This window comes from Danio rerio, chromosome 9, assembly GCF_052040795.2.
Source record: "Danio rerio strain M-AB ecotype USA chromosome 9, GRCz13ab, whole genome shotgun sequence".
Classification (NCBI taxonomy): Eukaryota; Metazoa; Chordata; class Actinopteri; order Cypriniformes; family Danionidae; genus Danio; species Danio rerio.
The window spans coordinates 39,855,263-39,999,441 of record NC_141029.1 but is presented as its reverse complement, the minus strand read 5'-3'; the positions used below and the strand labels follow the sequence as shown (position 1 = coordinate 39,999,441).

At 35.3% G+C, this 144,179-nt stretch overlaps 6 protein-coding genes and 2 long non-coding RNA genes across 15 annotated transcripts in view; 6 read left to right on the top strand and 2 right to left on the bottom strand.

The window, feature by feature from the left end:
* The window catches only part of si:dkey-219c10.4, an 18,037-nt gene extending 3,790 nt beyond the window's left edge, over nucleotides 1–14,247 (top strand). The window contains exons 2-14 of one of the 3 annotated variants that reach the window (XM_087268178.1): nucleotides 511–672; nucleotides 785–836; nucleotides 1,412–1,514; nucleotides 1,842–1,984; nucleotides 2,067–2,126; nucleotides 3,424–3,601; nucleotides 6,223–6,345; nucleotides 6,426–6,518; nucleotides 8,707–8,774; nucleotides 8,879–8,981; nucleotides 10,137–10,241; nucleotides 10,629–10,775; nucleotides 12,234–14,247. In XM_087268178.1, the coding sequence (XP_087124304.1) occupies nucleotides 511–672; nucleotides 785–836; nucleotides 1,412–1,514; nucleotides 1,842–1,984; nucleotides 2,067–2,126; nucleotides 3,424–3,601; nucleotides 6,223–6,345; nucleotides 6,426–6,518; nucleotides 8,707–8,774; nucleotides 8,879–8,981; nucleotides 10,137–10,241; nucleotides 10,629–10,775; nucleotides 12,234–12,398 (1,502 nt within the window). In that variant the 3' untranslated portion in view covers nucleotides 12,399–14,247. Of the gene's footprint in view, nucleotides 1–510; nucleotides 673–784; nucleotides 837–1,411; nucleotides 1,515–1,841; nucleotides 1,985–2,066; nucleotides 2,764–2,859; nucleotides 3,602–6,222; nucleotides 6,346–6,425; nucleotides 6,519–8,706; nucleotides 8,775–8,878; nucleotides 8,982–10,136; nucleotides 10,242–10,628; nucleotides 10,776–12,233 lie in introns of all 3 variants that reach the window. The other 2 variants (XM_087268180.1, XM_087268179.1) reach the window with 2 other exon arrangements.
* Nucleotides 14,248–23,165: 8,918 nt separating this feature from the next.
* Nucleotides 23,166–79,156, bottom strand: cacnb4a (calcium voltage-gated channel auxiliary subunit beta 4a). 2 transcript variants are annotated; one of them, NM_001113519.2, is given in 14 exon segments: nucleotides 23,166–24,173; nucleotides 27,591–27,776; nucleotides 28,327–28,422; nucleotides 28,859–29,010; nucleotides 32,240–32,349; nucleotides 32,440–32,498; nucleotides 34,794–34,874; nucleotides 35,031–35,050; nucleotides 35,417–35,493; nucleotides 38,090–38,217; nucleotides 41,525–41,647; nucleotides 41,770–41,886; nucleotides 77,306–77,389; nucleotides 78,974–79,156. In NM_001113519.2, coding segments are annotated over 14 exon segments (1,560 nt in total). In that variant the 5' UTR covers nucleotides 79,037–79,156; the 3' UTR covers nucleotides 23,166–23,909.
* Nucleotides 38,295–49,464, top strand: LOC147835367 (uncharacterized). The gene is made up of 2 exons (XM_087268181.1): nucleotides 38,295–40,330; nucleotides 48,462–49,464. The coding sequence occupies exons 1-2, from the start codon at nucleotides 39,999–40,001 to the stop codon at nucleotides 48,481–48,483; spliced, it is 354 nt and encodes a 117-aa protein (XP_087124307.1). The 5' UTR covers nucleotides 38,295–39,998; the 3' UTR covers nucleotides 48,484–49,464.
* Nucleotides 79,157–81,681: 2,525 nt separating the features above from the next.
* LOC137496492 (uncharacterized) lies at nucleotides 81,682–84,415 on the top strand. The gene is made up of 6 exons (XR_015499746.1): nucleotides 81,682–81,719; nucleotides 81,945–82,057; nucleotides 83,030–83,156; nucleotides 83,333–83,418; nucleotides 83,733–83,775; nucleotides 83,873–84,415. It is a non-coding gene; the product is annotated as an uncharacterized LOC137496492 (long non-coding RNA).
* A 3,677-nt stretch (nucleotides 84,416–88,092) lies between these two features.
* On the bottom strand, nucleotides 88,093–109,902 carry stam2 (signal transducing adaptor molecule (SH3 domain and ITAM motif) 2). The gene is made up of 14 exons (NM_001007369.2): nucleotides 109,738–109,902; nucleotides 107,114–107,198; nucleotides 103,422–103,497; nucleotides 102,425–102,520; nucleotides 100,794–100,940; nucleotides 96,356–96,425; nucleotides 95,995–96,187; nucleotides 94,547–94,641; nucleotides 94,380–94,462; nucleotides 94,170–94,257; nucleotides 91,909–91,963; nucleotides 91,670–91,826; nucleotides 91,426–91,568; nucleotides 88,093–89,601 (listed from the first exon to the last, which is right to left on the bottom strand). Exons 1-14 carry the CDS (start codon nucleotides 109,775–109,777, stop codon nucleotides 89,400–89,402), a joined length of 1,530 nt encoding a protein of 509 aa, NP_001007370.2. The 5' UTR covers nucleotides 109,778–109,902; the 3' UTR covers nucleotides 88,093–89,399.
* Nucleotides 109,903–110,320: 418 nt separating this feature from the next.
* On the top strand, nucleotides 110,321–123,763 carry hacd2 (3-hydroxyacyl-CoA dehydratase 2). The gene is given in 7 exon segments (NM_199861.2): nucleotides 110,321–110,526; nucleotides 113,445–113,562; nucleotides 116,258–116,276; nucleotides 116,760–116,848; nucleotides 119,556–119,677; nucleotides 119,806–119,984; nucleotides 122,390–123,763. Coding segments are annotated over 7 exon segments (735 nt in total). The 5' UTR covers nucleotides 110,321–110,401; the 3' UTR covers nucleotides 122,473–123,763.
* A 5,816-nt stretch (nucleotides 123,764–129,579) lies between these two features.
* adcy5 (adenylate cyclase 5) overlaps nucleotides 129,580–144,179 on the top strand; it is a 153,921-nt gene continuing 139,321 nt past the window's right edge. For 4 of the 5 annotated variants that reach the window (XR_015498917.1, XR_015498916.1, XR_015498915.1 and 1 more), the window contains exon 1: nucleotides 129,580–132,273. Coding sequence is in view for 2 of the 5 variants with exons in the window: in XM_087266773.1 (XP_087122899.1) it covers nucleotides 131,350–132,273 (924 nt within the window). In the remaining 3 variants the exon portion in view is untranslated. The remainder of the gene's footprint in view (nucleotides 132,274–144,179) is intronic. The other variant, NM_001171585.4, reaches the window with a different exon arrangement.
* On the top strand, nucleotides 133,292–135,997 carry LOC147835366 (uncharacterized). The gene is made up of 2 exons (XR_015499745.1): nucleotides 133,292–133,667; nucleotides 133,716–135,997. It is a non-coding gene; the product is annotated as an uncharacterized LOC147835366 (long non-coding RNA).

Here is a 144,179-nt window from a genome sequence, read left to right as displayed (position 1 = left end):
TTTCAGTGTGGAGTTTGCATGTTCTCCTCATGTTGGTGTGAGTTTCCTCCAGGTGCTCCGGTTTCCCCCACAGTTCAAAGACATACGGTATAGGTGAATTGAATATACAAAATTGGCCTTAGTGTATGAGTGCGCGTGTGAATGTGAGAGCATATCGGTGTTTCCCAATACTTGTTTGCGGCCAAAAGAAAAATAAATGAATGAATGAATGAATGAATGAAAGCTGAAAACCGGTAACCGCTGACATTCATAGTAGAAAAAAACAAATGCTATACTATGAACATCACTGGTTACAGGTTTTCAGGTTTCTTCAAAATATCTTCTTTTGTGTTCAACAGAAGAAACTCAAACTGGTTTGTGGCAGATTAGTAAATGATGACAGAACTTTCATTTTTGGGTGAACTATCACTTTAACTGCATGATTTGAGTTTTTATTCCACCTCAGTTATGAAGATTGGAACTATTTCAAGTGAAATTGATGATGTTTATATCTGTGTGTTTGCATCGCAGATCTTTTCCGAGCTGCAGCTGAGGCCGGACCTCATGACATCTTAAAACTGTACAATACTAAAGGCAATATCATTAATATTTCCCCTCAGCTGGCCTCCAACAGCCCTCACTCCTACTATAAGCTGGAGGTAGTCGCTGCAGACTGCAACAGTGAGCTGTTAGGTATCCTCCACCAAAATACCAGAGAGTTGCCGTATTATTATGAATTAACATAATTTTCTAGAACACACACATATATAACCTGTATATTAGAATGCTGAACTCTGTCTTTTAGGCTCCGAGCTGGCAGTTGCTTTGGGATTTGACCTCACTTCTATGGAGAAAAGGTAAAGATGTTACTTATCAGTGAAATCATTCATTCATTCTGTTTTCAGCTTAGTCCCTTTATTAATCAGGGGTTGCCACAGAAGAATGAACTGCCAACTTATCCAGCATATGTTTTACGCAGCAGATACCCTTCCAGCTGCAACCCATACACACTCATTCATAAATACTCATTCACTACGGACTATTTAGCTTACCCAATTCACCTGTACCGCATGTCTTTAGACTTGTGGGACAAACTGGAGCACCTGTAGGAAACCCACGCGAAGATGGGAGAACATGCAAACTCTGCACAGAAACGCCAACTGACCCAGCTGAGGCTTGAACTAGCGACCCTCTTGCTGTGAGGTGACAGTGCTACCCACTGCACCGCCCCTCAGTGAATTCAGCAAACGAACACTATCCAATCAGAAATGCCCTCAGCCTGTTGTTTTGCATATTCCAAAATAACTGTCTCTGGATTTACTGACAAGAAGTTCGAATGCCTTTAAGGGGCGGGGTTTTGTGAGTGGGCGGGGCTTCTGAAGTTTGTTAGAGCACATAAAAGTTTCACGATTAAATTTAGTAATTTACTTAGGTTACAGAGTCTGGAGAAAAGAATCTTGACAGAAGCAGCGGAGACTCCTGCTATTGTGTATGAGATGAAGAGACAGGTGGAGTCTTTCAGAGAGAAACTGGAGGTCTGAATCAATCTATCTATCCATCCATCCATCCATCCATCCATCCGTCTATCATTCTATTAATCTACCTATATATCTGGCTGAATGACAAATTTGTTTGAAAATGACTAAACAAAAATGATTTGCTTTTTGTATTGAAATTAAACTTGAGTCAGTACCTGTAAATCAATTTAAGTTTACAATGTTCTTTTTTGGGCTTAGAAAAGTCATGTTTACAATATGAAAAATATTAAACAAATCTTTATTATTTTGTTGCTTGACCTTCTTTTTAATCCTTGTCCCATTTCTACATTTCTAGCCTACATAGCTTACTGTGTTTTTCTGCAGAGCGTGGAGCACCTGAGCTGGCTGGGTTTGTTTAAGGACATGTCAGAAGGAACCCACAAACCCTCTCCTTTTTACCACAAAAGAACGTTGCGGAAAACCCGGGAGGAGTGTGAGCATGTCAGAGAAAAGTTTCTCCAAATGAGGTGACATTCCTGTCAAATATGGAAGAGTGTAATATGTATTGAATATAAAGAAGTAAATAAAAATCTCATTTATTTTCTCTAGTTCTCTGGAAGTTTCAGAAGAGGTGAGACAGTATCTTAAAACACCAACTTTTGATAACTGGTAAGATTTTCAAAAGTTTTCAGATCTTCAGAACTGTCACTACATATGAAATAGTGCACATACACACACTTCATACTTAGTTTTCATTATTCTTAATACCATATAATTATTTACCTCAGAAAGCTCAGAAAAAAAAAGGTGGGAGGTGTGGACATATACTGTGGGTAACAAGTACATATTTCATGACTTCAAAATTAGAGATGTTTGAAAGAATAAAGCATATTTAGCATGCTGTCTAGGGAGAGGGCTCTGAGCTTGGAAAAGACACCCCAACTTGTGTTATTCCCCTATAGTTGGGAAAGTGAGAGATGTTGGGGTCAGAATGAAGAGTCTAGCCTGGCCCCAGAACGCTCCCCCTAGGTAGATATTGTTTACGAGGTGAGGTGTTGGGGTGGTGGAGGGATGCTAAAGTCGTGAGATAATGGAGGTTGGACGAGTTTGGTATTTATAGGGGTTTGGCCTGATTGGATAACTGAATGATGTCAGTGATGTACTAGAATTGTTGAAACATCTGTGCATGCTCCTCCTGAAATTTGTATATAGAACATCACAAAGAGTTCAGATGCAAAAGCCTTTAAGTGCTGTCTGAAATTTCTCAAAAAAACTGTGAGAAAAATTCTTCTTTTTATATATATATGTATGTATATATATATATATATATATATATATATATATATATATATATATATATATATATATATATATATATACACATAAAAGAAAAAGAAAATAGAGAAGCACAAAGAGGAAAAATAGTAAGGTAATTTCTAACAGAGAGTGTGTAAAAAATACAATGAGCATGTCCTATAAACGTATGGACGTATTTAAAGTAGAAACAGGCAAGTCAAGTAATAATAATCATAAATAATAGCAATAATGTTGTTAATAAAGTAGTGAACGTGGCAGAAATATGACTTATTTTTGGAAATAAATAGGAAACATGGGTACTTCACAGTTGTGGCCACATCAAAGTCCTGCACCTGTCAAACATGAATAGGAAATTGTTAGTGAAGCAAAGCACGGCACTTCTAAAATAAGCATAAAGAACGAACGCAGCAGAGATCAAACCTTTCATCTGCCCGAAGGACCTCATATCAATATTAATGCTCTTGTTCGATGTTTACAAATGAAAAGCACTTTTTGTGAGTAAACCACTAGAGCTTCATGTTCATTAATGCGTCCGAAAGTGGACTTGCTGCATTCAAATTAACACAAGATCTGATTCTACACACAGGGTTAATAGGAAAACCTGTTTATTCCCCTAAATAAACTTTATAGAAAGAGTTTGTGTTGGTAGGCAATGGGAGGACGCGGAGATAATGGTGTTGCTCCAGGTGATGTACACAGATCTGGACTTCATCTCCACGTTCAACATCGAGCCGGATGTGCTGCAGCAGTTTCTTTATGAAGTGTACAGACGCTACAACAACATCCCCTTCCACAACTTCAAGCATTGCTTCTGCGTCACCCAGATGGTAAGAGGGTTTGCAATCAGCCTCAGGATTATCTTCACTTATCCACTTCTCCTTCTGCCTGATTTATAAATTCCGGGCCTCAGACAGCCATCATTTCACTCAAACAGCTGCCATCGAAACCTCAATTGTAATTTTACTGGAATCCAGTCTCTTTCGCTTAATTGTCTGCAGTAAGTTAATGTTATCCAAAGCGATGAAAAGAGAAAACAGTACACTGAAAAACATTATTAATTGAATTTACTTTTTATTTTTTGCAAACAATTTATATGGACTGAATCAAATTAATTCAACTTAATTCAACTTCAACTTAGTTAAACTTAATTCAACTCAATTAGTTTGTTTAAATTTAGCCCATATCAATTGTTTTGCAACCACTTACCTTAAAACAATTTAGTGATTGCAATGAATAATTTGTTTTAGTGTTTATGTGATTCATATTAGCTTTTGAAGGTTAGTTGTAAAGTAATCAAATTCAAATAATGAAATCACTGTAATCGAGTAGATTTTCTCAGGAATTTTACTAGTGCTGCTAGGTTGCTGAATCAAATTAACCTTTTGGGTCCATTGAACTTATATTATGTTACACAGCTTGCGAAACTTATAAAATTAAGGAAGAACATGATTACCTTAGATTAATAAGTTACTACAACCTAAAAACATATGCTGTCAGGACTAACTGATCATATCATGTTTTACAGTGTTTTATTTTTACTTGAGTACATTTTTAGTGCTGTATTGTTACTTTTACTGCACCACTTTTCTTTAACCAGCACTCAAAAAGTTATTTTTGCTGCTTGTTAGATCTACTCATTTAAAACGAGCTGAATCAACACAAATCTTGAGTTTTTTGGGGCGACAATTCAATTGTTTTATGTGCAATCCACTTAAATTTGTAAAAACAAAAAAATAATTCTAACGATTGGACGCTAACAACGAACAAGGATCCATATGCAGTTTATTAGTGAGAAGTTGTACAGGCAATGGTCAAAAACAGGAACAAACAGGTGCATAAATGTAATGCAAAAAGCAAAACAGTCAAATGGTCAGGCTTAGGTGGCAAAGAACCAAAAATGGTAAACAAGCAAAAGGTCAAAAACACCGGAAGATTAGACAAGGAAAACCTACTTTGTAAAGTTGAAAATAAACAGGACTCAGCAAAGTGTCTGTGAAAATAAGTGGTATATATGGTCCATGTAATCAGTAATCATGAGTCTTAGCTGTGTGTGTGTGTATGGATTATTGTCAGCTGTCACAGGAGTTAATGAGTGTAAAGAGTTCTGGAAGTTGTAGTTCGATAACAATACTGGAGGTGATCTCCAGTGGAGAAAATACCACTGATCACAACAATTAACTTGATCAATTTGTGTTTGAAAAAAATGAAAAAATTGTGTGGAACCTAGCATTTTTACAGTGTGCAGTCACATCTTTTGTACGGTTATTTTCTCTTGACTACAGTGATTGGCTAAGTAGAATAATCAGTCCCATGATTCCTGCTAATTCTAATTGTGTCCAAGAAGACAAAATTGTTAGACTCCAAAAATGACTTTTGTTACTAGTACTTATTTAAAATGAGTGGAAACAACATACTTTTAACGTTTTTAGGACATCTTAACTGTTTTATGTTTACTCCACTTCAAGTTGTAATAACGATTAAATTAACTTAATCAATTTATGTTGGGACAACACGAAGGAACCATTTTTTACAATTTACATGTTACTAAGAGACTGTTTAGACTGGATGTCAGTGACAGTTTTGGGGAAATTACTTTTGAAAGTAATGCATTACAATATTAAGTTACTCCCCTCAAAATTATCTAGGTGCGTTAATGAGTTACTTTACTTTATCATTACCTTTGTTGAAGCTTGATCTCTTTCAGAACTTGCAGGGTTTTTCCCTATATTTTTAAATAGAGGAGCTCTGCAATCAACAACTAGTCTAACTTGCAAGTCTAACTTACACCTTCATTTACCTTTAAAAAACAAATTTAGAATAATATTATCTTTTGAGAACTTCCTGACCCCAGAGCTACATGTATATACATGCTCTACAACATTAATGAAACTTTAAAGCAATGTGTTTGCCATTTTTGTACTTTTTGTCACATTAGTTGTTAATCCCTTTTACCTTTTCTTCAATTTGTTCAAAATAATGAATGCATTCTTTCATTAAGTGCATGATTCAATTTAACTATATTAATTTTAATTGACCATTAATTTTTAAAAGCTAATTAATTAAAATAAAAGTAGCTCACGTTACATTTTTAAAAAAAGCAATTCAAATATTATTACTTATTTTTTTAAGTGATGCATTTCTTTACTCCTTACTTAGGAAAGTAATATATTATTACATAACTCACATTAATGCATTACCCTTAATACTGATCACTGATGAAAATATGAAGGACGCCTATGCTGTTGGAAATTGCCAAATGGCCTTAAACAGTAACTAAATGCACTACAGAATGTTACGTTTTCAAATACATGTACAAATTGCATGTACTCGATTAGTGCTGCTTAAACTTGGTTTTGGGCACCAACTGCTGGACACTTGTAGCTTTCTAGTCAAGGTTCAAAGTAAAAAAAGTTCTGACCGCTAATATCTGGGTCCATTTGTTTGTCAGATGTATGGGCTCATATGGCTAACAGATCTCAGAAGCAAGATTGACAGCATTGATCTCCTCATCATGTTGACCTCGGCTGTCTGTCACGATTTAGATCACACTGGATACAACAACGCCTACCAGGTGAGAGGGGCTTTGACTGGCTCTGCTGCTGTTTAATAATACAGTACACTGAAAAATGAAGACACTATGTCACATTTCAGATTAATGCACGAACTGAACTTGCTCTAAGATACAATGACATCTCCCCACTGGAAAATCACCACTGCGCTGTAGCCTTTGAAATCCTGGAAAAGGTAAGCATTTTTCCTTATTTGTTTTTTGCGTTAGTTGGATGGATGGATGGATGGATGGATGGTTGGTTGGTTGGTTGGATGTATGGCTGGATGGATGGATGAATGAATGGACAGATGGATGAATGGACGGTTGGATGGACTTGGATGGATTTTTTGAGATAGTTGGATGGATGGTTGGTTGGATGAATGAATGGATGAATGGTTAGATGGATGGATGGATGGATGGATGGATGGATGGATGGTTGGATGGATGGATGGTTGGTTGGATGAATGAATGGATGAATGGTTAGATGGATGGATGGATGGATGGATGGATGGACTTGGATGGATTTTTTGAGATAGTTGGATGGATGGTGTGTTGAATGGATGTATGGTTGGACCAATGGATGGATGGATGATTGGTTGGATGTATGAATTGATTGATGGATGGGCTTGGATGGATTTTTTGAGTTAGATGGATGGATGGTGTGTTGAATGGATGTATGGTTGGACAAATGGATGGATGGATGATTGGTTGGATTTATGAATTGATTGATGGATGGGCTTGGATGGATTTTTTGAGTTAGATGGATGGATGGTGTGTTGAATTGATGTATGGTTGGATGAATGGATGGATGAATGGATGATTGGTTGGATGTATGAATTGATTGATGGATGGACTTGGATGGATTTTTTGAGATAGTTGGATGGATGGTGTGTTGAATGGATGATTGGTTGGACGAATGGATGGATGGATGGATGGATGATTGGTTGGATGTATTAATTGATTGATGGATGGGCTTGGATGAATTTTTTGAGTTAGATGGATGGATGGTGTGTTGAATGGATGTATGGTTGGACGAATGGATGGATGGATGAATGGATGATTGGTTCGATGTATGAATTGATTGATGGATGGACTTGGATGGATTTTTTGAGATAGTTGGATGGATGGTGTGTTGAATGGATGTATGGTTGGACCAATGGATGGATGGATGATTGGTTGGATGTATGAATTGATTGATGAATGGGCTTGGATGGATTTTTTGAGTTAGATGGATGGATGGTGTGTTGAATGGATGTATGGTTGGACAAATGGATGGATGGATGATTGGTTGGATGTATGAATTGATTGATGGATGGGCTTGGATGGATTTTTTGAGTTAGATGGATGGATGGTGTGTTGAATGGATGTATGGTTGGACGAATGGATGGATGAATGGATGATTGGTTGGATGTATGAATTGATTGATGGATGGACTTGGATGGATTTTTTGAGATAGTTGGATGGATGGTGTGTTGAATGGATGATTGGTTGGACGAATGGATGGATGGATGGATGATTGGTTGGATGTATTAATTGATTGATGGATGGGCTTGGATGAATTTTTTGAGTTAGATGGATGGATGGTGTGTTGAATGGATGTATGGTTGGACGAATGGATGGATGAATAGATGATTGGTTGGATGTATGAATTGATTGATGGATGGACTTGGATGGATTTTTTGAGATAGTTGGATGGATGGTGTGTTGAATGGATGTATGGTTGGACGAATGGATGGATGGATGATTGGTTAGATGTATGAATTGATTGATGGATGGGCTGGGATGGATTTTTTGAGTTAGATGGATGGATGGTGTGTTGAATGGATGTATGGTTGGATGAATGGATAGATGGAAGATTGGTTGGATGTATGAATTGATTGATGGATGGGCTTGGATGGATTTTTTGAGTTAGATGGATGGATGGTTGGTTGGATGGATGTATGAATAGATGGAGGGATGGATGGATGATTGGTTGGATGTATTAATTGATCGATGGATGGACTTTGACTTTTTTGAGTTAGTTGGATGGATGGATGGTTGGTTGGATGGATGTATGAATAGATGGAGGGATGAATGGATTGTTGAATGGATGGATGAATGGATGTATGGATCGATAGTTGGTTGGATGGATGGTTGGATAAAAGGTTTAATGGATGGTTGGTTGAATGGAAGAATGGCTAAATGGATGGATAGATGATTGAATGGGTGGATGGTTAGATGGATGACAAAAATACCAAAATTTCATTGCATTGGACCAAACAACAGTGATACTGATATTTTTACATAATCACTTTTTCATATTCAGAGTTGCGATATCTATATTAATATTGGAAAGGGTTAAATATATCCATTCAAACAACAGCTGTCTGACTTGTTTTTCAGACTGAAAGCAACATTTTCCGAAACTTGCCGACAGAGCAATACAAAAGAATAAGAGAGGGCATAATTAAGTACAGTATATCATTTACTTAACTTATCTTATCTTGACAAACATGTGCATATTAATTCCAAACTTAAATTAAAACTTACTTAACATTACTTATCTTCCCTGCAGGTGTATTCTTGCTACTGATATGTCCAGACATACAGACATCCTCAACAAGTTTAAAGCCATTTTACCTGTGTTTGACTTTGGCAACAAGGATCACAGAGATGTGGTGAGGATGGAATATGATCAAACCCAAAAAGGCCATGCTGCTTGGGTGAATTAAGAGGTTGTCAGGTTGCTGTTAAGTGATTGCTACTACGTAGACAAGTGGTGGACATGGTGGTGGACAAGGTTCAAGCACTTGAGTGAATGTACAGATACGCTAATAAATATTACTCCAGTAATTGTATAAAGTCCTCCTTTTCAATTTTACTAATTACTTATTTTATACTTATTTTACTGCACTTAAGAATTAAAAGTAAAAGGTGCTGAAAATTCTCTAAATGAATTATAAAGTCTTTATAAAAAATTATAAAAAAGGTGCTCAAAAATTCTTTCACCATTTACTTATCCTCCATTTGAAGAATATTCTGAAGTATGTTGGAAAGCAGCGGCCATTGACTTCCATAGTAAGTCTGTTTTTCTAACATTCTTCAGAATATCGTGTTTAGTTCAACAGAAGAAAGAAACTTATAAAAGTTATTAACCACTTAAGTGTGAGTATAAGTATAAGAGTATAAGTAACTTTTTTAATTTGGAGAACTATCCCTTTATCAATGAATAATTTTAAGGTTTAATATTCAGGTATATTTAAAATTCCTTGTAGAGACGACCAAACTAGCAGTTATCTCAAGTAAAATTGCAATAGTTTGTTTAGGAAAAACATGAAGCAAAAGATTCCTAAACAAAATACTATACAATAATAAAGTATAGATACACTGTAAAAGAAAACATTTTTTTGTTGTTGTTGTTGAACCATCTCAACTTCTCTAGTCATCTCAACTTGCATCATTCAAACTGGTAAAAAAAGATTAAGCTAAACTTTGTATGTGAAATCTGATTAACTGATGAAAATGAAAAAAACAAAAACATTAGTTGTCATGATTTTTTGTCATATAACATTTTACAGTGTACTTAAAAATTGCAATCACAGTAATAAAAACAGTGTCCATTATACTGCCCTGTAAAGAAATTCGACAAAAAGTCATGAAAACATATTTTTTTGTTACTTAAAAAAAAAAAAAAAAAAAACAGTTACTGTCCACTGATGCCTTTGTTAAAAAAAAAAAGAAAAATCTATTTTAAATCTAGTTTAGCTGCTAAAAGCATTCAGCGTTTTATGGCTGTTGTTGATGATGATTAGCTTTGAGTGTTTGTTTCTCAGTTGATGATGATCATGATTAAAGTCAGTGATATCTCCAACGAGGCCAGACCCATGGATGTGGCCGAGCCGTGGCTGGACTGTCTGCTGCAAGAGTTCTTCAACCAGGTAAATTATACAGTCAAACATTTCTCAAGTTATCACAATATATTCGCTTAAGTTTTTCCCAGTCAAACTGAACAAATTAATCTTGATAATGTCAGATGACTTCGATAGAAAGGTAGTGTATATAATGGATTACAATCAAGCAAAAATAATCCAGACAGCTGTTAGTATCACAATATTCTAACTAGAACCACACTAGCATTCTACCTCCCTCACTTACTTTGAATTACTATCCTCATTTGCGTAAATAAAATATAGTATGCACCCACTATTAGATATCTATAAGGATATCTTTTTAATGGAATAATTGTTATTTTCCAATTATTCTTTATGGTTGCTTGGACCGTATTTGAATTGATTTTATCTAATGTAAAAAAAAAAAATGTGTAGAGTGATATGGAGAAGTTGGAGGGCCTTCCTGTCACCCCATTTATGGATCGAGACAAAGTGACCAAACCTTCTTCTCAGACGGGATTCATCCGCTTCGTTCTCTTCCCTCTCTTCATCGAACTGGCCAATCTGTTTCCCTGTCTGGAGGTGAGCAATTTCTGACAGGAAAATGATGATTACAGATGAAAAAATACTATAGTGCTTTTTGAACCAATCTATAGTAAAGTGTATTGTACTTTATATATTATTTATTCACAACACTTTGCTAATGAATGCTACAGCATATTGTAGGATTAACTGTTATGACCTGATTCACTGTACTATACTGTACTTTAGTTTTAGAAGTGGTGTTAGTGAGGCCAGCAGGGGGCGCCCAACCTGCGGTCTGTGTGGGTCCTAATGCCCCAGTATAGTGACGGGGACGCTATACTGCTCAGTGAGCGCCGTCTTTCGGATGACACGTTAAACCGAGGTCCCGACTCTCTGTGGTCGTTAAAAATCCCAGGATGTCCTTCGAAAAGAGTAGGGGTTTAACCCCGGCATCCTGGCCAAATCTGCCAACTGGCCTTTGTCTATCATGGTCTCCTAACCATCCCCATATTCCAATTGGCTTCATCGCTGTCTCCTCTCCACCAATCAGCTGGTGTGTGGTGTGCGGTCTGGCGCAAAATGGCTGCCGTCGCGTCATCCAGGTGGATGCTGCACACTGTTGGTGGATGAGGAGATCCCCCCATTGTGTGTAAAGCGCTTTGAGTGCACAGAAAAGCGCTATATAAATGTAAGGAATTATTATTATTATTATTACAGTAAACTGTGGTGTACATGCATATATACAATAAACACAGGCTAGTTATAGAAATTAGAGTAGGCCTATTGTGTAACGTGCTTTACTACCAAAGTTGTTATACCATACCATAGCACCTATAGGACAACACAATCATTCAAGCATCTTACTACAGTATGCTTTAACACACTATATTTTTACTATAAGCTGCTATAGTATATTTGTCATGTAGAAGAATTCTAGTTTTTGTTATACACAGGTCAACTTTGGCAAACTTACACACAATGCTAGTTTAAACTATGAACTAACTATGGAACTTTGTCTTGCTGAGAGAATTTGCAGTGAATGAATGTTATTACACTCAGTGAATGACTGAATTTATGCTTTTGAATTGCATTATGGAACCTTGATCTTCCTCTAAAAGCCTTTGATGTTGAAAGGTTTAAAAATTTGGACTTTTTTAACAGTTTAATTGTGTGAAGTAAAATATTGTCAGGGTTGGTGTTGTAAATTACAATACAAAAACTTGGTAATAAGCTGCGAGTACTTTTTCTGTTATTTTACAAACATAAATAACATCTTGTCTCAAACTACTAAAATGTCAATAAAAGGCAAAAGTGGGGAGATCAGAGATTAAAATCCGATAATGCAATTCACAACCGTAAATAAACCAAAAACACCTGTAAAACACAAAATACAGAATATTAATTGACAGATTTATTTTTTTACAGTGTGGGTAGGCCTTCAACATGGAGCGCAGCCACTTAGCTGCTCTAAAATTGCTGTGTAATGGGTAAATTGCTTTTATATTTACCTTGCAGCAACACATTATCGATCCAGTGCGGAAAGCCCTGGATTATTACACAGAGATGGAGAAAGCGCTTGAGAGAGAGAAGCAAAACCGAGCTCTGAACGAGACGACGGTCAAAACCAGCACCTCTAAAGAGCCTGATGCTAATCTAGAAGCGAAACCTGCCAGCCTGTAATCAGACTCAAACTGTGTCACGTCTGTTACTGTCAAACTGAAAGCTGTTTCAGAGTTGTGGTTTAGGAAGGTAAATGTGTTTAGCATTTTTGACCTCAGAAAATATACTGTAGGCTAATATATTTAGAAGAGAGTTTAGGTGAAGAGTGAATATTGAAAAGGCTTAACCTACATGTTTGCTTTTGCTAATTTAATGTAACATATAGTTATTACTTATCAGCATGAGTTATTTTGTTAGAAATATATTGTTTTGGTGACACATTACGGAATAAAATTGCTTAATAAAATAAGTAAATGGCTGAGAAATAGTTTTTTTGCGAAGATATATGCTGAATATGCTTAGTCAGTCCATAAGATGGCGCTATTTAAAGCTATGATTACTTGTTCGTCAGATGAGGACAAAAGTTGTGGGAAGAGAGCTGAAAAATCAGACTCAAGTACTACTTGCCATAAAATGTTATACAAGTAGAGAAAACATATATTTTCTAATAAATATTACTCAAAGCCTATGCTGTAAAATTTATTCCACCTTATACCCTGTCAATTAAAAATGTAGCTTTAATCGGTGCTATTATTTATAATAGTTATTTAAACTGTTAAATGAATAATTTACTTTTATTGGATTGTACATTTAAAATGTGACATTAATTTAATGTAAAAGCGCATTATATGCCTATGCATATGGGAGCTGTCAGTGTGGCAATACCTTTTCAAAGGATTCCTAAAGTGTCTTATCGGTATGTCAAAATAGGGCTGGGGGATACTGACCAAAATGTATATCTCTATAGACAGATATTTTATTTAAATCTCTATATTTTTGGGATGAAAGGTGATATACAATAGGCTATCTGTATTTTTTATGAAATTGAATAATTTTTATTAATATGAATATTTTTTTAAGTTTATATTCATCATTAGAGGATTTTGGTTTCATATTTTGAGATCTTCAACACCCCTGCTACATATTTTTCTTTGTCATTTAATTTTTGTTAATTTTCGTTATGTTATTTGTTTATATATTTTCTATTACTATTATTAATGAGGATGGAAAGATTGTGAATGTATTGATTCTTATCTCAGTCTTTTGTGTAATTCTAAAAAGTATTAATGCCTTCCTTTTACTGTTCAAGCATTGATAATCAAAAAATAAATAAAAAACTATGGCCATTTAGTTTATTCAATTCACCTATAGCGCACGTCTTTGGACTGTGGGGGAAACCGGAGCACCCGGAGGAAATCCATACCAACACGGGAAGAACATGCAAACTCCACACAGTGGAGGCGACAGTGGGTGCTAACCACTGAGCCAACGTGTCACCCAAAAATGATAGATTGTCACTGCTAATTACTTTAGTCTATAAAAGATTGTATCAAACAACGAATAAAAACATCACAAGACTTTTTACATTCAAATTTATTTTACAAAAGAAAACTTAAATTCTCTTTACACATCTAGTTCCCGAAAATCACATAGTGTTTCTTTAATCTGACGATGCAAATGGAATAAAATGCATGCAGTGTTGCATTTCTCTCAAAATACTGTCCTGCACAATTCCCACAATTCCATTTGAACTCCATTTGAAGCCATTATGTTGCAGAGGCAGATAAAGCATTAGCATGCAGCACTGTACACATTTGCATAGTAAATGGCTCTCGCTTATTTTAGATACGCTTCTCATCGTCTTTTCCCAACATGCCATTGCATGAAACATAACTTTCACAGACGAAAAAAGAAATCATCTAGTATTCTCATGGATGGAAGAGTCAGTAACACTCACCATGGTTTTACCGGGACGGTGGAAGGGAAAGTTCAAATGTTCTTTAATTTATTTGTTTAATAAACTTTTAACAAAATGAGATGAGTCTGATCAATTTCCTAACGTTTTCTTTACAACGTAACATATTTTTTGGCCGATTAGTAATGTATAAATAAATTCATACAATCTCATTCGTACAAAAAAACCTCTGACCACACCCTAACTCCACCCACAACCCCTAAATATAATACACTGGATAGACTGTATCAAAATGTACGAACGAGATAGCAAGGAATCATACAAATACTAACGGAAAATAGTTACAAATCGTAGTGAGATTGTGTTGCCTAATGACATAATGACATTTAAAACTAAATACAGCATAAATATGCATTCAAAAAATAAATCCACAGAGCTCCCAAAAAGCAATCTGTCTGCAGAGGTTAAAATCAAACATGTACCTTACTAAAAAGTTAAGGCACAAATTTACTGACAGGGAATGTTTAGACTGATATTGACAAAATAAAAAAATTAATACCAATAATACGGGAACATAATAATGGTCCTGAGTGCTGGCTACAATACCAAAAATAAATGCAGATTTTGGACATTTTATGTAATAAACAGCAGACTTTTATCATAGTTTAAATATTCTGTACTTTTTAGACACGTTTATATTCATTTTTAGATTACGCATGACCAATGTTTTGAGTTGAGAGGAGTTAAGGAATGATAACCCTGATTTAGGAATCATAACAAAGGAAAGCATTAGATTAAAAAAGAGAAATTGGGAAGCAATGTTATAAGACCTTTATAAAATAAAACAAATGTTAACATTTAACTAGTAAATCTAGAAAAACTGAATTTTGAAATGTTTTTCTCCAAAGCAACACTGCAAAAACATTCTTGCCGACTTAAATTTTTTAGATGAATCCAATTAACTTTTCTAGTCATCTCAACTTACATCAATCCAACTGACTCAAAATATCAAGTTAAACTGTATATTTTACAAAAATTATTAAATTATTAAAATAAGTTAAAATTAAAGTAAGCAACAAAAAATATTTGTTGTCTTGACTTTTTGTCATTACATTTTTTTTACAGTGTTTGAAATATTGGTTAATTTGAGCATGTATTGTAAACAACCCAGGCTCATTCTGAAAATGTACCACTATACACATTTCTGGAGAGCACCAAATACATCTCATGTTTTTTTGCAGTTTTTGTTTTCATGAATCCACAGGTTGCTGTGTACGTTTTTTGAGATCTCAAATTTCTTTCACAAGTGCCATTCACGCCTTCTCGTGTAAATACACCAGAGGACACTGTTGCCTGACTGACTGACTGATCAACTGACCCACCCTCCCTCTTCTCTAAACCCAACCAATAGTGTTTTCAAAATCACAGATTGACCGTCTCAAGTCCGCCGACGTACATGGTGAGCTTACTGTCAGGTTCGGACAGAAAACAGAGAGGCTGCAGTTCAAATAGAAAGAGTTTATTTAATAATAATGAAGAACGACGGCAGCTGCCGTTCCAACCACCCTTGGGATGACACAGACTGGGAGATGAGCAACAGAAAATCTGTCTCAGCTCCCTCGCAGCGGAGCGAGGGCTGGAGCTGGCAAGCGCAGGTGAGAAGCTGGGCTTCAACAGCGAGGAGGCTGTGCAGATCACAGGTAAGCAAAATAAAGTCAAATAACAAATCAGGTGTTGGACTACACTGGGATTAAAGTAAGGTTTGCTTAGAGCGAGAGCGTCCAAAGGCTTTAATGAACACAATAATCTAACAAAGTGTAACAAGACAGGGCAGGTATAAGTAGAGAGCTGAATTGGATCAAATAGAAACAGATGAGTAACGTATGCGTGCCAGCGCTGATTGCAAGGGGAAACAGCTGAAGTGAGCAACAGAGAAGATTAGATCAAATCTGACTCATGACGCTAACTGGACAAACTGGTAACAATGGGAAAGCAGCCCATATGGAGGTAAGCGGTGAGTTGGTAAACGAAAAAAGGAATGGCATCATACCGCCCCAAATTGTTCATTTTAAAGATGAAATCCAGCCATACGTATTTCTGGCTACATAAATCATGATCTCCAGAAATGTATATAGGGTTACAATTTCATCTATGTTGCCTTTAAAAGGTTTCATAAAAAGATAAGCATGACCCATAAGACCCACAATACTGTTGATTAGCCCAATAAGTTCCCAATTAAACTCTCCACACCTTTATAGAGTAAATCCTAAAAACATTCTTGATGTTTCACATTTTTGAGTTGAATTAAATAAACTTTTCTAGTCATCTAGAGGTTACACTTTTCATAACCTAAATAAAGTAGTTGAAACCTGGATAACTTGTTAAAATAAGTTAAAGCAACATATAAACATTTCTTGTCACGACTTATTGTCATGTAATTTTTACATGATATGGAGAATGGTGTTGAATCTACACTGTAAAGTTAACACTTTTAACTAATTTATGTGGATTGAACATAAAAAAATTAAGTTGTCCCAATGAAATATCAAGAATTGTGTTGATTCAGCTTATTTTAAATAAATAGTTTGAACATGTGGAAAAAAAGTGTACTTTACGCAAGACAACAGAATAGTTCATTTCTGTGATCATTTCTGAAAAGCTGCAGATGAATAATGGAGGTGGGTCAGGGGGGAATGGGGATGGCAGTGATCAGAGAATAAGGACACTTTACCCAAACTACATTGACTTCTACTGGCCCCGTTTTTTAAAAATGCTTTCTAAATGCTACGTACAGCATATACTGAAAACAGCCTACGGACAGACACGGTTTCTTTCCTGCTGGCTCTGTGCATAACAAATCCAGCAGATTATTACTATCAAAGCTACCTCTTCATAACTGCTCACAGGTAGAACTTATAGCAGGATGGAAACGGGACAAACCCAGACCTTTCCACAGCAAATCACATGTAAAAACGTTTAGCATCAACACTTAGATATGATTAAACCTGTATGAAGCCACTGAAGGATAAGGACCGAACGCTTTGTAACACAGTAACTCTAGTACTGAATCAACACTGCTTTTGTTCTCTCCCTGTGCATTATAAACGCACACACGACACGACACGGTTACGCTCATTAAGTCAGATAGCAGAGGTGTGATTTTGAATAGCAAGAAATGAGCGGAGAAAAATGCAAATACCAAGATCCAGACAACATTGAAACTGTGCGAACATCGATAGAAGCCTCGTCTGGAGCTGTTTATCACAATGAAGTATCATTTAGCATTTTTCATTGACTCAAAATATGATTAATAGTAACTATGAGATGGAAAAAAGACAATTAAAATTGAAAGAACTGTCATAATAATAATAAATCAACAGCACAAGTAGTTTTGCGCATGTAAAAGCAGTAATGGCACCTGATTTGTTCATCGGAGCACTTCAGGATGTCTAAACAGCTTTTGCAAACAGGTCTGATGAAAATAAATTGAAAAAACAAAAACAAATAAAAGTTAATTTACTTTTAAAAGTATGTTTTAAATCATATTTTTAAAGGCATACACTGTTAGACCTTTTATTGTATTTAACTTACTGACAGCCCTTTACAGTAACTTACTGTAAATGTGTTTTACAGTAGCAGGGCACAACTGCAATTTCATTTTACAGTAAAATAGCCTTACCACAACTTCTTTTTATGGTAAAATGCCCTTTACCACATTTCAATTTTACAATATGACTGTACTTTCTACAGTACTTTTACTGTAATTTATTTACATTTTACACCGGCATTACCATGGCCGTTGCTAGGGTCGAAAGGGGTAACGATGCATCTCATACACCCCGCTGAACAACAGTCGATATATAATCCAATGTTAACCGACATAGCATGTTACAGTAGAATATAGCTATAAAAAAATTGGCTTGATGCATGAACTCACTGTGATTATCTATTACAGAAACAGATGTGACTGGCTTTATCATATCTAGATAAATATGTCTAGATATCTATATCAAAAAAGCTAGTACAATTGACGTTTTTCTGAATAATTTGCATGTATTTACATTGACATGACGCACATTTTATTGATTAGTTATTTTATTTCGAATGAATGACGAAGAAATTTTTTTAATACTTGGAACAACAGTCCCACTCCCACCTGCTGATAGAAACAGGTACTGCTGAACAGCTGACTATTTAAATACCCAACACAAAAGCTGCGTTAAGTAGTATGCGCATGATGCATGTCGCCATTTTAAGTACTTTGACAACAAAATAAATGTTATACAACCTATTTTTTAAGTGCAATATATTTTTAAAAATTAGAGGCTTAAGCAACGCCACAGGGCATTTCAAAACCTTTATTTTTAGTGTTTACAATTAAAATTTAATAAATTCCAAACTAGTGGCGAGATTACGTAAAACAGTGGTTTTATTATTCTTTATTATTGTATCCATTTTGAATAGATTACAAAATAATTTTTAATTAATTAATGTATTTTAAATACATTTTGTGATACAGGATGTTAATTGATAATTTTTTCATCAACTGTCTTATTTTTGCCGTCAACTACAGTAGCAGTACTTTGATGACAGTAGAACACCGTAAATTCCTAATATGCAGTAAGTTACAGTAAAAGTTTTTAAATTACCATAATTTTCAGTTTATACTTAATACTTTCAGTAGTGAACTGTAAAGAATGTATGTGGTATTTTACTGGGCGTATTTGCATTAAAAAACTGTAAAATTGCAGCAAAGTCTAACAGTGTAGCTCACCGAAACAATTAACATTTTCCCACCACTTATTCTCCCTCTTGTGGTTGTAAACTGTTAATTAGTTTCTTCTGTTGAACAAAAAACAAGAAATTGACATGAAAATGAATTGACATCCATAGTAGGAACAACAAAAAATACTATGGAAGCCAATTGGTGATTTTTTTCCAACATTCTTCAAAATATCTTCTTTTGTGTTTAACAGAAACTCATACAGGTTTGTAACGAGTAAATAATGACAGGAGATATATTTTTGAGTGAATTCCGTTCATTTGTCTAACTTTAAAAACTATGCTTAGAGTAAGCAACCAGAAACTATCATATGGTTTAGGCAAACACTAAATAGGCCCTGACTATTGCAGTCAATCTGTCTCCTAAAGCTTAAAAATAGGACATTTTATTGTGGAGCACAGACCTAACTCAATGACAGAACAGATCTCCACTCGACTGCCACATATTAACCTAATGAAAGCAGCTATTGTGCGTTTCAGGCAGAAACTAGAATACGATATGAATCTCCCAAAACAGGTCACATTTCACAAAAATAAATAAATAAATATGTAATTACATATAAATAATACATTAAAATAATTAAACATATAGCTCTCCTATAGAATTTTGATTCTTTATCAAATATTATTTTAACAGAGCAAGGAGAAAGCTTAATTTATTAGTTTGGCTGTAATAAAAAATCAAATATATATATATATATATATATTTTTTTAGGTGTGTGTGTGTGTGTGTGTGTGTGTGTGAGTGTATGTGTGTGTGTGTGTGGGTGTTTTAATATTTAAAAACTGCTAAAGTCAAAATAATTGGCCCCCTTAAGAAATATACTGTATCTTTTTTTTCTGATTGGCTACGTTGTCCAATGACTTGCCAAATTAGCCTAGCTTTCCTAATTCACGTGATGAACCTAAGCCTTTAAATGTAAATTTAAGCTGAATACTAGTAAATCCTGCATAATAGCTAGTAAAATATTAAGTACTGTCATCATGGCAAAGACAAAAGAAATTAGTTATCAAAACAATTATTTTAAAAAATGTGTTGAACACACAGACACAGGCACACACACTTGTATACATGCCCTACAGGAACACTCCACAGGCATAAAGTATTTAAAAACTGCTTATTATATGGCCCTATCCTTAAACCCAAACCTTCCAAGAAACAAGTGGCAAATTTTGAATTTCAACAGACCCTGTTAAGTATGATTTTTAAGTGTTTTGAATTACAGTCTCTGTGAACCACCTTCAAGAGTTCACACTTAGCTGATGATTGACTATAAGCTTGTTTGGCATGCTTTCCCGGAGAGAGCCCTAAGCTCAAAAGATTCTCAAGCTCTGGGCTCCCTCCCGGTTTGCAGGGCGAGAGGGGAGATTGAGCTCAGATAGATCTCAAGAACTTCCCAGCTTATTTGTGGCTAATGACGCGTTGCTTTATGAGGAAAAAATACTGTTGGCTTGGAACTTGACTATGGTGCTAATTTGGTTTAGCTAATTTTACTGATGACGCATGGCTTTGGATGATGGAAAGAAACCGGGGAACCTGGGGGAAATCCATGCGAACACAGCAAGAACAGAAACGCCAACCGGCCCAGCGAGGACCGGAATCAGCGACAATCTTGCTGTGCTAACCACTGGGATGCCGTGCCGCCCAATCTAGGAAAAAAGGGGAGATATAGGGGAGGAAGTGGGGATTCTTCAAGACAAAGATGAATGTGGTATAAAGACTATGGTTATTTATAATGACTTAGAAATTGTCTGATTGGAGAATCATGTATTAGATAATGCAAGTCCAATTATGTGTTCAATTATGAGCATGTGATCCTCTTGAAATTAATGTATAAACAAACTTCACTTAATAGTGTACAATCAAGTCATACCCATGTCATTATACATGTTTATGTCCCTGTAAACCAATTAAACCTGTACACACACACACACACACACACACACACACACGGTATAAAACCTAAATCTGTGCTCCTTAAAAAATTGAAACACTATCTTTAGAAATCTTGACATGTTTCATGAGATTCATACATTTAGTATTATGACCAAGCCGTGGAGTAATTCATTATAAGCAAGAAATCCACCTGATGCTGGCATAAATTCTTTGCAACCACATCTCATTTAGGCCTATGGAAAGGCTGAGCAAACTCTTTGTTGAATCTTTTGTATAATGTATATTCTTTATACAGTTGCAGTCAAAATGATTAGCCCTCTTGTGTATTTTTCCTTTTTGAAATATTTCTTAGTACAAAAAAAAAAAACCATAATCTTATTTTATTTACTTTTACGTCTTGTTCACTTGTTCACATCAGCTGCACTGACCTAAAATTATTTGTCAGTAATACCAAAAACATTAAGTTGGGTTAACATAAGACTGTTAGTGTTCTGGAGAGCTGAACTACTCTGTAACAAAACTTTTTAAGTTGTGCCAACTTTTTTTGTTGTCTGCAGAACTGGAATACCTGAAGTTGAGTGAAAAAAAACATAATCCTATGTTTGTAATCCTATGAACTATGTTTGTTAGTTCTGATAATGTACTGTTTCTTAGTACCAATTTCCACAAGAGTTTTTTTGTTCACTCAACTTCAGACATATCACTACAAAGGTGTAGTGGTTAGTGCAGAGGTGGGCAAACTACTACCCGCGGGCCATATGCGGCCCCCTGAACACTTTCTTCCGGGAGTTTTTAAAATGCTGCTTCTGAGTAACAGTTTGGTTTCAGAATAAGTAAATTAATGATGCAATACAAGTGAACACCATTTGATAGCAGTATTGTACGCGGTACAGTTAGTGCAACCAGTAGAATTAGAACACACTCTCTGATATTAAAATGCACTCGACCGTTAATGACTGAAAATGAGTCAGGCAAAAAGAAAAATTGACTGAATGTCGTGTGTTTAAGGAAGAATGGACAACAAAATACTTCTTTACCAATTTCGGACAAAAAGCGGTAGGTCTAATATGCCAAGAAAGTATTGCTGCTTTTCAAGACAACAACCTAAAGGGCCGATCACACCGAACGGCATTTACGTTCCAAACACGCGAGGTGCACTGCACTGCCTTTTTGTTGACAAGAAAAAAAAGGAGAGTGATGCGCTTTTTTTATGTCGCTAGGCAACGACTGAATCAACTAGGTGTTTTGCAAGAGTGTTGCTGTTGATATTAATATAACTTTATTTTTAGGCACATTGTTCACGTTAACACTCTTAATAACATGACTTGGAATATCAAAGACTAAGATTCTACTTCCGTTTTATCTCATGGTTTTATAATGATTGATATATTAATACAAGCTCAAATGAGACTGTTGTGAATTTGACTCAAATTATATAATAAATGCTGGTTAAATGTGTTAATTTTTGTCATAGAATATATAAATCCACTTTATAAGATCTTTTATCAAAGATTTGTAGTTTTATCAAGTTTTATGATGATTGATCTGTATATTCTAAAAGCAGTGCACATTAGATTATTGTAAATTTGACTGAATAGTAAACTTTAAGAATTATCTTTAATGTGTTAATATGAGTTTTCTTCTATCAGATAATATCTTTTCTATTCTTCACTGTTACAATTATAACATTATTATTATTATTATTATTATTATATTTTATTAGAGATTATTTAATTGTTTTATGATGATTAATAAGTGATGATAAATATAAATAGCAGTGCAAATTCATTTGACTAGTAAATTTGACTCAATAATTACACGTTTCAAGCATACTGCCACGATAAACAAAGGTTATTTTTTGAAGAATTTGACATGTGGCTTTGTTTGTAAAACTTGATGTGGCCCTCGGGTCTAAAAAGCTTGCCCACCACTGGGCTAGTGCGTCAACATATGGCACTTCACGGTCCTATCCTTCCCCTCTCTCCTCTCCCCACGCTTTCCTCTCTTTACTGTCCTATCAATTAAAGGTGAAAAGAGTTGAGTACACGAGAAAAGAAAGGAAATTGGATTGTTTTTTTGATCACTCAACTCCAGGTATTCCAGTTCTACAGACAAAAAAAATTCAGTTGGCACAACTACAAAAAAGTTTTGTTAAAGAATAATTCACCTCTCCAGAACACTAATAGTCTTATGTTAACCCAACCTAATGTTTTTGGTATTACTGACAAATAATTTTAAGTCAGTGCAGCTGATTTTTTCAAAAGTTGAGTGAACAAGAAAAAGCGAAAGGGAATAGGGATTATGTTTTTTATTGTTGTACTGGTCTATATGTTTGTACAGTGCAATATTTTTCTTTTCGATTGTCTACAGAATAAACCATCATTACACAATGATTTGCCTAATTACCCTAACTCACCTAACAAACTATTAACCTAGTTAACCTGAACTTCAAGCTAAATACTAGAATCTTGAAAAATATCTAGTCAAATATTATTAGAAATGTGTTAAAAATCTTCTTTCCATTAAACAGAAATTGGAGGGAAAATAAACGGGGGGCTAATAATTCAGGAGGGCTAATAATTCTGACTTCAACTGTATATATCATCATTTGATGAAACAGTTTTGGCTGCTATGAAGCTTTTTGCTGCATACCTGACCCTGTCTGTGCAAATAAGGAGACCATCTAAAATAAAAGCTAAAAAAGGAAGAAACAATGCCGTGAATGCATTACACTTCCATTGGCTACTGATATCGTGCAAAAAGGCTCTGTGCTAATTGGCTGTTGGCACTGTTGAGCATTTCTTCATGCCTGCACTACTGTAGTTCAGGGTAAAAACTAACATGCCCCCTCATTAAGTCCTGCAAATTTGCTATTTTATCAGAAACTGGATGGACCAGGAATTATAGATCCCTCCACCAGGAGAGGATTTTATCTTAACTCCAGCTGATAAAATCAGCACGCAAACATCTGCTTTACATGGAGTGACCGGACACTTGGAGTTTGCTTTTAGATAAGATGGCCCGTACTTGTTTACCTGTGCTGGAGTGAACACAATGCACTGACTTTCCAGAAAGGATGTACACAATATTGTGATGTTTAGAGTCTGTGGCGTGAATCGTTGCTGTAGCCGCCTGGAGAGCCCCGGTTGCGGTGGGGTTTGTAGGCGTCTGGGTAGGGATCATGGTAGTCCTCTTCTACCAGAGGGTAGTGGTCGCGACTCTGCTGGGAGCTGGAGGACAGCCGGTTGTGGGTCTTCTTTTGCCGCTCGTTGTTGTGGTAGTTTTCATCAGATGTCATCAAGCTGCGCCGCTCCATTGGAGAGTTGTCGGTGATGTGATTGCTGTTTTTGTTTCTTTGGCTCTGTTAAAAGTTCACAGATAAAAAATTGTAACACTTTACAATAATGGTCTATTAATTAGTTATTTACTAAAATGAACAAACAATTAGTAATACATTTATTACTGTATTTATTCGTCTTTGTTAAAGTTAGTTGATGTTATTTAGGTTAAATCATGCTAGTTCATGTTGGCTCACAGTGCATTAACAAATGTTAACAAGCACAACTTTTGATTTTAATAATGCATTAGTGAATTATGAACTACAGTATGACTATTAATTATTTACAAGATTATCCATACTTAGTAAATGTTTGTAAATACATTAACTAACATAATGTAATGGGTCATAATTAGATTTGATTAGATTCAACTTTACTGTGATTACACAAGTCCAAATACAAGGCAGCGAAATGCATTTTAGGTCTAACCAGGAGTGCAATAGCAGCAAGTGCAGAATATATCTATCCATTATAAGTGGAATTATAGAAATCTATGGGTAATATTTACAGATGAATGTACTACGAACATAATATACAAGTTGTATTAGCAAGAATCAGACATTTACAAATAGATGAACATACTGTTTAGGCTGCTATTAATAATCAGGGATATGCAAATAGAAAGGAACATAATGTACAGCTTGGTATTTGCTGTAAACAGGAATTACAAAGAGATATTTAGATATATTCTTGTCTTTTCAAGTCCATACAGATCGCTGGAGAGCTATAAATCTGCCATCAAAATAACTACAAATCCTGTCATGCACCTCACACACACCTGTTCCAGTTTTCTATTGATTACACACTCACAGCTGGGAGCTGCTCAAGGACTGATTTCACAGTCAATATATACTGATCAGTTTCACACACTGTGCTGAGTCTTGTTATACTGTTTGTAGGGTTGGGCGTTGTCGACCAATTTGGCATCGTGCGATGTCTAATGTGAAACATTGCGATGGACGATGGCATCATCGTCGTAGGCAGCGGTGAATTAATTAGTTACGAATAATTAATTAATTCATAACAAATTACTTATTTGTAGCCTACCGTTTCAACTACCTGACCCGCATGGTCTTTGTTTTACCCATAACCAAATCATAAACAAATAAAGATAAGTTACACACCCATAACCACTTGTCAATCACTTTTTTCGCAGGACTGTGGGATGCATAGATCAGAGTGAGGCAGAGTGATCCGTGTCGTTATAACGGCGTCAACAAACTTGGTTGGTAAAAAACATGCACAACCAACAGAAACCAACCTAAAGTATCTGAGGTTTTTGCTTAAACTACTAAGTACAAGCGTGAAGGCGAAAGATTGAAGTAGTGTACTGACACTGTCACACATTACCTGATAGATTCAAAAGGCCGAAGAGTCATTAGATAGAGACAAGATGAATTAAATATCTTGTTCAACAACTATAGTGAGATGCAATCCAGTGGTAACTGGTAAATATTTGATAAACTGTCCGATGTGCACTGCTCTCTGGGCTAACTGCTGGAGCTCAGATGCTGCAGCACATGACAGAGTGTTTGTGTGTGTGTGTGTGTGTGTGTGTGTGTGTGTGTGTGTGTGTGTGTGTGTGTGTGTGTGTGTTTAGTCACATGATGTGTGTTTTCAGCAGTATAGTGTGGATGGAGATCTTTTCAGAAAGGCTGGATGAAATGCCAGTGTGGACGTGGATCGTTTTTGTACTAAAATGCCTTCATTAGTGTAAACGGGGCCTACGTGTGTATTTTTCGCGAGTGGGTTGCTGCTGCGACGGGGGCAGGGTTGAGGATGGCGATGCCGGCTCAGCATCGTGATGTCTATCGGGCATCGGTGATGGACGATGGCATCTTCTATCGACCTAAAACTAACTGTTTGCGAACATTATGACACTTTCCTGTGTCTAGCCTAGTCTTGTTTTGACCCTTTGCCTTGTTCTCTCGTTTTGATTCCTTGCTACCTGTACCGGCCATTTGCCTGCTTGTGACCATGATTTTGGATTGCCTGCATGTACATGTTTGCTTCTGGGTTTGAATGTTGCCTGCCTGACCACTCTTGTAATAAAATACACGTGGCTCCTCAACTCCTTTGTACAGCGTTCCTCACGCGTTACATTTCTAAATTGTTACTGTGGAAATATAAATGTATATAATCTAGTTTCAAATGATCGATAATCTATATATAACTAAAAAGTTGTATTCTTTTATTTTTAATTATCTAATTAATTATAGACAGGGTGTAAGAAACATTACAAACATCTGGCTTCCTAAGCACTGGCTGAGCCAGTGTCTTACCAGCGTCTTAACGACGGTGCCTTTGTCTTCAGTTGATCATTTCAGGCCAAAGAAACCCTTTTGTTGATAAACTTATGTGGTCAGTGGTTTGGCAAGTTTATTCACCTACCTACCTACTTCATTTGCATGCTTTGTTAGCCATCTCCACCTAGCCCCTCCCCTCCTCCTAAAACATATTATAGACTAATTTTAAGACTTGCTCACAGACTTATGATAAAACTCGCAGACTGCAGATCTGTAAGAGACTCCTGAAAGGCTCTTGCAGACTCATGGACTTCGTGAATGACTACAGATTAACCAACACATCTCAAGAAAGGAATTCTGCTTGTTATCAAGTCTCCTGGACTGGGTTCTCTCTTCATTTATCATTTATTTGTTTCCAACACTGACAAAATTGTCCAGTGGCAAAAAATATGACAGTTTATTCCTGTGAGATGTTCTGTAAAGACCTCCAAAGATGGTGTTTATAAAAAGAGCTACCCAATATATTGAAGTCTAATTGATATTCGCAAAAGGCTTTGCTAAACAATAAATGAAAATGTATTGTTCCTGACTAAATATTTTTTATAAAAGGATTAATCTACACTAAAATAATACATTGACTATAGAGTTTTTTTTTTACATTTGATTATTCAATGTATGTACCTGTAAGTTTTCCAACATTCTTCAGAATGTATATTTTTTGTGTTTAAAAGAAGAAAGAAATGTTTAGGACCACACTGTGACAAATGCTGGCATTTTTGGTTGCCAGTAATACTGTAAAATTTACAAGTCCACTGTAAATTAACAATTACTATTGTGCTGTAAAACTACAGTTGAGTAATTATTAATTTACAGAGTGATTGTACATTTTTACAGTATTACTGGCAAAATGAACACCAAAATTGGCAGTAATATGGTAAATTTTACAGCAATATCTTTACAGTGCACACAAGTGTGAGTAAACGATGAAAACATTTTAATTTCTGGGGTGAACTATCACTTTAAACCCAAATTAAATGCAGTATTCATTTCATTTGCATATTTATTCCCACATATTTATGTTGTTGTTTGGAATTTTGGTGGGATATATACTAAAATACAATGTTATATGGGTCAAAACGATAGAAACATTTACATTCTGAAAAATATTACAATTCTGGCTGTGTCTCGTCTCACCTGTAGTCCAGAGATGGCTGTGGGGTACGGTGAGAGTGCAGTGGAGCCCAGATTGCGGCCCAGCAGAGGGTTTAGTGGAGTGCTAAGGGAAGTGTGTGTTGCGCGCCAATAAGCCTCCAGATATTCAGATAGATGTTCACACGCATCCTCCAGCTGATTCTCATCCAAAATTATGTCAAACATCTCCTGAAATGGTGCAGGAACAACAATGCAATCCGAGTTAGTGATACATCACATCCTAAACTCATCCTCCGTCCAACCTTATCCCTCCTTTTTACTACACTTTTCACTATTGAATCAAACAGTAATGGAATTTTTTGGGTAACATTGTCCTGCTTTATATTAGCATCCAAAGGCTTGTAGAGAGTCTAGAATTTTATTTTAGTTTGAAAGAAATTATTACTTGTATTTAGCAACCATGGATTAACATAATTTGCAGTATTTTAAATCAATGCTGTTCTTCTGAACTTGTGATGCATCAAAGCATCATGAAAGCTGCACAAGTATTTTCAACATAAGTGGTAGTAATACATTCTGTTAACTGAGAACAAAATGAGCATCACAAGACGCTGAAGACTAGAGTAATCTCTGATGAAAACCCTTCTTTCCCATCACACAAATATTAGTATACTATTTCATTACTAATATTATATAAATTTCCTTGTGCTTTTAAATACATAATAGCTGTTTTAAATTTGCAATTTTTGTATATATTGTGTACATATTGGATACTCACTGGAGGGCACTGAGCTAATTTGTCTGCTGCCACCAGTTGTACATTTAAATGCTTGCTCTGAGACTTTCCTCTTGATTTAATCAGCCGTTGTAATACCTGTAAGCAAACACACCAAAAACACTAAAGATCTTCAAGCAACACCCCACTTTTTTTTGGAAATAGGCTAATTTTACATGTCACAGAGAGGTAAAACTGTTAAGTTTGACTATTTTTGAATCCATTTGGACAATCTCCGTGTCTGATAGGAGCACTTTTAGCTTAGCATAAATCATTAAATCGGATTAGACCATTAGCATGTTCTTTTCCATGTCAATAAGGCTTGAAACTGTACTCTCATTTCAGCTTAATGAAGCTAAAAGTGCCCTCACCAGACTCAGAGATCAGCTTAATGGTTAAAAAAAATGGTAAAATTCAACTGTTTAACTCTAGGGGAGATGTAAAATTAACCTATTTCTAAAAAAACTGCAGTGTTCCTTTAAAGAAATGCAAAATGGGATGTTAAAATATTTCTTCGATTAATGAGCTTTGTTACCTTGGGAGAAGACACTTTAACATGGACAATAATGGGAGCTAAAGAAGTCTTGATGAGCTGGGCAGGATGGTTGATCGTGTCGGCATCGAGAACAACCAGCTGAAGGGATCTGGCCAATTCAAAGATCCGCTCGATCTCACTCTGAACCTCCGCTGTCAGAAAGAGGAAACATTCAGCATGAACAGACAGATTTAATAGTAAACATGTCTAACATTTAAAGGTGCAGTACGTTTTTAAATTTTCTAAAGTATAAAAACACCATAATATGTTTGCAGATATTTAAAGGGTCACGAAACACCAAAACACATTTTTTGAGCTGTTGACAGTCAAAAATATGTGTCCCACACTGCTAAAAACACTATTAGGACACCTATATTTCACTAAAAAGTGTAAATTGGTTGTTTTTGCGTTATTTCAAGCAAATTCGTACTTCCGGTTTGAAACGAATTTTTGAAGCTGCGTCACGGCCATGACATAATAGCGTTGTATTCCAGCATCCAGACTGGGCATCTGTGCCAGAGTGTGTCTTATTACGTCTTACAGTATGATGCATTAATGCATGAGTAAGGCTTGGTTCAAACCAATCAGCGCGCTGTATTGTGCAACTTCATTAATATTCATTACTGTCATAGTGTATAGACGGCAGAGACGCCACGTTGTATTGGCAAAACAAGCGTGAAGTGTTGCTTTTATAGTTTGTTGCAGTGAAGTTTTGTTTTCATTTTCTCTCTGTGAGAGCGCAGCTGGCGTCACGTGAGGATTAACAGTGTACGCGACGCGACAACTATAACTTATGTGTCTAAGGAGGATTATTGTTTACCTGAGAGCTGTTCTCATCTGCAAACGCTGAGATCCGGACTCGTTTGTAGTCTCCTCTAAATAAAGACGCGGCTCTAGTAGATTGTCCTGTCTCTACAGATTTGGTAAGTGGGCGACCAGTACTCTTTGTTCAGTTCGTATTTTATTCGTATCAAACAAACTATTGCACCGAGTGTAAACAAGTTAGCACTACAACCAAACAATAACCTCGTGTTGGATTTTGTGACTGGAATAACACACGCGGCTTTCTGACACTACCTGCCGTGTGCATCTAAGTTTCCGGGAAATGCTGAGTTTTTTTTCTCTCATTCGCCGTGCGGTATCAAACATTGCATGAAAAATACACGCTTAGAGCAGTTCCTCGAATCAAATATCACGTTTGTCGCGAGGGACATGAATGAATTCCCTGAATGAAAGAGCCAAACTGCAGTTAAAGTCCACCATTTAATAATTTGGCAAATAATTCGACTACATATGTCCATGTAAACACAGTCACTTTGTCCACTATGGTTGTGTGTTTTGACTCTGAAATTCAGCGCGCCCAAATAGACACTCCCACACCAAGCCTCTTTTCTTCCTCCGACATTCTCCCCTAAACAGAGCTGGACACGCCCACTTTTCTGACTTTTTCCAAAGTAGAGGTGTGAAAACACCCTGCTGAAACGAGGGGGTTTCATGGCCCTTTAAGAAACATACTAAGTGACCATACTGGATGATCTGAAAAACAATGCTAAAGTCAGTTATTCATTCTTTATTCCTTGAAAATGTGTTTCAGGTTGGACTCTTTGCAACTCCGCCCACTGCCAATTTACCCAATTTTATTTTAACAACCTGGTTGCATTGATGAAAAACACAATGTATTTCATTTCAGTCTTGAAGGTGGCCTCAATGTATGCAACCACTGGAAGAGAGTAGCAGTCTCAAAATTAAACCTTGAGGTGGTTTTTAATTAGCAAAAAATACTAATACTACAAACGTAAACATTAGCTGAGCAGCTTACAGTGTAGGGCTCGATCATCAGGCAAGCTCGCTTATGTTTGTGCTGTCAATCTGGCAACCTGCGTGTGTGTTGAGTTGTCGAAGTAGGGGCCAGGTGAAAAATATTTTTAATTTCTACCTTCAATACAGGCTCATTGCCAGGGCGGGTTCCGGTTGTTCGAAAGACCCACCCCCACTGACAAAGTCCAGAATTTGGCTCCTACGTGAGCTCATTTTTCCCATTTTTGACTACAATGCCATCATAAATAGTGAAAATAACCATTAGAAGAAGGCTTTAAGACAAATTAATTTTAATTATTCAAATGGCCAAATTCTAACTGAGGAAAGTTGAATGAGCTGGCCAGTTTGGTATTTGCCTATAATCTACAGTTTTTCAATTTAAAACAATTTTTAACATATTCCTCATAGTTTTTTTAATGATTTCTAAAAATTATTTAGTATTTTAAAAAATGTAATTAGTATCTTATTTTTATTCAAAATGCTAGTCTCATAACATTCTAACATTCTTTATTACAGTTTACAGATTAAATGCACATTTGTAAATATATACTTTGTAAAATAGTAGGTCTATTGTAAACAAAAAAAATTGTAGGAAATATTTTCGGATCATAAAAAAGTGTGGTCACCATCTGACAAGCTAATCCAGCAAAGTTTAAACCAGAGATGCCCAAATTAGGGCCCGTGGGACAAAATTGGCCCATGGTAACCTTTGATTTGGCCCACCATCCTATATGAAAAGAGAGGGCAAATAATCGGGATGGTTTTGAGATTGTCAATTTAAATTTATTGTAAACCTTTTGTTTTATTGTTAAAAGCTAACTGAAATTAAATGGCGTAAATGAATCAGATTTTGTTTAAATGTACATATAGTCACCCGACAAACCAGAGACTTTGGTGAGCAAATCAAGTGAAAGGCAGATTCTGCTTGACTGGTATATTCAGCATTGAACTTCACTGTCTGATAAATGTGATAAGTTAATATACAGTAAGTATCGTTTTAAAAGTTACTCTGCATTAGATGATGCAGTTTAAAGTAATGTTTCCTGTTTATTTTGAAATATTATGAAATAAATTAGAAAATGACCCATAGCAACTTTGATGTGATATAGTTTGATTACCTTTGGCCTGTGGCTCTAAATGATATTTAGTTTTTGGCCCTTCATATGAAAAATGTTGGGCACTCCTGGCTTAAACCTTATAACTGACTAGAAATAACTGCAAAAAGATCCACTTTTTGAGAAAAAATAACCACCCCTTTCAGTAGGCTGGGTCCGGGCCTGACATATTTTGAATTTGGACTGCAAAATCAATCCTACATACTAAACCTTTAAGCAATATTCCTTTGTGGATTTTTTTTTCTCCAGAACATGAAAGAAGATACTCCAATGAACAATACGATGGAACTGCAACTGAAACTGCTTGGTTACAACCATTCTTCAAAATATCATCTTTAGTGTTCCACAGGCTTATATTGAGATGGGTAACAGGATTATTCCTCTTTAACTGACTTGCAATCATTTATATATAATGCCATAATGGCAACTTAAACAGGAGGTGTCATACCCAGGTTGGATCTGGTGTTGGATCTCTCAATGATGGCTCTCTTACTAGGGTTATTCAGGACAGATCTCTTGGCTAAAGAGATGTCTGCAGTTACTCTAGTGATTGATATTCTGAAAAAGAGGTAAAAAAATGGGGTGACATCTACCATATAGAGAGGGAAAGTATTAAAACTACACAATATAATAGGAGATGTCCCTCACCTGCCTTCAAACCTGTGTTTCAGAAAGTCAAAGAGGGCTTTCTGCATCATATCTGTCACCTGTGTGAAAAAAACACAATTGTTTTTATTGGAAAGAATGATTGAGAAACAGAAGGAAATATTTCATTTAATTCAACAGTGTTTAATTCAACAATAATGTATGTTCTGTCTTAATATTTGCAGGAAAGTACCAGTTGACATATGTGTGCGTAATGAGCTCAATCAAACTCCGTTATCATCTACTCTGTTATCGTCAACTCCGTTATCATCAACTCCGTTATCATCAACTCTGCTATCATCTACTCTGTTATCATCTACTCTGTTATCGTCAACTCCGTTATCATTAACTCCGTTATCATCAACTCTGTTATCATCTACTCTGCTATCATCTACTCTGTTATCATCTACTCTGTTATCGTCAACTCCGTTATCATTAACTCTGTTATCATCAACTCTGTTATCGTCTACTCTGTTATCGTCAACTCAGTTATTGTCAATTCTGTTATCATCTACTTTGTTATCGTCAACTCAGATATCGTCAACTCTGTTATTGTCAACTCCGTTATTGGCAACTCCAATATTGTCAATTCCATTACCCTCAATTCTGTTATCATCATCTCCGTTATCATCAACTTCATTGACGTCAATTCTGTTTTCATCAAATCTGTTATCTTCAACTCCGTTTCTATCAATTCTATTATCATCAAATCCGTTATTGTCAACTCCGTTATCGTCAACTCTGTTCTCGTCAACTCCTTTATCGTCAACTCCATTATCGTCAATTCTGTTAACGCCAACTCCATTACGATCAACTCCATTATCGTCAACTCCATTATCGTCAACTCCATTACCGTCAACTCCGTTACTGTCAAGTACGTTATCATCAATTCTGTTGTCAACTATGTTATTGTCAACTCTGTTATCGTCAACTCTGTTCTGGAAGATTCTGTTACCGTCTACTCACTTACGTCAATACTGTTATCCTCTACTCCATTAACATCTACTCCGTTATCATCTACTCTGTTATCGTCAATTATGTGATCGCCTACTCTGTTCTCGTCTACTCCATTATCGTCAGTTATGTGATTGTCTACTCCATTATCGTCTACTTCATTATTGTCTACTCCATTATTATCTACTACCTTATCATCAAATCTGTTATCGACTCTACTTTGTTATTGTCTACTACCTTATCGTCAACTCCATTATCATCAACTCCGTTTTTTGTCAATTCTATTAACATGTACTCCTTTTACGTTAATAATGTTATTGTCTCACCCGTTATCGTCTACTCCTTTATATTCAACTCCGTTATCTTCAACTCTGTTATCGTCAATTCTGTTATCGTATACTACTATACATCAATACTGTTATTGTCTACTGCCTTATTGTCAACTCCATTATCGCCAACTCTATTATCGTTAACTCTGTTATCATCAACTCGGTTATTGTCAACTCCTTTACTGTCACCTCCATTATCGTCAATACTGTTATTGTCTACTCTGTTATCATGTACTCAGTTATTGTCAACTAAATTATCGTCAACGTTGTTATCATCAACTTTGCTATCGTAAACTTTGCTACTGTCTACTCCATTATCATTAGCTTTAAAAGGTTTAACAATAAGTTAAACAACAATTTGTAAAAAGAAATCAAACATTCCCTTTAACATTTAAGCATTTTGCATTATTTTACACTAATAATAGATTCAGTTTACTATAAATTATACAATGTCTTTCCAATTTAGAAAAAAATGCTTGGAATGTACCCGCAATTCTGAGTCATATGCATTCACCCATAGCCCCTTCGTCATAAGAGAAGTGGTTGAAAGTGTATAGATTTGAACATCAGTTGTAAATGGGAGTGTATATCTATCTCCCTTGTCCAATTGGGATTCAAACCCCCAAAACACATCTTAATAGCAGGTGAAAACAGGCTCTTACATTCACAAAGCAGGTAATATCTGAAAGGCATAACAGGAGCCCTTTAAATATTTAAACATGAGCGTTTAGCTTCCGCTGATCAATCCTGATATACACTCCAAAGGGCATGCCTTGAGATTTAGCCTCTAGTATTCAGATGGTGCATGCTAACACACTTGTCACGCTGATTTTTGAGATGGTGGTTATGTTTTTCCCCTCTGTTTCTAATTTCAAACCGTGCTTTATTTTTTTGAGACTGGCATGTTGTACCCAGAAGGTTGTTGCCTTGGCAACTCTGCTCGGAGATGATGACTGCTATTCAGTGACAAACCGACATCCCCTTTCACTCGCTGCTTAAGAAGAGATGCCCTGGTTACCATGTCTAAATATACACACATACATTCACACACCATAGGGAATGGGGGAGGCCTACCTCGTATCCCTTTAGTGATGGGCCAACTAGCACCACCGGCCTCATGGAAGGAACCACATCATATGGAGGAATGTGCTCAGCCTGTAGTATAACGGTGGTTTAGATGGGGGACAATATGCTGTCATGCAGTATGTTTGCACTAGAGTAACCTCATGCTGCGTGAACACTGCAATGACTTAAAACATCTACAGTAGAGCTGTTTTAATAGAATTGACAAATGTAGAGCGATTAACTCACCACTTTCTGTTTCTGTTTACCTGTGATGATGAAAAGAGGATGTTTACAATCAGCCAAAAAAACAGAGAGATGATTAACAATATGGATATACAACGATAATAATGTTGTTATTACAATTATTATTGATACTGCTCTTTAAGTCAAATATAATTGACTATAAATTAATAAATAAAAAGACATACTGCATTATAATTTCATTGTTCACTAAAAATGCACTAAAAATAATATAATCTCTTCATAAAAATTTAATGAGGTGCCATATGCTTAGATAGCATTACTAAAGGAGCACTTTTTTTGCACTAATGAAGCCATTAATCTAGCCATTAATGGAAAATAGCCATTAATTCCTTAATTTCTATAGAATCAGCCTAAAATCAGAAGCTGACCTGCAGAAGCAGGGTTGGGCTTGAATGTGCCTGACACCATTTCACCCAGACTGGAGGAGGAGTTTCCACTGGACTTCCTGTAGGGGCAGAGTAAACAACAGAGCATGGTGTCAATTAACGTTTTGTGCAACCCAGGCTCATTCTGATTACGTACCCCTAAATACATTTCTGGAGATAGCCAATTACGTCCCAGGAAGTATGTTTTTTGCAGTTTTTGTTTTTGTGAATCCAGCAGAGGCTGCTGTGTATGCTTTTTGAGATCTCAAATTTCTCTCGAGAATGTCATTTGCGCCTGCTTTTCTCAAATAAATTCACCAGAGGCCGCTGTCCACTGACTGACTGACTGACTGACTGATCAACTGACCCACCCTTCTCCTTCCCTAAACCCAACTGATGTTTTCAAACGCACTGATTGAAACCACCCATCTACTTTCTCTAAACGCAACCAACAGCGTTAAAAGCAATCCAGGATAAAAAAAAAGCCTTTGCGGCAGCTGGATTTTTTTTTCATGTTTTCAGATTTTACCACATTATCACCTTGTTTTTTACTTGCTTTTTTTTGGCTTTTGTTTTGTCTTGCTTGCTTTCTGGAACCGTTCTTTGCCAGACTTGAAACCTGTCATCACTGTCAACTCCGCTCCACAGCGGAAAAGCCATCCATACAGACATGGCCGTAAGAAAAAAGGGCATGTGCTCTGCACAGATTAATCCCTACCTGTGCACATGCTTGCAAATGGAGGTAAGCAGTCAGCTGTTAAGAGCAAAAAGGAACAACATCATAGTGCCCTGTATCGTTCGTTTTAAAGACGAAATGTAGCCATACAGTACGTACCTCTGGCTACATCATTCACAATCTCCAGAAATGTATATAGAGCTACATTTGTTGGTTTTGTGCCAAACACAGGTAAATATATACTGTATATGGCAAACCAGCAGTGTTCACACATGCATTTACTACACAAATATACTTCATTAAAATGTACACATAGACCTAGACCTATATCATCTATATGCTATAAAACTATAGGTCTATATATAATAACTAATATCTGATTGTAACTTTAACTTAATTTGATTGTAATGCAATAATGTGCACCTTCTGTAAAGTTGCTTTGAAGCAATAATTATTGCAAATGCGCTCTACAAATAAACTTGAACTGAATTGAATCTGTCAAATGAAATGTTTGTCACTTTGTAGTTTTTTATGGTAACCTGTAGATTGTGTGTGTATTATAACTGTAAATTGAGTGTATTATTATTATTACTAAAGGTATCTGTTTTGATTAGATCATAAACAATAAAAAAATAAATGTTTTGTATACACAGAATTATATTTTACATATCACCTACTAATTATAAAATAGTTTCAAAACCAAAATCTGACATTGCATGCGTAGTTGGATGTCAGTTATCATCACAGAAATAAATTATTAGTAATTTGTCATTTTTTATAAAAAATTGTATTCAATATAATGTTGTGGCAGTACTATTAAAGGGATAGTTATAAACTTTAAACCAAGAATTATAATCTCTGTCATCATATACTCACCCTTGACTTTTTCCAAACTAGTTTGAGTTTTTTGTCTTGTTGAACACAAAAGAGGATATTTTGAAAAATTATGAAATCCTGTAACCACTGACTTTCATTCATTTTCTTGTCGGCTTAGTCCCTTTATTAATCTGGGGTCGCCACAGCGGAATGAACCGCTAACTTATCCAGCAGGTTTTTACGCAGCGGATGCCCTTCCAGCCACAACCCATCTCTGGGAAACATCCACACACACATTCACACACACACACTCTACGGTCAATTTAGCCTACCCAATTCACCTGTACCGCATGTCTGTGGGGGAAACCGGAGCACTCGGAGGAAACCCACACGAAGGCAGGGAGAACATGCAAACTCCACACAGAAACGCCAACTGAGCCGAGGTTGAACCAGCGACCCAGCAACCTTCTTGCTGTGAGGTGACAGCACTACCTACTGCCCCACTGCCTCATCCCACTGACTTTCATCACAGGAAAACATGAACGTCTATGAAAGTCAATTGTTATCAGTTTCCAACATTCAAATGTAATTTTTGGTCATTTAAAAAAAACCACCAATATGTTTTGATGTAAACATCTTGGTCATTGTTACTGTATTTGAGATTCTAGAAACATTAATTTTTGGTTTGTATATTTAAGAAAGAGACATTACTTAAGTTTAAAATGCATTTGTTGTTAACACTGTGAGAGAGAGGTGAGGCATGACTACTGTATGACTCAACACTGCTAATCACTGCCATTGAGAGACAACGAATCTCATTCAAAGGCTTTATGTGTCATTTCAATAAACTCCAACAACTATGACCGACCATGCCCGGTATAATAAAGGACATGGCACTAGTTCATGAATAAACACCCTGGCTTGTGATCTATATGCAACATATAAATATTATTTTAATAAATACATCTGTTCAATAAATCTGTTTTGTTTAAATGCACCAATGACATTGCCTATATTCACTGAGAAATGGATCAAAATATTCATTTTCCCAACAATTATTATCCAATCATAGTCTCTTATTTGCTTGTCAAAATTAAAAAAATCGACTTTTTTGGCCAGGAAGTAATATATATATTTTTTGAACACATTATTTGACAGTGTATTCTCTTTTTGATTGGTCTTACCCATGGAAACGGCCTCTTTTTTGGTCTTGCTGTAAGCGAATGTTTTCCAGTTTTAAGGGACTGGGAATGAATCCGATGTCACAACCTTCCTTCACCAGTCGGCCGATCCACCAGTCGTTGTTGTACTTCTATTAAAATAAATAGACAAACGTGTTAAATCTGCTAGATTGTAGATAAACGGAGTCACATTTTTCTGTTTAAAATAGAAATCACAATTCCACCACATAATCTAATTTGTTGCAACACTTTCTATTATTATTACATTACTATTTTAAAAATCAGTTTAGATGAATCAGCATTTTTGAAGAATATATTGAATTAATTTTTCAGTGACATAAAATGCTTCCACCTACAGGTCTAACAATATTGGAGCAGATGTGTGTGTGTGTGTGTGTGCAAGCCTGAATATGTAGTCCATAACATGGTGCATTTGTAGTTCATGTGAAAGGGAGTGTTTTAGTGATCTCAGGTTGTAGATCGCCGATGATCATAACAAAACCACATATTGGCTATATGATTTAGAAAGAAAAGGTGTGATATCGCTCAGAGAAATTTAGGATAATAAGGAATTGGTCTGAAATGGTGCTGCTGCTTTGATTTTTGGTTCACATCAAGGACAGAGACTTGCAACTGCTAATATATTCACAGATGTGCTGTCTGAGAATATAACACACTGTTGCTGCAAACATACATAAACCCCCAGAGCAGATATATAAACAGGTTGAACTGAGGTGGAGGAGGGTTTCTGAAAACAATGTTAAGGAGGGCACTCATTGTTGAGGAGGACGCTCAGATGATGGCACTAGCCAATCATTAGAGCTTTGTAGTTTGCAGCAGATTGGATATGACTTATCAGCCTGTGCACCCAATAGAGTTTCATGACACAACTTTGTATTTATATAACCTTCATCTGAATCCTCAACTGAAGCCATCAACACCACATCAACCACATCAACAAAGACCGAACCATCTCCTCACACAGCCATCAACACCTCCAGCCATCTTCCTCTCCCCTCTGAACTTCAGATCAGTGAGGATAGTGTGCGTCAGATCTTCAGTAAACAAAAGAAAAGGAAAGCACTAGGCCCAGACGGTGTTTTACCAACCTGTCTGAGAACCTGCGCTGACCAGCTGGCTCCCATTTTCTCACAGATCTTCAACAGATCACTGGAACAGCGCAGCTTTTCCATCCTGCTTTAAGCGCTTCACTATCATCCCAATCCCGAAGAAGCCAAAGATCACAGGACTCAATGACTACAGACCTCTTGCCTTAACAACTTTGGCCATAAAGTAAATCGAAAGACTGGTGCTAGCATATCTGAAGGACATCACTGGACCCCTGCTTGACCTCCTACAGTTTGCCTATAGAGCAAACCAGTCTGTGGATGACGCAGTCAACATGGGACTGCATTATACCCAACAACATCAGGATAAACCAGGGAACTACGCAAGGATTCTGCTTGTGGACTTCAGTTCGGCCTTTAACACCATCGTCCCATCACTACTCGAGTACAAACTGACCCAGCTCACTGTTCCTAGCTGTCTGTCAATGGATCACCAGCTTTCTGACAGATAGACAACAGCTAGTCAGAATGGAAAAAAATCACATCTGACAGCCGCACCATCAGCACTGGTGCCCCCCAGGGATGCATTCTCTCCCCACTGCTCTTCTCCCTGTACACCAACGACTGCACTGCAAAAGACCCCTCCATCAAGCTCCTGAAGTTTGCAGAAGACACTACTGTTATCGGCCTCATCCGGAACAGTGACGAGTCTGCATACAGACAGAAGGTGGAGCGGCTGGCTTTATGGTGCAGATACAACAACCTGGAGATGAACACGCTTAAAACAGTGGAGATGATAGTGGACTTTAGAGAGAAACCCCCCTGCACTACCCCCACTCACCATCATGAACAGCTCTGTGGCTGCAGTAGAGGCATTCAGGTTCCTAGGCACAACCATCTCTCAGGATCTGATGTGGGAGATTCACATAGACTCTATTGGGAAGAAAGCCCAGCAGAGACTGTACTTCCTTCGTCAGCTGAGGAAGTTAACCCTGCCACAGGAGCTGCTCGTACAGTTCTACTCTACCGCATCCAATTCATCCTCTGTACTTCAATCACCGTCTGGTTTGGCTCAGCTGCCAAAACCGACCTCTGAAGACTACAGCGAACAGTTCGGACTGCTGAACGAATCACTGGCACTACCCTTCCTACACTTCAAGAACTGTACTCTTCCAGAGTGAGTAATAGGGCTCGCAAAATCACTCTGGATGAATCGCACCCAGCACACAACCTGTTTGAACATGAAAACACTAGCTTCATGCCATCTTAATGTCTGGGGGGCTTTTTTCAGTTTATTCATGACAATTTGTATTTTTTTTATAATGGTGTTATTATTAGCAGTATTATTTATTATTTGCATATTTATATTTGTTTTAATAAAAGTAAGTTTATATTTGTCCACCTCTTGGGTTTTGGAGACATATGCATGACCATATGGGGCATAAGAATAGGACGTGTGATATAACTCAGTTTTTTGACCACACTTTGCTATTATGGTTAATTTATTTGCTTGCTGGAAATTAGAACTGAATTTAGAAATAGTTTTGAGACATATCTTCAAAAGTAAAGTAAAGTAAAGAGTTAGAAGTAAAGAGGCCGAATGGAGGAGGCTCATTCTTTATCCTTGCGCAGAAGGTTTGTTTAACAGTTTTCTCGCTAGTCAAGCATTCAGCTTTTCCATTCACTTTTTCCACTTACATAGTACGCCATGTTTATAGCAAAGACGTCATGGTGTGACTCAACTAACTCTTAAAGGGAATGGAAGATCAGAAACTCTGATTGGTTTATGCTCAAAACACACCCATAACTCATTAACAGAATAAGCACAACCCTGTTAGATCATCCGCCGGGGCGAGAGTGCTAACCACTGAGCCACCGTGCTGCCTCTTATGTGTTGTTTATATGTACAAAATATGTTTAGAATTTATAACTAGAAAAACAGGAAATTATCTCTTGTACTTTTGTTAATTAAATAAAGTTAAAGGCAATGAACAAATCACAGAATCTTCATTACATTAATATACAAAACTGTTTCAGAATCGAGGATATATATTTTCTATAAGTGGAGACAGCTTATTATTAAAGGGATAGTTCACCCGAAACGGAAAATCCACTCATTAATTACTCATCTTTAAGTTGTTTCAAACCTGTTTGACTTTCTTCCTTCTGCTGAACACAAGGAAGATATTTTGAAGAAATCTAAAACCATTGACTTCCATAGTATTTGTTTTTCCTACAATGGAAGTCAATTGGTTACAGGTTTCTAACATTCTTCTAAATATCTTCTTTATAAGAATAAAGATACTCATAAAGGTTTGGAACCACTTGAAAGTGAGTAAATAATAATTTTTTTAACTATCACTTTAAATACCTCCTTGATGTGAAGAAAATCTTTAGCATCAAAAGAAATGGCTGTGCCAGCGACAGGAACATCTTCATCCAGGGCACCGCAGTAGCTGACGTTTGTCCTCACAGCAAAGGCCACCGCTTTGGCCTGAAACCGATTTAAAGCACATATCCAAAAACAGAATTAAAGTGTGGTTTCAATTACCCCAAATATGGACTTTGAGCAAGCAGATAATGCATGTGTAATGGCTCTGGTTTAAACAGTCAGACCTTTGCCCTCTCCAGTTGAACGGTGGCCTGCTGTTCTTTCTCCTGCCGGCCGCCTTGCTCCTCATCCAAAGAGACATCCGAGTCAGATGGTCTGCTAGTGTAGGAATCGGCGGAGCCCTGCACACACGTAATGAATACCTCAATTTATTGCCATTCCCGGAGAGTCAACCTTTAAAAAGTATAAAAACAATCCCATGAATCCTAAAACATGATTTAGAGTGAGTGTGTGCTGCAGCAAACAAAGGACGCGTGGGAGGAATAGGCTCTACTTTCCTCTTGCTTTTCAATACTGACACACTTTTGCAGGGTAATTTTCTAAATGGGTTATGTCAGTGTTAAAATGATTCGTTTTAAATAACTCTACATTGCATCGTATCAAGCAGAGGCTGATAGGTTTGCTAATCTCACACGTTAAAGGGCTAGAAAAAAAATTGTATTATGTAAACCCTAATAGCGCAGAAAGTCTTAAAATAGTAGCAGCGGTAATAGTGAAGTGACACGTTATTATCGAAGAGAATGTGGTAAGCATGAATGGCTTTATAGGCTATGGAGTTTAAATGATTGGAAGAAAAAAGCATACTGTATTTAATTATGCATCACTGCTGTATTTCTTCAAGCACATAATAAAAAACAGTCCTGAATTACACTATTCTGTTTGTGTTTTCTGCATTATAGTAATCATATTACAAGATTACCAGACATTTAAATTCTTTCAAAAATATTTCCACAATATTTCCACAAAAAAACACTTTTTTTTTTTTTACATTTTTTGATTTCTAGTTTGTTTCGCAGTGATGTAAAGTAACAAATTACAAATACTCCAACTACAGTAATTGAGTAGTTTTTCTCAAGAATTGTAATTCACTGAGCAGTTTTTAAAATGTGTTTTTTTCCTTCCCTTGAGTACATTTTTAGTGCTGTTTCGGTTTTACTCCACTACTTTCCTTCAACCTGCAGTCACTACTTTATTAGTCACTACTTCTTGTTTTTGAGGGTTACAAAAATGAGACCTCCGATTTAGATTCCTGTCTAATCAAATCGCACATAGAAGGTAAATCACATCATGATGAACAACCTCAAAACATGAGCGATTTATAATTGCAGCAAACTGTTTGGAAGCATTAAAATTGTCCAAGAAGATGTCCAAAATCTTGGCATGCATTGTCCCAGAGACTGTTTAGATGCATGTCACTGATGAGAAGATGACGGATGTTTACTGTATGATGACTGAAAAGGCCTTAAACGTCCAGCAGGCACAAGACGTCAACATGACATCAGATTGATGTTGTACCCTAACGTCATGGCGACGTTTTATTTTGTTTGGAAATGAAAATCAGGTTAAGGTCAGAACTCAACATCAGGCTGCGTCAATGTCCAACAACCAACCTAAAATTAACCAAATATCAACGTTTGATGATGTTACAACTTGACGTTGTGTGGACATTACCCACTATGACGTCTATTAGATGTTGAATTTTGGTTGTCATACCTAACGAATAAATGTCAGTATTTGATGCCAATATGATGTTGGCTTAAGATGTTGGCTCGGCATTGGTCACTTTCTAGCAAAACCTGAAGTTAACCAAACATCAACCTAACTTGAAGAAGTTATTAAAAATCAGAATGACTTTTTTCTTTAGATGCTGGTTATACAATGAATTTTGGTCAACTTTTATATTTTATTAGACATTTAGTAAGATATCTTAAAGTGTATTTTAAAGGCTTAACTGGGTTAATTAGGCTAACTATGCAAGGTAAGTTAATTAAGCAAGACATTGGAGAAAAGGGCTTGGTTCTGTAGCCAATCAGAATTTTTTTTGAGGGGACTAATAATATTGGCCATAACATTAATAAAAGGTTTTTGCCACAATAAAAGAAATACGACTTTCTCCAGAAGAAACATATTACGTTATTATTAATAACCATATTAAAGAAGATACTATGAAAACATCCTGCCTCTTTTAAACATCATTTTAAAAATGATAATTAATACTTCTTTTAATAACAGACTAATAATTTTGCCTTCACTCCTGTATCATAGAGTATATTGTTTTTACTCTATTTACAATATAATAAATGCAACCTTGGAAAGCATAAGAAACTATCAAAACATTTTTTTTAAATCTTATTGACTCCTTACAAAGCTATTAAATGATGGAATTCAAAAAGCAAATAAAAAAGGCAGTGAAAAAGCACAGCTTGAATCGTGAGGACCCTGAAATGATGAATTCAGAGTTAAAATCCTTTCGGACTGTTCATACATTATCACAGAGAGGCGACAAGGCAGATGTGATAGTTATGAAAGGCAGTCCTGTTAGAGTACAGCAAACTGTTTTAATGCTTACTTTACAGTGCTTTTATAGCTGAGAAATGCAGTCGACTGAACATGTCAAGTGTTGATGGAAATATAAAAAGAAATGGATCAAACCCAAAATATTAAAGTTGACATGTCATAATTAGAAATATGATGCCTTAGTTTCTTCACAGAGCTTATAGAGAATATATAATCTGCTTTATATGAGCAAATATCTTAATAAAAAATCTTAATAGTATCAAAAATGTCACAAACTGTCCTCATATTAACAAAAATATGCAAATATACTGGCTTTCTTACACTTGTGTTTATTTTAAAAGCCTTTATAGAGAATTACTTCACCAAAGTTAAAGGTATATATTTAGTCATTTATTTTACTCAAATGGTGGAGAACTACCCAAAGCGCAGATCTTTTTAGAAGTAGCATATATATCAGATAATAATCCCATCAAGTAAGATGAGTTATGGAGGAGTCTGTCTAAAAACAGAATGACACTTTATTGAGAGCGAGAGATGCATTGATTGCAAGAGCACATGTGCTTTGATCTCCTAATCAAAAGACTGCTCAAAGCCAACAGATGCCTTGAAGTTTCATCTACTGTGCAGTTGTGTCCCATAAGAAAACATCCACTAATTCTTTGTATCTCGGCAGTTCAGTTGGTCAGCCTCTGACACTGCTGCTTCTTTCACCTGTAATTATTTCAAACGCACTAAAAATGGTAAAACTGATCAGAATCTGACAAAGTTCTGCATTGCTTTAACCCAACATTGGGTCAAATATGGACAAAAAAAGACACTGAGGTAAAACAATCCAACATTTTTGAGTCAACTATTGAATAACATCATTCCTCATTAAATTAATTCACTAACATCTAATTTCATTGTCTACCGTTTATCCGGGGCGAAGTCATGAGGGTAGCAGTCTCAGGAAAGAACCCCAGACTTCCCTTTCCCCAGACACTTTCTTCAGCTCCTCCGGGGGAATCCTGAGGTGTTTCTGGGCAAGCCAAGAGACATAGTTCTTCCCCGGGGCATTCTCCCAGGGGGACAAGCCTGGAACACCTCCCAAAGGTAGGCGTCCAGGTGGCATCCAAAACAGATGCCCAAGGCACCTGAACTGGCTTCTCTTGATGTGGAGTAGCAGCTCTACTCCGAGTTCCTCCCGGGTGACAGAGCTCTACCTTGGGTGAGAACTCTCGTCCAACCTGGAGATGACAAACCACCTTTTTTCGTTAGAGCAACATAAAACAGCAGAGATGAAAATCCTGTGATCCCTGAAGCAGACCCCCTCCAGCCCTAGGCTGCGCCTAGAAATTCTATCTATAAGATAGAACCGAACATACAACATGCCAGAGTCAAACATTCACTGGGAACAAGTCTGATCACTGCAGACATTGCAAACCAAACTTCATACAGGCTCTTAACAGAGCTCTTCCGACCCCATACTCCCATAGCACCCCCCACAGAATGCCATGAGAGACACTGTCAAATGCCTTTTCCAAGAACACAAAACACATGCAGACTGGTTGGGCATACTCCCATGAATCCTCTAGGACCCTAGTGAGGTTATAGAGCTGGTCCAGTGTTCCACGAACCGGATCCGAGGTTCAACCATCAGCCAGATCCTCCTCTCTAGTACCCTGGCATAGACTTTTACAGGGAAGCTGAGAAGTTTGATTGGAACACACCCACTGGTCCCCCTTTTTAAAAATGAGAACAACCACTCCAGTTGCCCAGTCCAGACGTACTGTCCCAGATCACCATGTGATGTTGTAGAGACAGGCTGCTTCGCCACTGCTGAGCTTTCAAACTACCTAAGTGACCTTTAAAATACTCTAAAATAAAAATGAACAACACCTGAGTTAGAAATCGGAGTCATAAAACCTTTTACAAGTTATTAAACACATTAAAATGTCATTGTGTATTGACCCTTTCACAAGACTGTTATGATTCACATAACTGTTATGATGTTATGTTTAACGGTCAACGGCATCTAAAATCCCTAAAAGTTATAAATATTTAGATTTTTTGCACTTGTACATGCATTTATGTATGTAATTATTATAATATCTTTGCATCAAATTACAAAAAAAATTAATTACTGCTTGTGCGAGGTGTTTCTAATGCAGAGTCTATGAATTTGACAGTGTCCTTTCTTCTGGCTGCCATTATCAGTCTCACACTATTTTTTTCCTTTTTCTGATAGTCTTGATAACACCAACATGGCATTTTTATTTTATTATTTCACCAAACAGGATGGTAAAATAATATACTTTCGCATTCACTGAGCTCCAAGTTAACCCAACTATGAAGACTTCCGTCACTAAGAAATCCAGAAACATGAAAAGGGTCCGTTATATCCATTGTGTACAATACATAATAAGTTTATTTATCTTTTATGTTCCAATCATAATATTTACAAATTAATTTACTAATATTCTTTAAAGTCCACATGAAACCAAATTTATGTTTACTTTGTTAGTGTACAATTTTAGTCTTAAGATAAGCAATTAATACATACAAGTAAATCCCCTGTTTAATGCACTGTTTGGGTATACTTTAATCAAAGTCTAAGCATTTGCAGTGGCTCTGGAATGGCAGTCCTTCTCAAATGATGTCAGTTTGCCACAAGCAAGATATAAAAACATATAAAGCACAAAAAATTAAATCCCTGCCTCTTCTCAATGTTACATTTCAGTTGGGAATAGGTTATCATTCAGAAATAAGTCTTTAAAAAGGAAAATAATAATGACGATTGTATTACTTAATGTACAATATTACATTACAAAACATTACATAAAGGTCACAACTGCCAAAAAAGGTAACATCAGTGTATCCCCTGATGTGGTTTGACAGGTGATGCCCATGTCTGTGTTTTCTGTGCTGCTGACTCCTTTTGGCTGAAGCAGTCGGATGTTGTTACCATCACTAGAGCTGTAAAATATACACTGCCTCTCACTTTTGCAGAGATCACCTACTATAAAAGAGACTGTGCTTCTCCCAAACTAATAGAGGGATGAACTGACAGAACAAAAATAGACTAACAGAAAAAAATGAGTGTTTCAATAGGACCCACCAAGCAATTACATGCTTAATAGACAAACATAGACAAACATAGACATCTTAGCTAAAACAAGGCTAAATATGTTTTTTGTTTTTTTATAAAAAAAAATTAATATATTACAATAGTACAAAAGCTAAATCAAATTCACCAATTTATTTCTGTCTATTTGATGACTAGTCTAGTTTTGGATGATTGTTAGATGTCTATTAGATTTTTACGGACGGCCCAAATAGAGCCTTGTTTTTAACCAAGATGTCTTTTAAACAAAAAATGATTGCTGGCTAACAGACATCTGTACTCAAGACCAACTGTGACAGAACGGGAAACAATATTCAATAGAGACAACAGCCTCAATAAAAAAGGGAAAATGATGATCAGGAGATGAAAAGCAGAGGATTTAGTTTCTTTGACATGGAGAGAGACAAACTGATTGTCATAATTATATTTCAACAATAATAATATCAAACTTGAACAGAAAACCATTCTTACAAATCTGGATTTGATCCTTTAAATGGAGTTAACTTGGCTGAACTACCTCACTTTGTCTTCATAACCAATCACCTACTCCCTAAAAACCTATTTAAGGTAGTCCAGCCCTCTAGCACTGTTCTTCTCGTTCTCTCGTACCCACCCTCTCTCGCTCCATTCCCTTGCTTCCTATTAACAAATCCTTTAACCTTCTCTTGCCTTCTAGGTTGAATCGGGGGGTCCAATCACTCTACCAAAATATTACAGGGACAGTACCCTCACTCCGAGTCTCTGGGCCTCATCATATGATGCCAAATCAACCTAGCTACCTATTAATTGTTTATCCTCTTTCTTCCCTTCCCCTTCATCCCACAGTTCTTTTACCATACCTTTTATCCCTACAATAAAGTCTGTCTCAAAGTGTGACGTGGTCCATGCTGGTGTAATGCAAGTTTACAGCTAATGGCATTTTTAGAGTCAAAGAAAAAAAAAATCATTAAGGTCTTTCATTCATTCATTCATTTTCTTTTCGGCTTAGTCCCTTTATTAATTGGGGGTCGCCACAGCGGAGTGAACCGCCAACTTATCCTGCACATGTCTTTGGACTGTGGAGGAAACCAGAGCACCCGGAGGAAACCCACGCAAATGCAGAGAGAACATGCAAACTCCACACAGAAACACCAACTGACCCAGCCAAGGCTCGAACCAGTGACCCTCTTGCTGTGAGGCGACAGCACTACCTACTGCGCCACTTTTCATTAAGGTCTTATGAAACATAATTATCAGTGTGTGCAAGACACTAAATTTACACTAATTTACAGTCTTATTATCACATTTAATTCACAGCATATTCACAAAAGACCTGTGAAGAGATGATCATAAGGTATCCACAGTCCTGGACCAGGCCATATCCTGAGCTGATGCTGTGGTCTTCATGGAGGAATGGAGTGCATGAGCCTGAATAATGAAAGACCACCGTGACAAACGAGTCCCTGCATTGATCCTGTGGGCCAGCCTGACCTCCCACTGGTGCCCTACTCACACATGCAGCTTCTCCACAATGGACGTCCAGCTTCTCCGGCGCCTAGATTGCAGCTCCACACAGGACGTTTGGCCAGAAGAATAATGGTCTTGCCCAACAAAGCCTAGTTTCTCTCAAGGTTTTTTCCCTTCACTTCATCAACTAGTGAATTTTTTTTCCTTGCCACTGTCACCACTGGCTTGCTTGGATCGGGACTTGTGGAGCCAACCCGTTATTTGGTGGATTTGTTCTTCAGTGTTTAAACATTCAGCAGTGAAATTTAAACCACGCTGAACTAAACTAAACTTCAACTCTGAAATCTAGACTTCATTAGAACTCTGTTAAGCTGCTTTGACACAATCTATGTTGTGAAAAGTGCTATATAAATAAACATGAATTGAATTGAAAAGGCCTTAAGGTATCATCAAGTGGAAGGTGAGTCGAAGATGGCAGAAATTTTTCTCCAGTCTCTTGCGTCTATGCAGCTCAGCACAAGAAGTTTGGCCAGAGGACAAAGGGTTGTGCCCAAACTGACACGGCTTTCTCTCAAGGATTTTTTTCTCTTCACTTTTGTTAATTGCTGAAGTTTTGTTCTTCGCCACTGGCTTGCATGGTTTGTGACTCATGGAGCTGTGCATTGGTGGATTTGCTCTTCAGTGTTTGTTTGGACTTTCAGCAATGAAAATTAAACCACTCTGAACTGAACTAAACTAAACTTCAACTTTGAAAACTGGCCTGATACAGTTTCAATCTACTAGAACTTAAACTACTTTGACAAAATCTACATTGAAAAAGTGCTATGGAAATAAAGATGAATTGAATTGAATTAAAAATTCAATTTCTGGGTGAACTATCTCTTTAAGCACAACATAATTAAGAACTTGGATCTTTAACAAGTCCATGCTAAAAATGAGCAATGGTGCTTAAGAATTAAGACAACTCTCATCTGTTATATTGGCCGAAATTCAAAAAGCCTTAAACAAAGAGTCCAAACAAAGATGAAAGGCTGAAGGAAGAAGAAAGACTGTATGGCAGTTTGGTGAAACACAGATGTCCACATATGAGTGCACACATTCCTATAAAATTTCTCATTCGTTCCTCATTATACCTCAGAACTATTAACTTCACCTCACCCAACTCCACTCTCATCGCCAATTTTACGCTACTATTTATCATTTACAGTTATTTGTTACTTTGCACTGTGTAGTGAGATGCACTTAATCTCTTCGCACATGTATATAATGTCCATTGTATTTGTGTGCAGTATGTTTTCAGCATAAATGCCTTATTAGAGAGAAACTGATTGTATTCCTGGCACCCTGTCAAAGGTAAACCGAGAAATGCATTTAATCTAACTGTATGATGTCATCACTTCTGGTTCATGGTTACTTGTATCTCTGCTGCTAGGAAGCAGAAGAAATGTGCACAAGATGTGTCATTCTTTTGTGTTACTGTAAGTAACTAAGCAACTAAGGATGAAGGAAGTACTGTGAACTGTGGACAAGCACAGTGTTAAGCTTAGGACACACTTATTCAACACCAAAGAACTAGAACTGACAATAAACAACTGTGTTTTCGGCTCACGTCAGCCACGTCTGGTCTCGTCTGAATCAAAAAGCTGCCTGTGAACACATCAAACGAAGGACAGCAGATTGAAATGAGAGCATGCGTTCTGCGCCAGCATGAGAGAGCATGTCTTTTAGCACCTGCAGGGGGCAGTAATCTATTTTCTCATTCCGCAAATGGAAACCAGAACATGAGAAGTGCACACACAAAGCATCATTTAGTACCATTATTACAGTAATTGTCACACATCACAGATAAATTAATTCCTGCAAATATGTAGTTTTGGTAAAAACATGCACTTGTTGTCCATATTAATTGAAATATATGTAAACGGCTCATATAGGACCAATGTTTCCTTTACAAATATTATCGAGATCATTACATATTCTATTCTAAAACAGAAACGCTTACAAAAGCTAACACATATTCTAATCTCATATATAAATTATATAAATAAAGATAATTATAATAAGGCTATTTATTAAGAAATTAAATTTTACATTTATTATTTATTAGAAAATAAAAAAATCTACTTTAATAATAATATTTATTATTATTATTATTATTATTAAGTAGGATATATATATATATATATATATATATATATATATATATATATATATATATATATATATATATATATATATAATTTTTTTTTTTTTTTTTTTTTTAAGTCTACTTTTATTTGACACATGCAAACCACTGCAGAAATGTGCTCACCAACAGGCAGGCCCATGCCATTTACAGTACAGATACTTAAAAAATAACCTACTATAAATTAAAAGCATTAACCTATGTTATGTTTTTAGTTTTCACAAGTTTTGGAGACATAATGTAAATTCTGCTTTTAAATAATAGGTCACCTATAGCTTTCTCCATGAGGCTGTGTTCAAAATTACATCAATGTTTTTAAAGTGCACTAAGGGAGCACGATTTTAGACATGAAATTCGCTAAAACTGAACAGTAAAAATATTTTGAAACCAAATTCCTGTTTTAAATATTGGAACGTTCTAAATAAATAGGGCATAGGGGGAATAACTAGGAAAAGAACACAGCCATGAACTATGTTTCTAAGTACAGCTTCAGAGGTTTAGTTGCAAGCATACAAGTTTGCGAATGTTCGTTGGAACGATGGATTTGGGAAAAGCCAAATCAACAAACTATGTTTGTAACGACAGAACTTGCGACCTTACTTGGCTAACAATGGTTTTCGGAAACGCACCCCGGTCAGAATACACTATATAGCCTATCCCACAAAACACTAAAAACTTAAATACATTTTATTAATAACATAGATGTAATTTAAATAAATACATACATTTGATTCACTGAAGCATGTATTACACAAACTAACATTACTGAAAAATTTACACCCCACCCTCCCCATCGCCAATGTATAATTCACACAGTGTAATAAGAGGATAATCATGCATGTGTCATAAGACAAAAGCTACCTATTTTCATTCATTAATTTTCCTGTCGGCTTAGTCCCTTTATTAATCCGGGGTTGCCACAGCAGAATGAACCGCCAACTTATCCATCATGTTTTTATGCAGCGGATGCCCTTTCAGCTGCAACCCACATACACACACATTCACACACATGCTTTAGGGACAATTTAGCCTACCCAATTCACCTGTACCGCATGACTTTGGACTGTGGGGAAACCGGAGCATCCGGAGGAAACCCACACGAACGCAGGGAGAATATGCAAACTCCACACAGAAACGCCTACAGAGCCGAGGTTCGAACCAGCGACCTTCTTGCTGTGAGGCAACAGCACTACCTACTGCACATTTCACAAATTAATTAAAATATGTAGCTAAGTTATTTTACTTTTTTTGTTGGTAACAAAGAACATTTTGGCAGGGCAAGTAAATATCCTTACCACTGGCCAACCAGCGAAGAGCAAATGTAACTCTCAGATATTCAAACAATAAGGAACCAAACAATCAGCATGTTAAATATGAAGCAACATGTATTTATAATTTTAGGCCTCTCCCAACACAGTTTCGTTGTGCTATTTGCTGTGCTATTTACTGTGTGAGAATATGCATGCACATGTGGTGTCTAAACAAGCCAAGATAAAAAAAGGTAATATTACTGCCTGATACATATTTGTCCAGCACAATGTTCTCACTATTGGCCATGACACCAGATTATGGACCTCCATGGCCAGGAAACCCATGTGACCAGTGTTACATAAGGCGATGTGCACTGGAGCGAGTCAAGTGACAGACACCGCATCTGCTCTTAATGACATCAAAACCCCTATGATTCATCCTCACCACACCTCATTCCATCGTCTCATTCTCCGGCACACATTAGGACCAATGGACCATCAAACTACTCACTTTAACACTGCAAGACAAAACAGAGACTTTACACTAAGCTGAAGCACAAAGACCATCACAAGTACCGTATTATCTAATGCTATGGTTACCGGGATCTGATGGATGCTTGGAAAGAAAAAACAAAGCTAAATGAAAATAATCCTATGAAACACTGAAATATTTTAATGAAAGTATTAGTTGGTTGCGCTTGAATTTAGTAAGCCTGCAGGATCTGACAGAGCTGGCTATAGCAGACCATGAAGTCAAATCACTTCACTTTGGAACACATTACACCCTTGGCCAGCTGGTTACTCTACGCTGCCGACTCAGCAATGCTGATGGTTGGATGGAGAGAGATGGCAGTGTGCGCAATGTGAAAATTCCCCCAGCAGATGATACCACAGTTCCTGTTTTACAAGCTGCCACTTCAGAGGATGGTTATTTGAAACATTTCCAAGCGATTTAAAAAGGCATATAGGGTTAGAATGTAACATCTATAAGTTGAATTGTGCAAAAAGGTTAAGGGGGCAGAATAAAAGGAGAAGAAATTAAAGATTTGTTTATTTAACTGACAAAAAAAATCTGTCTATTTATCATTCAAATATTCAGGCAGTCAGGAAGCTGAACTCTCTCCCGGCCCTGCCACCACTCCCCTCTCCCTTCCCATGCACCTTTAACTCTGACACACATGTAAACATTGTGCTGCTAGTTACCTCATACTACCTCTTTTTATATTATAAAGACAGTCCCTTTATCATATTTAAAAGCTTTTTCCACTAGGTGTAACTTTATTCATTGTAATTGTTTTGCTTAATTTTTTTCTTTTTGTATTAATATTATCTGTTATGCACCTATAGGGTCTAAGAAAAAAGGCAACTTCTATTATCTGCATGTCCTGTACATGTGGTTAAATTGACAAAAAAAGTTGACTTTGACTTGACTTAAAATAAAGAAAAAAATTAAATTAAATTAAAAGTACAAATAATTTAGGGGGAAAAGGAATTAGAGTGACGCCGAAGCAAGAAATAAACAAACCAAAATACCTCATAATCTAGTACCCAAAAACATCTAAGCTATAGAAAACAAATATCTTTGGTATCCAATGAACACAAATATGCCATCTGGCTGACAGAAGCTAAAAAAAACAGGATAAAAAATGCAAAGGAAATGTTTTTTTTTTTTTGTTATAAATTATTATGTTTTAATATATGTTTTTAAAATCAATTATTTAAATACACTTTCTGCAGATTTGTCATTTGCACATTCCCAAATGTGTCCTTTTGGACTGAGATCTGATAATTTAGGGTGCTAAGAAAGTGTGTCAATTAAATATTGTCCACAGCATTACACCACAGCAGCAGCCTGAACCACTGATGCAAGGCAGGATAGATCTATGGTTACATGCCAAATTTTTGCCCTACCACCTGAACGATACCACAGAAATCATGAGCTAAACTTTTCGCAGTGTGTAATTATTCATTATTTCATTTGCTTGGAAATTTGACATGCTGAGTGTTCAGAGATAATCTTCTTAATGAGTGATTATTTGTTGCCTTTCTATCAACTTGAACCAGTCTGGTCATTCTCCTCTGACCTCAAAATGACATATTGGCTTGCCCATTAAACTGCTCTTTCACTTTATATTTTCTTTTTGTTTTAAATCATCATCTGTAAACCCTAGAGATTAATGTGCATGTAAAAACCCCAATAGATCTGTTTCAATAATGGCACATTTTAAACAGACCAAAACCAATCACCAAAACCTTTTTTGGTTAAGCAGATCGTCTTAACCATTATTCATTTCTAAATGCATTTAGCAGACTCAGGCTATCAGAGCAACATCAATGGATGCTTTTCTTTACTAAGCATTTATAAAAAAAAAACGATATACAGACTACATCATCACAAACTTTTTAAGTGTTTGCATATTAAAAGAAATGAATGAAAACCTTACAAAAACACCTACATATACAGTTGAAGCCAGAATTATTAGCCCCCCTGAATTATTCGCCCCCCTATTTAATTTTTTCCCCAACTTCTATTTAACGGAGAGAAGATTTTTTCCAACACATTTCTAAACATAATAGTTTTAATAACTCATCTCTAATAACTGTTTTATTTTATCTTTACCATGATGACAGTAAATAATATTTGACAAGATATTTTTCAAGACACTTCCATACAGCTTAAAGTGACATTTAAAGGCTTAACTAGGTTAATTAGATTAACTAGGCAGGTTATGGTAATTAGGCAAGTTATTAAATAACAATGGTTTGTTCTGTAGAGTATCAAAAAAAAAAAATAGCTTAAAGGGGCTAATACTTCTGTCCTTAAATGGTGTTTAAAAATGTAATAACTGCTTTCTATCTATAGCCGAAATAAAACAAATAAGAGTTTCTCCGGAACAACAAATATTATCAGACATACAGTGAAAATTTCCTTGCTCTGTTAAACATAATTTGGGAAATATTTAAAAAAGAAACAAAAAATTCAAAGTCGGGCTAATAATTCTGACCTCAATTGTACGGTATATGAGACAGCCAACTCAGAACTTAAGCCAAACAAAAAACAAGCATAAAATGTTCAAATTCTTTAAATAATCTATATAAAAGATCTGTATTATCAAATATACAAACAATAACTCAGAAAATACAGATTCCAGCATATATTGCTACACCAGAATTAAACTATTCAGTTACATTCAGTGGCTGTTTGAGGAGACGAAAACACTTTATGTGAAAATATCCAAAGATGCATTGAAATTTCATACTCAAGCACCTGGTTTATCATGAATGGCCATGAAAGTTATTTCTGTGCCTTGGCTGATGTTTATTTATCACCAGAATGAAATATATGAACATTTGAATGTTGTTCTGAAACAAGTCAAGTCAAGCTGTATTGTCATTCCGCTACATGTGAGGACAGTGGAATGAAATGTTGTGTCTCGCCAGACCACGATGCTACAGAAATAAACATAACCATATGAACACAAATCATGAATATGAACATAGTCTTTAAGATCAAGAGTAGACCGCGCTGCCAACTTGCATCAGCAATAAACAAAAACCAGTAATAATACAAATAAATAAATAAATAAATCTGAAGCTCTGCATGAAAAAAATTCCTCATGTACACTCATTTAAAGGGCTCAAGTCATTTTCCACACAATTTTTGCATGTCGGTTTCAATAGAAAATCTGCAATTATTAGAAATTCCAGTAGACATTGCAAATTAAAGTTCAATTAATATATGTATATACAATTTGTTACATATTTCTTTGTTTTTATACAACACATTTACATTTATTTGACATTTTATTTACAGTATATTTAGGAATCCTTTGTAATGTATTTTTAAAGAAAAATTTAAACCTCTGGCGACAATATTGTCCCCAAAGGACAGTGCAGATAAGTAAACAAACACACACACAAACACACACACACATATACACAAACAAACACACACACACACACACACACACACGCACATGCAGCTTTCGTGTACTCTGCTGCAGTACGTACACCATTATCTAACCACGTCAAGTGTGTGGGCTTGGGTTTTGTCAAGCCACACGTACTGCTTATCTCCAGAGATTGTACGCCGCTAACATTTTTCTGTGATGCCAGTGGGTCTGAGAGCATTTGGGGCCCTCAAAGCCCACTACGCTGGAAGGTCCTTGCCCTGCATTTCTTTGAAAATGAAAGTAGATAAATGGGTCAGTGAAAAACGCTTCCTCCAGTGAGCAGATATGCAGATGAATCATGAGGCATGAGGACCAATGCTGGAGAGCACAGTGGGTAATTACAGATAAATCTCTCCACAACACAGCATGAGATCCCGACCATTTAGGGCCACGTCTGATGAAAGCAAATACTTAACCATAAAAAGAGAGGATGATGATGATGATGAAAGCTTTGTGTCGCATTACTTCTCATGCTTCTCATACCTGACTAAACTGATCTTTAAATCAGCGTCTCCAAACTGATGGGTTGCAACCCAAAACTGGAAACAAGTCAACAGTTAACACTGAAGCGGGATGTTTGTGAAGCATTCACAAACTGTGAAAGTACTTTTCAAAGTGGAACCTAATATTAACATCTAATGCGTCACGGTGGTGCAGTGGGTAGCATGATCCCCTTACAGCAAGAAGGTCGCTGGTTCGAGCCCCGGCTGGGTCAGTTGGCATTTCTGTGTGGAGTTTGCATGTTCTCTCTGTGTTCACATGGGTTTCCACTGAGTGCTCCAGTTTCCCTCACATTCTAAAGACATGTGCTATAGGTAAATGAAATGAGCTAAATTGGCTGTAGTGTATGTGTGTGAATGTAAGAGTGTATGGGTGTTTCTCAGTGAGGGGTTGTGGCTGGGAGGGCATGTAATGCTGGGGTAGCGCTGTTGTCTCACAGCAAGAAGGTTGCTGGTTCAAGCCTTGGCTGGGTCAGTTAGCATTTCTGTGTGGAGTTTGTTGGCGTGGGTTTCCTTTAGGTGCTCCGGTTTCTCCCAAAGTCCAAAGACATGCGCTATAGGTGAATTGGGTAAGCTAAATTGGCTGTATGGGTGTTTCCCATTGATTGGTTGCAGCTGGATAGGCATCCGTTACGTAAAACTTAAGCTGGATACGTTGGTAGTTCATTGCGCTGTGGCGACCACTGATTAATAAAGGGACAAAGCCAAAAAGAAAATGAATGAATGAATGGATGGATGGATGGATTGATTGATTGATTGATTGATTGATTGATTGATTGATTGATTGATTGATTGATTGATTGATTGATTGATTGATTGATTGATTGATTGATTGATTGATTGATTGATTGATCGATCGATTGATCGATCGATTGATCGATCGATTAATTAATTAATATCTAATGCTATTTTTATGCTAATAACTTAGCTTATGTCCCCCAGGCTTGTTTTATATTTATAATAAAACAACAGACAAGCAAAACAAGACTTTAATATTTATTATTAACAACCCATATCCAATAAAAACAACTTTAAATTGTTATTATTTTGATTTTCATGGTTTTGATTTACTTTACAAATATCATATCACACTCATATCGACCAATTGGGCAGATTAATTTCTAAATATTGCCATCGGCCATTAAAAATCAGTAAACCACAAATATTACTCCAAAGTCATCCTTTTCAATTTTACTTGAACAAAAGTACAAACTTATTTAATTGTTCTTGTAAATCTGAAATATGTTTGATAAAATGGAGAGAAGTACAATATACAATATTTTCTTTTGAGCTGCTTTAAATCGGTTTGAGCTGACACAAATCAGTTTTATAATTGATACTGAATAATGGCACTGTTCTCTAGAGCTGCTTATTTTATTCAGTTTATTTTTGTCATTGATAATGATCTTGAACTGAACCAGCACTAAACCAAGCTGTAATGTTTTTTAAGTTCTTAACAACAGATTTAGGATTTTGAACTTGATAAATTTGAGTTATTGATTCTACCATCTTCCTTTTTATTTCTGAAATGTATTTATGAAAGTCTGTTGGGTTCAGTGAGATTCTACAGATTCTACTGTATTTGTATTCTGCAGATGAAAGAAAACCATACAGTCAGTCATTTAATGTGATGATGGATTTAAAGTGATGATGGAAAAGTCCTTTTTTTGTTAGAAAACTATCTGTTTAACAATTCTGATTCAGCCAAATCGAACAAGCAATCAATATCATCCTCATTCATTCATTCATTCATTCATTTTCCTTCTGCTTAGTCCCTGATTTATCAGGGGTTGCCACAGTGGAATAAACCACCAACTATTCTGGCATATGTGTTACGCAGCAAATGCCTTTCCAGCGACAACCCAGTACTTGAAAACACCCATACACTCTCACATTCACACACACAGTAATACACTACGGCCAATTTAGTTTATTCAATTCCCCTTTAGTGCATGTCTTTGGACTGTGGGGGAAACCGGAGCACCTGGAGAAAACCCACGCGAACACGGGGAGAACATGCAAACTCCACATAGAAATGCCAAACGGGACTCAAAACAGTGACCTTCTTGCTGTGAGGCGACAGTGCTGACCACTAATCTATCGTACCACACCTCAATACCATCTTTTTTTCCAAAGAAACAGCTTAAAACTATACTGAAAAACACTTTAAATGCAGTATGAATATCTAGATTAAAACTTGCACAGTAGTTTTATTAGAAATCAATTCCGAATACAGATAACACAGTAAATCTAGTTCGCGCAATTAGGCTAAGCATAGTGGAACACCATCACTGTCATGAATATAAAAAACAGGATACGCGAAACAATTATAGACAAGGAATAGTACCCGCTTGAACCCTCCATTACTTTTAATATTCATAAGCTGTAAGGGAAGAGGAGAAAAGAAAGGCAGACACAATTAGACCACAAGGCTATAATAAGATCATCGGAGGCTACAGGATCTGAGCTACTTTGTCATTATTTCATTCTTACGACATCATTTCCATGATATTTCTGCACCATATAATTTCTGAAAATATACGCAGACGCAGGGTAATAAATTGCCTCTCTCAACTTTTCAGAGCAGACATGACATACTTTGTAAATGAAGACACAGACTGGTTGTGCAGTGGATGGATGGATGGGTGCCCCTCAATTGTATGTCTCTTTGGACAAAAGCGTCTGCTAAATGACTAAATCCAAATGTAATAAATGGATGGATGGATGGATGGATGGATGGATGGGTGGATGAATGGAATGAATGGATAAATGGATGGATGAATGGATAAATGCCCCTCCTTCAATTGTAAGTTGCTTTGGACAAAAGAGTCTGCTAAATGACTAAATGTAATGGATGGATGAATCAATGCGCCTGAATTGTAAGTCTCTTTGGACAAAAGAGTCTGCTAAATGACTAAATGCAAATGTAATGGATGGATGGATGGATGGATGGATGGATGGATGAAAGGGTGGATGGATGAATACTCCTGAATTATAAGTCTCTTTGGACATTAGAGTCTGCTGAATGACTAAATGTAATGGATGGATCGATGGATGGATAAATACCCCTCAATTATAAGTTGCTTTGGACAAAGGGTCTGCAAAATGACTAAATGTAAATGTAATGAATGAATGAATAGATGGATGGATTCCCCTCAATTGTAAGTCACTTGGGATAAAAAGGTCTGCAAAATGACAATGTAAATGTAATGAATGAATGGATGGATGGATGGATGGATGCCACTCAATTGTGAGTTACAAGACTAAATGACTAAATGTAAATTGGATGAATGGATAGATAGATGGATAGATGGATGGGTGGATAGATGGATGGATAGATAGATAGACAGACAGACAGACAGACAGACAGACAGACAGACAGACAGACAGACAGACAGAAAGATAGATAGATAGATAGATAGATAGATAGATAGATAGATAGATAGATAGATAGATAGATAGATAGATAGATAGATAGATAGATAGATAGATAGATAGATAGATAGATAGATAGATAGATAGATAGATAGATAGATAGATAGATAGATAGATAGATAGATAGATAGATAGATAGATAGATGGACAAGCGCATGGATAGACGGTGAATATACAATTATATAAGTACATATACGATTCCATAAGTACAATTATGAATGACATACATAGCAAAAAAAATAAATAAAAAAATAAGCAACAGAGCTGTTAATACATGCAACCACACTATTAAGCTTTATAAAACATTCATTCATTTTCTTGTTGGCTTAGTCCCTTGTCGCCACAGCATATTTTTATGCAGCCAATGCCCTTTCAGCCGCAACCCATTTCTGGGACACACACACACACACATACACACACACACTCATACACTACGGACACCTGTACCGCATGTCTTTGGATTGTGGGGGAAACTGGAGCACCCAGATGAAATCCACGCGAATGCAGTGAGAACATGCAAACTCCACACAGAAATACCAGTTGAGCCGAGGTTCGAACCAGCGGACCAGCGACCCAGCAACTGTCTTGTTGTGAGGTGACAGCACTACCTACTGCACCACTGCGTCACCCCTTTATGAAACAATAAAATAAAATAATTTTTAAACTGAAAGAACATCTTAGGTCAAACAAATACAAAATTAACTTACACTTCTGAACTATCAGTTTCCTTGCCTTTTTTTAATTAAAGTTCATCCAAAATTAAAACGTTGTCATCATTACTCACTGTTAAACATAAAAGTTATTTTAAGAAAAGTCAACAGATTCATATTGTTTGTCTCCTGGGATCTTTAAAATATAATTTTAGCTCAGAAGAGTCTGATGATAAAAAGGCAGACTGTACATGGTTTTTGTACATCTTCACAGCAAAACACAAGAATTTAAGCAAATAACATCATACGTTTTGGAAAAATATAGTAAATGTCATATAGATTTGCAATGACATCCGAAGAAACAAACGATGACAGAATTAAAAATTTTGTGTAAACTATTCTGTTAAGGATACAATCATTATTAAAACACAAAAACACAGTCAAAGCTCCCATATGGAGTATATCATTATTAGGGCTGCACAATTTTGGAAAAAAATAATATTACAAATTTTTTTTTCCTACCATAGATGTCTTAAATAGCTTTTTTTTTTGTCTTTTTTGAAAGAATTCATAATTTTTGGTTGATTACTATTAGGAATAATCTGCATAATACATGATAACCAAAGTACAAGCATAGATAAATTCATAAGAGTAAAGATTAAAATGAAATAAATAGTGCTTTTATGATTTTCCTCATACAGAATTACATATATCACTGTAAAGTCTTCATCACATTAATAATTAAATATAAATAATTTTCGAAGTCTAAAGCTTCAAACGTTACAATTTCTTGCGCTTTTATGCTATCTTGAAAGGCTTAATTCACTCATTCATTTTCTTTTCTTCTTAGTCCCTGAATTAATCTGGGGTCGCCACAATGGTATGAACTGCCAACTTATCCAGCATATGTTTTATGAAGCGAATGCCCTTCCAGCCACAACCCATCACTGGGAAACAGCCATACACACTCATTCACACACATACACTACGGACTATTTAGCTTGCCCAATTCACCTGTAGCGCATGTCTTTGGACTGTGGGGGAAACCGGAACACCCGGAGGAAACACAAGCGGACGCAGGGAGAACATGCAAAACTCCACACAGATATGCCAACTGACCCAGCCAAGGCTCGAACCAGCAACCTTCTTGCTGTGAGGCGACAGCACTACCTACTGCGCCACCGCGTCGCAAAAGGCTTACAGTTTTCTCAGTCACTTCGGTGGATTTTTTCACAACACTATTTACATTTGCACAACAGTTAATGCATTTCTCAAAACAATTTGGGAAAAACTGCAAAACCTAGTTGATAACCTACATAAGCGTGTCACTTGCTCAAAATGGATAGCTTAATCCTCAAAAGCATGTATTCATGTCAATGAAAGTGTCAGTGTCCTCAAGATGAAAAGTCTTGACACCATTGTTTATGAACAGGATAGTCAAATGGCTTTGTCATGTTTTTATTATGACAATTTACTCTGTATATTTTTTCCAATGCAAAAAGTCATATTTTGCTGACACGTCCTGAAAATGCTCAAGACAGCACTATATACTATTTGCACCGCCATTTGAAAACTACAGTAAAGTTAGACATCACTGCTTTTAGTGAGGTATCTGAGTACAAGACACTGAATATGCATGTTTCACATTTTTTACTTTATATGCTGTTTGCAATTCTAATTTATTCACAGCACTGTGCAAAAGAATAAATACACTCTTTTTTACATTTTCAGGATAAAAACAAAGATGTAATTTTTTAAAAATAAAATTAGCTTGACAAGTTTTAATAACTAGTTCAACATTTTTGTAATGACTCAAGTACTGAAATGAGGACTATTAGTTGTATATTGAATGGCTATTTAGCATTCACAAGTTTAGTTAATTTTGACTGACATGACATAAGCAAGTGACAATGTTATAAAACAGCAGAGAGTTGTATGAAAGCAATTAATGCTTGTCCAAAGTATATGCAATTTGTTGGAGGGAATGAGAAACTGCTACTATGATGTGCACAAATGACTTATTGTTTTAAGAAATGCATTAACTGTTGTGCAAATGTAAATAGTGTTGTGAAAAATGCACCAACGCCACTGAGAAAAACTTGAATATTTATATAATTTATTTTTGCCAGTAACTTAAACCATCACAATAATTAATTTTCCAGCTCAGACTTTCCCTGTAGCAGAACTTAGTGGAATGAAGCAGAAAGTGTTGAAACTTGTGATTGGTTAATGAAAGAGACTGTCTTTGAAGTGGCAGTAAACTGCACTAACATCAATAGCGAACATTAATTTTTACTTCCACAAAACTCATTTATGTCTAATCTAACAACTCTAAATAAACAAATGTAGAAACAGCATTTCAACGAGTGGCTGGTTAATTAAAAACACTGTCCTTGACGTATCGTCTGAATACTTCCACCAAACTCATTTATGTCCAGTGGTGGAAAGAGTACAGAAAAATCATACTCAAGTAAAAGTACCATTACTTGCCTAAAAATGTAGTGCAAGTAGAGTAAAGGTATCTGTTGTAAATATTACTCAAAGTAAAAGTAAAGAGTAGACCTTTCAAAAGTACTTAGTGAGTATTACGGTGTGTAAAGATGATGCATTCACATCTAATTTGTGGATGTGTGTAAACGTAACATTCTGTAGTGCATTTAGTTTATGCCCAGAAGGCACACAATACCATAAGATGTTAATATTAGGTTAGGTCGTCACGTCAGGACCCCAAAATTTAATGTCTAGCCAGCATATAAGAACAAGTTATTTTGATTTCCAATAACAACGTCAATTGAGGTTGATGTTTGGTTATATTTAGTTTGTGTCAGAAAGTGACCAAAATCCAGCGTCAAGCCAACATCTTAAACCAACATTATATTCACGTGAAATACTGATATTTATTCGTCATTTATGGCAACCAAAATCCAACACTTAATAGACGTCACAGTAGTAACGTCCACACAACTTCAAGCTGTAACATTATTAAACGTTGATATTTGGTTGATTTTAGGCTGGTTGTTTTACATTGACCTCGGCCTGACGCTGAATTCTGACGTCAACCCGATTTTTATTTCCCAACAAATTGCAATGTTGCCATGACGTTGAGGTTCGTCAATCTGGCGTCATGTTGACGTCTTGTGTCTGCTGGATGTTTAAGGCCATTCATGGTCAACATACAGTAAACATCCTTCATCTTCTCATCAGTGACATGCATCTAAACAGTCTCTGGGACAATGCGTGTAAAGATTTTGGACATCTTCTAAGACATTTTTAATGCTTCCAAACAGTTTGCTGCAATAATAAATCGCTCCTTTTCTTAAGATAGTTTATTAAGATGTGATTTACCTATGTGCAATTTGATTAGACACGAATTACAGGACTGATATTTATAATCCCTATAGACAAGAAAAAAATAAAGTAGTGACTGCAGGTTGAAGGAAAGTAGTGGAGTAAAAGTACCAATACTGCACTAAAAATGTACTCAAGGGAAACTAAAAGTGCACAATTTGCACACAAAACTACTTAGTAAATTACAATTCCGGAGAAAAACTACTCAACTGTATTTGTAATATGTTACTTTACACCACTGTTTGTCTAATCTAATCGCACTCAAAAAATACTTTAGCTGTTAATCCAAACTACTTTGTTAAAATGACTTGAAAATTTTTGGAGTTTTTTGGGGGGACAAATTAATAGTTTTATGTATAATCTACTTTAATTTGTAAAAACGGTTAACTTAATCGATTTGTGTTGGAACAGCATGGAGGAATGTGTGAAACTCAGCATCTTTTACAGTGAATGCTTATTAAAAAAAGCAGAAACAAACTGCCACTTCAAACAAGTATTTCTCCTAAGAGTAACTGCAAAGCCACAAAATCAACAGCACATGCATTGCAAACCAACTTGAAGTAAACCAGTGGGCACTAGTGTGGCATTATTAGCGACAGCTCAATGATACGGAATAACAGGCTAACCACAACAGCTGACTGACTGGCTGCCTCTTCCACAGACGCATCCAAGAAACAGAGAGCGCGCTTTTGGAGGAAGAGTGGAGGTGACACTCAAACAAAACCCATACACATGCATCCACACATACAGATCTTCTCCCCTCCCCCCAAAAAACACCCTCTTAAAGCACTCCAGCAATCCTTATGTGAGCATGCAGTCATTGAAGATGATCATACTCACCGCCTCCGAGTCTTCAAATCCATGCAGGTACAGATTATCATACATGGAGATTGAAAATTCCCAAAACGATCAGATGCAAATGTGTAAGAGAGAGTATGTCTCTCTTACAATCACCCAACAGGACTATCAAGGAAACGGCAGTCGCTCCTGAAGCCGGCGTCTTGTATTAATGAGGATAAAGCGTGATCGATCACATCATAGAGAAGTGGGGCTCTCCCCAGAGGCTGCAGAGACCTGGCATTTTATCAAGCTTCCACAAACAGAAAAAGGAAAACAGAGCCTTCCTCAATCAGAGGCTGATGACAAAGCAGCAAAGCAGCCTCGTGATTGGCTGAGTGGAGCTCCAGTCAGAAAAGACAAGTGTTCGCTCTCTTCTGCTGAAGGAGGAGGAGGAGGAGAGGGGGTCTGCAGGGGGCTGACAGCTTTCCACTCCTTGACCATTGGGTTTCCTGCGATTTTTTTTTCTTTTCCGTTTCTATTTTTGGCAAATCTTGGTGCTCCATTTCACCTCTTTGTCTTTCTTTGAGCCACGGTCACATTTAGATGCCTCAATTATTCAAAAATGAGGGATTTGTGTGTTTAAAAAATCAGATTTTCGCTAAATCAAAAGGTGACAGCTTGGATGGCTTTTTAATTACTTAATTTACTTGACTGGATTGATTTTTTATTATTATTAAGAGAGATACATGTAATTATGGTGGCACGATATATCGTTTCAGCATTGATATATCGCAATGTGCGAATCTGCAATAGTCGCATTGCAGGATCTCAAGCGATTTCAAGTGAATTTAAACAATTTAAACACAAGAAATTATAAAGTTTCCTACTTCAAGATTAATAGCGGTTAAAGGTGTAGTAGGTGATCTGTCAGAATTCTAACAGTTAGCATAACAGCTTTTAAAACACAGTCCTGTCTCTGCCGTTCAAAGCCACACCTCCTGAAAGCACGAATGCTCACCCAAGTGACATCACCTGTAGAAGAAATGCAGCAAGGAGGTGCAGGAACTCAAGCTCCATCTTGCTGAAGCTCAGCTTTGCTTATGTGGCTCTGAAGTGAATACCACCAGGGTAAAGGTGACAGTAGACAACCCACTAGAAGTCATTCGCCAGTTAGAAAACTTTAAAGTACTTTATAATACTACAATTCTGAATGACAAACTGTATATCAAGCATGTTTTCAGTTGTGTAGAAAACAGATCTTTTCATAATGTGAAATATTTCATGCATGCAAGGATCGCTGGTCTCACTCTCTCATGCGCTTTGTCCTAAGCCATTTGCTAAGCCATACTTACATGCTATTATAGAACGAATATTCAGAGTAGCATGGTAAACAATATAGGGAGCGCATCACAGGTTGTCATTGTTCAAAAATGAACCAACGTGAATAAAAATCTACATTATCGGTGCTGTTAAAAGGTCCCTGATGAAATTGAAAAAAGTCACATCAATTGTTCACTGAAAGGTTTCAATGGCTGAACAACACTTCCGTGCATATAATTAAAAAAACAACAGAATCTACATCAGCTTTGCGTGACTAAATTTAAATTTAAAATATAACATGACCTGTCTAAATAAACACTTCAGCCATGGTGTCATCCTTCCTCCAGCGCGCAAACGTAACTCCAATATTGATTCAGGATTACAACAAATTTTGATTTAGCATTTGTTTTTACTGCTGATACTCTCCTGTCATTTGTATGTGAAAGCGCATACACGTGCAAATGGCAAATCTGTCAGTGTGAACAGGGGTACGCAGATGTACAAATCTACATTTGTTGACAGACAGTTTGGTCAACTTATCAGAATAATCAGCCTGACAAATTTTAATTGGATGGGGCCTTACCCAGAATATAAAAATACATTTAAATACATTTAGATCATCTACTTTAATCATTACTATCGGAATGGGAAGAGACTTTCAACCAGCACAACAACAAATGTTTCTGAAGACAGTCACCTACTGCACCTATAATTTTTTATTAGTAATTATTTATACAGTGAAGACTATATATATATATATATATATATATATATATATATATATATATATATATATATATATATATATATATATATATATATATGTACCGCAATACAGTTGGACTCCAGTGGAAACTATAAAATGCAGTTTATTTAATTTATTATTTTGTTCAATATCAGTATCAATCATCCCAATCAAAAAAATATTATAATATATTAAAATATTATTTAAATATTACAGATTATTACAATATTATTACAAAAATATTATTATAAAAATATAAATTAGTGTTTGGGGGGGGGGGGGGGTCACGGGGGAGTCAGGGGGTGTCGAGTTTGACAATTGCTTACAATCTTTGAAAAAATAAGACAATAAAATGTCAAGCTCAGACCTCCATATCAACTCATTTTTGAGAAGGACATGCATGCTGACATAACAACAGAACACAAAACTAAAATAAATATAACTATGGCACCGTAATCAAAAAACCTAATGCTCAATCAGTAATCGCCATATTAATAATGAATAGCCAATTTGTACCAGGAAATCTGTAAATGGAATTTAAAAGCAATGTGAAGGGCATATTGAGTGAAGCCACATTCAGAATCCTTTTGTTGCAGAAAATTACAACAATAAAATAAACATTACAATAAATAAACATTACTTATTTGCTGCAAAAATATACAATACTGTAAAGATGTTAAAACAAACAAAAAATCATTCCAATACACATCTCAGGTCTCTGAATCTCAATCTGTTTCCAAACAGGTCACTCAAACCAAGTTATACTCTGTGAATTAGGAATCCTATAAATAAAGTGAATCTATAAAGCAACCCCATCTTGAGGCCAAATACATCTTCAGTTCATTTTCCGATGAATCTGTAAATTGTCAAATTACAGTAATGTAAATAATAGTAATTAGTGTTGTTCAGAGTCACAACAATTATGCTATATTGATGAGTGCCTGGGCAGCACGGTGGTGCAGTGGGTAGCACAATTACCTCACAGCAAGAAGGTTGCTGGTTTGAGCCCTGGCTGGGCCAGTTGGCATTTCTGTGTGGGGTGGGTTTCTGTGTTGGGGTGGGTTTCCGGGTGCTCCGGTTTCCCAAACAAGTCCAAAAACATGTGGGATAGTTGAATTGGGTAGGCTAAATTGTCGGTATTGTATGTGTGTGAATGAGTGTGTATGGATGTTTCCAAGTGATGGGTTGCAGCTGGAAGGGCATCTGCTGCATACAACATATGCTGGATAAGTTGGCGGGTTATTCCACTGTGGTGACCCCAGACTAATAAAGGGACTAAGCCGATAAGAAAACAAATGAATGAATGACGTGTGCTTACCACAGCTGTATCCCTTCTAGATTCTGCCCTTGATAACACTTCTACAGTCACCACATCCTCAGTTTATTCTCTCCTCCTGAACCTGTACATCCTTAAACATGAGTTTCAAATCCATCGGCACTGCTCAATAAAAAACAAATGATGTCCCAGGACAAGCAAAATATTATTTCCTCCGAGGCTTACATAAACAAGATATTTCTGCTAATTTTGTTATTGATTCATATTCCCTTAATGTCACTGTAGCTGCTGAAATAATAAGAAAAGCAGGACCAATCAGGTCTTTTCAAGTAATTACATGGAAATGAACTGACAGTGCTGCTGCTGTTAATTAATCAAAGCTCTCTCGAGTATTAAACTCTGGCACACATCGCCCCCTGTAGTTTGCATGTAGTCCTACAACAAGTTTATTTTTCTTCTTGCTGAATTAGATTACGAGGTAAAAAGAAAAACGGATCTGACAAAATACATTAATATTTTTAACCAACCTGTATGCTTACAATTATGATTTAAAGTGATTATACTTCACGGTTATAGAGTCTACAAATATGGAAACCAACAGCTATAACCTCTTGTCTCTCCATTTCAACTAGGTCCTCTAGGAGGCAATAGGAGATCATGATAACAAATATGTAATTTATTGCTAAAATATTAATAAAATTTACATCCACAAACAATCTTATAGATTGTTTTAGTAAAGTCTACACACATACCTGCTTTAGTAAAGTTCCAGATTAACATGAAACCTTAGAGATATATTTTAAATTTAAATGTAACAAGCATCTGCTTTTTATTTTAATAATGACTCAGATATAATAAAATAAGAATTTAAAAAACCACTGTCTACCATAGTGACCTTTTGTCTGTGTGAATGCTGACACTCGTGTTTGAAATGTTCACTTTTTTATTTTACATATTTGTTTATTTATGCTTAAATTATTATACTATTTTATTTCTATTCTTTTTTTGATGCTTTGTTGTAGTTTTATATTGGTCCTCCTATTTCAAGCTTTGCATCTTTGCATTATTTACAGTCATGCCAATGAAGCAATTTTGAATTGAATTGAAAATATAAAATAAAAAATATATTTAAAAAAGATAAAAAATCAGCAAAATAAATGCATTCTACTGAATAAAGTGTGGCTTACTCTTTATTATCATAACCGCCTCAAGATTTTTTATTCACTTTAATATTTAACTGTAATAATAATCATAATTCAAAAAAAAAAAAAAGCTATTCACTTTGTTCCCTTGTTTCTTTATTCCACTGTTTATTCTATTTAGGAATCTCATAAACACCTTACACTTCAACATTTGATCATAAAAGCAAGCCATGCTACCTTTGTGCACAGCTCTGGAGTTTTTTCTTTTTTTTTGGGAAGGGGGGTGGGTTGTCTATGGTCAATAAACACAGCAGGGAAGCAAAAAAATAAATGAATTACTAAAGAGTTTAGCCATGTGACCTATCCCAGAGTTATTAATAATTCATACAAGCTTTCAATGATCAGGAATTTTAAATATACTATTATGGATGGATAACTATAAAAACAGCAACAACTTCCAATGTCTTGAGGTAACAGTCTCTCAGCATAAAAATAAGATATCAAGATCAAGTATGGATTTATATTCATGATTAACACCTTCGGTCTTGGATTTACCTTGATCTCAGCAGGTTTTAACCACCCCTGGATTTTCTCTTCTCAGAGATGTTTAGAGCCAAGATGTTACCTCTCACCTTGACTCTATAAAAAATCTTTTATGTAAATCTGGAGATGCATAGTTCATGAAAGTATGCTTTAACCTCTATGAAAAAGCAAACAAGTACAAGGTATACCATTCAAATCGCAGGTTCTCATAAACAATTATTTTTTGGTTTTAAAGTGAGGAAATGATTAATCTAAATCATGATTTATTCATCCGTTCATTTTCCTTTGACTTAGTCCCTTTTTTATCTGGAATCCCCACAGTGGAATGAACCACCAACTATTCCGGCATATGTTTGACGCAGCGGATGCTCTTCCAGCAACAAAAAAAAAAGCAATGGAAAACACCAATACATACTCAACCCGGAAACCCACGCAAACACAACGAGAACAAGCAAACTCCACAAAGAAAAGTCCCAGCTTGGACTTGAACTAGCGACCTTCTAGCTGTGAGGTGAGAAAGCTAATCACTGAGCCACCGTTCTGCCCAAGATTTATTCATAAAAAATATAAATATATATATAAACTGTATATGCAATCTCTGTGAAGTAGGTTGTCCTCATTGAAGGGTCCTGGCTGTGAAAGCACCTCTAAGACCATAAATAGAGTGTCCTGGAAGTGAGTCAAAAAGCTGAAATCCCAAGGTTGTTTGGGGACCTAGATTCCAGAATCATGCTGAGATATGATGCAGAATATGGGGAGAGTGCATGAAGCTACTGGACTCATCAATCAGTGAGAGCGGCTTTAAGTCTCGGATTAATGGCTCATTACACAAAACTACAGAAATAGAGACCGAAATAGAGCCTTGAAGAGTGAAATGGTGAGCTATAAAAATATTTAGGTGAAAAATGGTCACTTTGGTCACTTTACACATTTGGACACATTGGTCACTTTAATGGAAAACAAAATGGATATATGCAATCAACGTACAGTGACCTTTATTCATGAAGTGATAGTTATTCAGTGAGAATAAAAAAATCAAATTTGGATATCAGAACCAGAACCATAAGTACAATAATCAAGTTTTAAATTAACAATAAAAAACATACATTATTTACTTATATCACTAACATATCAATCTTATGCCTGTCACAATAATCAATATATAAAAAGTTCAGATGCAAAAACCTCCAAATGCCGTCTAAAAATTTCCTCTAAAATGAGTATTTTTATCAGGCTCCTGTGTGTATGTTCAGTGATATTACTTTTATGGCAAAGAATAAGACATTTTCCTGGTCTTTAAAGTGAAAGATCTCAACATAAACAAAAAAGGCCAAGAAAAATGTACATTTTTTATGGAAATTTCAGATGGCGCTTGGAGGTTTTTCCATCTGAACTCATATCAACTTATCGCACAACACATGGACATGACCTCAATCATTTTTAGTGATGCAATATATATCAGCCATACATGAAAACCAATTCTAGCTACATTTTAGCTTATTGTGCAACATCTCTATCTCTATTGGAGGCGTTAGTATGGTTAAAACACACTGTATTATTTACTATAAATTACTTTAGTATATTTTCATGTGGGTGCCTGATGAATGAAAATAGATCTGATACCAGATATAGCTGCTTTTTTTTACATTTATTAATATTTATTTAGGATAAGCATTTCCACATTCTGATTCCAATGTCTAATTATTAAATTGTTAAAAAGACTGTAATTAAATTGAATATTCTTATGAATAAAATTTGATGTGTTCTTTTGAAGTGTGTATTTGCTTTATGATGACATTATATTGTCATTAAGGCATTATATAATGAGTGGCATAAAATGGTCTTAAATTGACAATACTATTGTTTATCACAATTTATTTTGATGCAATATATTGTACGATAAATAACAGATATTGTAACAGACCTAATCAATCTTTTGACACACTAATATCTATACCACTTTGACTTTGGCTTGAAACAATCCAACGTTACTGGCTATTCTCAATGTGGTTACTCCCTTTTGTGACACATGAAACACATTTTTGCAATGGCTAAATTTAAACTTGCATCCTTCCCTAATATTTAATAGTCCATATAGTATATCCATATAACTATGGTGATATGCTTTCTCAACTGTTCTTGTTATACAACTAATTTTATACTTCAAAACTTATGCAATATTACTATATTATCTAATACTTTTGTTTACTGTATATAGTATGCTAAACAATAACACTTTTACAGTCACAGGCATTTATATTTGTGATAATTATTTTTCAGTGTGCTTTAGTTACTTAATTTTTAAAAAGACATTTAAATGTACTGCAAATTTGCAAAATGTATATACACTAACTGAAAAAGTCTTGCCGCCTGTCCAAGTTTTATAAACAAATAATAACTTGACTTCTAGTTGATCATTTGGTATTAGAAGTGGCTTATATGAAAGGCAAAGACCTCTAGATTATGCTTATTTTACCAAAATAAAATATGATCATGCCTTGATTTTTTATTATTGTCACTGAACAGAAATTATGTACCATGAGCTTGAAGTACTGCATCCATACATCTCTGCAAAGACTCAAATAACTTGTTTATAAAGTCATCTGAAATGGCAAAAAAAAAGCATTATTGCAAGATTCTTTAAATTCATCTTCAATTCTTCAATGCCTCCTACTTCATCTTACCCCTGACATGCTCAATAATGTTCATGTCTGGTGACTGGGCTGGCCAATTCTGGAGCACCTTGACCTTCCTTGCTTTCAGGACTTTTGATGTGGAGGCTGAAGTATGAGGAGCGCTATCCTGCTGAAGAATTCGCCATCTCCTGTGGTTTGTAATGTAACGGGCAGCACAAATGTCTTGATAGCCCAGGCTGTTGATGTTGCCATCCACTCTGCAGATCTCTCGCATGCCCTCATAGAGAAAGTAACCCCAAACCATGATTTTTCCTTCACCAAACTTGACTAATTTCCATGAGAATTTTGGGTCTATGCGGGTTCCAATAGGTCTTCTGCAGTATTTGTGATGATTGGGATGCAGTTCAACCTGATTCATCAGAAAAATCTACCTTTTGCCACTTTTCCAAATGATCAACTAGATGTCAAGTTAATATTTGTTGCTCTTACAACTGGGATCAACAACAAGACTTTTGTCAGGTAATGTAATGTGAATTACCTTTTAATTTATTAAAAAAAACATGTAGCTATAAATATGTATGTGTAAATACACATATTTTTCTTGGTAAAATTACTAAGTAACAATTAATATCCAAAGAGGCATCTCCTGTACACATCATTGCATCATATACCCTCATTATGATTTTTATGTCAATTTATTAATATTGATAAGCTTACAGAATAATTATAAACCAGATTAGCCTCCCATAACATCTGTAATTTTATACAGGTTATACAAGATTCTGTCCTGTCCACATTCTGATGTAACATTTAAAGGCAAAAATATGTGCTTTACAGCAGCACAAAAACTCTGTGGGGAATACAGTACAGCCCTCAAACGTACAAAGCTAGACTCACGGACAGCTAGAAATGCCACATTGCAAGCACCAAGGTCATTGGTTTCCCCTGGGATACTTTCTTCTTCTGTGATCTCATACTCATAGATCTAGATGCATCTGACAACAGGGATTACATCACATTTCCGTTTTCCCATTATAAAATTCCATGATTCCACATTGCAAAACGAAGCAAAAATCTGCCAAACCTCTCTTTTTCTGCGACATTATGAAGATCTATGCCAGCTCTATTCAGCTAAATGTCAAACAAGTTCAGCTGGAAAGGTAGCTACGAGCAATTCATATTCATCTGATGACAGTGAGGATTTGTCTGTTGCTTGGAAACCAAATGACCCATTCAAAAAGCTACACAGATGTAAGATTCTTTGAAAATCACATTGAACCACATATATTTACTGAGCACTGTACAACTTGTACATTTCGAAAGGTACATCTGAATATAGGCTAAATCCAAAGGTAGCGTTTGCACTGCAATAAAAGAAATCAAATCTCTAGTTGAACACATCACTTAGGCAAAGTTTCAAATGAGTCATTTACAGAGAGTAAAGCCCCTCCAGTTGGGTAGAATGTTGTCACTGTTGGCAGATTTGAAAGAAATATGTGTCTTGGGCATAAATGCCAACTTGTTGTCTTGTATAAAAAAAAATGTTACATAACCCAGCTTTGCACATTAGCCACATGGAAAGTGGATACACAATTATCCACCGAGAATATTAGTCACTGTTCAAAACTCTTGAAAATGTCCTACGCAGAATGAGCTACAGTCTCGAACAAAACAGTGTCTAATTCATTGCAAAATAAAGTGTCAGAGTTCTTCAGGGAGTCATTTAAGGAATAATGCACATCCAGTCAATTGTTTAAGCAGAATAAACCCTGACAGGGCTAGATTTTTTTTACTATAAATTACAATAGTATAAATTACTATGGTATAAAAATACTATAGTATTTTTATTGTAGTATTATTGGTACTTTTAACATGAGCTGTTCACAAACCACATGCCAGAATCTTGAAATAAATGAAAAACACCTCATGAAAAATGTTCAATCGATTAGCTTCAATAGATCATTGGCAGACATTCACTTTATCGGTGCTCATTTTAGTTTTTGCACTTCAGTTGGATACTTATTACTCTTTTTACTGAGTTTGGAAACTTCTTATAACTATTTAATGTGTGAATAAGTAGGCCTAGCTAAGCTATTTGAAATACTACATATAAAGCTGCAGTCCATACATTTTGTCCCTCTATAGCTATCTCTTTTTAAAAACTGCAGTAGGGTATATGCATACTAACTTTTCGTTTTCAGCCAGCCAGAGTTTCCAGCAAATTGTCTTTCCATTACAAAATCGCCGTGTTTAAGATCTGTTTTCTTTTAAAAAAAAGTGGTCTTCACTGCCTAACAGATACTTGATATAAAGTGGGTCTCAGAGCGGACAAGACGCAGGAGTTTCTGATCTTGCCTGCTGATCCTGACTGGGCTAGCGGTTGCACAGTCAATCATCTCTTTTTATGCTTAAACAAGTAAATAAACGCTTACATTTATTTAACTGGTTGTATTTTATTTACATTAGGATGTTGATGCTGTAAAAGGAACCTTAAAAAATTTAAAATAGTCACATTAACCTTTCACAGGAAATTTAATGTTGGCTGAAAAACACTAGCTGTGCAAATAGCCCATTGGACTTAAATGCGAAATGATCATTTATATGTCGGTTATGCATCGGTGTGCCTACTCGATGCAGATAAATTATTATTTTGACATATCTTGTTCTTAAATTTTCAAAAGCATTGTGTGACTACATGTATTTAGTAGGTATTAGCAAGCATTACTTGGCTAAGACTGTGTTATTAGATTAATTGGTTGATATCTGGGAATAACATACCTTGAAATTTCATGTTCGGTCAATCAAAATCAAGTATTCCAGAGAGCTGTGTAATACGACAGATTATTATATCATATACAATATTTAATAAGATTTTAAAAAATGATTTATTTCTTAATAATAAACAATAGGGATGCTCCGATCGATCGGCCGAATATCGGTATCTGCTGATAATCACATTTATGACTCGATCGGTACTCACCAATCTGGCCGATCTTATGAACCGATTACAGGGGTTTATTTACGAGTTTACAAGCAGAGGAAGACACAAGTGCACTCCAGTGTATTATACAGTACATAGGCTACAGCAGCCACAAGACATGAGGAGGTAAATGATGCACGGGGGCATGAGTGATCTATGCGCTCATGACACAAAAGCTAAAATCTATACAGATGCGGTGCGACCTGTTTATATTCTATTGTCACGACTTGCCTGAGTGATAATCTCTTTGTAACAAGTGCAACCATTGTATTTGAAAATATTTAAATGGTCTTGCATGTATGATGTATATATGGCTTTTCACATATAACAACTAAAAGTTCTGTGTTTTTGACAATATTGCAAGGTCACTAAAAGCTGGCTGGTATTATTTGATAAATAAAACTTATAAATAAATAAATATAATCATAAATAGTTCATAATATAACTTCTTGTAATACACGTATTGCAATAAACAGTAGTTTTTAGGCCTATTTCCTTTTAGTAAAAATTTATGAATTTATAGGTGTGCATTTTAACTTCTTATGCATCAAATATGCACTCCAAACATTTTCTTGATTGAAACATGTTGAATTCTTCTTTCATGTTTTGCAATGTTTCCAAATTGTAATTTTTCTTACCAACTTTTTTATCTGTTATATTATTTTCTGCAAAGCTGCTTCTGGCCATTACATGTCCACACTAAATGATTTTAAGAGACATGTTTAAGGTATTATATGCAGCATCCTTAATTTATTCTTCTAGGTAAGGCAAAATCAGAATCGGTACTCGGTATCGGCCAATCACCATGACAAATAATTGGTACTCGTTATCAGGTGTAAAAATCCTGATTGGAGCACCCCTATTCATTCATTCATTTTCTTTTCGGCTTATTCCCTTTAATAATCCGGGGTCGCCACAGCGGAATGAACCGCCAACTTATCCAGCATGTTTTTACGCAGCGGATGCCCTTTCAGCTGCAATCCATCTCTGGGAAACATCCACACACACTCATACACTACGGACAATTTAGCCTACCCAATTCACCTGTACCGCATGTCTTTGGACTGAAGAGGAAACCGGAGCACCTGGAGGAAACCCACGCAAACGCAGGGAGAACATGCAAACTCCACACAGAAATGCCAACTGACCCAGCCGAGGCTCGAACCAGAGACCTTTTTGCTGTGTGGCAACAGCACTACCTACTGCGCCTGTGCTTCGCCAGGAGCATCGCTAATAAACAATTAAAATAAGACAAGCACCTTCCCAGCAGACACTGGACATCAACATGACGTCAAATTGACGCTGTACCCTCAAGTTATGGGACATTGCATTTTATTTAGAAATGAAAATCGGGTTGATGTTAGACAGATACTACATTTCGGTCACTTCCCAACGCAACCAAAAAAAACAACAAAATATCAACGTCTAATGATGTTACAGCTTGACGTTACCAATATGACATTTATCAATTGTTGGATTTTGATTTCCATACCTGACAGTGTTTAACGTCAATATATTGTTGGTTTAAGATGTTGGCTCAATAATGGATTTTGGTCACTTTTTTTAAATCAACCAAATACAAACGTCATGTCACGCCGTTATTGGACATCGAAATAACATTGTCCATGCTGCCGACCTAAATCTTACCTAATATTAATGTCTTATGACGTTATGCGTCTGTTAGGTTCCATCTCCATCTTTAAGACTTAAGACTTGTTCATTCTCGAAGGCATTTGGCTGTTAGGAGGTATGATTGTTATTTTTAGTCTATTTATGGTTGTCTGTCTGTGTTCTGTTGATTTGTTAAAAAGCACTTTGGCCAACAAAACTGTGCTATACAAATAAAACAGTCATTGAAATACAGATTTAAACCAATTCTACAACATTCAGTCCTGTCCACATTCTGATTGAACACCCAAATGCAAAGTTATGCTTCCATTTTGTTACCTACCTGGCGGAGGATGAAGCTGGTGGATGTAGTACTGCCATCAGATCTCTTAAGTCGGCTGCGGCGTGAGTAGGTGCCTCTATTCACCTGCAGCAAAAGAACAAGCTATTAATCTATTTCTCTCTCTCCGGCAGAACAGGGGCACCTTCAAACACACACACCCACATATCCCACCACAACATCGTCAGAGGGGTCTCAGTGAGGGCTGTTAGTAATAGTCTGAGTCAAATGAAGTGTTAAAGCATTTCAGCTATTCAACACTTGCATTAATCATCGCTGCTTTGTGAATCCTTCAGCTAAATACAGAGAACATGATGATCTCTGACCTGTCTAAGGTGTTACGAGACTAAAAGCCTGGCGGAGAAGAAGGGTCTATTTGAGATGTCAAAGCGCATCACTACAAGAAAGCTGAACTCTGCAGCGCTACACAAACATCGATGCAAAGTGTTGAGCAGGCGAAACTTCCCTACAGTATGGCTGGCCGCAATGCAGTCCTACATCAAAACCCCTTCTGGGTAGATCATGCGGTTAGATTACATGGCTCCAGAGAGTTTAATGTGGTGAAAACAGTAAAAAAAAAGTAAATGTTATAGACATCTGCTCCATAAAACACGCTGATGCTCAGAAACTGGGTCAGGTCATGTGTCCTTTACAAGGAAATCAATGAGAACATGAATTATTTAGCAGGCTAATTAAAGACCAATGGATCAAACTGACATCCATTAATCTTTAGCACGTTTGGAATTTGAATTTAATGAGACGGTAATGTATAATCAGTAAAAAAAAAAGGGTATAGTTCACCTTAAGATTCTTTATTTTATTATATGATATGATTTTTGTGCATCCACAGAAAAAAGAGATACATCTAATGACTATTTACCTACATTTATGGGGGGAAAAATATTCAATGACAATAAACATGACTGAGGATGCATGTTTCCTAACATGTCTTTATTTCATAGAGGGAAAAAAATCGAGTATGGATTTCATTAATGTTAATAAATAACATTTAAATTTATTTTTCAGCCTCTTTGAGCTATTTGCGTAATATTTTTTCAACCACAACCATTGGATTATTGGTCATTATGGACCATATATGTGGAACAATATTATATTATATATGATGATCAATTAGAGCCATATTTATACAGCAACAAGAAAAACCATGGTACTAAATTACATGTAAAGACCTTGTTTCTTGACTCTATGTCCCAAATTAACATATTATTCTGGACATACACCATGGTAATACCCTGTAATCTTACACCCTGAAGTACCATACAAATACAGTGATGATGATATATGAAAATACCATATGTACACAAAATAAAAAATATCAAGTCATCTATAAGTAGCCTAATAAAAATAATACAAGGACACTCAGAGGTATGCTGCATACAATATATATTATTGATAATATACTATGTAATTAATTAAAAAATATCCGATTAAACATTTAAGTTTTGGACACATTAATTAGGCTATTATACAAAGACTCAAATAATTTACAGAGAGTAAAGAACATGCGAGTGGAAATATGTTTTCAGTGTTATCTGATCTGTAAGGAATATCTTCATAATAGACACTCAGTAACACTAAGAAAACAACTAACGTTAGAGTGTTTGGTGCAGATTCACATCGCTCCATCACCTTCTCTCGCAGAGTCCCTACCTGAAATATGGGCTTCTGGACTCCGTCGCCTATCCCGTGTCGGGTGTAGATGTGCCGGGACATTTCTGCGAGTTCATCCGTCCACGGTGGAGGCTGCCGCTCGGTCCCGGTCCACTGGCTCGGCGGTGGAGGATACTGAACTGTTTGCTCCAGTTTCGCTGCGCTGCGGTGTCCGCGGTCGAGTGAAGGCTGCAGTGCGCGCGCGGTGTGTTTGTGCAGCTGTAGCGGAGAGCAGATGCAGCGCGAGCGGTCACCACTAGAGCACCATCACGAGTGCTGCATCCTCTCTGAAATCGCCCCTGTACCCTCATTCACTATGCCCTACAGTAGCCCACTTAACGTTAAAGAGTGATTGAAAACGAGTGAGCGAATGGGATATTTTGTTTGTTCTCTTCTAACGTTGGTTGATAAATCCCTCAGGCGGACTACCTTTTAAACTTCTTGGACTCTGTGATAATTATTTAACACTTAGTGAGCTGCATAAAACGACGTATTTTGATTTCTAACATGTATAAAGACATTATTTTAATTAAATTAAATTATATTTTTAAAACTTAACACTGATAGTATTCCGCAAATCTCACAATGCATTATGGGTATTTTATTAGCTCTAGTAGTGTACGTCGGTTGTACACTTGTCCAAGTAGGTATCGCTGCAGCTGGATATTATTGGCCCGGAGACCTGCAAGTGGGAGGGATTAATGCGCAAGTAGGTTGGGTGACCTACAAGTGGGAAGGACTTAAACCACAAGTAGGTTGGGTTTATCAGGTTACTGTGAGGTTGGGTTTAGGTGTAGAGCAAGTGTGCCGCAAGCCTACGTTTGAGTGAAGGTTTCGGCCGTTAGATCGCCCCCTGGGGGCTGGCTGCAGTACAAGTCATAAAGCCCGCCTCCTCCGTGTTAATGAAGGAGACTTGAGCCCAAATAAAAAAAAAAATATTACACTTGCAATAAAATGTCCCGAAAGATAGTTCTGGTCGATTAAGGCACTGGTTATTGTGCTGAAATAGGTGCAGATCTTCATTTTTGTAAACAGTTTGTTTTTAGCAGTAATTTAATGCTGGGCGTGTCGTCGTGATTGACAGCTGTGATTGACAGTTTCTCAAAGCGCGGCGTCTGAGCTTCGGCAGGAGACTGAAGTAGACTGAAATGTTATTATTCGATTTCTGTGTTATTTTACCATGACAATATGAGTTCAGCAGTAAACTATAGTTTCTGACATACATGATCCTGGTGGAACACTGTTTATTCGCTAAGTTCAGGGCTTTTTTTGGGCTTTATTAGTTTGCTGATACACGCCTAGCCACCCAGATAGCAAAACACAGTTCCGACTAGATTCTCGCCTGCCGGAGACTTATCTCTTAGAGCTCAGACTGACTAATGTTACCTCTGCTGGACCTACTCCGGATGCCTGGACTCACTGCCCGATTCCAGTCCGAGTCAATCGAGCCAGATGCGGCGGCCGAGCGAGCAGGCGCTGCCGCATGCGAGCCGGAATCAGCCCGCGACGCCGCGAGTAAGTTATGCGCTGCGGCCTGGAGCTGGCGCGATTGAATATATAAAACCCTCATATTTGTTAACGTTATTACATCCATTTGTGTTGATATGACAGCAAACGCATGCTGAGAAGTTCGGGGGGCGTAGTTGATTTTACATAAAGCGTTTGATTGGAAGCTCGACTCTGCTCATTTTCGCGGCTCCTCCTCTGGCTCCATCAGACAATCCTTCTGCGCATGTCTGGCTCCAATTTCAGCAGTCTTTTGCGACAGTTTGTGCCCGTCAAGCAGGCGTTTTGCCCTCAAGGCGTTCAATGGGAAAAAGGGCTGTCGCGTCGTCCATATTTTTTACAGTCATTGGTGTAGAGACGTTCATAAAACACAACAGGTTACTGTGAGGTTGGGTTTTGGGTTAGGGCTAGGTGTACACATTCATAAAGCACAATATTGAACTCTAAATACGACTTAATTAGGTTTGCACAGCCCACCTGGAGCTCCAAGGCCAACCCACTGATTGCTGGCTCAGACCTACGTTTATACCCCACTCGTTTGCTGTGGTAGTCCTAGGTTTCCGACATGACTAGAAATGGCTGATCTCAGGGTGCATGACTAATAGTAGGTCAATAAAGGAATAGCTACTATACTAAAGATTTTATTCTTTGGGAACCAATTGGATCGCTGGAAAATGGAAGATGTTAGAAGGCAATTGCTACAAAAAATGGAGGATTGAGGAATAAGGCTGACTTTTTCCAGCCCAAAAGCTGACCAAAACCCACCAAACGCACACAAAAAAGTGCCCAAAACTTTAAATTAATATCTTATTATTTAATTTTAAATAATTTAAATTGAAATTTAGCCAAGTTACTTTAACTGTCATAATGTTTTAACCATACCGCAACCAACACCAGCAGTCACAGAACCACAATAAGAGGTCACATCGAAACACTGCCCCCTCTCAACCACACACTGCACTTTTTACTTTCCAAATGGGGTTTCGTCCTACACAGCAAATTCATCTGAGTTAAATTCTTGGTGTTGAAGCATTTCAGAGTAAAGTGTTGACGTTAAAGAGTTAGATTTTGATAAATGAATATAATAAGAGTTAGAATTGATTTTATTCAGTGCTAAATCAAGGAGTTATCTTTTCAACACTTGGTGGTGTTATTTCCAACATCCGGGAATTCATGCAGCCCCAGTCACTGTAGAATTTTCCAGACGCCATTTTCCATCTGAGGTTTAGAACAGCAACTGGTGAGTCAAACTGCGGTTCATTCATGGTCGTTTGTGTATCTAGCTTAACTGCAGTAACGTTACTATTGACTTCTTTTCAAGAATGTTTTTATATATGCTCACGCATACATAGTGCATAAAAACATCAAATGTACATGTTCAACACATTTCTGTCACGCTTAATGCCATTTTGTGCGTTGTTACCCATCTGTAAAATAAAATCGACACTTCTCCTTTAATTCGAAGCAAACTAGCGAGGGAATCCCCGGAGCAGCCTAACGTTAGCCTACTCTGCCCGGATGCTAACGGCAACACAGGACGGTTTCCATAAGCTCTGGAGAGTTTCTAAAACATATATGGTGAGTAAATGAACATATGCTTACTTGTAAAAGGCTTTCTGACTAAAACATATGATTGTTTGTTATTCGTGTACGTTAATTTGGTTGTTTTAAACACCGCGGCCCTTTTAAACTGGTTCATTGGTGGCCGTCCATATAACGTTACCGTTAGTTCATAGACTCGCGTGATAACGTACGCTTGAATTATATTAAGCGTTGACAACCATTAAAGTCGGAATGTTAACATTAATGTCTTTAAATGACCGCGTTTGCACTTTCTCAGACTTTTAAGGTTACAGAAGTCTCCCGGAAGTTGTGGGACTAACATTAACGTTATCCCGCAAATGCACAGAGACTCCCAGATGCCCAAGTAGATGCCTGCAAATGAATGATAATCTCCCGGAAATCGCGCGTCTCCCGCCCGGTCATTAAACACTTTGCACACCCCTGTACACCGCATCCCTCCCAGCTCTTCAGGTACGTCGCGCGCAAGTCACCCCCACCGCTCTTTAGGTACGTCGCGCGCAACTCATTCCATTGTTCTTTAGGTACTCATTTCTCCCGCTACCTCCCGCAAATCAACTCTGTATCCCCCGAAAATTACTTTTCTCAACTCGGGATGTCTGACGTTAGTAAGTTAGGCTATTTCTGTAGTCAGGAACCTCTTAGTCAAGCTTTTTCTCCCGCATGATATTGTGCTTAAAACTATAGGCTAAACTTAGCATGTACTGTACACAACATTACCGTTTTATTAAAGACAATTTAGTGCGTTGTAAACAGCCACCTGTCTGTAAAATTAATCAACTGATTCATATTTGAGCAGCCAAATGATGATACAGGTTTGATTTGTAGATTTATTATCAATAATCAACATCTGAATCAAAAGATATCTGAAAAAGTATGAGGCATACTTTGTGATGTTCATCTCTCTTTTTTTTTATCTGAAGGTTATGCATGTGTGTTAGATACTAATGTGTTGTTGTTTTTTAACAGCCACAGTTCTCTATACAATAACACAAGACCCTGTGACGGTGGCTGATTAGAGACGGATGGTGTATTTCCAGAGTTGGTGAAATGACCAAGCACACCTTCTTGGTCATATGTGGTGATAATAATGAAGGTATGTTTGATAAAGTTCTGTATTTGTTTTACAATAAGCTGAGAGGGTATTAGAGCATTAGAGAATAACAAATGACATGAAGGTGATAAGTTTTGTATTGTGGGTGAACTGTTACTTAAATAATGTTTTGCTCTTTGCTTTGCACTTTTCCTCTTCTGCTTATCCTAATATTTTAGGTTATATTTGGACCTGAAACATCTGCTAGACTCCAGTAAAGGTGGCGTCAACACTGGACCTGAAAGGGCCTAACAAGTTGAATCTGGTAAAGAAACACGCACGCACGCACACGCACGCACGCACGCACGCACACGCTTACAGAAAACTGTTGTTTATGAAGTTTATGAATATTTTTTACACTGTGGCCAATATTTTGGGGAAATCAGCATCACTAAATGATATAAAAGATTTTAAGCTCCTCTAAATTTTGCTCCAAGTGTTGTGTTAAATTCAGGATTCTGGACAGACAGCTGCCTGTTTTTCCAGTTCTTGTCATAGTGGTTAACCTAATTGTTTTTGGAGATCCAACAGTGATATATGTGTTTTTTCTACTTTTCCATATCCTGTCACCTCAACCAGCTGGGAGAGTCAAGTTGTGGATCATCATGAAGATTTTCAAAAGGTGAGTTTAGATTTCTTGAATGTTTTTTTTACTTTAAATGTTCTTTTAAATATATCATAGAATTTGATTGCAATTTGTTTTCAAACATTTTTCTTAGTCATGCTGGAGTCTTGAAGAGTTCTTAGATGAGCATCACCCTATATCCGTGCATCAGGAACCACCAGACGAGCGATCAGCAGCTGCTACATCATCATGGATAAAAAGGTCATCCTGTGGCTGGGAAGCACTTCATTCACAGGACATGCTTGATGAGATTTCCTAGCTCCAGTTTGTTTTCACACAAGTTTACAGCATTTATACCTTCATTTAAACTGCTCTGTTTGATATGGAGGACCAAGGAAACACCAGAAGTGAAAGATTTGCAAGCCAAGTTGTTTAAAATGTAATTTCAGAAGAAAACTATGAGTTCAGAAGTAAACTATGAGTGACGCTATATTGAACTTTCAAATTGCTCTGATAACACATCAAGTTTGGACCAAAGGACTGAAACAGCCTTTTTGAGCACTGGTCATACATATTTTGTTGATACTGTCTGTACTAATAAAACATTTAAAGCATATTTGACATTGTTGCATTTTAAAAACTGAATGAATTGTTGAAGTGGTGAATGTTTTCAAATAAAATGTTTTTTCTTTTGTAATTTACAGTCTATTTGACCTTTTTACTATATTTACGCTCAAGAGAGTTGAATAAAATAACAATATTTACACCAGGCGGTGTTAAATATAGTTACATTTTTTAACTCTGCCCAGAGTTAAAATTAACCCTTACTTCGGTGTCAATGTGCCAACCCTTTTGAAAGTGTTGATTTAACTTTGTTTTGAGTGGACCCCATGAGACACTTTCAAAGTGTTGAAATTAACACCCATAGAGTTGTTTTGGGTCCCCATATTTTGCTGTGTATTTGGCGTTTTAAATTCTTTTGAATATAAGTAGGCACTGCTTGTCAATCAAACAACACGTCTATGTTTGTTCTTGCTGTCAACTGTGGAAAAAAATAATTCAAAATCATTTAAAACCACCCTATCTGGCAACACTGCAAATGCAAGACACCCGGATAGCCCCGACCTAAATGATTAACAGGCCCGCCCTAAAGCATTCCATATGACCAATAGTGAAGAAAAGTTGTTTTGAGGTGGTGTAAGATAATAAAGGGCCAGAAAACATTGGAAAAGCACTGGATTTCTTCAAAATTGACAAGAATGGCTGTTGTTGAATAGTTTTAGAACAATTTTGTTGAAAGGTTTTGATCCGCTTCAAATGTTGAAATATCTACAATAAGTAGATATTTAGAATAACTAGAATAAGTAAATTTTTCTTTTCTGCTTTGAGGACTGTCAAGTAAACACTTGAGGCTGGTAATGGAACCTGCTGCCATGGGATGAGTAAGACCAGCAGGCCCACTTTATTGCTTTCTGTTTTAAACTATGGTATAAAACTGTAGTTTACTATAGTTTAAATAGAAAATTTGGTTTGAAATCTTTTCATACCTGTTTATTATGATGTTTTCCATTGCTTTTTTCAGCAGAGTTGTTAACTAGAGACTTCTTTCAACTGCAAATGTTTGCACTCATTTGACAATAGTAAATAAAGCAGTCTAGATGAATGGTTTGCACAAATATAACTCTAATATACCCTTAAACATTTTCAAACATTTTTAAATGACTTAGTTATTTTAAATTATTAATAATTTGTTTTCAACAGAATAAAAGAAACTAAAAGAGGTTTGTGACAATTGAGGGATGAGTAAATGATGACAGAACTTACCACATGTTTTGGGTGAACTTTCTCTTTGAGGATAAGTTTACAGTTCATGACACGCTAAATAGGCTTGGTGAAGTGCTTCTATTTAATTGTTATCCAACTACAGCAGTGGTCTCAAACTAAATTCCTGGAGGGCCACAGCTCTGCATAGTTTAGCTCCAACCACCTCCAACTCACACCTGCTTAATAGTCTCTAGTAGTCTTGAACACCTTGATTAGTTGGATCCACTGTGTTTGATTAGGATTGGAGCAAAATTGTGCAGAGCTATGGCCCTCCAGGAATCGAGTTTGAGACCTATACGGTATACTGTATTCCTTCTAAATTTTGGAATAATTAACAGTTAGGTTTATGGGGTAAGAATTATAGATTATAAATTATTTTTTTGAACAGGGATGATATTCCAGGATCAACATAGATGTTAATCGAGGATCACATCCTACTTGGGATAATCACACTTACTTAAGAATCATATTGCATACAAAACATACTTTTTCATTCCCCCAAACATTTATTTTCCTTCGACTTAGTCCCTGATTTATCAGGGGTCACAACTACTCTGGCACATGTTTTACACAGAGGATGCCCTTGCAGCCGCAACCCAGTACTGGGGAAATCATACTTTTTAAGAGTTAAAAACTAAATACTTATTTAAAATAAATGCCTACTCAAGACAATATGGCATTTCGAGTACATTCGGGAAAACAAAAGACTGCTGACATTATTAAGTGAAAATATACTAAAATACATTTGCCAGTCAAATCTACATGGGCTACAGTATATACTGTAATATGGCACTACCTCACTATTGGGAAGAGAAATGTAACTAAAGCAGATTTTTCTACTAACAACTTCCAACAGAATAATGACAGAACAGAAGATCTAATTTTGTTCCCTTTATAAATAGCATCACTGGCAGTCCTCCTATTCATCTGCTATTTGAGTGTTTCACAGGGAAAAGCAGCATGCGGAGCCACTACAACTGTGTCTGCATGATGAACTAGCAGTACTTTAGAAATTGTCCAACACATGACATGATAGGAGGCTTACATGTTGTTCTGTTTATTGGTACTTAAAGGGGACCTATTATGCCTTCTTTAACAAGATCTAAAATAAGTGTCTGATGTCCCTTGAGTGTGTATGTGAAGTTTCAGCTCAAAATACCCAGAAACTGCCCCTTTTAGGCTTCGATCCAAATTGTGCTGTTTTGGTGACTGTCGCTTTAAATTCATTTGAGATTGTGAACTCTTTTCAAACAAGGGTGGAGCTACAAATGCCTATGTGTCAGCATAGCAGAAGATTTAAAACAAGACTAACATTAGTGTTTTGTGTTTATAAAAGATAGAAGTAATACATTTTTACCTCTAGAAGCTGGCTATATTCTCACACAACTGTGTTCAAACCCCTTATAAAAGTGATTTTTGCATAATTAAAAAAATTATAAAATATCCACAATAACACTGTTTTAGCTACAACCAACTCTGATTCATCCAATTTAAACTGCATCTGAATATGTTAAACTGCAATAAGATCTGTATCTCACACAGCAGCAACCGCATTTATAACAGATGCCCATGAGATTGATAATTAGTAGGATATCATCTTTGCAGAAGTTAGTAAATAGATCTGGACACAACATAACCAGGTTTACGTAGGGTCAGGTCCTTAGTATTGGGAGATCGACAACATTTTTGGCTCTATATTGCTTTAACTGCAGACTGTCACTTTAATTTGAGAGTATTTACATCCAAATCAGGTAAACAGTGTAAAAATTACAACAGTTTGCATATGTGCCTCTCACTTGTTAAGGGGCCAAAAGTAATGGGACAGAATGATTTGGATGTAAATACCCTCAAATTAAAGCTGACAGTCTGCAGTTAAAGCACATCTTGTTTGTTTCATTTAAAATCTATTGTGTTGGTAGCCAAAAATAGATTTAATTTATAATTTATATAATTTATAAATATAATTCTAAATATAATTTAGAATTGTATTGATGTCCCAATATTTATGGACCAGTCAGAATTATTAGCCCCCTTTGATTTTTTTTCTTTTTCAAATATTTCCAAAATGATGTTTAACAGAGCAAGGACATTTTCACAGTATATCTGATAACATTTTTTCTTTTGGAGAAAGTCTTTTGGTTTTATTATTAGCCCCTTTAAGCTATATATTTTTTTCAATAGTCTACAGAACAAACTTTCATTATACAATAACCTGCCTAACTATTATAACCTGCTTAGTTAACCTAATTGACCTAGTTAAGCCTTTAAATGTCACTTTAAGCTGTATAGAAGTGTAGTGAAAAATATCTAGTAAAATATTATTTACTGTCATCATGGCAAAGATAAAATAAATTAGTTATTAGAAATGAGTTATTAAAACTATTATGAAATGTGTTGGAAAAAAATCTCTCCGTTAAAACAGAAATTGGGGAAAAATAAACGGGGAGGGAGGCTAATAATTCAGGGGGGCTAATAATTCTGACTTTAACTGTATATAATAAAAATGCATAAATAATGCATCTCCGAATTGAATCAATACAAAAAGCAACCTTTGAAACACAGGTAGTTTTTATTTTCTGAAGACTATAAGAGTTCACCGTGTTACAAAAAGAATTTGAGAAAAAAAAAGAGCAGGCAGGATATAAAGAAATCTTGATGTTACAAAACATTGAGTCCATGAGTACAATAGTTTTTCCCTCTAAATCTCTTAAACATACAGGTTTACAAATATACAGCAGCTCCTGAAATAAGTTCTCCGCATTGGTTTCTACATTTATTTTTGTTTCGTGAAAGAACAAGGCATCTGGTGGTAAATAAATGTTTATAAAGTTAAGGTGCGGTACAGCCAGATATTTAACATCTAATATACAACATCTGTTTATGAAAAGAGACATTTTTTATTTATATTTTACTACATTAATCCAAAATGAATGAGAATGAAAGCTGACTATATGGACTATAAAGGAATCAAACATTTTCCCATTTCAGGCAAGAAGAAATGGGTGAGAAAGCACATACGTAAGAATCGGAAAACGACAATTAATTCATTTCCGGGCTGAATAAAATTGTAGACCAGATGAATTACACCGTATGCATTTTTACACGCTTAAATTAAGTCAAACAACAGCAAACACCCACAATGCAAACACAAGCAGTACTTGCATATCATAAATATCATTATACAGCGAAACATATGGATTGACCATAAAGGGATTGCATTTGTGACCACCGTCAGTTCTTAACCAAAGCAATTGATGAAATATTACATGAAACATCGAACTCTAAAACCGTCGTTCTGATTGTAGGAGTTTACACAAGTGCTCTGTGTATTGGCACAGAAATTCATTCCAGATTTGGTGATCACGTATAATCTTCTTCACACATTTGTCCTCTCCATAATGCATGGTGATATTTATTTATAAAACTCTCACATTTGCTATCGAAGAGCAAGAAATTAAAGTTTAGGATTGGCTGACCCAGAAACAAAGGAAAAATGGCAACAATTAATCAAAAGTCTTAAAGATGTACGCACTTTACCATTATATCTTAATTCGCAATCAGAGAAAGAGTCACATATGCTGGTGTTTATCACAAGATGGTGAAAATGCTGTCTATGATTATTGTGACCGATTCCATCAACAGCCCTAAACCGCTTCATGAGTTAGTAAATGGGAGGGGAAAAAAATAAATGCATTTTCGAGAGGATTACATGTCTGTCCGCTGACGCCATATGTCAGTAAATCTTTGCATACCCCTTGACATCAATATGCATGAGAGAGGAAAAATACCCTCGGCCTCATTTCAACGTTTGGAATTTAAACTTGGAAATTTATGGCTGAATAGTCAAACATGTAGCCTTATAAAAGGGGCTGCTGGTAGAAAGCCGCTTGTTGCTGCTGAGGGGCAGGTTGGGCCGGAGCTGACATTGGATAGGAGGTGGGAGGCAGACCAGGATTAGCGTTCTGATAGGCTGACATGTCCATAGCCACACCCATCTGTGGCGGGTAAGGGGTGGGGCCTCCAGGGGCTTGGTTTACATATGGTGCATTCATTGGGCCACTGTAATAAATAAACAATAAGTGGTTATTGAGGTTTTACCACATTCAGAATCATAGAACTGACCAGTTCTCTAGTGTTTTAATAAAGGAACACTCCACTGTTTTTGGAAATAGTTGGATTTTACAAGTCAAATAGAGCTAAACAATTGAGTTTTACTATTTTTAAATCACTTTAGTTGAAATCTGTATCTGGCAAGAGCACTTTTAGCTTAGCTTAGCATAAATCATTTAATTGGATTAGACCATTAGCATCATGTTAAAAAAAAAAGACTTGAATTTCGGTAAATTTTCCAATGTAAACTTGACTTTTGTGGAGTTCAATCATGTACGAAGACCAATGGAAAATTAAAAGTTGCTATTTTCTAGGTCGAAATAACTAGGAACTATACTCATATTCCAGCATAATAATCAAGGAACTTTGCTGTAGGTACAATAATATTACACAGCACTTGAAAATAGTCCCCAGCTAGATAACTAGGTAACAGCACTGTGTAATATCATTGTGCCGGCTGCATGGCAGCAAATGTCTTGATTATTACACCAGAGTGAGACTATAGTTCCTACCCATAACTTCCTAAATGCAGGTGAAAACTTTGTTATAATGCAAATCAACACACAAAGTCAATTGGTAGGTTATGACTCATAATTAAAAAAAATAATAATCATTTTACATGTAACTCTTATCACAGAATTTACAGCCTCAAACTTTATCAAAACGAAGCATAAAGTGGGTCACACACTTGAGTAAATGCCACATTTTTAAAATCCAAACATTTTTTCCTGCTGTCTCAAACTGGATTTCTGGAGGGCCGCAGCTCTGCACAGATTTGCTCCAACCCAAATCAAACACAGCTGATCCAACTAATCAAGGTGTTCAAGGCTACAACAGACTATTAAGCAGGTGTGAGTTGGAGGTGATTGGAGCTAAACTATGCAGAGCTGCGGCCCTCCAGGAATTGAGTTTGAGATCACTGCCCTACACACTCTTTTCTGAGATATCCTTATACAAGCACATTGATGCCTCTTTGTTCACATGGAACCTAGATGAACTGTTTTGAACAGACAGGTCTGCAGTGACATGTCCGCTTCCTATCCGGTATGTGCCCACAGTTAACTCTCCGCCAGAGGCCCAGGAGACAATTAAGAGGCCACTTTTTCCAGCCTGTCCTCGTAAATACTGTACGTCCAAAGACAGGCCTATGTGTGCCTTCCTTTTGGGTGTACTAATCATCAGCATATTTACCATTAAAGTTCATTTTAGAGTGTCATATATGTTTTGAATGAACAATAAAATAAATGATGTTGAATTTAGAAAAGAAATCACAAGCATTGTTTATCTTGTCCTGTATTTTGTAATTCTGACTGCGATTCTAGAATTCAGAATCAGGTTTAATGACAAATATTTAAAGGGGACCTATTTTGCCACTTTTTAGAAGATGTAAAATAAGTGTCAGATGTCCCATTAGACTTTGTATGTGAAGTTTCAGCTCAAAATACCACACAAATAATGTTTTATAACTCTTTGAATCTGCCCTGTTTAAGTTTTGATCCAAACTGTGGCATTTTGGTGACAGTCGCTTTAAATTCAAATGAGATTGTGCTCTTTTTCAAAAGAGGGCGGAGCTACAAATGCGTATGTGTCAGCATAGTGGCAGATTCAAAAACAAGTTTTATGCAAATGAGGGAGAGACTGTCACTAATGTATATTTCCTTATTCACCATTGGTCTTTAAAAAGGTTAGTTTTATTTTAATTGGAGGCCAAAAAAGCACTTAAGAAGCATTCATAAAGCCGTTTGAAAATCAGAGGGAGACTAACAGGATTACCTGATGTAAGATGGTTGTGCAGGCTGACTGGGAGCCACTGAATTGATTGAAGGAGGCATGGAGCAGAGTGGTCCAGCTTGGTCTGTGAGACTATAGCCCTGTGGGACACCAGCAGACATGTAGGCTCCTGATGGCTGATAGCCCTGAGAGAGACACAAAAGAAAGAAATTGCAAGGTCAGGTTGAAGCTTTGGGATATAAAAAAAAAATGAAAAAATCAGCAATTCTTCCTTCAAATGGCCAACCTGCATAGAGAGATGAGGAGGGGCTGCTGGGTAAGTGCCTTGGAGCGACTGCATTTTGGAGTATGCATTGTACAGTGGAGCCTCATTCATTAACTGGTTATACAGCTCAAGAGCTTCCAGGACCTTCACATTCAGTTCGGACAACTCGGAGTGCTTCCTGCAGGAGTTACAGAAGATGTTTTTTTTCTTCACAAATGCAGAGACTGGACGTTTTGGGGGAAGTTTTGATTTCAACAAACCTGTCAATCTCTTGTAGTTTCTCGTCGATCAATGGGTTCATCTTTTCACAAGCATCTTGAAAATAAACAGAACATAGTTACACACTTTGCAAAAAGGTCTATCATTTATTCAGTGGCAGTTATTATGCAAAGTTTTTAACCAATCAAAATGGAGTATTCTGTAGAATAATGTAACAAACAGTAAGGGTGCAACGGGTCACAGTTGATCCGTGATTTCATATGGATCACAACCCACAGATCAGAACACACGTGACCCACCGATTAATAATTTTGTTTTGCTTGTAGATTAATCCTAAATTTGTAATGATCGCAGAGAGTTCGCCTTTTGCATCATTCACATCACATGTATGAAAACATTTAAGCTTTCCTGTAAAATATAATGATGACGGTAGAGGTTGTGGTAGGTTATTCGGGATGTGGTGGGATTCTTAGTTTATTGAAGGTGTTTTCTGTCACTACTTGTTTAGCCTGCATTAATGCATTCAGTGTAAGCTGCAGGATTAATCATTTAATCATTAGGATCTCAACAACCATGCAACATAAATTATAAATGACGGTGATTTGCATGTTTATTAATCCTTCGAATCACTACATTCAAATCTGTGTAGGAAAACATAATAATCAAGACAGATATTTAGTCTGTAGTTTACAAACAGTAAAATAACACAAAAGTACTGGGAGAACAGTTTATAATTTAGATATAACCACTGATGTTTATGGTAAAGATTAAAATCACCATCATGCATTTAACAGTAAAGTCTGGATCAGATATGCGGCCGGCCGGAAGTGTGATATGCACATTAATATCGCAGCAGTTTTTTTATTACGCTGTATAACAATAATTAATATTTTTACAGTACTGTGACGGTAGGATTTAAAGTTATGGTGGGGGTAGGCGTTAAAAAATATAATTTATTGGGTAATTAAATAGATAACATAAATAATACTCTGTACATCTACTGTTTTTACGTTACTGGGACAGTTGGGTTTAGGGTCGGGGTGGGGGTAGACATGAATAAAATACAATAAATGGGAAATTTTATAAATAATATAAATAATTCTTGTTAACTTCCAGCCGTAAACGTATCCGATCTAGCAACAACCGCATTTAACTTGATGCTCAAAAATGAAAGTTGTAGGCAGTAATTATATTATTTAACCAATAGGTGGCGACAACCAGCCATCAAAATATGCCACTGAATAACTCTTCAACGATGACACATCTAGCAATGAAACATGAAGTTTTATGAGTGAACAACTGAATCATTTATTGAAAATGAGACTAAAATAAATATGGTTTGTACAAATATAATGTTAGATTTATACATTTAGTGATATCGGTGGTAACTGATTTTTTCACAGTACTGAATATCTTACTATTTATATTTATTCAGCTGATTATTTCTTCCTCTTGTTTTTAATAAAATTACAGGTACTAAATTCTGTTTGTTTAAACCAAAAGTGTTTGCAGTCCTTTTTGGCTGATCCGAAAAATAGTTCGATCAGTAAATAAAAAAACATAACGTGATCTGAACTGTGAGATTTGTGATCCATTACACCACAACAAATCATACTACTGTCAGATTGTCAATGTTAATCATAACTGTAAATTTGTAAATTTGTAGTGAATAATGATTCAAATGATTCATTCAAAAAGGCTGATTCTTATAAAAACAGAGCAAGCCACTTGATGAATATATCCTTGAATCACTGAATCAAATGAATAATTTAAAAACAAAATATTACAGTGTTGCTCTGAGAGACTAAAATGTACCACTATGGTTTTTTTGGAAAAACATTTATTTATGTTTTGGGAAAACAGAATTTTTTTTGTGATAATATTATGTTACTATATGTTGTTAATAAATGTTACTATATTATATTTCATAAATATGAAAAACAAAAACCTTTCCATTTTTTTTAGCTTTTCATAGCTTGAACTGCACTTTAATAGAGTTCATCTTCCAAATAAATACTATTGCTTTTGTTTTATTAATACTTACAGTACATATTAATACTTTGAAATGTGCTATATAAATAAACTTGCCTTGCCTTTTATTTTTGCAGAGTAGCCAACTCAATAAAGTAAGCTCTAAAACAACCATTTTGATATTATCTTAGACAATGAATAAGAAACTCCCTTTGTGGAAAACTCAACATCAGCCTGTGAAAATGGTTCAGTATCATTCTTTATTCATATCATTCACACCTAAACAAATTCCCTATAGATTTCAACAGCAACAATCACAGAGTCCTGGTACCTTCTAATGTGAGCAGCTCTGGGCCGTCGGGTGTGGCATCTGCAGGGTCTGTGTTCTGGAGAAGGTATAAAGTTTTGTCCATCTTCTCCTGAACAGAGAACAGAGAAAACAATTAACACAAGACCCCAAGAGATGTTCACTAAGAGCACTTTATTCAATCAATTATTTAGACTCATTTCCAGTTTAATGATTAAGTTAGTCAAAAGATACCTCATCTATATATACAGGCTCAGGTTCAGCTTTGACTTCAACAATTGGCTCCTCTGGGACTACTGTCTTCTCAACATACATCACTACAGGAAAGAAAATTCAGAAGATCAGCTCACTCAATCCGAGTAGAAAAATTATTATTTATGCACCAGGTTACAAAGTATTACCAGGATCTGGTTCAGCATTCAGGTTGGTGGTGACAAAGTTTGATGGGAAGAGACCTACTCCTCTATGGTTCTCGCCTTTCCACCAATTTGGATCACTGTTGGATAACAGCCAAATTATTGTTGAATAATGAACATTTAATTTAGGTTATGGGATATTTGAAAACAGCATAAACAATATTTTAAATATTTGTATTTAATTTGTTAATTTATTAAAACTTTCTTTAAACCCTCATTTTATGAGATTTTAGATGCAAGATTTTAATGAATGGATTTGAAATGTTTTTTATTATTATTTAATAAGATAAAAAAGAAAAAGGTTGATTTTTTGATATTTATTTATTTAAAATTAGCTAAAGTCTGTGTAGAATCCAAATATGCAATGTTTATTTTGCTAGTGCACATTTTTATTCTTTGGGGGAACAATTCATTTGTGCAAGTTAATCCACTCAAATAACATTGTTTGGGTAATCTTCAATCAAATCTGACCAATTTTCTCCATGTTAGGAGTAGTGATCCTTCTCTGTTGACATCAGTTTTATTCACCTTATTCTTTGCCGACGAGCGTGAGCAGCCATTTTAATCTTTTTGGCTCGAGACTTCCGGTCTCATTCACTTCCATTCATTTTTAGACATTAAAAACTGCTCGTTTCACTGTTTGATGTTGCAAACTGACATTTTCTTATTACATTATTCTACTTGGTCTGTACAGTCATGCAAACATTTGTTTGTAGAGCAAGTAGTTTGACCGTTTTCTGCCGTTTATTATTCCTAGTCATTTCTCCCATAGGCGACTGAATCAGAAGTTCTAAAACAATCGCAAAAACAGGCGCACTTCCGCAATTTAGAATAAGGTCAATAGCTTCAACCACAATATTCTTAACCACGCCCCTTTTCCCGTTGGTTTGCTATTCGCTTGTTAAGTGGTGACGTGTTTGTGATGTATGTAAAACTGTTTCCGGGTCCAAGCTGCCATTCATTTGAGTGGAGAAATCATTCGTTTATGATCACGTTTTATTCCTATCACACATTAAAGTTAATTTTACATAAAATCATAGTGTGCACAACAATCTCTGGGCTTGCTGCATAACAAATACCAAATATTTTACAATTTATAAAAAACAATCACTTTCTGGCCATCGGATATTAGGCATGGACATATATACTGCCATCGTGATTTTCGAAAGCATTAAATCGCTTTGTAAACGTTTATTATTACCATTTCATGAGTCTCCCCATTCAGTTGAATAGAGCGCTTGGACCGGGAAGCCGCTTCGCGTGACGTCACACTTAACAAGCGGATAAAGGAATGATGCACAAAAAGAAAGCCCCGCCCCCTACTTAATACTCCATTTCAGTTAAAAGTACATCAATATACTGAAATTAAAATCTCAGCAACTTCCGGTTGCCATCGACGTAATAAAATAATGTTCCGTAAACAATCAGTTTACCTGTCGTCTAGGATGATCACGAGCTCTCCAGCCTTAAAAGTGAGCTCATTGTCTTCAGCCGCCTCAAAATCGTAGAGCGCGCGTACTTTACGTGACTCTTTCCCTCCATTGGTGTTGTAGGGTGGATCGGCAATCACTGTGAGGGGTCGTGTCTCTGTCTGCTGTTTCTGTTCCTGTAAGGACAGCTCAATGGCTGCAAACAACAAAATACAAAAAGCGTGTTTCATTATCTGCACACTGAAGACTTCACTCCTCTGATACGGTCCTGAATATCTTTAATGATGCCCAAAAATTATTTGTCACACAAGACATAACAATGTCTAACATTTAAAAATATTTAAGCATGCACAGCATTTCTTACCTTTGGCCAGATCATCATCAGCAGAAGCTCTGCTGGTGGCAGGAGTGCTGCTAGGCTTTGTGCTGGAGCTCTGCAAGTTCAGATCACATGATAACAGATCAGCACTGATTAAAAAAAAAAAAAAATCAGCTATTTATATATATAAATAATGCAAAACATGCAGAAGATGGGTCAGATTATATTTTTGATTGTTTCTTAAAGTTTTTAAGCTCACCAAGCCTACATTTACTTAATAAAAATACTGGAATGATTTACTTTTTTTTTTTTAAGATTTATTTTTTGGCATTTTGCCTTTTTTTTGACAGGATAGTAGGTTGAAAGGAAGTGAAGTGGGAGAGAGAGGGGGGTAGGATCGGGAAAGGTCCACGAGCCGGGATTCAAACTCAGGATGACTAGAGCGCAGCCGCACCATATGTCAGCGCACTAACCACTGGGCTATCGCGCTGAATGTTTTACTTTTTTATCATACTTTAGAATATAAATGATTTCTGTGATGTCTAAGCTGATTTTTCAACATTAGTATCAGAGTCAGACAATCTTTCAAAAACCACACTAGCATGCTGATTTATTGATCATTTAATTAGCAATATTGAAAACAGATTTGCTGCTTCATATTTTTGTGGAAACCATAACACTTATTTCAATATTCTATGATGAAAACAAAGACCAAAATAATATATTATTTTCTTTTTAATTAAAATATAAATCCTTTGTATCATTCCAAATGCCCCTATATCAATCATGGGTAGAATTTATTTATTAAAATGATTAATTATTTAATTTAGGGCTGAAAAATATATATTGAAAAAATTCTGACATTGCGATATTTTATTTTTCTGTGATAAATATTGCAAATTAAATACAGCTTTACAAGATAGTTGAACAGCGATATTTGACCATTGTCTGGAGGCTATTCAGTAGTCAGGTACAGAAATTGAATAATCGCAATGCAAAAAAATGCTTCTCTTACTAAAGTTTGTCTCGTTTCTAGTTGTAGATCTAAACAAAATTCTGAGATCAAGCAAAAATAGTGTTTTGTTTTAAAATTCAGATGAAATAAGGCAAAATAAAGAGTTTTCTCTGTTTTTAAAACAAGCTAAATTATGTCAGTGGGTTGTTAGATAATTTGGTTTTTACTTTGAAATGTAGATATTTGGACTAGAAACAAAAATTCTAAGTAAGAAAAACATTTATTTTTTTGCATAAATTCTGTATAAATGAAGTGATTACATACTATTCTGTAGCTCTTGGTCGACTATAATCCAGACTTAACATTGCAATGTTACTACTGCAGATCTGCACATTAAGATATTGATGCTGAAATCATACATTGTGCAGACCTGATTGAATTTATTTATTTAATCATTTATTTAAATAACAGTACCTACAGATTTTTGCTGTTACATTTTCATCTTTAAAAAAAATCCTTTACAGCCTAAAATGACTAATTTTGTGATGATTTTTTTTTCCAAAATAGTCTTATTTGCATCAATTCTTGTGTTTTGCTGTGGAAATGCACAAACATCTTGTAAAAATATGTCTTTTTTAATCTCAAGACACACTGGACTCACAAAAGAGCTGAAACAAATCTCACTGAACCCAAATCTTTAAATAGTTGTGTCCAAAAATATATATCACAACAGCTATACAGTATATACACAGAATGATAATGCCACCTATAGGTGTTCTATAGTAATTTCTGAAAAAAAAATAGTATCTAAAAACATACTGCATACTGATCAGATAAGGTTACCAATAAATCATTCCCACAAACCATTTACGAAAGTAGGTAGTTTTTAGATAACATATATAGAACGACCTTTGAGTGACACAGTAAAGTCAATGACCTATTTTACATAGTCGCCACTTATTAACAGCTGGACAAAAGTAGTCTCACAGTCACAGCCAAACATAATGGTCTAAGTCTATCATAAATAAAGGAAGAAGGGACAAAGGATACATCTCAAATTGGGCTGTGAGGGCAGTACAGCAAATATGTGGCAGGAAATTCCATTCTAGCCATTGGTTTTCTTGTCTCAAGTTTACACACAAGCTTCAGCATTCCAGACACACTCAGCTGATTCACACGTCACTAATCTAAATCGCTAAAGCGTTAGCAGATATGTCATGTGAGAAACAGTGTTTGGTCACATGATTCATTTGTAAATTAATCTTTTACACAACTTACTATTGGTTATTGACTTTAAGCATGCTCTTTTTTTTAAAGACTGACTAAAAAGTATGAATGAAGAAAGAAAGAAAAACAAAAAAACAAAAACAAAAGAAGCTATTCATAAATTGTGCAAAACAGGTCCAGACACGGTTAGTTAGTTAATATGTTTGGCGTATAAAAGCATACTATGGACCATTTCGATGTACACTGTAAAAAGTAAAAACTTAAATTACCTTGACTAGTTGCAATTAAATGAACTAAGTATGATAAACTTAATTTATGATTTCAGTAATGAATTAAGTTTATTCATGGCAAGTATAAGTATTGTTTGCTGTTAATAGTGAAAAATACAATTACTTGCCACAAAACATTAAAACATTGTTATTGTTTACATGCGTCAAAATTGTCTTTACAAATCAAATTAATTAGCTTAGTGCATTATATTATTATAGTGAATGCTTAATGAAGGTTTTTAATACACTATAACATATCTTTCAAGTATCTATGATAAATATGAATCGCAAAATTACATTTAATTAATGTTGAAATATTTAGAAGAATTCTAACAATGTATTGTGTACTTCCTGAATAAAAAGTAGTTTTTTTTTATATTACATTTAAATAAATAAACAAACTCACTTATTCATCTTACTGACCACAATCCTAATATTTTAATTTTTGAATATTAATGTTCCTGTAACTACATTGTGCTATATATGTACTATTTAATAATTGTAGTGCTGGGCAAAGATTATTCGCAAATGATCGCATCCAAAATAAAAGTTTGTTTTGACATAGTATATGTGTGTGTATTTAATATAAATACTATGTATATGTGATACACACACATAAATAGGGACAAAACTACACAAAAATACTTTGTTACATGTATATTTAAATTCACATATAATTTGCATCATATACAGTACATATATTTTTATATCTAAATAAACAGCGGGGAAAATAAGTATTGAACACGTCACCATTTTTCTCAGAAAGCACATTTTAAAAGGTGCTGTTGACTTGAAATTTTCCCAGGGTGTTGGTGACAACCAAAGAAATCCTTATATGCAAAAAAAAAATGTAATTGCTTAACAAATTAAGTTATGCATAATATAATGAAATGACACAGGAAATAAGTATTGAACACATGAAGAAAGGGAAGTGCAGAAAGGCAGTGAAAGCCCAGACAGCAGCTGAAATCTCTCAGCAGTTATTCAGCAAGCCTCTGCCCTTCGTCATTGTCCTAAATCTACATCAGGATGATGAATATGAAACCAGAGTGGACATTTCATCAAGAGAATGATCCAAAACACAGAAAAGGAAACTCTCAAATGCTTTCAGAGATAGAAAATCAAGCTGTAGAATGGCCCAGCCAATCACCTGACTTGGATCCAATAAAAAATACAAAATGAACATCAGATTTAATAGACGAGACCCACAGAACCATCAAGATTTTTACACTCTTTTAATGTCTGTAAAAAAAAATCGAACTGACTGCGCATTCTCCATATGAGAGGCGTAATTAAGTTACCATCACCCAAAAAGTCATTTATATAAAGTATTAAATGTTTCAGTAGTTCAGAACTTTCTAATTGTGTCATTTTTTTGTTATTACACATAACTAATGTTTCAGTTTTTTTTTATGTTAGTATTGTTGGGGTTTTTACCAAAATTTGGTTCAATTCCATGTCAAGAGCTTTAGAAACATTATTCCCAGGTAAAGTGTTTAATACTTATTTTCCCAGCTTTTCTTAAAATGTATGCATGGATGTGTGTATTTATATATACACGTAATAAATATAAACAGTAAACAAACATATTTTATGTCAAAATAAACTTTTATTTTGGATGCGATTAATCTCAATTAATTTTGCCCAGCCCTAATTAATTAATAAATCTCCCCCCTTAAAAAAACTACAACAACAAACATACACATACAAACAACGCTTCCCATCATTTTTTAATTCGGACAATTCATCTATATAAACTTCAAAACAACCATGTAACGACCTACATTGCAGATGTGGGATGACAACAAAGACATGCATCTGTCACCAATTTCTGTGACCTACCAGAACAGTGCACACAAACTGAATAACTAATGAACTATGCAGATCAGGGGTGCAAAAAGCCACTTTGGATCTAGAAGCAGCCAAAGGTCATTTATCTAGGCCAAAAAGCAGCATCTGTTTACCAGCATCTGTTTATCTGGATAGATGACTTCAAAGAAAGATTCAGCAGGATGTTAGCCAGTAGGAATACCTGTGGGTTTGCAGTGGGAAAGGTCACTCCTTCTTCTTTCAGGGACTTGATGGTGGCACCGATTAGACTCAGTTGCGGGTCTTTCTGGAAATCTTCAGCCCATTCCGCCATCAGGGCCTTCAGTTTCTCATTAACCTTTGGGTGAGCCTGAAAAGGAGACGATGAGGATGGTAGAAATGGTCAACAGACAAGCATGATTATTACTCTTTAAAAAACATAATTCGCCTTTTTTAATTCCTTTTTATTATATTTTAACACGTACATACATATTTACACATTCTATCAAAAATTATGTATTTATATCTTAATATACACATGTTTGTTACCATCTCTTTCAGCCAACGTCCTTTATTTGCTGCACATAAACCTTTCCAATTTAAAGAAATAAGCCATTTCGCTTGCAGAATACATAGATTCATAAATATATGCTCCGGCTTTTTTTAACTTGATCTACTTGGGATATAAATAAAAAATAATAATAAAGGAGACATTGGTATATTAACCTCAAGAATCTTTTCTATATTTTTTTCACAGAAGTTCTGTATTCCTTTACATTCCCATATACAGTGATACAGCGCTCCTTTAAGGACAACATGCTTGAACTCTCCATCAAAACTAGATGTGTAGAGGGGATCTGAAAAATAGCTTAATACTGTTCTGTATCTGAAATAATAATAATAATAATAATAATAATAATAATGATAATAATATTTTGTTATAATATAAATAATAATAATTAGTTAATGTAGATTTAAATTTGACCACTCTAAAGTAGTTCATACCATTGCCAATGCATGATTAGGGTAATAAAATAAAATAATTACAAAATCAAATTAATTAAAAGTAAAATTAATTCAATGGACTGAAACAGGCGCTGTAAATATTAAAAAAGTATTAAAAAACATTTTTTTCTTGTAAACTGGGTGTTTATATATACATACAGAATAAAAAGTGAAGTCAAATTAAAATATAGTGTATTTTAATAGAAGCCTATGCCAGTACATTGGAGTTATACAGTAATTACTAGGTGCAATACTCCATTTATTGGTGCATTGATGCAAACTTGTCCCCCGGTTCAGCAAAATTCTGTTTTATATTAAAAATTGGTCATCTTTGATAATCATTTCTTGAAATAGCCTATCGCAGGTTACTGTTTGTCAAAATCCATTCATATCATATATTTTTACTTAAAGCCATGTCAGAAATAACAGCTATTTTCATGGCAAAAAAAAAAAAATCATTAATAAATTTACATTTAACAAACACAAATAAATGAATACATAAATCAGATAAGATATTTAATGTTAATATGTGATCAAAACTCTAAACATTTTACTAGTGTCATCTCCTTGAGTGAGTTACTTCTGCAGTCATTAAAAGCAGGACAGTCCAAATAGAAAGTGTTTTACTCAAAATATATTTATTATCCATAAAAAAAACACAGAAAATAAGTTTGATTAATAAATGAGGTGTAACTGTATCATATATATGAATTTGGTTCACTGAACATGTATGACACAAACTACTCAAAAAAAATCCAACCCCTCCGATAGTCAATGTATAATTTGTTATAATTTGTATAATCTGGTTATACATGCATAATAATTATAAAGTCAGCTGAATATTCTTACCCTGTTCAACACTCCACGAACTTCACTTGCAAACTCCCGTGAGCAGATTTCTAGGTGAAAGATTTTTCCACTGTTTGCAACACAGGCACCTAGCAACTAAACAGGGAAATTACAGCATTATTTCACTATTTTAATCAATAAATTCTTACTGCTTTTCTTGCTATTTGCAAACATGAAACATGTACTGTTTATTTTTTGGATTAATGTTTACATTTATAAACAGGTTTGACTGTTCCTTTGAAGAGACTCAACTCACAAAACAATGAAATATTGTCGAGCAGAGCACACTCACCAAAATACATATATATATATACGTTAAACACATTTCCTTGAAACACTAAATGTAAAAAATACCCTGGATCAATCCAGGATTTCCATTACAATGGAAGCGTCTTCTGTACAAACAGTACTTCCACACTTTTAAAACTTTTTTCTACTTTTAAATAAGTAACTATGCAGAGTGAATAAAGATTTTTAATAATTTTAATAATTTAAGTATTTATTTCATACTATTGCATTTAATTATAATTGACAAAAATATATAATAATAATAATAATAATAATAATATTTAAATTCAAGAACTCCATTCCCTTGTAATACATTTCTGCAGATACAGACAGACAGAAAGAATCAGACCTATTAACACGACACACATTTCTTCATCAAAACAGTATGCTTGTACTGTGTGTACTGTGCATTGTGATTTTTAGTGTTTGTCAAACCTGTCTACAAGTATGTAGTACATTTTAAAGGCAGAACTGTTTATAGGGAAATTTCTATAAACAGCTACAAGCAGAGTCTAGAGATGTTCAAGTGCTGTGCCAGTTATTAAAGCTCACTATCTTATATTCCAGCTTAGATTTTAATGGCTATAGAAACCATATACCTCCTATTTTATCCCCAAGAATGTAAACAATGTGACAAAAGATTGTTTTGTACACTGTAGACACCATTTTGACAGCACCTTTGCTTTACAATGGGAACTGAGAAGCTCACCGTTAATGCTTGCATAGCGACATGAGGGACCTTGTGGTTTACTCGCTTCATGATCGACCTCAGACAATCCTTTGCACTATGAAAGAAAAAGAAAATGACAAAGAGTGGCACAAACATATTTATGGTTCGCAGTTTAAAGATGTCAAACTCGAAAAAACAACATAAACATTGTATGTCAGTGTTATTGTAGAAGATATAAATGTAAGATTTTTAATTGAAGGATTTCTCAGTATTTTTTGTTCTGTTTTTGACAATTGTTGAAATAAAACTATAAACAATTTTTTTCGAGCACTTTCAAGAACCTTTTTGTTTTTAAGCACTTTCCAGGTCTTGAATCCATATGTCTGAAATTAAAGTACTTTCAAGAGTTGTTGGAACGCTGAGCATAATAAAGATAATTTAAATAAAATGCACCAATAAAACAACAGTGTACACTAGTAGGAATGCACCGAACCGATACCATTTTTCAGAACTGATCCGACCCCCTAACAAAATTCTGAGTATCGACTGATTACAGATCCGATCCCGATACTGTGCCTTTTTTTTTTAAAGCATAATACAGTTTCTATAGTTCTTGTGATAAACTTAAATAATATATCTTCTTTAGTAAAAATAAGAGACCTATAGGCCTACAGACAGCACAATCTAACTAAAAACATGATGCTTGCAGTAAACTAGGCTACATTATTTGAGCATTCGTTATGACATTGATCTTTGCTGGTCCAGCTTATGTTTCCTTTTTTTAATATTAAGATTTTTATTTGAAATCTGTAATAGGCTACCACTATTGACCCATATCAAAACTCAAACTGGTCTGTTAAAGTTTCAGAGTAGAACTTAGCAGCACAAATGGAAGAAATCAGTGCGTTGAGGATCTGTTCAATGTATTATTGAGCCTTTTCTAATATTAAACTTCAGGTAGGCCTACTATTTGTGTGAAGATCAGGTAATAACCCTCTCTACTTCAGTGTTGTGAATGTGATTTGCTGATCTAACAGACACAGTGCAACATGATTTAGAAACAGCAATGAATTCCTTGTTGCAGGTCAAAATGAACCCATTTAATGCAAATCTAAATGCATTTCTCCACTGATTATTTATATTAACAGGAACAAATACTCTTGGAGAAAGCGTTTTTTTTAAGTTGTCATGAACGTGACATGCAGTTTGAATTATGAATAAATGAACAATGATTGACAGGGGCAGCAGCGGGAAACGCTAAACTGGACATGAGTTTAAGCACTTGAATATTTATCTGAACTTCACATAAACTGCAATGGATTCAGAACATTTGGGATATAGTAGGCCTACATGACAACTTTCTAGTGCCTTATAATAGGCTACCTTTATGCCTTTAGTTGGCTTATTCATTCATTCATTCATTCATTCATTTTATTTTTGACTTAGTGCCTTTATTAATCTGGGGTCGCCACAGCGGAATGAACCGCCAACTTATTCAGCACGTTTTTACTCAGCGGATGCCCTTCCAGCCGCAACCCACCACTGGGAAATGTTGGCTTGTAAATTACACAGAAAATAGCGCACACACAAGATCAGTTTTGGATCTGTACTAGCTGGCCGATACTAGGCTTGGGCGGTATTACGGTATTATGGTATACCGCGGGATCTAAAAATAGCAACGGTGTCAGTTTCAATACCATTATACCGTCATAAAATATTAAATATCCTTTATTTAATGCCTACAAAAACGTATGTGTGGTTGTCATCACGGGACAGTGTGGAGGAGAGAGGGAAAGGAAGAGGGAGAGGGAGGGAGAGAGGGGGAGAGGGAGGGGGAGAGGTGACGTGACGAGTCGCACTTCAAAGTGTCCTGCAGTTTGGGAGTTTCGACTGAACAGAAGGGAGACGTGGTTAATATGAACGAGAGGTCTGCATTAGAGCTAAAGATCTTTGACCGAACCCGGCGAGACCCGAAAAAATCCAAATCCCTGCATTAAAATCCATCCCTGCAAAGGTGAAACAAATGATGACGAAGTAGTAAAAAAAGAGAATTTTGACGGCGGTCAAGTCAGTCACTAGCTCAGAAGGAGCGGTTATTCCAGCCGCAGGTATTTCGCGGTCGCTCATACACTGCGTATTACGGTAGAGCCCTAAACCGCAAGCTGACAGGTAAAAAGAAGAGGCCATTCGCTAAAGTAAAACTGCTGTCATGGAAAATTAAATGCATGTTCCTGACTGGTAGAAGATAAACAAACAATCCTACCAAAAACTTGCAAAATCAGCCGGATCAGAACTCTGCATCTCGACCTGTAGCCGCAGGAAAGGGTGTTCAGTTCTGCTGGACGCACCATGAGTGAGAGACTGCGCTAAAGACAGTGGATTTAATAATGTTCCTCCACAAACACACGTAGCCTAATCTTGGTGCGTAAAGGGTTTTTAAATTATAAATAAATATTAATTAAACCATATAATCATAATGTAGACAGAGTATACAGACTAATGGTGGCATTATTATTTTAATATTCAGCTTCACCGCCGCCTTAATGCCAGATTGTGAAGAGAAGTGGAGAAACACATCTTGCAGAGCCTTTATCTTAATTTCGTTATTGCCAAAATACCCGTCACCATTTAGAGTTTATTTTAATTTGATTTGTTAAGCAAGATTACTTTTCATTGGTGTGTAGGCTAATTTAAAGGCTAAGTGCATGTAGCCTACCTAGACCTATAGAGTGCTGAGATGTTACGATGTTACAGCTGTAGGACTTATTTTATTTCTTTGTTCCAACTTTCAAGTGGCCTATAGTCTACGCTTGTTACGAATAAATGATGTTAAAACATATAAATGACTCATTCTTGAAAAAAATGCATTAGAGCTGTGTGCATGAGCACATTTAATGTAGGCTGTGAACGGGTTTGGGCTGTATAAAGCTGTCAATCAAAATGTACCTGTCGGACTCGGGACCTATCGGGTATAACTGCTGTTCCGCGGGAGCCGGCCAGATTTCTTACGGGAGTAAATTTCTGAATAAATCGCGGGAGAGATGTGTGTGTGTGTGTGTGTGTGTAAAAGGGAGAGAGAGAGAGAGGGAGAGAGAGAGGTGCTGTGCGTCGCTTTGCGTCTCTCTCTCTCTCTCTCTCTCTCTCTCTCTCTCTCTCTCTCTCTCTCTCTCTCCGCGAGCCTAAGGTCGCATAGAATGTATTCAGTTTCTGAATGGTTTAGGCTTAAGCCAACAGTTTGGTGACGCTGTCTGAGCCTTACGTCATAATTTTTTTTTATTACGCCGGATACCGGGGTAAAATATGGAGGCGGTTTGACGGTATCAAAATTTGGATACCGCCCAAGCCTAGCCGATACCCAATCCAGCAAAAATATGCAAGTGGTGCTCGCTGCAGAGCCATTTGAGGAGAGCTGAGCTCCAGCGAGGGGGAGCTTAAGCTTGAGCTCCACCTTTTTTGCACTTCTTCTGCGAGTGATGTCACTGGGGGTAGGGTTAGGGGTGGGGTTGGTGTACGCATTAAAACAGCTTACAGGAGGAGGAGCGACAGCTCATGCTCCCCCTCGCTGGAGCTCAGCTCTCCTCAAATGGCTCTTTATCGAACCGATATCTGATCCAAATATCAGGATCGGTGCATCCCTATATACTAGTGACATTAAGGTAACTACCTGGTAATAAAATTAGAATTTAGAAAAACTATTCATATATTGTTTGCGTGTTGATTTTTCAGCTCACCCATTTGGAGCTGTCCCGACACGGTCACAGATATCCATAATGAGGCCCCAGTCCTCCACTGTGTTGGTTTCACTAGTTGCTTTCTCTGAAAATACAAATGAGCATTCAAATGAGACTCTTAACGCAAGGTCATTCTAGAACCATATCAAAAAAACTGATAAGTGTTTGACAAACGTCTAAACCAGCAGGAGGAAATGTCTTCTCATTTACCATAAATGCTGTTAACAAAACACTAAAAAACTAAAACTAATAAAAACCACAATTTTAAAAAGAAAATCTTTTAGTTTTAGTTATCAGTTTTGCATCCCTGAGTTCGAAGGATAGGTTTATTGAAAATAAGATATGCATACCGTTAAGCAGTGACAGCCTGTTTTGCCTGTTATTTTACATTTACAGCTTGTCACAACAGGCACAACAGTTTCTGTCATAATCCACCAGCAGAAATTATTTGCCCCCTCCTTTAAGAACAAAGCAACTGGGCACATTTTTATGACTAATTCTTACTCGTAACAACGACGTCTTGAATTGCAACATCTAGAAAAGTACATATTCATGAATAAATAAATAAAATGAACAATAATAATATGCCTTAATTTCCTCCATAAAGGAACATACAGTTTCACACGTTTATATAAACTGAATTCTAAAAGGACAAAGCTTTGAAAATAAAACCAAAGATCATGCTATTGTGTGCTGTTAGGTTCCACGCCTTTTGACAACTGAGCTCCTATTAATCTTCCACCCATTCATGCTTACAAGAAATAAAAAATATAAATAAATCAAATAAAACATAAAATAAAACGTTTTTTTTTTTAAATCAGAAACTTTTAAAACAGGACATTTTGATCATAAGTATCAGCATAGTAATACATTATTATTTGTTATAATTACATTGTTTTAATTACAGTTATTTGTTATTATTTTATACTAAATTATATGAAACAATATTTTAATATAACATACAGAATAAATACCTGAATCTTAAGCTTACTAGAAATTAAAAATAAATATAAATAAATAAAATAAAACATAAAATAAAAACGTTTTTTAATTAAAAATGAACGTTTTGATCTTAAAATCAGCATGAATTATTATTAAAAATACACAATTATGTTTTATTATATTATTTTTAACTAGATTAATTTATTATTTTACACTAAATAATAATAAATAATATTATCGTAAACATCCAGAATAATAAAATCAAAGCATATAAAGAAAGTATTATTACAACTATTATTATTATTAAATTATTAAATATTAATAAATTATTATTATTAAATTATTATTACTTTTTTATATGACTTATTGGAGCATTAAAGAATTTTCATATTTCGTACTGAAGACCCTGCCACAAAAATATATATTTAAAAAATATTTTTGTCAGTAATCAAGCAATAAAATAAATTTAAAAACAATTTCAATATAATTTGAATCAAGGAGACATCCAAAAACAAAAAAACTTATGGTTTTGGTGTAGTTGTTTAAGGTTCCCTGTTTGGGCTTTTACTAACTTTACTTCATTGCCGTAGACTTCTATCAGTATGTTTTCGAATATCTTAATCTATTTGTTTATTACTATTCTTTTAATTATTTACTTTGAGCTGGCCTAATAGTAATAATAATTATAATATAATATATATATATATATATATATATATATATATATATATATATATATATATATATATATATATATATATACGTGTGTGTGTGTGTGTGTGTGTGTGTGTGTGTATTAAAATAAGCTTCTCCTGCTCACTAAGGCTGCCTTTATTTTTTGCCTTTATTACAGGACAAACTGTACAATTGTAAAATGGTATTGCACTATAAAATAACTGTTCAAAAGTACTTTATAATTTAATTTATTCATTAATTCCAGTGATTTTAAAGATGCTTTTTCAGCTTCATTACTTCAGAGTCACATGAGAAATCTCTCTAATATTAATTATTATGATTATTATTTTTTTATAATTAATGAAAAAAGTAATAAAAGCATTAATGAACGGAGTAATAATTTCATTTGAAACTACATACAATATTAACTAAAAAAATGAAGAATTTAATAAAAACTGACCTCAAACACTTGACCGGTACATATATATATGTGTGTGTGTGTGTGTGTATATATTTATAATTATCATTTGTTTTAGTATGTCTTTGTCGTTTATTCTTCAGTTTTTTATTCTTATTGTCACTATTATTGTTGTTGCCCTTATTACAAATATTAATATTATTCAAAAACCTGTATTCCTATATTTTGATTATTAAATGTATTTTCTTATGCACACTGCTATGCTGTCATCTACGTCATGTTTATTGTGTTGACATAATTCAAAATAAAAGAAATTTTGATGGAAAAAAGAATAATTTCAGCATTTAGTGTTCATCTAAAAAGTTCTTGAAATTCAAAACAACATCCCAAAGACACTGTCAGTTATCTATTTTACATTTGACAGCTTTAATAGTTAGATTTTGATAAATAAGTTATGAATGACCGATAAACAAAACAATAACAGAGCTCTTGAGGATCTTGCAGTGAACGGAGCGCTGCTGGATCGGCCCTTAGTTACTGACTTGTCAAGACCACATCACTTCGACAAAAACAACACTGCCAAACTCACCCACATCCTGATCGAACGGGTTTTGACCAAACAACGGCATTTTGTAACCTTTTCCTATGTGTCAAAGAAAAAAACTGAAGCGTATTATCTACGTAGATCGACGATTTATCCTTCTCTCATCCATTAAATTGCGTTCACTTCCACCAGTTGCTCTTCCGTAAACTTAGTAGACGAGCGCAATGCCTGCCAGAAAATACATCCAGGAAACTGTCAACATATTCTACATTTAAAGCAGCATGTTCACAAATTATATTAATACTCAAAATTTAACCAGTAAATTATTATACTTGTGCATATTTAAAAATATATATGTTTATATTTCAGACAGGCGCATAGGTTGAGTCAGAAGTGCGCTCTGACTTCAAGACTCGCACTGCCATCTAGCGGCTAGTTTAGATGTTTCTAGAACATCATAATTCACTTTAAATAATCTCAATATATTCACATACATTACTGTAATCATATTATTTTAGTTGTATTTGATGTAAATGCTTGCGAAAAAGACGACGCTAGTCTGTAACTGAAAAAACAAAGCATTGTTTACACTCTGTCCTCACCAGAGGGCGCTGGATTCATAAGCAGCTTTTTTACATGTCAGCAAGGCCACACGCCTTTATCCACCGGGACCATTGGATGATCCAGTCTTTCTAATGATAGTTCAGTCATGTCGGCACCTGCCATGGGGACCAGCAAAACAGCGCACAGTGAGTCCGGTCACAAGAAGAAAAAGGGCCCCGGAACACTGGCCACAGCATATCTGGTCATTTACAACGTGATTATGACAGCAGGGTATGGTGGAAATCAAATGCGCTTCCGTGCTTCTCTCTTCAAGCGTGTGTGTGTGTGTGTGTGTGTGTGACAGCAGAAATGAATGGTTGGATTTCTTCAGCCTGTATGACAGAATCGCGGTCACCTCCCCCATTGAGTCTATATTGTATTATTTAACACTGTTTAATTTGAAAGCTGAAACATTTCAACAAAGTTATTCTGCACATGTCTGCTGTGCAATCCAAATGCGGTGTAACGTAAAGCCTATTATCGCTTATTTAACTCGCCGTAGGGTTGGTGATGGGTGACAGCGAGCATTGGTTGTTGTTGCATGAATGCATTGTTCTTGTTTTACAGTCGCTGGTTTGTTTGGGCAGCGTTGTAACAGGGCTTGTAGTGAATTTAGTGTCTTTGTTAGTTTGAATGTAGCCTTGTATAGTTTGTAGACATTAGACTAGGCAGTGAATTAAGCGCACCTTAGACCTAGTAACCCAGAAACTGTTGCACAATAATGTCCGTTTCAGGAACTAATCGATTCGATTCGAGACAGCCGATTCGTTTCTAAATCACTCATCGTTGTTTTTTACATGAGCATATGTAATGTAAAGCTTATTTAGCAAATTCATGGCGAATGTGAAGCATTGGATATACTTTGTGACTATACTTTGCCTTAAATAAAAAAAAAAATAATGGATTTCTATTAATAAAATTATCCAAATCATTTGTTAAAATCACTTCTTTTAGTTTTTATTTGACCAGATTCTGTTGCATTATAATGATTTTATACAGCCGATTTATTTCTAAATCACTCATGTTTCTTTGACATGAGCATAATGTAAATATTGATAAACCTTACATTTTGAGCACTTTTATTGCGAATGTGAAGCATAAAACCTACTTCCTGAGTATGTTTTGCCTTAAATAAATCGAAAAAACATAATTAATTTTAATAAAATTATCCAAATTATTTATTAAAATCACTTTTTTTTTTTTTTAGTTTTTTTTAGTTTTTTTTTGACCAGAAACTGTTGCATAATAATGTCCAATTCGGCAACTTTTCAATTCAATACAGTCGATTTGTTTCTAAATCCCTTATCTGGTTTTTTGACATGAGCATAATGTAAATGTTGATAAATCTTACATATTGAGCACATTTATGTTGAATGTGAAGCATAAAACATACTTCCTGAGTATACTTTGCCTTAAAATAATCAATACATCTGGATTTCTATTAAAGAAAGTATCAAAACAATTAGTTAAAATCACTTCTTTTAGTTTTAATTTTTCGTCAGTGTTCTAGAGAAAAATTCTTATACAATGGAACTGTATAACTGTATATTAAAGGATTATATATATATATATATATATATATATATATATATATATATATATATATATATATATATATATATATATATATATATATATATACATATGAGCAATTGCAGCGTTATGGATGTGACATTTGCAGTAAAAACACAAAACATAAATTCACATAGAAAGTGTTTGTTAAGATTATATTGAAACATGCTTATATTTTCCAGAGCAACTCACCATATTTTGTATGAGGAAAATAAACATACATTATGGATGCGACCAAAAAAAGTCTGCGAGTTTACAGTCTACAACATACTTTGTAGAAATTCTATGAACTAAACTACACAACCCCCAAACATTTTTCGATTTGATTTTATTTAAAATTTTTGCATTTATGAGGAAAAAGCTTTGTTATGGATGTGACAGATGTGTAATTGCCACTTGTGTGACTTTGGCAAATCAAATATAATAGTTTGAAAACAACGACAGATGCATTTTTGAGTATTTTTAAAGCACTGTAAAGTATTGGTTACAAAACTTGAAAATGGGTTTCGTATTTTAGTGAAAACTAAATTTTTTTATGGCAAGGTACATTTGCATAGAATTGCTCTTATATTTGTTTGTTTAGTTTCAATTGCAGTTTTTTCACTTCAGAAATGCAACTTGTAATTTTAAGAAAATCTTATAATTTGGAGGATAAATGTTAGTATTGTAAGTAGATAATTTCTAGAAAGCGTATAAATGTACAACTTCAAGAAAGTTAAGCTTCTTATTTTGACGCTTTGTTCAAATACTGTGAGATGCAAACTAATTTCTTACTATAAATGTATGTCATGCAAGATATTAAGTTAATAATATAATTCAGAATTGTTTGATAAAAGTCACAATTATTTACATTTTTTAAAATGCCATTATGAAAACTGGCTTTCACATTGTGCTCTAGAGCAAATTTAATGTTGAATTGTTCTTCTGCAGTAGTTCTTTTTAAGCAATTGAAATTAACCGAATCATTTGGAAATGGCTCAACTGTAATAGAGAAACTTGTTTTAACTGGTTTACTGAAAATAAACTGATTCACTTAGATGGATTGAACTTTCCAATGCAGTTTAGCAGAACTAACCAAACCAGGTTTGCTACATTCTCATGTTGTCTATTGTAATCCAAAAGGCAGTCAAAAATGGTCACCAGTTCATGCTATCTAATTAACTCTAGTATATGAACTATACCATGATAATACCTATTATTATCTAAACACTGATGTACTGTTTGTTGTTATACTCTAAACCTGACTTTGAAATACTAAACCTGTTTATGTTTTTATCGTATGATGTGCTCTTGCTAGTATTATGATTTAGAATTTTATATGTCTTCATCATTTTATGTCAATTAGATCTAGTGTACAGTCAGAAGAGAAATGTATAAATCTTTTATTCACAATGTCTAGTGTGTACAGAATGTGCTGGATGTATTTAAATGACACTGTTGCTTGCCACTGCTGGCCGTTAGCTGCTCTGCTTGAGATTTGCATGCAGTTCAGTGTTTGTATGCATTGCGGAAATGCCCTTCTCAAAGCAAGGGCAAGTGGCACTACAGATTTATTCTGAGTTTTTTTTCTTATTTAGGTGGCTGGTGATCGCTGTTGGTCTTGTTCGAGCATACCTCGCCAGAGGAAGTTATCATGGGCTTTATTACTCCATAGAGAAGCCCCTGAAATTCTTTCAGACCGGTGCACTGCTTGAGGTGAGTGAGCTGCAGATATTCAATTCAGCATATGTTTTTTAAAATAATGTGATAAGTCTTTTAAAAAATAACTAATAAAAATGTTATAAATTTAGCAGTGCTGGGCAAATATGAATCACAGTTAATCGCATCCAAAATAAAAGTTTGATTTGGCAATAATTATACACCACACACACACACATACAGTTAAAGTCAGAATTATTACCCCCCCTGAATTATTAAACCGCTTGTTTATTTTTATCCCCAATTCCTGTTTAATGGAGAGCAGATTTTTTTAACACATTTCTAAACATAATACTTTTAATAACTCATTTCTAATAACTGATTCATTTTATCTTTGCCATGATGACAGTAAATAATATTTGACTAGATATTTTTCAAGACACTTCTATACAGCTTAACGTGATTTTTAAAGGCTTAACTAGGTTAATTAGGTTAACTAGGCAGGTTAGGGTAATTAGGCAAATTATTGTATAATGTTGGTTTGTTCTGCAGATTATCGAGAAAAAAAATTAGCTTAAAGGGGCTAATCATTTTGTCCCTAAAATGGTGTTTAAAAAATTCAAAACTGCTTTTATTCTTGCCGAAATAAAACAAGTAAAACTTTCCCCCGAAGAAAAAATGTTATCAGACATACTGTGAACATTTCCTTGCTTAGTTAAACATCATTTAAAAAATATTTTAAAAAGAAGAAAGAAATTTAAAGGGGGCTAATAATTCTGACTTCAACTGTATATTATGTATATATTAGGGCTGCACAGTATATAGTTTGAGCATCGATATCGCAATGTGTGCATCTGCAATAGTCACATCACACAACATGCAATGTTGAGTCAGGATTATAAATGAGCAAAAACCCCTGGTAAAACACACTAGATTTGTTGAGTCTCTGCAGAATTGAACCATAATAGTGTGAAAGTTTACCATCTGTGTGTGTTTTAGGGCCTGTGATTGTGAGCATTTAAAGAGAGTTTAAAGCGTACTTTTAGTTGTGCATTAAAAAGTTTAATAAAAATTGATTTTATTGAATTATTTATATGATGAAGTCTGTCCAGTGTTATTTTACATTTCATAATTCAATTTCTGTATCTGAAAGCTGAGATGCCATAAAGTGCTGTGTTTATGACTGTAGTTTGTTTATTATATGTATATAATAAAATACCTAAATATATATATTTATATTTTACTCCCCTACAGAATCATACCAATTCATCTAAAGTAATGACTTGGCAAATAGAACTATTTAAGTCATCTGGTGAAACTGTATTTATTTGGCAATATATTTATAGCACAGGAAAAAAAAAATCGCAATCTCAATTTTTCTAATATCGTGCAGCCCTAGTATATACAGTTGAATTCAGAATTATTTGCCCCCCTGTTTAATTTTTTCTCCCATTTTCTGTTTAACGGAGAGAAGATTTTTTTAAAACACAATTCTAAACAAAAGTTTTAATAACTCATCTCTAATAACTGATTTATTTTTTCTTTGCCATGATAACAGTAACTAATATTTGATATATTTTCGGTATGAAATCCAAATGTTTACATTCATATAATTATTAATCACCTGTTTTTAGATGGTCTGTGTCTAAAAGTGAGGGTGATGTATCCCCCCATCCCCCCGGTTGCTACGCCCCTGCCTATACACAATAAACATATATAATACACACACACATATATTATGTCAAACTTATATTTTGGATGCGATTAAAAGTGATTAATCTTTGCCCAGCACAAAAAAATATGTAAATATAAAAAGTATTAAATATGATAATAAATTACAATGGGCAAAATGGTGGTGCAGATGCTAGCACAATCGGCTGACAGCAAGAAGGTGGCTCATTTGAGCCCTGACTGGGTCAGTTGGCATTTCTGTGGGGAGTATGCATGTTCTCCCCGTTTTTGCACGTGTGCTCTGGTTTCCGCAAGTCCAAAAACATCGGTAAGCTAAATTGTCTGCAGTGTATCTTTGTGAATGAGTGTGTATGGTTGTTTTTTGTGATGGGTTGCAGCTGGAAAGGCATCCGCTGTGTCAAACATATGCTGAATAAGTTCGTGGTTCATTCCGCTGTGGCGACCTCTGATAAATAACGGGACTAAGCCGAAGGAAAATGAATGAATTAATAAATTACAATTGTAAATGTATTCATAAAGAACTTTTCTTATAATAATAATAATAATAATAATAATAATATTAATAATAGTATAATAAAAAAGTAATTAATAATAATAATAATTACTAATAGTAATTACAAATGGTAAATAATAAAAAGTACTATTTTGTCACTGCAAAAAATGACTGCTGATGTTCAGCTTTTTCATCACAAGAATAAATGACACTTTAAAATAATAACAGTTATTTTTAGCTGTAGTATTATTTTTATTTTTTGGATTTCTAATTAAATAAATGGTACATATATAATAATAAATCATACCAAGCATGGCATGTTCAAAAATCTTAACAACTTAGTTTGTTACAGAACTACCAATGGTAGAATAAAAATACTTTTATTTTTTATTATTACATTTTTTCTGTGCTCAGTCTAATTCCAAATATAAATCTGTAAATTGTCTTATTGCACAAATATTTGATTCACCCTAGAGGGTTGTTAAATTAGATTATTTATTTGCTAAAAATGATCATTCCTTGAGGGGTAGTACACTTTATAATGTTTGTTCTTTTCTTTCTTCACAGATATTGCATTGTGCCGTGGGTAAGTGCACCAGTTGCTATATCAGTATCTTATTAAGTTTGACTATAAATATGCTCTCGGTGAAGTATATAGATCAGCTTGTCTATACAAGGGAAGCTTTTTTTAACCCGGCAGTGCCACCGTCAGTGAGGCTGCTGCTTTCTCTGCCAGTCTGACAGTAATAATGTGATAAAGAGTTTCACTGCACCCGTGGAGCGCAGGGTTCACAGTCCACACCTCATTATCTGGGACTTAAAGCTTAATGTGACCTTTCCCTGTGCAAACAACCAATCCTGCAGCACCCTCTGTTATATCGCAACCACCCCTACAGTATATGTCTAAAGGATTTTATTATATTCATTCATTTGTGTCTTTTTATCTCTTAATATGTAATATAATGCATTTTTTATTTCTCATTTTCTCTGTGCATAATTGCTCTGAATAGATGTACATGTTATGGATTTTATGATTTTGACTTTACCTAACATTTGACGTTTTGTGTAGGAATCGTTCCCTCTTCTGTGGTCCTGACTGGATTCCAGGTGATGTCACGGGTGTTTCTTACTTGGGCAGTGACACACAGTGTTAGAGAAGTAAGTTTGTGTTTAACTTAAAGGTTTTATACGAGTTATTTTAGCTATTTATGTATTTCTATAGTATTTAGTATTTTAAAGTTTCAGTCATTTTTAAAAATGTTAAAATTATATTTATATTTTAAATGCATATAATTATTAATTATTTAATATTTATTTAATTTATCTATTTATTTATTAGTAATTAGTTAATTAAATCATTTATTTATTTGTATTTTTGTGTATTAGTATTTTGATCAGGTTTTGTAGTAGTATTTGAGATTTTCTTTAGCTTTAAACTTTATTTTATTTCTTTATATTTATTTAAGCTGTTTAGTAAGATTTATCACCCAAAAATTGAAATGTACTCATAATTCAGGCCATCCAATATGTGGGTGACTTTTTTTCATTAAATATTTTTAGCTGAGAATTTGGTCTTTTGTGATACATAAACTGCCATTAACTGGTATTAAATTTGTTTTGCCAAAAATATATAGAGATATATAGAGTTAGAGGTTGAGAATATATAGAGTTGTTTTAGAGTTATTTATGTTTTTATAGTATTTAGTATTTTAAAGCTTCAATAATTTTTAAAAATGTGAAAATTATATTTCAAATGCATATATTTATTTTTGAATTAATTTATGTATATATTTATTTATCTAGTTATTTATTTATTGAAAATTAATTAATTAATTTATTTATTTAAAAGTATTTAGTAGTATTTAAGATTTTCTTCAGCTCTAAACATTATTTTATTTCTTTATATTTAAACAATTTTATTATTTAAGGTTTTAAAAATTATTGATCACCCAAAAATTTAAATGTACTCAAAATTTAGGCCATCCAATATGTGGGTGACTTTTAAATTTTTTTCGCTTTTAAAGATTTTTTAGCTAAAAATTTGGTCTTTTGTGATTCATAAATTGCAAGCTACTGGTATTAATTTTGTTTTGCCAAACATATCTAGAAAGATGTAGAGGTAGAGAATATATAGCATTAGCATATAGCATAGAGTTATTCATGTTTTTTATAGTAATAGTATTTTAAAGCTTCAGTAATTTTCAAGAAAATGTAAAAAATTATATTTCAAGTGCATGAATTTATTTATTTATTTATTTATTTGTATTTTTTTGTATTAGTATTTTGATTTAGTTTTTAGTAGTATTTAATATTTTGTTCAGTTTTAACTTTATTTTATTTCTTTATTTTATTTAAGGTTTTCAATAAGATGTAAATAAATGTACTCATAATTCCGGCCATCCAATATGTGGGTGACTTTAAAAAATATTTTCATTTAAGATTTTAAGCTAAAATTGGGTTCTTTTTGATTCATAAACTGCAAGTTAACAGCTACTGGTATTCATTTTGTTTTGACAAAAATATATAGAGGTTTGTAGATGTAGAGAATATATAGAGAATATATGCTCTAGTTATTTGTTTATTTTTATTGTATTTAGTATTTTTAAAACTTTTATTTTACTAGTATTTTAAAACACTTTGTATTTCAAATGCATTTATTTATTTGTTTGTTTGTTTGTATTAGTATTTAGAACTAGTGTTGAGTAGTATTTAATACTTGATTCAGATTTATTATTTTATTTACTTATTTTTATTTAAGGTTTTTAAAAAGACAGGTGACACCAAAATCTAAATTAGCTCTTAATTCAGACCATTAAATATTTGGGTGACTTTTAAAAAACATTTCATTAAAGAAGATTTTTAGCTGAAACCTTGGTCCTTTGTGGTGCATACACTGCAAGTCAACAGCTACTTTTTATTTTTTATTTTTTTGCCTGTAGCAGTTTACTTGTATTTTATGAATCACCAAGGACTAGGTTTGACTTAAAAATCTTTTTAAATGTTCTTACCAAAGAAACAAAATCAGCTATATCTTGGTTGTCATAAATAAACGAACCACAAATTGGCTTGTTGGATGCACTAAATTTCAATTATTAAGCATGTATTTTATTTTACACTTATTTCGTTAACATATTTTTTTACAAATAGTTTTCAGTTTCAGTAAAACAACTTGTGAAATAGTTCAGATGAACTTTTTATGATCATGTCATGATGTTAAGGAATCTAATAATAATTATCATGGTTATTATCATGCCAAAAATACCTCAAACTAATCTTGATCATTAACATCCCTGTTCTAAGATGAGCAATCTAATTTGTCTTATTAGCTCTAGTTCACTGCCATCTTGTGGCTCTAGCAAATTTCAACAGGAGATATAAATTGTACAGTGGTCAACAGTGTTATTTATTGCAATCACTTTTTGCAAACTTCTTTGAAACTAAGAATCAAGTTTTTATTGTCTATCCCAGAGGAAGAAGTCTGAGCTGAAGTGTATAGCTCTGTAAGTTATTTCTACAAGAAACCTGCCTGAATCCAAACTGGAGAGTAATACTAATATACAAAGTGTCCGTGTGTGCCTGTGTATGTTTCTGTTGCTAAAACAACCAAACTACTTTTTAAGCCTGTACATGTGTAGAGGTAATACCGAAACCAGTTTTTTTTTTTTTTTTTTTTTTTGCTGGGCCTTAATGCATTTTAAAGTGCTTCCGTTGCCGATGCTCTCAGTTGTCCATCTTTGTGTGCCGAGTGGCTTCAGTGAATGGTGATTAAACAATAGCAGACATAACCGCATGGTCCTCTACTACATTTTCTGGCATGCACAGGAGCTCTATGTAGTCTCTGGGTGACTTAAATCTCTCATTTCAGGTCCAGAGTGAAGACAGTGTTCTCCTCTTTGTGGTGGCCTGGACAGTCACTGAGATCATCCGATACTCTTTCTACACCTTCAGCCTGCTCAACCACCTGCCTTACCTTATCAAATGGGCAAGGTGACTGGCTTTTTTGACTAACATTCACATTTATTCATTCATTCAAAGCAAATTAGGAAAAAAGGACAAGGGCAAGTCAATTAACAGAAACGGACAGTGTGTTTTAATATGCTTTAATTTTTTCACAGGTACACATTTTTTATTGTGCTGTACCCGATGGGAGTGATGGGGGAACTTTTAACAATCTACGCCGCACTGCCATATGTGCAGAAAGCAGGGCTTTACTCCATCACCTTGCCTAACAAGTACAACTTCTCATTCGACTACCACACGTTCCTCATCTTCGTCATGATCTCCTACATACCCTGTACGTATTAACTTGTGCACTAAGACATCACGGGCCAGATTTATTGAAAAAGGGCAATGTAGTGCGAGGTAACGATGCGAGAATTTAAACTCAGAAACGTGTCATTGGCGACACCAGTGGACATTGAGTGAATTGCAGCAAGTGTCTTTGTTTGGAAATTGCGCTTGTACACTCATCACTTACTTTGTTTGATGACCTGATACTGATAACAAATGTTCATAGAGCATCCACGCTTCTCAAAATGAAGTTTAGATGTGTGTACAGTAGCAGAGAGAGCACAAACGTGCTGTAAGTTAAAAAAATACATGCAAATATAGAAAAACATTTACTAACATCTCATAGTTTTTTTTGACAACACATGCATGCGTAAATGAGCTACATCGCATGAGTAGCAGTGTGATGTGGCTGTATATCAGCACTGGAGGGAGGCGTGCGTTGACACTAGGCTGTGGGCTAAGTGCCTTGGTGTCCCACCAGTGACGATATACAGCCGTATCGCACTGCTACGAGTGTGATATTGTGTTTATACAACAGTTTGATGGCATAATCGTGTATATAATAAAAGAAATTCAAACACAACAGTCTAAAAACTCTTGTGTATGAGGAACTACTTTCTTCTACCATTCATTTACATCAGCAGCTGACGTCAGAACAGCAGAAACCATTGCTACTTTAAAAACTTAACTTTAGACCTAGCCTTTGAATGATTCTCTAGCGTAATATCTAAAGTGATGACAAAACAGGTGATTTTGCAGACATTTTAAGATTATAAGGCTGAATGGCATAAAAAGCCATCAGTCAACAGAGATTTGCCTGTATTTCTCTGTTGCAGTCGGGAGATCACAATAATTAATCCCGAAAAATCCAAAGCAGTGCCATCACTACAATTACTGTTGTGTTTGCGATAAGGAAAGACATACACATGCATTCCAAGTCATCCCAAGCTTTTTTAGACAACGTAAGATTTAAAAAAAAAAAAAAAAAAAAAAAAAGATTCATAATTGAAAACTAATCTTCAAAATGACCAAAATAATAAACCAGGAAAAGCACAAATAAGAATAATGTCATGTAACTACATACAGTTGAAGACATGATGATTAGCCCTCTTGTGAAATTTAAAATGTTTTTCAGGCATTTTTTTGAAAACATTTTTAAACATAATAGTTTAAATAACTAATCATCTTCTCTTTGTCATGATGGTAGTACATATTAGTTTACTAGTTACTTGTTTTAAGCTTAAAGTTTCGATTTAAAAGATGAACTATGCTAATTAGGTTAGTTAGACAAGCGAGGGTAATTCAATCAATAAATGTTCTGTAGCCAATCAAAAAATTTATAATTTCTTAAGGGAGGGATATAATATTGATTATAGCAGTTTTTAAATTCTTTTTAAATATACAAATTATATTCATTCCAGCCTGACTAAAAGAAAAAAGACTTTCTCCAGAAGAAAAATATAATAGAAAATATTAAAAGTGTCCTTACTCTACTAAACATGAAATAATGAGAAACATGCGTTCATTCATTCATTTTCCTTCGCCTTAGTCCCTTTATTAATCAGGGGTCGCCACAGCAGAATGAACCGCCAACTTATCCAGCATATGTTTTACGCAGCGGATGCCCTTCCAGCTGCAACCCAACACTAAGAAACACCCATACACTTCCATTCACCAAGGCCAATTTATGCCTTTGGACGGATGGGGAAACGAGCACCTGTAGGAAACCCACGTGAACATGGGGAGAACATGCAAACTCCACACAGAAACGCCAACTAACCCAGCCGGGGCTCTAACCACTGACCTTTTTGCTGTGAGATGACAGTGTTAACCACTGAGCTACCATGTCGCCCACTTACGAAATATTTTAAAAATAGTTTAATTTCAACAGGAGGGCAAATTTTTCTTTCTTCAAATCTATGTTCGGAAAACATGGTTTTCAGGTATTTTAAGTAAATGTCTATTTTCTTCCACACTCGTTGTGTTTTTTTGCTTTTTTCTCCTCACAGCAGCTATTTTAACATGACAGGGTGAAAATAGATTACCAGTAAACTGACTGAGCAATCTTAAGTTAACTTGATTGATTTAAATACTCTTCGTCTGTAACTTTTTCCCTCTCAAAATAAATTGTCTCTAAAAAATTATGTTATGAGTCAGATGCAAAAATAACCATGTGTCTTTTGATTGTATTTTCTTTCAGAACTGCTTCTAACACCAAAAGCTGATTTGCGCTGTTAGTAAATCTGGCCCTGCACATCATATTTTCTCAGAATACTTTATGATATCTTCATCTGTAAATAATCGGATTGCTCAGTTGATCTTATACAGCTACAGAATCTCTCGAAGCTCATTCTTGTCCAGTGAATGAAGCGCTCTGTTCATGTTAATGACCGTCTTTGTGTTCTACAGTATTCCCTCAGCTCTACTTCCACATGATGCGCCAGAGGAAGAAAGTTCTGGGTCACGTGGAGGAGTACAGCAAAGTGGAATAACCAAGCGGACTGATTGCACAGAAAGCAGAAACAAGCGGACAACCTTTAAAAGCCACACTTCACAGATTCTGGAAAAAAAATTTAAGAAGAAAAGGCCTCCTTGGCGATTAGAACAGGCCAGTTATGCAGAACGATTGTTAACAATACTATTTTGGTCAAGAACTGTAGCAGTTGGTGATTCTTTTTAGGGTTCATGTAACTTACACAAATGGCTTTGCCTCAATTTAGAGGAAGGGGAATGTCTTTATCATATTAATACATCCGCTACCTTGTGACTTTTTTAAAAATTAATTCTAAATGTAGAATTACTGACCAAATATTGTAGCAAGTATCATTCAGAAAAAGGGCAAAACGCAATTAGCTGCATCTGCTGGCTTTTACCAGAAGAAACGTCCCATGATTCTCATGTGTAGTGCGTTCTTTACACTGTATTGAATCTAAATTGATTTCAATATCTCACTTAGTTCATTCCTTTATACTTTGAGTGTTTAATGACTCAAGCCGTACTTGACTTTCACACTACTAGCGTGTCTACTGATTCCCATTATGATTACTGTTAGTGTTTTCTTTTGTTTTGTGCTGTGCTTTCCTAAAGGATCAATGTTAATCGGTTGTTTTATTCAGTATTGGATATATATTGTTGGTTTGTGGCCGTTTGCGCAGAAAAAGAGGTGAATAACCCAAAGAAATCCTCCGAGTTGCTGGGTCGGATCTACAGTCAATGCTACTAATGTACTAGATGTGCATTTCTGTCGTAAAAAAAAAAAAAAAAAAGAGGAAACTCCTGACACTTTTGGAGCTTGTGAGGAGAGCTACAGGAGCCAATTGGATTCGAGTGCCTCCAGTCATGCTTTTCCAATGAGTCAAATCTAATAATGTGGAGGAAAAACCTGAGAGTTGAGATTTTTAATGCTTCATTGCGCGTCTGCCTAATTGTGAACCGCCAACTTCAGCCCCCCTGCCCCCCTCTCAATGCAAATGAATCCCATATATAATGAAGTGCGAGCCACACTATTGCACAGATAGAGTCTTTTGGTAAGCCTGTTCATGACGAATTAGCATGGGATGCTGAATGAATGCTTGTGAAAAGCTGGAGTGCAACTTTAAATAACACTGCATGTCCAAGTGCTGTGGCTAGACCTTGGTTTGTTGAAGCATGACCCTTAACTCGATCTAAAACGCCAACATTGTCAAGCTTTTGATATTAAAGATCTGCATGGGACCAGCAAACTTTGTATGAATAGTAATACAATGATATATATTTACAATAAACCATGACATGGGAAGCAAAGCCAGTCTGTGTTGATGCATTTGTGCTTCAAATACACAGATATTTCACTTTAGGTGGGTGTGTTTGCTTATTATGTTTCCTCTAGTGGACATCAGGTTACCAAGTTCACTTTTCCTTCACATGATGGCAGTAGAGATCTGTTCATGACCCCTAACATATTATGTTCTGGCAGATACACTAATAAGGGCTAATGATTGATTTTGGGTGTTTATTTATTTCTAACCATATTTAAAAACTGTCACCGTGTCTAAATTGCTAAGCAAATTTAATTTATTCCACAAACTTATAAGCCTCTTATTTATTGTGCTATATTTGTAATTTAGAAAGGTTGTAAAGTAGAACACTATCTGATAAAATAGGCTTATTTTATAAAACAATTATATATTATAAACTTCATAATCCAACACATAAGCACAGTTTGAAATGAGTTTGTTCAAATTTTAAAATGTCAGATTTATAGGTTTAAAAATTATTGTGTCAGAAATTAAAAGGTTTTTTTTTTTTTTTTTGCTTACAAGCTAATGCATTCTGCTTTAAAAAAAAAAAAACATGATCAGAATTGTTGGGAAAAACATCGTAATTGTTTGTGTCAAATTCAACTTATTTCTTTAAATGTACTGTCTTTCTAATTGGAACATATATACTCACTGTCCATAAGTCTCAGGCCACCACCAGCATTAGAAGTCGAAGATTTTTGCACGAAAAGGTATGGAACAAGTGCAGGGCCATTACTCTTGGGTGAACTATAATATACAAACAGAAAATATGGGAAATTCACATAATATTCAGAACAAAACTACATTTGGAATCAAAAGACTAGCATCAAAAGTTTGTTTAACGTGACCTGTTTACCACCAAGCAACAACTTTTTTTGTTTAGTCTTTTATGAAATGATGTGCTAATATCAAACATATTTTAGCATTTCTCAGAGTTCCTCTTAGATTTAGCATGTTCTATCTTTATTTTTCTCGCCAGGTGAATTTTATATTGCATTTAATATTGACTATACATACTTTATTTAATATTTAGGTCTGGACTCTGTGGAGGCCATTTCATGACTGTCTGGGTTTCATCAGCTGTTTTTCTCTCTAGATATGATTTCATTACATTAGCAGTGTGTTAGTGATCATTATGCTGAAAAATCAAACTATTATAAATTAGGTGCTTTCTAGAAGGAATTGCATGACGAATTATAACCTATTTGTACTTTTCAGCATTCACATTCCCATCGATTCTGGCAATATTGACAACAGCTCTGGCAGAAATGCAGATCAAACCAAGACAGAAACTTTATTTTTCTCAGAAACTATTTCTCATTCATTCTTTTATCTTTCTCCAACTCTCTTTCATGTCTTAAACAATTAGAGCCAAAGAATCCAACTTGAACCTGTATTTTCTGGTTGTATTTAATCAAGAGAATGAGAAGAAGCGTATTATACCATCACTAAAAGTACAAATGTAACTGGGGGCCTAAGACTTTTGCACAGTGTATGTGACTGATTCAATAAATGAAATCCAAAATAGTGGATGGAGCAAGTAAAAAAGACAATTTTACACAAAGCATTTATTTCTTTCTACCCGGGGACAGTGCTCTCCTGGTGAATCTCGTACTGCATATAATATTGCCAATATACAAACCTTATGTAATATTCAGGTCTGGACTGAATGTGAAGGCCATTTCATGACTGTCTTTGTTTCATCAGCTGTTTTACTCTCCAAATATGATTTCATTACATTAACAGTGTGTTAGGGATCATTATCATGCTGAAAAATAAAACTATTAAAAATTAGGTGCTTTCACGTAGGATTTGCATGACGAATTATAACCTGTCTGTACTTTTCAGCATTCTCAATCCCATCAAATGCCAGACTTACAGATCAAACCAAAACAGAAACACCAGTATTTTTTATACATTCTTTCATCTTCCTCTAACTCGTTCCTTCAGATCCAAAAAATCCAACTGGAACTTGTATTTTCTGGTTGTTTTTAATATAGAGAATTTTAAATAATTATACCCTCACTAAAACAACAAACGTTACCGGGGATCTAAGACATGCACAGTACTTTATACTCTAAAAAGAAATTAATATTTTTCTTAGTTTGTTGCAAAAGCCAGATGAACAATTTTATAAAATAAGATGTCTGTAAGCAATTTTTTAAAAATCAGTAATTATATAAATTCTAAATATTGTAGAAAGGATAATTCAGAAAAAGGGCAGAATACAATTACCTGCATCTATTTATCAGCAAATTTTGTCAGAACTTATTTCAAATTATTATTATTATTTTTATTTTACTCTTAAGAGCTAACGTATGTTTCTTTTTTAATTTACTTAATGCCGAATAGGCTAATACATTTGCCAAAAACCACAGCTCAGCCATATGAAAAATACTGTCATCCTCTTGTGTCAAATACATTCAAGTTTTTTCATAAAATAACCATTCCTTTAAATAAAAAACAAATATATACTTGTAAATAAGTAGACAAATATTTTATTGTCATTGGAACTATACATTTCTTTGCAGTTTTATTTGTTATTTAGAAAAGTTGGTTAAGCTGAAATAACACAGTGGTATAAAATAAGCTTTCTAGTATAAAACAGTTGTATAAAGCCTGCTGTCTTATCTATAATATCCTTACATTGAAATGACATTGTTAAATTATACAATTTAAAGACAGATTTGACTATTTTGGAATTGATCATTTGAACCTGAAAACAACAAGACCTGAAAGAACGAGATTCTGTTGAGCGTTAAAAAAGTGTGAAAAAAACAAAGCCTAAAAGCGAATTTCCTCAGGGTTTGTATCTCAGCATTTCATCTGTTTTAAGCAGGGAGTCATGAGACCTATGATGAAAAAAGCAGGGGAGGCATGACTCTGTTGACTGCAAACAGCGAGATCTTTTGTCCTTTCAGACTGTGACAGAAAAGTTTAATTCTCTTCACACAGCTATCGCCTTGATAAGATCCTGTGTTTGAAATATATAAATAAAGAAGTCTCAACGGGATGATAAACAACTGCAAAAGTCTCAGCTGAAAAGACTCAGTCTTGTCAATACACACATATAAACTACATTTCTCAGTCATCATATATCATCATAAAGCATGATGTTTTCTGTAAAACGTTTTGGAGCCATTACTATAGGATTCAATCTACAGGATTTTTTTTGGGAGCAAAATGGGTTCCTATTCAGGTCCGGAATTCATTGTGACACTTTTCAAAATCCTAAACATGATTTTATAAATATGTTTACTTTATCTTGTGAAAATTTTTCATCACAACTGTGCTGAATTAACCTTTAACAATACAAATATTGATGTTTGCAGCATGATTTCTTTAATTATTATGATTTCTTTTTATACTAGAATTAGATTAAGCATTAGAATAAGATTATAAATCAATTATGATTAATTATGATAAAATAATTAAATTTTTTAAAAACATCACAATGTCCTAAATAAGATTCTAAAAATCAAGTGAGATCCCACTGGATAGGGAGATAATTAAAAAAATAATCACAACCCTCATGAAAAAATACTAAAGTAATAATATATAGTAAATAGTACATTGTTTTTGAACCATATTGAATTGATGTGCTGTGATAATTCTATAAACAAGCAACAGATATTTTCTACAATTAGGGTATATTATACTCAAAGAATATTATGAATATATCAAAGGAACTTTATTATACTACAAAACACCACAGTTAGCAGTAGTTAAATAGTTTGTTAACACTACAATATGCTGTAAAATTCAATAACAAAATGTTGTAAATATACCATAATATTAATTAATTTTCTTTCGGCTTATTCCCTTTATTCATCAGGGGTCGCCGCAGCAAAATGAACCCACAAATACCATAATATACAGTTTTATACACTTTACTCTAGTATGGTTCAAAATCACTACAGTATTTCCAGTAAAAGACTACAACTTCTTCATGTGAGAATGTCCACAAGGATTCTAAGAAACCAATATAATATAACAAACTTCCAGCAGGATTTTAGTTCAATTTTTTTTAATTACCCAGTTCAACGTAATTCCAGACAAGAAACAATTACTATAACATCTAGGGTATTTTAATATTTTGATCTTGTACGTTGCCAAATCCTTGACGACATTATAGGCCTACTATTATTCCTGAAATGCGTTTGACAAAATAAATGTTATTTATTACATTAATTTACTTCCTGTTTAAAATATTTTTTGTTTCATTCTGAGTGTAGAAAAACAAACAAACAAACAAACAAACAAACATTCTTCATGTGAGAATGTCCACAAGGATTTTAAGAAACAAATGTCTGATATTGAACTTCCAGCAGGGTTATAGTGCAATTTGTAGTTATTATTACCAAGTTCAAAGTACTGTAATTCCAGACAAGAAACAATTCCCATCACATGCAGGATATTTTAACATTTTGACTTTATACTCTGCCAAATTGTCAACAATGACATTATATGTCTACTATTATTCCTTAAATGTGTTTGACAAAATAAATGTTATTTATTACATGTATTTACTTACTGTTATATTTAACTTTTGTTTTATTATGAGAATAGAAAAACAAACAAACACACAAACAAATAAACATTTTTTTTATGTGAGAATGTTCACAAGAATTCTAAGACACCAATATAAGATAACAAACTTCAGCAGGATTTTAGTACAAAAATTTAGGTTTAATTACCCAGTTCAAAGTAATTCCAGACAAGAAACAATACTATAACATGCAGGATATTTGAATATTTTGATTTTATACGTTGCCAAAATTGACAAAATAAATGTTATTATATTTATTTACTTACTGTTATATTAAATTTTAATTTTATTCTGACATTTTTTTTTAATGTTTGTTTGAAGTTTATTCCTCGCCACTCGCCACTGGCTTGCATGGTACAGGATTTGTGTGCACATTGATAGTTTTGCTCTTCGGTATTTGGACTTTCAGCAGTGAAAATTAAACCGGACTCAACTGAACTAAACTGAACTTCAACTCTGAAAACTGAACTTACACAGTTTCAATTTACTATAACCTTCTATGTTAAGCGGCTTTGACACAATCTACATTGTAAAACTGCTATAGAAATACAGATGAATTAAAGTGCAGTTTTAGTTATTATTACCCAGTTCAAAGTAATTCCAGACAATAAACAATTAACACATGCAGGAAATTTTTATATTTTAAATTTATACTCTGGCAAATTGTTGACGAAGACAATATATGTCTACGGTTATTTCTAAAATGTGTTTGACAAAATTATTGTTATTTAGTACATTTATTTACTTACTGTTATATTAAATTGTTATTTTATTCTGAGAGTAGAAAAACAAATAAACATTTTATGTAAGAATGTCCGCAAGGAATCTAAGAAACCAATATAAGTTAACAAACTTCCAGCAGGATTTTAGTACATTTCTTTAGCTTTAATCACCTAGTTCAAAGTAATTCCAGACAAGAAAAAATTACTATAACATGCAGGATATTTTAATATTTAGATTTTAAACATAGGCAAATTGTCAACAACGACATTATATTCCTACGATTTTTCCTGAAATGTGTTTGACAAAATACATATTATTTGTAACAGTTATTTACTTACTGTTATATTAAATTGCTCTAATAATAGAAAAGCAAACAAACAAACAAACATTTTTTCCCTCACGCTTCCCTACATACAGCTGTGTGGGTAGACCCGCCCACTTATCCAAATCACCACGTACTGACGTTCACATTGACCAATAGAACACTTGATTGGCAACTTGAGCAGCCAATAGGACCGTGCATAAGGCGGGGTCTAAAGATCATACTTGGTTGAATGGCAATACAAAGAGAAGAAGCACCAAAACGGATGATAACGCTTAATCAATTCTATGGGTTTGGGTGTTGAGAATCCGCAGGGGAAGGACGTGCAGCCTGTCCGGCACTTCCAGCACGCGGCTCTGACCAAGCAGGGCGGATTTGACGCTCTCGTGGCGTGACAATTCATCCCTCATCCAGACGCCAGCGCTGATGGTGATGATGATGTTGCTGCTACTGCATCAGGAGCACTGGAGATCCCTATCTGCACAGCACGAATGAAGACTCCGTCACCAAAGGACACTTTGTGAGGTCATCTCGGGTTGACGCAACTTGCCATGCAGGAGTGTCGGAAAGCTGAGGTCTTCGCAGCAATCGTGATCATGTAATCACCATCTAGTGGGCTGCGACCACATATTCACAGGTGTACATCTTGCGTGGATCAATGCATCAATGCGCGCGCACCATGGAGTCGTGCTCCGCGCTCTCAGCTCTGGCCAAACCACACTTTCGCGGACACTATTTGCTCCTGTCACGAAAACGCGGAGGTCTGGCGTGATGGGTGAGGGGTCAGTTCACGATGATTCGGTCGAAATAAGGCTATCTTAAGCAGTGTGCGAATTATACAGTGACTTCGAGAGTGGGTGGAGTATTTTAAAGCGATTTAGGGGGGTTTGTTTTGAATTAATTTTGATAAATCGTTACATTTTTCAGTCTTTTGAAGTTGGTCTCGCGGGAACGCCAATTGTTGTCAGGGCTTAAGTTTTAAAACACTTGAGTTTTTGTGACACATTTGATAGAAATAGTAAAGTGACGATGTTTTGTGGACATAACGCTCGAGGGTCGCGTGTTGTTATGGTTTCCTCATCTGGCGAACGCGACTGTTTGGCGACAGGTAACGATATGCGCTGAATTATCGAACTGTATTAGCTAGTGCTGAAACCTTTGAAACGTATACAGCCGTCCTTAATTAAAATACTGTATTTCATAACCGTTTTAATTTCCTCTGGGTTATTCAGCCTTAATTAGAGGCGCCAATGCCCCTCTAACCCCCCTCGAAATGTATCCAGAGGTTTGTGTTTTTATGAACTGAAAAGTGGCGCACAATTACTCCCTCTGCCGTCCTCTGATACTTTACCCACCTGAGGATGCATCCCAAATGACTACTTTGTATATTTAATTACTTCTACAAAGCCATCCTTGTGTGCATAATGATGTAGATATGAGCGGTTTGATTTGCAAAACGTGTTTCTGTATCTCAGAGGGCTTGGCTGCCATAATCTTGCCCACTTTACATCGCTCCTAATTAGGAAATAAAGGAGAATGCAAACTCATCGGGTCACTTTTGTTATCCCAGTCCTTACCTTACAGATAACTTTAGTTTACTTTTAATCGTTTAAATCACCAGCTGACTTCAATTGGCAATGGCTTTACTATAACTTGCTCCACAAATGAGGCTAATATCAGTTGAAAGTTTATTTATGAGGGGACATGACTTGACTTTTCTATTTATACAGCGCGCAAGTAATTTATTGTGTTCAATGGAGCCTGTATTTGAACATTATCAGATATGTTTGTGTAGTAATGACAAGAAGTTCAACACAAACTGTTATTAAAACAAGCAAAGAGGATTTAGTGCACTAACTTTTGCGGCTACTTTATTTGAATACTGAACTCCTACCCCTTTCGATCCTCTTTCTTGCGTGTTAAAATCTTCATTAGGAAGTGAAACCCTGCGTAATTCGCACCCTGCGTTCATTTGCTGTATGTGATAATCGAGATCATGTCCAGATCTAACAGCGTGAGCCCACCCGGCGCTGGCGCTCCTGGACTGAGGGGAGGGACGGAGCACAGATCCGCTTGGGGCGAGTCTGAGTCCGTGGCGAACGGATGTCCATACTCGGCCAGATCCTCCTGCAAAAAGCTCATACGGTCCAACAGTCGCTGGAGAGAGGACGATGACTTCGAGCGACAACCGGGCCGAGCCACGACCACCGTCAGCCGGGTTAGCTTCAGATCCAAGTCCGCCTGGCAGGAACAAGGCGAGGAGAGCCGCAACAACAACCGATCGTCCCCGAGGTACCGAGATGGAGAAGTGAGACCCAAATCCGTGGAGCTGGGTCTGGAGGACAGGAGAACCAAGTCCAAACCAGAGGAGGAGCTCATGCCTGAAGTGAACTTTTCCATGAGCGCGTGCTGCAACAGCGTGATGCAGATTTTCAGGTCCAAGAAGTTCCAGTCGGAGAAGTTGGAGAGGCTCTACCAGCGCTACTTCTTCCGCCTGAACCAGAGCAGCCTGACGATGCTGATGGCCGTGCTGGTGCTGGTGTGCGCGGTGATGCTGGGCTTCCACTGCGCCGGAGGGATGTGCCAGCTCACCTACGTGCTGGTTTTCACCGCGGCGATCGTGCTCATCCTCACGCTGATGGTGGTGTGCAACAGGAACGGCTTCCATCAGGATCACATGTGGATAGTTTGTTATTTGCTGATTTTGCTGGTGCTGGCCGTGCAGGTAGTCGGCGTGCTGTTCGTCAAGCCGCGGAGCGCGTCTGAAGGCATCTGGTGGACCGTGTTTTTCATCCACGTCATTTACACGCTTCTGCCGGTGCGGATGAGAGCGGCGGTGATCACTGGGATTATATTGTCTGCCATTCATGTGCTCATCTCGTGGAGGTTAAACGACATGGACGTCTTCTTGTGGAAGCAGGTGAGTGAAGCGCTGTCATTGCTTTATTGCTTGGGTTAACCTCTTTTTTTTAGAAGCCATGCGGTTCTGACTGTTTACACATACGAGATTTGTGTAAAGAAATTAATAACGAGGAAAGTCAGACGGGCATACTTTCCTGCTAGAATTACTAAAAACATCAAGTTTTGCTAGAATCAACAGGGTCTGGACCAAACAATGTAAGTGGAGAGGAGCAACTTTCATTCACCTTCACCTGTGTGTTCTGTGATTCCTTTGATCCAGCTCCACTCCGTGTTTTCCATTTGTAATAGAGTGTAGTAGATTTGTTTTAATGGCTGTTTTATATCAAAATTAACATTACAACATTACTAGGGTCATCCAAGATGTGACCTTTTTTAGCAGTACAACAAAAAAGTGTTTTTGGTCATGAAATGTATGGGTAGCGCTTTGATTCTGTATGTTGTTTTTATTCACTCTCAATTCCAGAGTTATGGATGTGAGATTTGGAGTTAACTCAAAACATGAACCCACATAGAAAATATATGTTAACATTTATATTGAAACATCTGTTTATGTCTTCCAAAACAACTCATCACAGAGTTATGGGATCAAAGAAATATCAATCTGTAAACATATTTTGTATTTTAAATGAGGAAAATAAACATGCATTTGATTATGGATGTGACCAAAGAAGTCTGCTAGTTTACAGTAGACCACCTACTTTATGGGAATTCTGTAAATTGAGCTGCACAACCCAACAAATACTGCTAATCAAAAGGATGAGTTTGTTCTAATGAACAAAACAAATTTTTATTTTATTGAAGATTTTTGAATTACAGGAAAAATGCTTGGTTATGGATCTGACGTCTATCCATTATGGATGTGATGGATGTGAAATTGCCACTTGTGGCAATATAGTATTGAAATATACTATATTTACTACTATATATATATATATATATATATATATATATATATATATATATATATATATACACTATATACTCGCCCCAATACTCTATAGTTGTTTGAATACACTGACAGAGACATTGAGTATTTTAGGGTTGTTGTCGCGATACCTTTAATTAATGTTACGATACTATACCAGCTGAAGTATCATGATACCAAGTAGTACTGCGATTACAGTTATTCCTAACTCAGATCTATGAAATAAAGAAAATAGTCAGAAATACTATATTTTGTTATAGGCCTTGAATTGAATTCATAATTCCCCTTATTATTGAAAAGGTATTTGCACATTACTTAATCTAAAATGCATTTAGTTCTTTTTGTTTATTTTGTAGATAACTGAACAACAAAAATAAAATAAAATAAAGATGCAAATTATACCAAACAAAATTCATTACAAAAAGAGCATTTTTTTCCAACAAAATTTGGCTACAGTGGTTCCGCAAGTATTTTGGACTGTATATTTTGGCAAGTATATTTTTGGATTTTTACAGGGTTGTAAAATCCAAACCTACACAAAAATAATAGAAAGGGTTTCACTATTTTGGTGAAAACTTTATTTTTTTTCATGACATTTGCATGGAATTGCTCATAGAAAACGCAAAATTTATATGTTTGGCTCCTTAAAAACATTGGAGTTTGAGTAAAACAAAGTTGAGAAAGGGAACATTATAATTACAACATCAATAATCCACAGTCTTAGCAATGCCTGGCTGTGATGCATAATTACAAACATTTGAGCTGATTCTAATAGTTTACATCAGAGAAGGAGGGCAAAAATGTGCTTGTTTATTAGTCTGTGCTTATTCTGCATTTACCAATCTATAAATAAAGTTGTAAGCAAATGTTGTCAGCTCACAAACTGAATGAGTTTGCGCATGTATATCATTAAGTTCATGTTTAAGACTGGTAAAAGAAGCCAGGACTTTTTGCTGAGGCTGAAAATTAAAGGTATTAATGTTGTAAATAATTCCCAGTTTCTTCCACAGGCCAATCATTTTGCTTCAAGATGACAATGTATTGTCAGGAGTTGCATATACTAAAGGCATCCTATTATGCTTTTTCACTTTTTGAATGTTAATAGGTCTACTATCTCAAAGTCTGCTCTTTGAGATATTTTGTATTTAAAAATCCCTTTTTAAGAGCGATTGGCTTGTTTTGATGACAAGCATTTATTCTGGGGTTTATGATGTCACAAAGCACCTCAAATCCCAATGTTTGAATGGAACAATAATAATGGAGAGATTAGGGCTGTAGGGGCGCGTGTCCACTGAAGAGCTTAAATGCCAGCATTCTTCCAAAAACACTTAGCTGTGAGTGCTTCAACTGTCGAAGCTTTTAAGTGTAGAATGCATGATTGCCGCATTGCTATGCTGCCACCATTAAAAACTCCCAACACTTCCATAGACCACAACTGGAGAAAAAAGTGCTTAGCTCAGGCAAAGTGCTTATTGAAAAGCGGCCTTTATCAAACCTGGAACTAATCGAGCTGTTTGTTTTAGGCTGGAGAGAAAGATAATGTAATAATGCAAATTATGTGGCATAAACACTTTTTTTATACCACCAAGCAAGAGCATTTTCTAGAACACACCCCAAACATATCAATACTTTGTAAAAGAGCATAACATGATCCTTTTAAAGGGTTAGTTTACCAAAAAAAATTAAAATTAACCCATGATTTACTCACCCTCAAGGTTCTTGATGTGTGTGACATTCTTCTTTGAGTAGAATCCACTGAGTTATATTAAAAGTCTCCTTGCTCTTAGCTCTACAATAGCAACGCAAGCATTTATCTTCAACAGTCCAATAAAATGCATCCACCCATAATATAAAGTGCACCACTTGGCTCTGGGGCATGAAAAATGGTCTCTTTTAGCAAAAATCTAATTTAAAAAAAAACATTTTTTGTCAGAAAAATGTCTACATTTAAAACACTTACTTCTGCTAAACGACAGCTTGTAGAAGTTACACAACATTGTTTATGAAGTTTATTTATAAATTTTTCTTTTAACTTTCAAATTATCTTGTACTTTTTTGAACAGCCAAAGACTAGTTTAAACTCCAATTGATTTAATTCTGCTCAAGAAAAAATATCTGTTGGATGACCTTAGGATGAGTTAATTAATACAAAAATATGTAGGGGGAATACAACATTAAATGTGTGTTTTTTGCTTTGATTTATTTTGTTTTACACAACGTTAGTAGAGTCAAAGATGACTTATAGTGTTAACAAAAAGTACTGTTAAAATAAAAGTCCATTATTAAGTTACTGTGATTATAGGCTAATTTAAGTAGTGCAATGACAAAGATGCAAAAAATATGTCACTGATCTCTGACACTTTAAATTGATCTCGCTGTTCAACAACTGCTGTAGTAACTTTTTGGTATTCTGAGAATTTCAGTTCTGTAGGTCTTTAGAAGTATTGCCAATCCATTGTTATTTCAACTTCAACCCTTCCAGCTAAAGCTGAAAAGTATGTTTGTATATCAACGATGAAATCCTAGTCTGAAATAATGTTTATCAGTCAGATCTATAGGTTGTTTTTTCAGGAGGTCTTGCAGTTCTGAAAGTGACAAAAGTTGATGGTGATTCTTTGTAAAGCCTGCAGATTTAAAGGCACACACTTTTCATGTTTGGTTTTATTAAATTCTGACTGTGTATGGATTTATCTTTTTCTATTTTTGGTGAATGTTGTCAGCTTCTGTTATTGTAAAGAGAATATGCTTTGAATGACGTTCGTGATGTTATTGTAGTGAACTTTTGGTTTTAATGTTTGAATTCTTTTTGTTATTTAATAAACAAAATGCACTTAAATACAATACAGACTTTTAAAGAAGGATTTATACAAATCCAAATAAAATGCGGTCTTGATTATATATTATTGTAATGTTATTGATTACAAAAATTCAATCAATAAGATTGCCATTTTATGAATAAATGACATATTAAAGCCTCTCAATATTCAATTTATTGTTTTCTAAATTGTAATTTGTCTTCTAATGACTCAATAAAAATACATACGCTGTATATATCAGGCTTGTAAATTTTCTAGCCCTTTTAAACCTGCAAACTTACTATTTATTTTTCATAATATTGTATACTTAAGTGCTTTGCTTTACCAGCTACTATAACCTTATATAGTGAATGTGTTTTAAGCTCTTTTTGTCTTGATATACACTGTAATTATGTTCTCAATGCAAACACACTCGTGTGTGTGTGTGTGTGTGTGTGTGTGTGTGTGTGTGTGTGTGTGTGTGTGTGTGTGTGTGTGTGTGTGTGTGTGTGTGTGTGTGTGTGTGTGTGTGTGTGTGTGTGTGTGTGTGTGTGTGTGTGTGTGTGTGTGTGTGTGTGTGTGTGTGTGTGTGTGTGGGAACTGGCTGCTGTGTTTGTTGCTCTTTCCACACAATGCTGTTGTCTTTAGCATAGCAGATCTCTATGTTTACACGGGCCTAGCAGGACTCTCCAATAGTTTGCTGTTGTTTTATAAAGATTCTGATAGGAAGGGTACATCAGGAGTATTCTCTTAGATAACCACATTTCATCAGGCTGTGATGGTAAGCGCTGGTTTTTAAGTGGTCTGAGATTTTGGGACAGGCAGAAAGTGATGGCTTAAACGGGTCGCTTTTAGTGCATTCCAGATTTGTTCAATACAAGTTGATCATAATGCCTGTTTAATATCCATAAAACACCTATTTAATTCACTCCTGAGGGTTCTATCATTAAAAGGTTAGCTCATCCCAAAATAAAAAAAGGTTTATTTCTGGTCCTCACATATATCCAAAACCGTAAGAAGAGTATCCATTGTTGGAACACAAATACAAATATTGTTTAAGAAATCTGAGAAATTTCTTTGCCTCTACTGAAAGCCTGTTCACTCAATTTTACAATGTTCATAAAGAGATCATAATAAATGGGTATGAATTGAGCTATTCATACTTGGTCTTTTGAAGAGACATGATCTCTATGATAGCTGATTGTTTTTAGGCAGTATTTACAGCATTGAGTTGGTCATAGAAGCTCAAGGCACTTTCTTGGTGCTTGATAGCTAAAGAGATTCATTCTTGTTTGTCACACCAGTAAGCTTTTATTAACCTCCCTCTCTCCTCCTGTTTATCAGTTTAAATTATGGAACAAGATTCATCAATAATGAGTTATTATCGAAATGGGTAAATATACCTTACAATACGCTTTCTATGATTCAAAACATGTCTAATTTTAACGTAGTGCTTTTATACTTTTAAGCCTATTGTGGTAAAGTGCATCAACATTATATAGCACTGTGGTGCTCATTGTAACCCGAGTTTGATTCCTGGCTTGAGGTCCTTTGCCGCTCCCTCCCCCCTCTGTTTGCTCTCATGTATTCCTATCTCAACTACAGTCCCATATGAAAAACCCCTAAAATATCATTCTAAAAAAATTGCTGATGGTTTTTTTTTCCAAGTGGGTTTCAAGCTATTCTTCTTTTGCACTCAGAAATCCTTAATATCCTAATGAAAATAAATTGCAGTTTCGGAAGAATGTCGCTCTCAAGAGACCGAGTCGGATGACAAGACGCTCATGACAGATCATGGCTAATGTCAGTTTTGCAAATGAGTGCATTTGTTTGCAGGCTGTGTGAGAAATGAGGAGAGCAAACACCAAAAATTTTGTTGTTGTTTTTTATCTTGTTGTGGTGTCATTTAATATATTAAGTTAAAACATCTTAAATTGATCAAAAGTGCCATGGACACTGTTACATCTTTACTCTATTTGTTAAAATTAATTTAAATTAATTATGCTATTTTATTTACTGTATATATTTTGAAGAAATGGATCATGATTTCCAGAAAAAATATTAAGCAAAACAACTGGAGGTAGTGTTACACAACTGGCTGCATGCCAGTTAATCAGACAGTAGTTTTTAAATGGATATTGTATGACCAACAAAACACTCCAACTTAAATGGTGCAGATCTTTTAAAAAATATGTGTAAACAAAGAAACCTAAAATACAATTTTAAAAATCCAATACTTTATTTCAGATCACTCTAAAATATAATCTATTTTTAAACATTTTTTTAGCTTAATGAGTATAGCTTATCATTTAACATCTGGATTAAATAGCAATTATGATGCTTTGCAATTATTTCTTTATTGGTTTTTAACTCCTGCACGTTGTCACACCGTTCTTTTAAATACAACGGGACCAGGCTACAGCATAAAAGGGAGAACTCAAAAATGAAAAGTTACTCAACAAAAAAATAAAACGGTTTTCCAAACGAGTTTCTTTTTGTCTCATTTAACAAAAGGCAGTGGTAAAATGAATGTTGGAAACCAGTTAATATTGACTAACTAGAAAAAAAAAACACCATGGAAGTTAATGATTATTGATTTTCAGTGTTCATCTTTTGTCTTCAACTGAAGAAGAAAACCTCCATTGAAACAAATGGAGGTTGTGTAAATGACAACTTTTTAGGTGAACTGTCACTTTAAGGATAAAAACAAACCTTTTCAGGATAGTCTTCCAGATCATCGCCAGTTCACAATCTCCAGCTCCATTTCCCTCGTGTGCTTCATTAAAGCCGCAGGTGGGAGCCGTTTAGAGGAGTGAACATGGACTCGTCCCCTGGGGGAAAACAGAGGAGGTGGACACAGTCCTGCCTGGCACATCTCCAGCTCTAACATGGTTTGTGGCTGCTTTAATTGAATTGCCCCACTCTGTACCATACAGACCCGCTGGAATTCAAAACAGATGTCCTCCCTGTCCTTCTTGAAAGATCTGCTATTAATTTGCCTTTGAGAGTCAACCCCTATGGAAGCATTAACCTTCCCTCAGGCCAGGCTGAGTACGTGCTCTGTTGAGCGGCCGGCTGAGGAAAAAAAAAACAACACCTCTTGGGACTAATGCAGAGCTCACACACAGATCATCTTTTGATGCTCTGTCAACTTTTGCTTAACTTGTACAGCACATATACATTGTCTGGCTATTCGGATCATGTTATATAGGATTCATACAGATGTAAAGTGATTATTTTTGCAACTAAAAGAAATTTAAGTGATAATTTGATCGCTACTGATGAATCCTTCTGTTCTTCTGGTTAACAATTTTTTCGCATTATTCGCATTAATACTAACCTTAATACCACCACCACCATAATCATATTAATAATAATAATAATAATAAAAAAAAAAAATAATAATAATAACAATAATAATTGTTGTGCTTGATCACATTTGTTGTTGATGATGATGATACTACTATTAAAAATAATAATAATAATAGTAAATATTTTAAACTTCGTAGTAAAGGCTTGTATAAAAATAGACTAACAAATTCAGTGCTTCCCACACATAGACTGTACTTGGGTGGGCCGCCCTGGTATGTTAACGGCTGCCCAAGTATATTTGGTGACACATTTTTTTTTACTATTATTATCCTTTTACACTTCTAATTATTATAATTTTTCGTATCTGCCCAATATGACCAAACATTTGCAATCGATTAAGAAGTGGCAAATCTTCTTTCATTTACCTGTTTCGTTCTGTGTGCACGAGACCCATTAACATTCCCACAAGTAATCTCACATGCTCTGCAGCAACCCACAGAGACGTGCCTTTTTGGGACTTAAATTCACCCGGCTTGGCTTTCTAAATCTCCTAAAATTTTCGAGATTCAGTTTTTGCTTTTGCCATCTAAAGCTGTCGTTAAGCGTTTTTGCATCACCTTTTCACTTAAGCCACTTTCGATTGGCTTTGCAGCTGACAGAGCGCGCACAGTGGCGAGAGCGAGAGAAACATTCTTTAATCTAAACGACTCAGAAACACTACTATATACTCGGAGGAGATGAAATGACATCTAAACTGGCTGCAAAATATATGTACACCATTAGTAATGGTTAATTAATGGATTAGCCTTATTTAAATGATGTACACGTCTTAATCTTGTAATTTATTATTTTATGATGCTAATATATTACATATTTTATACATGTCTAAAATGCTTTGGCATTCACGTTTGCTTCAAACTTGAATGAGACCGAGAAGCAGATTTGACCTGTCAGTGCACATGGCTCCTGAATATATAGCATAAAAGTAAGATGTATAGTGTACTTCTTTATTTCAACAGTCTTTTTTTATTACTTAAACCCATTGAAAATAAACCGTGTAAAACAGTGTCATAATAAAATAATAAATGTAATAAAATTTAATTCTGTTTCGTTTGTTGTATATAGTTAACTATTCATGTGATATGCGTAAATATTGTTTCAATTTGGCCACCACCGCAAGTATATTTCAAACTTGTGGGAAACACTGAAATTATTGTTGTTGTTGTTGTTGTTGTTGTTGTTGTTGTTGTTAACAACAACAATAATAATAATAATAATAATAATAATACATGAATGTACATAATACTTCAAAAATCAATATTTTATTTTTACTTCATATATTTAAAATGTTCATCCTTTAAAAACATTGTGTAAACATTGTAATGTAATTGTACTGTATTGATTTACTTTTTCTTGGTTCTATAAGGCTTTTTTATTTTAAAAGTGTGTTGATGGAAAAAAAACATTTATTATTATTATTATTATTATTATTATTACTACTTTTTTATTATTTTATTTTATACATTGGAGCTGTCAGTTATTTTATCTAATTAATGTAAAAAGAAGTGTGCAGTAATGTATGTTTTGCATCAACTTCTAAAACAAAAAGTGACTGTAGAATGTCAATATTTCACCATTATGGACGTTGTGTTCTTGTTTTCATAATTAGTTTGACCTTGTTTTCCTTTGTTCTGTTTCCGTCAGGTCTTCTGTTGCCATGTCAACACCTTTAATTATTTCAGGTGTTCCTTTTCAGTTCATTATCATCAGTTCCAAGGCTCCCTTTGTGTTTAGTTCATTGTGCAGTGTAGTCCATGTTTATGGAATTGCACGCATTTTCCTTCTTTAATGGATTTACCTACGCTTTTGTTTAAAACTTTTAATAATATCAATCTTTCTCATGTTTTTGTGTCTCTACACACATCCATGATAGATGCATTCAAAAGGTTAATCTTTTTTTAAGAATAAATAAATAAATGTTCTGTATCAACAATAAAAAAATGCATTTGTATATTTTAGTTTATTTCACAAATTACTCTATAAAAAATAAGAAATATAAATTAGAAAGCACACCTTTTACCGCTTTATGTTTATAATTATCAATGAAACAGCATTTTATTTAGGGCTGGCCTGGGTGATATTGGGGGAAAAAAAACTTTATGGGCGCCACAGTGCCACATAGCAAGAAGGTCGTTGGTTCGAGCCTCAGCTGATTAGTTTGCATGTTCTCCCCATGTTCGCATAGGTTTCCTCCGGGTGTTCTGGTGTCTCCTACAGTCAAAAGACATGCACTATAGGTGAATTGGGAGGCCACATTGTTCGCAGTGTATGTGTGTAAATGGGAGCATATGTGTATTTCCCAGTGATGGATTGCAGCTGGAAGGGCATCCGCTGTGTAAAACCAACACAATCTCACGGCAATTTGTAACTTTTTGATTTGGTGGCTAATTCGTATGAATTCATACGATCTAATTCGTACAATTTAGTACGACTTGCTCATCCCCCAATGATAGTTGGGTTTAGGGGTGGGGTTAGGTGCCACACCTCCTTTTTAAAATCGTACAGTTCCGTACGACTGAACTCGTACGTATTCATACGAATTAGCCACTAAACTGGCAAAACGTAAAATACTTATGTTTTCTCGTGAGATCAGGCTGGTAAAACATATGCTGGATGAGTTGGTGGTTCATTCCGCTGTGGCCACCCCAGATTAATAAAGGGACTAAGCCAAAAAGAAAATGAATGAATGAATGAATGAATGAATGAAAAAAAACTTCATATATACATTGTGATTTTAATAAATGCACCAAATGTCTTGAAAGGCTCTGTTTGTAATGAATTGATCATTTTAGATAGTTTGTGATGCATTTGTAGAGAAGTGCATCTGCGTAAAGCTTAATAAACTAATTGCAAGCATAGATAAAATCCAAAAGAACACGTGTACATATAAAATGCGCTGTGCTTTTAGGGTTTTCTGGGTTGTCTAATAGGAATCAAATGGAATAATGACATATAAAATAACATTGTTGTCTACACCATATAAATTAAGCAATTAACACTTGTTAAAGCTACAAACTAAACTTCTAATACAAATATATATATACTTGGCCTGCGGCCTCGTGCCAACGCACGCCTCCCACCAGTGTCGATTTACAGCCATATTGCACTGCTACTCGTGTGATATTGCTCGTATATAGAGCAATTTCAGCGTTATGGATGTGACATTTGCAGCAAAAACTCAAAACATAAATTCACATAGACAGTATATGTCAACATTGTACTGAAGCATCTGTTTATATTTTCCAGAACAACTGACCACAGAGTTAAGGCATCAGAAAAATATCTATCTGTAAACATGTTTTTGTATTTTAAATGAGAGAAATAAACATGCATGTATGTGACAAGTCTGATTTTACAGTCTACAAAATACTTTGTAGAAATTCTGTGACTTAAACTTTCTTACCCAAAAGAAATAATGTTAAACAAATGCATAAAAGAGTTGGCTCTCTATAAAACAAATGATTGATTTCATTTTGTTTAATGTTTTCACATTTACAGTATGAGGAAAAAGCTTTGTTATGGGTGTGACATCTCTCTGTTATGGATGTGACAAATGTGAAATTGCCATTTGTGTGACTTTAAAATAATTAAATATAATAGTTTGAAAACATTGACAGAGACATTTTTGAATGTTTCTGAAGTGCTGTAAAATACTTGCTTACACAAAAAATGCAGAAACTGCATCTATATTTTGCTGAAAACAGTTTGGCAAAGATTGCATTTTTGCCGTATTGCCCAGCCCTACTCTTATGTAAATGCATGTTTTAAATTGTATTGTGAATGTAAAAATAAACAGCCAACCAACTTTACCTCAGATTTACCCCCCCTAAAACACAGCTGTATGTGCGAGTTTGTGTTGCCTCTCAAAATGCGACTCTGACATGTCTCTTATGAGTGCAGACCCTCAATTGTGCTTCCTGTAGCTTAGCAACCAAGGCCTGTTCTGACAAACAGCATCCAGAAGCACTCAGGGCTTCCCTGTGCAAAGACCTGCTTTTCATCTCCCAAACACCTCCAGCAAATGTGCCGTCTTCCCATTAAAGGTTCAAATTGAGATAATTAAGGCACAACTGGCCCTGAGTCTTTGCTCTCTCTTCTTTGCTCCCTCTTTAGCTTTTTTTTCTTTTTTTTTTTTGGCTGTTGTCAAGGTAGACGTGTGGTAATCAGTGTGTGTGGGTGGCTGCCTACACCTCTCTTAAACAATTGCTGCAGTCTGTGCTTTGTATTAGACCACTTATTAGGAGACATGTCTTAGGGGATATTAAAAAGCATTTTACTGTGACCTATTATAAGCTTTTTTTTTTTAAATTATTTTTATATATTTAATTTTAATTTTAAATTAAATTATTTTATTTGATCATTTATCATTTATTTATATATTTATTTATTTTTACACAATACTTGAATTTAGTGCGAACAGTTTACAAAAAATATTTTGTTAATTTCATAAAGCAATTTTTTTTAGCTTATGGTTATTAAATAAAGCAGTAAGCCCCAATAAGCCTTGGTTTACAGTGAATTTATAACACAAAAGGAACGTTGTTAGGCATGACAGATTTGATAGCAGAAGGGTTGCCAAGTAACTGTCAGGTGTATGTTTGTAGAGTAATTTACAACAGCTTTGAATGTGGCTCAACCAATCAGAATGAAGGAATCTGATTTATAGCATCTTGAAGAAATTTCTCATAATAATAATAATAATAATAATAATAATAATTGTTGGTGTTGTTGTTTTTGTTGTTATTGTGGTGTTATTTTATTACATTCTTAAATGAATTATTTATAACTGGAATTAACTACATTTTAAGTAAA

Bases quoted from the DNA above. Each gene is read 5' to 3' on its own strand.
- LOC147835367 (XM_087268181.1), top strand. From the start codon at position 39,999: ATGAACAGCTCTGTGGCTGCAGTAGAGGCATTCAGGTTCCTAGGCACA. The intron at 40,331-48,461 runs GTGAGTAATAGG...TTTAATTCACAG, and splicing joins AAGAACTGTACTCTTCCAGA to CATATTCACAAAAGACCTGT.
- cacnb4a (XM_087266772.1), bottom strand. From the start codon at position 64,817: ATGTATGATAATCTGTACCTGCATGGATTTGAAGACTCGGAGGCG. The intron at 41,648-41,769 runs GTCTGACTGTTT...AATCGGTTTCAG, and splicing joins TTCAACTGGAGAGGGCAAAG to GCCAAAGCGGTGGCCTTTGC. The intron at 32,499-34,793 runs GTAGGCCTCCCC...TTTTTCACACAG, and splicing joins CATCACTAAAGGGATACGAG to GTGACAGATATGATGCAGAA.
- stam2 (NM_001007369.2), bottom strand. From the start codon at position 109,777: ATGCCGTTGTTTGGTCAAAACCCGTTCGATCAGGATGTGG. The intron at 96,426-100,793 runs GTATTCCTACTG...CTGAACTTGCAG, and splicing joins TTCCCACTGCAAACCCACAG to AGCTCCAGCACAAAGCCTAG. The intron at 91,827-91,908 runs GTTTGTTGAAAT...TAACTCCTGCAG, and splicing joins AAACTACAAGAGATTGACAG to GAAGCACTCCGAGTTGTCCG.